The sequence below is a fragment of the Pteronotus mesoamericanus genome, unplaced genomic scaffold, assembly GCF_021234165.1.
Source record: "Pteronotus mesoamericanus isolate MK-2021 breed Mesoamerican mustached bat unplaced genomic scaffold, CSHL_Meso_final scaffold_507, whole genome shotgun sequence".
Taxonomy (NCBI): Eukaryota; Metazoa; Chordata; class Mammalia; order Chiroptera; family Mormoopidae; genus Pteronotus; species Pteronotus mesoamericanus.
Window position 1 is genome coordinate 8,348,262 of NW_026555319.1, and position 110,401 is coordinate 8,458,662.

Consider the following 110,401-nt stretch of genomic DNA (forward strand, 5'->3'; position numbering starts at 1 on the left):
AGAAGTTATATTTTATAAATAAGAATACAAGAAGTACATAGTATCCTCTCAAATCATGGAAGACAAGTTCTGGGAAATACTCTAAGAAAAAGAGTCCAGTGGTCAAATGAGTAAGAAATTTGGGGTTAAACAGAGCTAAAGAGGACCCTAAATGTGGAACATCTTAAAGTCTCTACAGGATAAAATACATGATCACTCTCAAAATACGGAAAGAACGTGTAGCACTCCTCAAACTCATTTGATGTTGGACCCCGGGGATCCCTTCCTTGAGGAGGATTTTGTAGTAAATACAGGTAAATGCGGGATCAGAAGACTTTCGCGTGGAGTAAGGATTCACCATGGCTGGGAGTGGAGGGAGATGGAGGCAGATGGAGGCAGACAGAGGCACGCAGAGTGAAAGAGTGCTCCTCCGTCCATTCATTCTTCCATTCCTTCACTTCTTAGCACACACTGTCACATGTGCACTGAGCGCTAGACTTGTGAAGACACTGGAGATACGGAGGTGGATGAGAGATGGACTGCAGTGCCCACCCTCACAGAGCCCAGGACAGTCCAAACACCGGGGCTCCCTGCTGCAAATGCCGGAACCCCACCAAACTGACTCAAGCCCAAAAGTGGAAGTTACGGGCTCCAATATTTGAAAAGTCCAGGGACCCAGATGGCCACTTAGGTAACAGACTGAAACGCTGCACGTTTCTCTCCTATGATAACCGGAATAATTCCAGCATAAGAGAGGAAGGAAATTGAACAAAACAAGAACAGGGGTGGGGTGGGAGAAGAAAGCTAAATAGCACAACAAATTATAAGATGCAGAGCAATTGCCAAGTCGTGCTGTGCCAGAAGGAAAGACCGGCACCCAAAGTCAGTGTGATCGCAGGCCTTTAGAACGACGAATGACTTCCACAGTGTGCTTTGGGGGCTGTGGTCCCTGAAATGGCCTCTGCCCCACTCCTGACCATGTCCCCTCTCCTCCAATTAAACAGCAGCCAACAATGATGTGAACCACATGTGCAAGTTGGAGGGAAATATACTTTCAGAGGAAAGACGTTGGAGTCAGGGGTGGAATTCGAGGCTGATGTTTTATTAGTTTCTTCCTGGTATTTGTGGGTCTTAAGGTGGCGAAATCAGACCACATGTTCCCTTTGAGCACTCAGGGCTGTGTGACTATTATTCGTATCCATGTGGGGGTTGGGGAGAGGAGGATGGCTAGAGTGTGTCCTTTCATTTGCAAGAATTTGGAGGCCCTGTGAAATGCAACCTGTCATTAGGACACCTTGCAAGGCAAAGCTGGGCCTGGCTGCTTAATACACACACAATATGAGAGGGTGAGAAGGGAGGAGGATGCAAGGGAGGTGGGAAAGGTGACCGCTGATTTGTCCAGAAAGAAAAAGAGGAAAAGAAACCATTTGGTTTGGGTTTAGGTTCCAAGAGACTCTCACACTGGGGAAACACCCAAAGATCCTGCACCAACCATGACTCCATTTCCCCCTCATGTGTCTGCAGGATGTCACCAGGTTCCTTGTCAGACACACTCATCTTCTTCAGACTCATGCATGACTCTGGCCTGAGGGACGGTGCTAATGGTTAAATGCATCCATGTTCTGACATGTGATTTGTGACTGCTTTACCAGAACCTGCTCCTCCCAACCCCGCTCAGCCTCCCCTGGGGAGCTCAGTTTTTACTCATTCCCATTTTACTGACAAGGAAGCTGAAGGTAGAGGGGAAATGTCTCTTGTCAGCCAGCTAACAGCTGACAATTCCGCAACCAAAGATTCCAACTTCACATTTCCCGAATCCCTTTAGGCCAAGGGTTGTCATACTGCAGCCTGCAGGCCAATCCAGGTCCCATGTCTACAACCTAAGAATGGTCTTTAGATATTTAAATGGCTCAAGTTAAAAAAAAAAAAAAAAAGCAAAAGAAGACAACTATTTCATGACACGTGAAAATGATCAATTAAAATTTCTGTCCATAAAGGATTTTTTTGGCCAACAGCCATGCCAACTCATTCCATAGTGCCTGTGGCTGCTTTCCTGACTCGGCGGTGGATTCAGTAGATGCAACAGAGACTGTATGGCCTGAAAAGCTGAAAATATTTACTGAGAAGGCCCTTTATAGAGAAGGCATTCCCCGCGACCTGCAGTGTTGACGGCTGGAGGTTGAGACCCTCCACAGGAGCTGCTCACAGTCACAGAGCTGCTCACTCAAGACTCTCTGCCCTCCCTGCAGCCGCCCTCATCTAAAGAGATGCAAAGGCCCAGCTCCCTGGCCTTCCTGCATGATGCTTCTGAAAGGCCATCCCAGCTCCAGGGAGGCCCTGCATCTGCTCGATCCTGTCCTCACTTCCTAATGGATGCTATTCCCAAGAATACACCTCATAAAGCTACACAACATCTCTGTCTCAGAATCTTTTTCCTGGGGACTTGGTCTAGGATGGGGGACATAATGAAGTTTAAGGGAAAATACTGTCTTTTCTGCTCCACTTAAACACAGATCAGCAGCCAAGTGTCAATTTCTTATTAATGTTAGTATCATTCGTGCCAGGTCAATTCCAGACTGGTTCTTCAGAATCTCTTTCTGATCAGCTTTCCCCATTCATACCTTCAGAAGTCATTCAATGCCCCTTTTTAAAACATTTCCCACTGCTCTGGGGGAAAGGTTACAATGATCTTCATAGCCCATATGGTCCTGCTTTCTCTCTAGCTTCACTTTATCCATGTGCCCCTTGTTCTCTGAACTACACCTCACTGACACTCTTTCCATGTTAGTTCCCTCCACCACAGGACCTTTGTATGTGCTACTCCCACTGCCTAGACCCCACCCTGGTTTAGTCTTCAGATCCCAACTCAGGTGTCTCTTTCAGGGGCTCTTTCCTCATTAGGGATAGTAAATACAGTGCCCAGGGCCCATGAGAAAATAAGTTTAATTTCTTTTAAAATCAGAAAAAGAACAAAAAGTCTACAGTAGCGATTATATATCATGGAGAATCCAACCTGGGCTTATACTAATGCAGCTGTAAATGTAATTTTTAAAATAAGAAGAGGGCCCAGTGAGTCATGAATAATGTGGCCCTAGCCTTTTCTGACCTTCCCACAGCCTCCCAGCACCACTGGGTCAGGTCTTCCCATTAAATGCTTTCATTGTGCCATGAACTCTTTCATCAGAGCACTTATCACAGTTGTCATTTTGCATTTGTCCCTTACACTACAAGCCCGGTAAGAGCGGGAACCACGTCAGACTTATTTTCCATATATCACCATGATTAACACAGGGTCTGGCTCATAGTACATGTTCAACAAATATTTGCTGCAGGTGTGACTAAGTGAAGGCAATCCACCTGCACAAGTTGTGATGCTTTTTAAGCATAAACACTCATACCAGCTACTTTTAACTGCCCAACTCGCCTGCAGGTCCAAGGGGAGGGGACAGGACGGAAACCAAGAGGAAAGACTCACAATGGACATGGGAGAATAGACGGTGCCAAACTTCTCCCCTTGGGGAGCTGGGGCGAGGGGCGCAGAGAGGGAGCATAAACAAACATTTCCTTGTCTGGTAGGTCATTTTGTAATTATGTGCAGGTCAAGTGCTTTAGACTCCCGGAAGTCAGACAATATCTGCTCCCAGAAGCCATTAATGCTCAAGAGCCCCCGGAGTGAAGAGGGACTTTCATTAGAAGGTCTTGTCCTATGCAGGCAGGAAGCACACTAAGGACAGTCCAGAGTGAGACAACGAAGCAAGCAAAAAGCAATAGGAAGGAGCGCTGACCTCAGTGTTCAGAGAAGAGGGGGAACAAAACAAATACATGAACCTGGGGACCTGGCCAAGTGCAGCTTGAAGCCCTGGACAATGTGCTCTGGGGGAAAGGGGCAAGAATGGCTTTGACTTTTATATCCTTGAAAGGAGCTGGCAAGAGGAGTGAGGGCTGGTGCTTTCACCACAGGACGTTCTGCGCGACCACTGGCACGCCAAGGACAGAAACAGTGTTGGGCCAGTTAGAGGACAACAGGAGACCATCAGGAGGAAGCAGATGAGGCTGCTGCCAGATGTGGAACTCGGTTTTTGCCACCTGGCTGCCCTCATGCATTCTCTCTCCGCGAAGATGGAGGGAACTGTTCAGTTGGTTCTCATCACTGGGGTTGCAGTGCTCTGGGAGGGATGGGGCTGAGGGCGACGAGGGTAAAGGGGAGGCCTGACTGATAGCCAAGAGGAAAACCTAACCACAAACACAAAACCCCCAACTGGTAGCAAACAGGATGGACAGGTGGCTGCGGGCCAAGATCCTTTGGGTTCACATTTGACTTCGGCTCAGTGGCGCGGCAGCCAGGGCTTCCCTTTGCCGGAACCAGGCAGATTATGGGAAGAAGCTCCAGCATTCTTACAATTCCCCTGTCCTCACAGACCTAAAATTAACACGGCTCTTTACAGAGCTGGATGTGGAGTTGGAATATCATACTAGTGAATAATGTAATAAAAATCCAGTGATCTAATATATGAATTGCAGTTAGTTTTGCCTATGGCTACCAATCACTAATGCATTTAATAGGTCATAATTATCAGTAATTATGTCACTGTCCTTTGTATTCAAGGATAAAGATGACTGATGTTGTCCCTGCATGTGGCAAAGATCAACAAAGAATGAACCATATAATCTTTTCCTTTAAATAGATTTTTGAGATATCATTCACACACCATACATACAATTCAATGGTTTTTGGTATATTTGCAGGGTTGTGCAACCCTCACCACAATCTAATTTTAGAATGTTTCTGTCTTCCCTGGGGGAAAAAAAAAACAACAACCCTATAACCCTGTACCAATAGCAGTTAGTCCCAAGTTCCCCTTCCCTTGCATCCCCTGGAAACCACTAACCTCCTTACTATCTCTACAGCTTTGCTTATTTTTCTATCTATTTCATATAAATAGAACAGTACAATGTGGTCTCTTGGGACTGGCTTCTTTCACTTAGCATGATGTCTTTTTTTTGTACATTTTATTGATTATGTTATTACAGTTGTCCCACTTTTTCCCCTTTTGCCCCCCTCCATCCAGTACTGCCCTTCCCTCAAGCAATCCTCCCCGTAGTTCACGTCCACAGCCATGCATCTAAGTTCTTTGGCTTCTCCATTTCCTATACTATTCTTAACATGCTCCTGTCTATTTTGTATCTATCATTATGCTTCTTAATTCCTGAACTTTTTCCACATTCTCCCCTTTCCCCCTACCTGCTGATAACCCCCCAAAATAACAAATTATCTCCATACCTATGATTCTGTTCCTGTTCTGGTTGTTTGCTTAGTTTGTTTTTATTTTCATTTTTTTAAAGACTCTGATGATGGCTGTGGGTTTGTTGCCTTTTTATTGTTCATAGTTTAGATCTTCTTTTCTTAAATAAGTCCCTTTAATTATTTCATGCAATAATGTCTTGGTGATGAACTTCTTTAGCTTTACCTTTCCTGGGAAGCACTTAATCTGTCCTTTCATTCTCAATGATAGCTTTGCTAGATAGAGTAATCTAGGTTGTAGGTCCTTGCTTTTCATCACTTTGAATACTTCTTGTCAGTCCCTTCTTGCCCCAAAAATTTCTTTTGAGAAATCAGCTGATAGCCTTATGGGTACTCCCCTGTAGGTGACTCTGCTTTTCTCTTGCTGCTTTTAAGATTCTCTCTTTATCTTTTACCTTTGGCATTTTAATTATGATGTGCCATCGTATAGCCCTCTTTGGGTCCAACTTGTTTGGGACTCTGTGCTTTCTGGACTTGTATGTCTAAGTCCTTCGTCAAATTAGGGAATTTTTGTTCTTTATTTTTTCAGATTAAGTTTTCAATGTCTTGCTCTTCTTCTCCTCCTTCTGGCATCCCAGTGATTCGGATGTTGGCACATTTGGAGATGTCCCAGAGTCTTCTTATACTATCTTCATTTTTTTTTTGAATTCTTGTTTCTTCTTTCTGTTCTGGTTGAATGCTAATTTCTTCCTTATGTTCCAAATCGTCGATCTGAATCCTGGCTTCCTTCCCTTTACTGTTGGTTCCCCGTAGATTTTTCTATATTTCACTTAGTGTAACCTTCATTTCTTTCATTATGTTGTTGTTGTACTCAGTGAGTTCTTTGAGCATCCTCATCACCAGTGTTTTAAACTCTACCTCTGATAGGTTGGCTATCTCCATTTCATTAGTTCTTTTTCATTAGGGGTTTTGCTTTATTCTTTCTTTTGGGCCATATTTCTTTGACTCCTCAATTTGGCAGCCTCCCTGTGTTTGTTTCTGTGTGTTAGGTAGAGCTGCTTTGACTCCCTATGTAAATTACGTGGAGTGGAGCCTTAGGTAATCGCCAGGGCAGGGCAACCTACTGCACTGCTTGGGGCTCTCTGTGGGGGGAGGGCTTGGAGAGGGGACTGTGCTGCTGCCTGACTTCTGGGGGTTTACCTGACATTTGCCCCATCTTGTCACTTCACCTATACCCTGTATGCAACTGGCGCCCCTCCAGCTGTTGTCTTGGTGTTGAAACCCAGAGTAGGTAGGTTTGCACATGTTTTAAGACCTGTGGCCCTTTACGCAAAGTTTTCTGAAAATCTGGCAGTTTTTCCAACCACCTCACCCCCATTGGTTTTTACAACCAAAAGTTTTGGGGATTTATCTTCCCGGTGCTGGAACCCTGGGCTGTGCAGTCTGGCCTGGGCCTGGGATCACTCGCTCCCAAGGTATCCCTCCCGATTTTTAGCCACCACACATGAATGTGAGACCTCCTGTGCCTGTTCCGCTGCCTCCTCTCTGCGCCACAAACAGTCTCCTCACCTCTCTGCTCCATCTCCACGTCTCTGCCCCTCCTATCTGGATGAAAGTGGCTTCTTAAAATCTTTGGTGTCGGACTTCGATACAGTTCAATTTTCTGTCCGTTCTGGGTGTTATTTGTTTTGGGAATTCATTGTAATTCCTTTTTGTGGTTGCACAAGCAGGCGAAGGGTGTCTACCTACGCCTCCAACTTGACCGAAAGCCCTAGCATACTGTTTTCAAGGTTCATCCATGTGGTAGCATCTATCAATGCCACACCACTCGTTCTCATTTCCAAATATTATTCCATTATATAGATATGCTACATTTTGTTTATCAGCTGATGGACATTTGGGTTGTTTCTACTTTTTGGCTATTATGAATAGTATTGCTGTGAACATTCATGTACACGTTTTTGTGTGGATATACATTATGATTTCTCTTGGGATACACCTCAGAGTAGAATTACTGGGTCATCTGGTAACTCCATGTAGACCTTTTTGAGGAGATGCCAGACTTTTCCAAAGCAGCTGCACCAGTTAACATTGCCACCAGCAATGCAAGAGTGTGCCCATTTCTCCATTACCTTACCAACACTTGTTACTGTCCACCTTCATTACTGTCACCCCAGGGGTATGTTGACATCGTGGATTTCATGTGCACATCCCTGAGGGTTAAGAATGTCGAACATCTTTTCATGTGTTTATTGGCCATTTGTGTATCTTTTTTGGAAAAATGGCTACTCAAATATTTGGCTAATTTTTCAATAGGGTTGCCTTTCAATTATAGAGTTGTAAACATTTTTTATGTATTCAAGATGCAAATCCCTTATCAAATATATGATGCACAAGTATTTTCTCCCATTCTATGAGTTGTCTTTCACTTTCTTGATGGTATCACATGCAACACAAAGCGTTTTTATTTTGGTGCAGTTCAATTTATTTTTTCTTTTGCCACTTGAGTTTTTGGTACATCTAAGCAACCACTGCCTAACTCAAAGTCACAAAGATTTATACCTATATTTTCTTATAAGTGTTTTCACAGCTTAGGTCTTCTTACATTTAGGTCTTTGATTCATTGTGAGTTAATTTTTATATATGGTGTGAGGTAGGAGTCCAAATTCAACCTTTTACATGTGACTAGTCAGTTGTCCCATCACTATTTGTTGAAAAACTATTTTCCCTGATTAAATTGTTTCAGCATCATTGTCAAAAATCAACTGACATAATATTAATGGTATATCTCTGGGCACTTCACTCTACTCCACTGATCTACATGTGTATCCTTATGCCAGTCCTACACTGTGTTAATTACTGTAGTTTTGTAGTAAGTTTTGAAATCAGAAGTCCTTCAATTTTGTTCTTTTTCAAGATCATTTTGGCTAGCTGGGTCCCCAGCATTTCCACGTACATTTTAGGGTCAGCCTGTCAATTTCTGCAAAAAAATTCTAGCTGGATTTGGATAGGGATTAGCTAAACCACTACATCACTCCTTACACCAAAATAAATTCCAAATGGACTAGAATTCAATTTAAAAGCCAGAACCATAAAAAGACTAAGGAGAAAACAAATTGGTCATTAAAATATATGTAATCATGGAGAGAAAAAAGGTAAACACAAAAGCCCTAAGGAAAGATAAATAAATCCAACTACATAAAAATTAAAATCTTCTATATGGTGAAAAAACTTATGAATGCAAACAAGAAACTGGAAAAATATTTGTAACACATTTCTTTAGTATTCAGAGAGCACTTACATATCTCTATGAAAAAGACAAAGCCAAAATACAAAATGTACAAAGGGCATGAAAAGCAGTTCATAAAAGAAAAACAAATGGCCAATAAATACATGAAAAAATGCACTCATAATGCAGGCGAATTAAAACGAGCCGATTTTTCAGCAGTTGGACTGGCAAAGATTAAACAGGTGGATCAGGCCCAGGGTGGGTGAGGATGTGAGATCAGCACTTCCATGCAGTCTTGGGGGAAGATAAATTTGGTGCAGCTGTTTGGAGTGCAATTTAATGATATCTACTAAATTTAAAGTATGCATACCCCGTGACTAGCATGCCTACTTCTAGGAATTTATTCTACAGATCCGTTTGCCTGGGCACTCCAAGACGTACACACATGGATGTTTCAACAGCATCACTATCTGTGTGAACATTAGACACAAACCAAATATCCATCAATAGGCAAATGATGAAGTAACTAAAGTTAAGTAGGCAGCCACATAAAAGAAATAAAAAATCTGCATGTGCTAATCTGGAAAACTCTCCAAGATACACTGATGTGAAAAGGGAAGGGGAAAAAAAAAAAAGGCCAGATCAGAACACCATCACTAGCTCTAACCAGCAGTGGGCCTCTCCTCTCCTGCCTGATTCCAGTTCCAGCCCAAGGTCATGGCTGACTTACTAACAGAATGGCCTTGCATCAGTCACTCAATCCCTCTGTGCCTCAGTTTCCTCCCTGGTGAATGGGGACTATACACAGTGCCCCCATCGAAAGATTAAATGGGTTAATGCATAGATAACATTTAGAAGAGTTGGGGGTACAACTCTTTAAAAAATTGTTATTATGAAACAAAGGAGCAAGCAGTATAACAGTGCAGATAATAGGCTACATAGCTTTGCATTTAAAAGAAGAGGAGGAAGAACACATGCAAATATAAGTCTGCATACACATAACTACCTTTGTATAAACACAAGCAAATGGTGACACTGGAGGAGAGCAGAGCAGCTGGGGACAGCAGTGGGAGAGAGATTTTTCACTGTAAAACCCTTCTGTATGTTGAACCATACACATCTATTAACTAGTCCAAAAATAGATAAAATTAATAAAGAAGGTTATACATACATGCTTCTATACAAGAAATTGTTAACAACGGTTACGTCTGGGGAGTGACATGAGTTGAAAGGAGACTTTTACTTTCATTTCTCTTTTCATGCCACTTAATTTTTTTTTTAACTTACATGCTTATATGAGCTTTATAGCAAAAAACAAAAAAGCATATCCAAGCCAAAAATAAACAAACGCTCCCTCTCCCCTTTACTCGAGAGGCTCGTCCTCCCTGAACAGCTGGCCCTACGGGGAGCGGGGCGGGAAGCACTCAGAGCGTGGTTCCGGGCTGCAGCCCGACACAGTATTTCTCCCATCCATCTCCCATCAGTAACAGAATCAATATCCACTTAAAAACCTCTGCTGGCTTCCCACTGCCTACAGGAAAAAGCCCAAACTCCGTAACAGAGTGGAAAGTCCTTTGTAATCTGTCCCCTGCACCTCTCCAGCTCCATCTTCTACGTTCCAGCCATACCAAGCAGTGCAACGCCGGGGGAGAGCAGGGGAGGGTGGGAGGAGCAGGCCCGGGAGGAATCTCCGCTTTCCACGCGCTAGCCTTGACCTTGGCCAAGCAATGCGGTCTCTCCCAGCATCTTCTAAAATACAGGGATAACATCCCCAACTTTTTGCAGGCCATTGGAGACTTCAAAGAGATGATGTACCTTAAAGCAGTTAGCAAACTGTTCGGTGTACAGGAGGGCGTGTTACAATCCAGTGGTGCCATTGGCTAGCTCTAGCCCGTTTATGACCTCTCCTGGTCTTTGCAGAAGCTCGTCCTCCTGCCCCCAGCCTTCCTCCTCTCTACTTGGCGAACTTCTCATGAAGCCGTTCCTGACTCCCCTTTGCATTCCCATACTGTTAAATTCACTTGCCCAGGGTGACACTCACCACTCTGTATTACAGTTACATGACGGGACATGGGCCGTGTTTTATTTATCACGTAGTACAGATGCGGCAGAGTAGGTGCTCAGTAAATGTTTTCTGATCAGCTACTACCCTCAGTGAACCTCTGGGCACCAACTTTATCACGCTCATCTCAAGAAGGGGATTAACTGAGAAAAAGAAAATACACTTCCACGTCAAGGAAGCAGAAAAGAGCTGCAGTCGACTCCCAGTGGCTGGTTTGTTGTCTAAGAGAAAGTCTCACAGCCCTTTGCCATCGGTTTCATAACACTTTGCCATTTCTCACTTATGAGACTTCCTTTAATGTGTACCTGTTTGCATACAGTGTAACCCCTGGGCACCATAAGGCTGCCTTCCCTTTCAAATGAAATGTTTATGACCACATGGAAAGGCAAGCGGGACCGTTCTGCTTTCCAATTACAGATGTGCGACGGCAGCAGCACTGGAGAAGTATCAACCCCGTTCTCTTCCTGTCTGCGATCCTGGCAAATGTCGGCACCGAGGTTTCTAAATTGTGTATAAAAATAAACAAACCAACAATAAAGGGCTCTCTGGCTGGCCCCTACACACCCAACAGCAGCCTGGAGGGCGATTACTGGCCGAAGAACCAACCCTGAAATTGAAATGAGAGGTCCATGTGGGAGCAGGGCTTCGTCACCGTGTCTGCAATAGCCTCCTGGGCGGGGAGAGAGGGCTCCGCGAGCCCCGGGCTCAGGGGCAGGCGCTCTCCCCAGCCTGCCTCTGAAAGAGGCAGGGATGGCAGGTGCGGGGCTTCTGCACGACTCTGGGATCTGGGGCCCTGCTGTCAAATCAAATACATTTTAGCATAGATTATAGGGCTGGCAAAAGGAATGAGCAAGGTTCTATACATGATCTTATTTCATCCAGTGTCCATTCTGTGAGATGGGTATTCCCACTTTGCAGATAAGGAAACTGAGTCCAGAGAGAGACACACAGAGACAAGCAGTCAGTAGCATAGTCAGAATTCTCCCCCATTTGGAAGGCCTCCAATCCCAGCCATTTTTATAGTGCCCCCCCCCACCCCCAGCAACAGTCAGGGTAGGACTCCACCCTCTCAAGGAGGAGGCACTCCCACTTTGGGTTTCAGCTCCAGTGTCAGGGAAGCCAGCTGCTCTGTCCCTTGCCCCTGCCCAGGCAGCCCCAGTCTTCCTTCAGGCAAGAGGCAATCAGTTCCTGGAGAAGCCTCATCCTAAGGCAGGGGAGGGGGCCGTACTGCCCCCTCATGTTGGATGAACCACACACACCTCCATCGCTCACCAGATCTGCACATGTGTTTCAGGAGGCCTGTGCTTTCTTATGACAGCTCTTTCCCTTTAAGGTTGCCTTAACATTTCCATATTAACCAGATTTCAACTTAATAATGGAGAAGCACTCTGTCATTCACCCTGTCGTTCATCCAAAATTCTAGAGGTGGCCCTGGCCCATCGGTCGTTATGCACAAACAAAAGAGGACATGTGTGGAAGGGCCCAGCAAAGTCCTTGCAAGCCATGGGCACTGGGAGTTACTGGAATTAGATTCCAAGGCAATCTTTCCTTTAAAAAGCATGTCCATCAACTTTACTATAGCAGAGGCTCTGATCCCAGGCACATCTGTGCTGAAACACAGCGCCCTGGGCAGGCAAGTGCTGCCCCCACCCCATCTTTAGAGACAGAATGACTCACCCACAGAGGGCAGGAACTCCGTCTCCACTTGGGGGGTGGGATGGGGCTACCTCTGGTGGGGAAAAACCAAAATTCATGTATAATTGATGCAAGATGTCATTTTTTTGGATCAGATAAAAGATTTTCTGGTCTTCATCCTACTAAAGAGATTTTCTGTAAGTTTCGTTTTACAATGTAAGTACTCAGTCATCAGGAAAGAATACAATTCCAGATAAATTCATGATTTTAAAACTGAACCTTGGGCCTCCCTCCCCAATTCCACCCCCCACCCCCAACAAGGGATGGATCCCAGTTTCAGAACACTTTTTGCAACTTTCTGGAAATTTCCCTGACCCTTGTTTGCCTCTGTTTCTTCTTTCTATAAAAGGGAACCATACTAGCTATGATTCATGACAAGATTCAAGGAAAATTAAGGCTCTTAAAGGAGCTCTCGAGTATCCTGGACCAGGAATCCTCATTGCGATGGCTTGTTTCACCTTCAAAGCGCTATAGTATTAACCAGATCTGCCTAATTATATTGCAGAGAAATGGTTTGCATTATTTCGCCTGAATATGACAGAAAAATTGGGGTGGTCATTTGTCAAAAATGTTCCTGTGCCCGAGACAGACACATAAACTCTCGATTTTATCTGATTATCTGTGAAGGTTTCTTTGTGTGTTTTCTTAAAGGTCTAAATACTGGGTGTAGGATAAAAGAACAGTTCCTTTTTGCAATATGCCAGCTGTCATGGGTTCCCAGACAAGATATTAGTTCTGATAAATAGATATGGACAATAGATAATGTCTATATTAATATCACTAAAACGTGGTCCTCTCCTGCAGCTCACCCGAGACGGGGATGGCAGTGTATAAAGAGGCAGATGCCAGACAAGAGACTTTCTTCTTGTGACAGTTTGAGCTCCCTGCTGCAATTAACTTTTTCTCCCCCTCCCTCTCCTCCTCCATCTCACGCAATGTGGTTCAGAAAAAGGGGGCCTGTATTTTCCTCCTGCTGATGGAAGTTGATTAGCAGTCAGGTGGAGTGATGCTCAGGGGACAACACAGCGGATTAATTAAATCACTTCTACTGGCTAAGTGGTGACACTTTGATTTATAGCAGAGCTCACTCAACCAGACAGCAGCTTTTCTTGCATGCCGAAGGAGAGGGGCCAAACTGGCCACCAGTTGGAGGCCAAAGGCTTCGCAAACTTTAAAGATGAGCATCCCGGTCATGAAAGCAGAGGCCCCCTCTGGGATCTTCTCTCGGGGTTAGGGGGACCTGCCGGCGCAGGAGAGGAACTAGAGAGAACGGGTGGTTGAGGCAGGCCAGCAGTCTAACGAGGAGCTGGTGGATCTGCTTCAGAACATGCAGAACTCTTACACCCCTGCAGAAAAAAGGAAAGCAGGCTTTAAACTGTTTAGTGCAGTTTTTACTTCAGGTCTGTTTCTACCCAATTGTGTGTTAACATGGCACCATGGCTTATCCTAAAGACAGAGCTGTATCTATGATGGTTCTAGCGTATTGACTTGGGGGCATTGCTGACTCTTTCCCATTAAAGCATGGGGTCTTCTCAATGAGAAGCCTTCAGACCAAAATGCGCACAATAGCTGTGCTGCTGGTGGTATGTTTTATGTTAGGAGGTGGATACATCTTATGGCTGATGCTGGTTCACTCTCTGCTTGGGCTGGTAAGAAGCTCAGTGGCGAATACGCACGCTCACCCAGAAAACTTCTGTGTATCTGATCTTAAAATGTGTTTTGGGAAGCTGCCTCCAGTTCCCTGAGGAACAAAGTCGAATAGAATAGGAGTCAAAACCCTTGACTTCACAACGTGCTGAGCAAGCTCTGGTTCCGATAACCTACATTGGAGTAGAGTACTTTTTAAGATATAAATTCTGGGCCCCACTCCAGGCCTTCTGAACCAGAATAGCTAAAGACAAGGCCCAGGAATTGTTATTAACAGATTCCCCTACACAATCTTGGCATCTGAGAACCCTAGTTATAGGGTCAGACAGCACTAAAATCAAATTTCAGTTCCATTAGTTAACAGCAGGTTACCTCAAGCAAGGCCCTCCATCTCTCCATGCTTCCTTCCCTCAACCATAGAAGGGCGCTGGGGAGAATTAAATCGGACATCTGTGTGTAGGTAGACACCCAACATGGCTGGCTGCAAACAGAAGCTTCAGTAAATGGGAGACAACCCAAATGTCCATCAACACATGAATGCATAAACAAATGTGCTAGATACATAAATAGAATATTACTCAGTGGTAAAAAGGAAGTTCTGACATGCTACAACATGCATGAGCTTGAGGACATTATGCTAAGTGAAAGAAATCAGACACTAAGAAGAGATACTATAAGATTCTACTTATATGAGATTCCCTAGGGTAATCAAATTCATAGAGACAGAAAGTAGAAGGCTAGTTACCAAGGGCTGAGGGGAAAGAAAATGGGGAGCTGGTGTTTAACGGGACAGAGTGTCAGCTCTGGGGAATGAAAGGGTTTTGGGGATGAATGGTGGTGACGGTTACACAACAATGGGAATGAACTTAATGCCACTGAACTGTACACCTAACGGTTAAAATGCTGAATTATATGCGTGGTATATTTTATTACACAATACAAAAATGAAATAAATGATATTATTATCACTACCACTAATAAACCAAATTGACTTTGGGCCCCTCATGACCCACTTTGCCCCTCAAATCCTCTACAATCAATTTAGCAAAAAAGCCTGTGGCTAGAGTACCGGAGGAACGGGGAAAGATGAGGAATGGTAAAGAAATGACAGCATCTAGCCCTCTTATTGTTCTTCCTTAACCCAGGAGCCCAAAAGTCCCCGAGAGGCCACAAAATGCTTATCCCAACTATGAAGGAAACTGACGCAACATCAAATATTAAAAAGGTGGAGGAACCAGCATAGTTTTCCATATAAATGAATCCACTAACATATATGAAGATTGCTTTTAAAATTCAAATATAATTATTTTTTAAAAGGCATCCTGTGAGCTCTGCCTCTCTCCCAACACTGACACTTCTGGGCCCTTGTCACGCTCCAGTGAGGTGCCTGTTGGCAGCCAGCCCAAAGCACTTTGTAACATGCCCTCCAGATCCTAAGTGAAAACTGATCAAAGAATTGGCACTGGCAAAGACAAGACTGAAATCAGCTCTCAAAGGGGTGGGGCTGGGCTATTGTCCCTCTTTGTGGGAACAGCTGCTTAACGGGGAATTGGAGCGGCATGATTATAATATGCATACGGACTGCTCTGTTAACGGAAGCCGGCTTCCAGTACTCCAGGGGCCTCCACCTTGTGTTCTGGCAAAGGGCTCAGCGAGGATGTTGTGTCAAACCTTTCTGAGAAGGTCTCCTTGTCACGGAGGGTGCAGAAGGGCGCCTGGGACTCTCAGTACAGCCCTCCGGCTCCCTGGTCCCGGCCACTGCCAGGTGGCAGCTGCGTGGGGGTCATCCTGTCCCCCGTGGTAATCAGGACACAGGAGCTGCAGGACTGTAGCTGGGTTACCTGAGTGGCCCTGGGAACCCTGCCCCGGAGTCACAAGGAGGAGGATCATCTGTCTGCGGGTGGGAAGCTGGCTGGTCGGCAGATTCCCTGGGGGCCAGTGCCGTGAGTTTCTCCCAAGTTCTTATAAATGATAATACACCAGTGAGCAATTAGTCTCCCCTGTGCTCCCGCAGGATGGCTCTTGAGGGGAAAAGGAAACCGGCCATCCCAACACAGGGGGTCTCAAGGAGCCCCGGGGACACACCCGACCTCCTGGGGCCGGGTAGGGAAGTGGACCATGCAGGCATTAGAGGCACGGGCACTGGACCATTCCACATTCACCTGCCATGCTAGTTAGCATCCCTCTCCACCAGAGGAAACTGCGCATCAAGGTTAAAGCAATCCACCAAGGTGTCCCTGTCGGAAAGGGGCAAGGCTGGGTGGGACACACCTCCGGGTCTATCTCACTTTAAGGCCTTTTGTTTCGTGGGTTGATTTGTTTATAATTACACCCGTCCAAAGGAAACAGATACGTTTCTTTTTCTGGGGGAAAACTTGGCTGCTCCCAAAGACCCTCCCTGCCCCAGTTCAGACCGATTTCACCGCCTCCTCCACCTGCTGGCAGCTAAAAGGCCCCCTGGCCTCCATCTCAGCAGTGACTGGGTAGATGGGAAGGGAGGAGGGGGGACGAGGAGGGACAGGGGGAGCAGTTTTCAAATGAATATATGCATGTGTCTCTCCTGCTAATCACTGGAATGCATTTTCAGGAGAGGTGAGCAGGGGGATTAGCTGCAGGACTCCCATTAATGTTAACTTTACTTCAGTAATGAGGTGCCAAGGCATAGAACAATCACGGTGGCTAATACGGTGTAATCACAGTGATGAGGTACGAATGCTGGGAAGGGAGGGGGCGTAGTCAGGAGGGGGAAACCACTCGCTGGGGGGGACAGATGACACAGAAGAGGCAGCAGGAGCAAAACTCTCCACGAAGAGAGGAGACAGGTGAACCTTGCCGCGGGCTGAGCGGGTTAAATGAGAGCCCCACTATGGAGGAAATAATAGCGACTCCTGTGTGAATACATATATTGGTTGTGCCTGGGGAAGAACACTGTTCATTTCATCTAATCCTTGTGACAAAACAGCTCGGTATTTGCCCATTGTATAGATCAGCAAACTGAGCTTTAGCAAGCAATTCACCCACAGTCACACAGCTGGTAGAAGAACCTCAGTTTGAAGTCAGGTTTCTCCTCATCACTACGCTGTACAGTACTCCACCTCAGCTAGAATAGAAGGTGGGGAAATAACGTGCAAACCCCAGAAACTCACACAGTAGGAGCAGCAAAGAGTGGGAACTGGCTCCGCACAGAGGCCCATGACACTGGTGGCCGGCTGCATTCGCCAGGCTCACCACACTACACCAGAGCAGTCCACTTGATGTCTCGGTGATGCTGGGAGGAATGGAGGGGGAAAATCACCCTCCTCAGCCAAATTCTGCAGGGACCACCTGCAGCCAGAGAGAAAATCCTCAATGCCCCCAAGAACACAGGTTAGAGTGCTCTCCAAATTCCCAGACCACCCAAGTCCTTCAGTTTGCAAAAGATTGCAGGCCAGGACAGTTAGTCTTAACAGAGCCAAGGCTCTCAAAGTGTTGCCTGCAGGCTCATCTAGTGTCCGAGAGAAAATGCAGCTTCCTGGGTGTTGCCCAGACCTCCCCAATATATACTTCTGGGGAGGGGCCCTGGGGCTGGCTCAGGTTTCCTAAAAGTTTCTCTGTCCTTTAAAGTACTCATAGGAGTCAAGACCTGGCATTTCAATTTGTCTAGAAGTGTAACGCACACACTGCAGGCCAGTCCTGCCCAAACTCCATGACCCCATTACCACACTGGTTGTTTAGAAGCATGAAGTTCGTAACATTCAATGCATTTACTGAACATCTACTATGCACCAAACTCCATTCTTTGCCCTGGAAATGCAGCAGAGACAAATCTAAGTCCCTGCTTTCATAAAACTTGTATCCCAGAAGACGACAAGCAAAGAGGTAGTTATAGGAGAACTCAAGAGTTAAACATGTTCAGCTTTAAGTTATAGTTAATAGGCTTAGTAATTAAGCTATTGTAGAAAGCTATTGTTCCAGGAGCTGGGGTGTATGACCAGACCTACCCAGGCTCCAGGAGGCCCACAAGCAATCTCGCCCTTGTGCTCCAGGAGGACTGTAAGTGCTCAAGAGCCACTTGAGCCACTGTGCTCTAGGTGTCAGGGCCACTGTGCTCTAGGGAGGGGGCGGGACGTCCAGCGACCAGTATGAAGATAAAGAATCACCAGTCAGCAGATGAAGGGATGCTGGGAAAACTGCACACTGCAGCTTTTATCTGATGAACCTTTTCCCTGAATTCCAAACCCTTTATCTACCCTCTTCCTCTCCTTATAAACAAGCTTGGCTGGAAATGTTAAGACCGTTTTTTAGGGTATGTAAACCCTCATCTTCTCAGATTGCCAACATCTGAGGAAAGCACCCATAAGATCCAACCCTTGCCTCTACTTATTGGTTCTGGTAGTGACAGGCAGCACGAACGCTGACTTTTTCGGTTTCAAAAGAACATCCATCCTATCCAAGTGCCATGAGGAAACTGTGGGTCTCAACCAGAGCAATGTTGCCCCCAAGGGGACATTTTCAGTTGTCACAATGGGTGGAAGGGAGCCACTGTCATCTAATGGGGAGGGTCAGGGATGCTGCCCAATATACAATGCACAGGACAGCCCCCACCACAAAGAATCATCTGACCCTAAATGTCACTAGTGCCGAGGCTGAGGACCCCTGGGCCAGAGAAGACAGAAGTGTGCTCTTCACTATCAGGAAAGGCCTCTGGAGAGGGACAGTGGAGCAGAGCTCCAAGGGGAATGGAGGACGTCTGGGGCAGAGGGCACAGGCACAGAGGTCGGGGAGGTGCACATGGGCCATACCACCTGGTAGAACCAGGGATTTCAGCCTAAGTGTGCAGAGCCTGGGGCTTCCCTGCAGGATGAGATGCTCCAGAGGACCTTCCAAAGGGTCCCTCTAGCTGCTGTGTGAACAGCCTGTGGGAAGCCAAGGAAATGGGGGGACCAGGTGGGAGGCTGCTGGCATCATCTAGACAGATGTGGGGCTCAAATGAGAGCAGGGGACGGGGGTTGGCAAGAAGTGGTCTAGTTCAGAATGTACCATCAAGAGCAAGCCTTTGGGATTTGCTAATGGATTAAATGGGGGTGTGGGACACAGAGAAAAATCAAGAATGAACTTGGTCCCTGCACCAAGTGCACCCCTAAAAAGTGTTGACTCCTAGCCCTACCCCTCCGTTAACCCAGTGGTTCTCAACTAGGGGTGACTGTCCCCCAAGGGACACTTGGCAATGTCAGGAGACATTTTTGTCACCAGGGGACACTGGTCATCTAGTAGGTAAAAGCCAGGGATGCTGCTCAACATCCTACTGTGCGTAGAACAGCCTCTCCTCCTTCCCGTGCCCCACACCGTTGCCACGAAGAATCATCTGGCCCCAATGTCAACAGCGCGAAGGCTGAGGAACTTTAGCCCACCCCTACTCCCTGCTGCCTCTTCTCGCCCAGGCCTGGCCCCCCAATTTAGCCAGGGCTTCATCAGAGCCTGGAGATTCCGAATCAATGCACGTCGGTGGCTAAGGTCCATATTAACTACATCTCACTTGCTTCTGCCGGTGACACAGATCAGATGCTGCTGCTGTCGCCACTGCCTCCACATGAAACAAGAATGTTGGAGAGCAAATTCATTATCCAGCTGTTAGGAGCGACAGAGCATGCACACCTCTCTCCCAGACTGGGGTACCTGAGAGCCAGCCCTGCTGGATGATTGAGTGGCTGCCAGCCTCCTTCTCTCTGTAACCTTGACACGCCAGGGCAGGGCCTCCAGTACAAAAGCTAAAAATCCAAAAGGCAACGTCGGCGGCAACAAATGGATGGGTTAATTTGTTTCATGCCCCGTTGCCACCAGGCTCTCGGAGAAAAAAAAAACAAAAAAACCCCTCCATTTGCAGGGTTTAATATCCCAGCTGCTAGGAATCAGATTAGACAGAAGGAAGAAAATGTGACGTCAATTGCAGAGATCCGTTTATATTCAGTTATGTTTGCTTAAAAACCGGTTTTTGATCTGCAGGTTATTCTTGCTGGCGTGGACCTCAAGCAACAAAATATCACACTTCCAGGTGGTATCTTTAAGGAAAGCTAATTAGGATTCTTGGCACTTGTAGCCTGAAACATTTTACAATTTTCTTCAAAGCAATTTGCCAACATTAGCTAATTAAAAACACCCAGCCTTCCGTTGAGGGACAATGGGAAGAGAGTAGAATCTTCATTTCTCAGCATCTGCTGTAGGATTAAAACTCCAGATTCCTGTTGCTTCCACTTGGTTGCGGTCTTTCTCTGAAGGTGGCCTTTGTTCTCTGCAACCTTCCCAGGAGCACCGGGGAAAAGATCCCAGTTTTGCTAGCACTTAAGTCTCTTTAAAAAGGGGGCCACACTGACAAAGGCGTCAGCAGTTGAGGCTGGTCCACTACACTGGGGGTCAGCAAACTATGGCCCACACCTGAATCTGGCTCTCAACCTGTCTGTGTAAATAAAGTTTTATTGTAATACAGCCATGCCCATTTGTGTACATATGTCTATGGCTGCCCTTGAGCTACAACAAGAGTGAAGCAATTGTAACTATTAATCTGCCTTCTGGACATTATATAAATGGAATTACATAGTATGGGCCTTTCTGTGTCTGGCTTCTTTCACGCAACATCATGTTTTCAGGGCCACCCATGCTGTACAATGTATAGTACTTCATGCCTTTTTATGGTCGAATTATGTCCCATTGTGTGGATGGGCCACGTGTTGTTTATCCGTTCATCTGTCGATGGGCACTCGGGTTGCTTTTGGCTGTCGTGGATAATGCTACTGTGAACATTCATGTACATGTTTTTCTGCGTGTTATTTTAAAATCTCCTTTTATTAAAGACTAAAGAGAAGTCACAAAGACATGTTCCCTCACTGCAACATGTTACAAAACTTCACCAAAACGACCGAGGCACTGAGGACAGGACAAACATCTGAGTGTGGGAAAGAAAAGTGGGCCAGGAATCACTTCTTGTCACTCATTCAGTAAATGCTTACTAAAACAGAGCATAAGACGTCACACTGGGTACTAATGGTGTCACACCCCGACTACTCTACCACTCATTACAAGCATATAAAGCTGTTGCCCGTGCTGTTCTAGAAAACACAGGTCAGCCACCTATCGTCCCAGAGCCACATTCTCCTCCTCACAATACGTCTCCCTGGGAGGGCGGGGAGAAGCAGGTATAATGACACACCTGAGAGAGATCCAGAGGGTCAGAGACCCAGCCATGATAATGTTACTGACATGATACAAGAAAAGACTTGTAGCATTTTCCTTTCCTCTCCTGAGGTGAAGTACCACTTCCCACTCCATGAGGAAATTTTTCACATATCAGGAGTTGCCCACGGAGCAAGAACCATACAAGTTTCCTTGCCTTGTAGAAAAGAGGTTCAATTTTAGTAAGTGTTTTAATATTTAAACACTGGCTCGATAAGGGTAAAAACCTTTCAAAGCAACAGGAGCGAGTCAGAAAGAACAGAATGAGCAGGTACTTGACCATCTGTGATGGATCAGTGAAAAAAGGAAAAGATTACTTACTTTCAGAATCAAGCTCCTGGCACTGCACTGTCCCATCATTGCCAGCAGATGGCGACGTGGTCCTGCAAGGTTGCGTTGGTGGCGACTGTTGCCAGGCCAGAGGGCACCTGGAGCCGTGGTGCTGGGGCACTGGCGCACCCTGTCAACTGTTCAGCAGAGTGTGAGCGCTGCTAAACACATCTGTGGGGGAGGAAAAGGCACCTACATGATGTGTTATAAGGCTAAAGGGGTCTGACGAAATGCACCATGGGCTGTGGTCTAATTGCAGGTGTCCTGAGAATAAAGGTGTCGGTGGTGGCGGGGAGGAAGATGCCAAAAGCATCAGAAACAAAGAGCTTTAAGCAAGTTACAATCAAATAATTATCCCCCTATTTTGTAGCCATTCCAAGGAATATTATCATTAAAAATCAGGTGGTATTAGATATGACACCAAAAGCAAAGCAACCAAAGGAAAATTAGATAAGCTGAACTTCATAAAAATAAAACTTCTATGATTCAAAGAACACTGCCAAGAAAGTGAAATGACAAACAGAACACAAGAAAACATGTGCATATCATACATCTAGTAAGGTGCTATAAACTCTTCAACAATTGAAAAAAGAAAAAAGACAACCCAGTTTAAAAATGGGCAAAGGCTTAGGATAGATATTTCTCCAAAGAAGATATACAAACATCCAATAAATACACGAATGCTCAACATCACTAGCCATTAGTGATATGCAAGTAAAAGTCACAATGAGATACCACTTTGCAAACACTAGGATGGCCATGATCAAAACGATGGACAAGTGCGGCTGAGGATGTGGAGACACTGGAATCTTCATGCATTGCTGGTGGGAATGCAAAGCAGTGCAGCCACTCAGTAGGCTCAATTTTAAGTCCCAGAGGCCATCTTTTAGTTCTTTACCTCCCCAGCACCCGGCACTCAGCGAGTTCTAAGTAAATACCTGCTTAATAAATGAGAGGCCAGCAATTCAGCGTCACCACTATTCAAGGAGCAGCCAAGCTTAACCCAGGGTTTCTCCACCTCAGCACTAGGGACATTTGGGGCCATGGTAATTCTTTGGGGAGGGGGTCCTGTGTACCACAGGATATTGAGCAGCATGTCTGGCCTCTACCCACTGGATGTCCACAGCACCTTCACCTACTCACGGGTGACAAGAATGTCTTCAGGGGTCAAATATATGGTGACAGAAGCTTTGACTTTAGGTGGTAAACACAGTGAAATATACAGATGATGTATCACAGAAATGTATACTTGAAGCCTATGTAATTTTATTAACCAATGTCACCCTAAACTTAATTTTTAAAAAAAATGTCTTCAGACATTGGCCAATGGTCTCTGGTTGCAGGGCAGGGGCAAATTCTCCCTCCAGTTAAACAGCACTAGTTTAAACCAACTCTTTCAAGGTTCTGGAAGCCACCAACTAGAATGCCAGAATGCCGGGGAAGGACCCTTATGCATGATCCTGCACCCAGTTTCCCAGGTGGGCACACAGGCCCGGGAGCAAGAGTCACTGGAGCCAGAAGGCACTCCAGCAGTGCAACTCAATGCCTCTCCCTGCCCTGTGCTGGCCTTTGATGGGCATATTGACTCAGCCTGTATTTCCTTCAAGTACTGTATCAGTCAGCTGGACCTGCGACAGACTGAGTGGCTTAAACAAGTTTATTTTCTCCCACTTCTGGAGGCCGGAGGTCCAAGGTCAAGGTATCAGTAGGTCTGGTTTCTCTTGAGGCCTTCCACCTCTGCTTGCGGCTCTGCTGTCTCTCCCTCCGCCCCGCCCCCATCTTCTCACAAGGAACCAATTCTATTGGATTAAAATCCACCCTAACAGCTTCATTCTGACTTAATCATTTCTTTGAAGGTCTTACCTCCATATGGCTACATTCAGGGGTATTGGGGCTTAGGACCTTCAGGATATGAATTTGGGGGCCCAGGGGGGACACAATTGAGCCCATTACAAGGACTCTGCTCAGTGGATATTAACACACGGGCCTCTCACCAGGGCTGCACTGAAAGCCAAGTTCCCCTTCCAATACATTGTTCAAAACGCCTTCCTGGTGAGACCAGCAGCTAGAAAGTGACATTCTGCTTAAATCCAGGATGATTCCCAACCCAAGGCCCAACAGCAAGCTGTGGAGAAACGCAAACCTTACCTCTCCGTAGCACTCAGGGCCCAGCGCAGCACAGGACCTCCTACATCGTAAGGCCTGAACGTCCAGGCTCAAGAGGAAGGACGATCTGGCTTCAGCCAACATCCTGGTTTAAACCACCAAGACAGTGTGTCCTTGCGCAAAGTACTTAATCTCCGAGTTTGTTTCCTTACAGTGAGGACAAAAAGGCCAAGCTACCTCCTAGGACTGCCTGTTAGGATTTAATAAGCCTCAAGGAAATGACTGGCAGACGGCCCCCGTTAGTGTGCCGAGGCGACGTGCTGCCCTCTGGGCCGCGTGTACCTTTAGGAGCTCGGGTGCTTGCATGCGGCTCCCCATCTCGCGGCACAACCTCGAGCAAAATTTAACCCGAGCAGCACAGCCTTCCTCTGTAAAGTGAACTTGCGGAAGAACACCAGCCTCAGCTGACAAGCGATGGTGCATACGCACCGTGGCAGTGTGAGCACGTCACAGAACCGGTGCCCTTCTTTTCACCCAGGTGAATGGGAGAGGTGGAAGGGGGGGTGGCGCACACCTGGTTAAGCCTCGGGTCTCCGACGGCACCAGCAGCTGACCAGAGGCTACTTTCCTCAGTCCCTGTGCACAGACTCGACGGAACCCAGGAGAGTGCCAGTTTGTCATCACGACCGGCCAGTTGCCCGCCTATAGAACGGCTTCCTTGTTTTAGGGAGAGGGAGTCCATGCAGGCAGGGGCCCCACAATCTCTTGACAAAGACTATGCTGAGGACAGAAAACCTATGGAATTGGTGCCACCAAGTGGCACAGAAAGCAATTGTTGGTGCCGGTGCCACCACACTTCATCCTCTCCATCTCTCTGTCCTCTTCGCCTTCTTCCCTTGAAACAGCGCCCACGAGCATCATTTAACCAGGCGGCTGGCTGTCCTTGCAGGTCTGAAAAGGCTGCAGTGAAAAGATGGGGCTTTAAAAGATCACATTTGACTCGACTCTAGTTCTTCCCTGAGCTAAATCAGGTCAATGAGCTTATTTGTGTCAAATAAATGAGCCCAGAGGACTGCTAAGCTGCTGCAAGACTATTATTTATCTCAGGCTTCCAAGTTGGCACTTGGCAGGCTGCAGGCGAAGCTCCGGAAGGGTACGGACGTCAGGGACGGAGCTCCCCCGAGCTGCTGCCTGAACGGAAGCCTCCAGGAGAAACTGAGTCCAGCCCATGATTGGGACTATAGGCCTCTGAGCCTCCGGAGAGAGAGCACAGCAGTTTCCAGAGGGCCCACCTGCGGGGCCCACAGAGCACTTAGGAGCACCGTTCAAAACCTCAAAAACTATCACGTAGACTTGACACTTGAGAGAAATCTTGGGGGAAACCTGGGCTGCTTGGAGCATCCTTTCCCCGCACAGCCGTCCAGCAAGATGGTCCATGTGTCCTTCCGAACCTTTTTATACATTTTTATATTTTAAAAAATGTCTGCATTTACTGGTTCAGTAATGTGAATGGCATGCTTATATTTGGAGCCGGGTTTCTCCATTCTCTCAGTTCCCTCAAAAAAGTGGAAGTCTGCTGTGTCCAGCTTAATTTATTCATGAAGAAAAAGCTTTCTTTCCCCGCTGGGTAAAAATCAGACAAGGAAAGAGATGCAGAAATGTGAAGCCAAGATTGTGAGCAACTATAAAAGGGCTTTCACCTCTAACTTGACTTAATTTAGAGGCCGGATGATACAAGTATGTGCACTTTCCTGCTTTGTCAACTGATTAGCTATAACTGGGTTAAATCACTTTAACAGGAACTGTTGATTTTAAAATACTATACATCAGGATTCTACCTTGATTTATGTACTAACACAAAATACACATTTATGTACAAAATACAAGCAAAACTTTACATCAAAACTTTAATTAGGGTTATCTGCAGGGGCTAGGAATCTAATTTGACACAACTTGATTTCTTTGTAATTTCATACATTTTAAAATGTAATTCCCTACATTTTAAGGTTTCTGTCTTATCACAAAAGGAAGACCTTTTACTGAGCAATGACTGCAGAAGCCCTTATTAGGAATTCCAAGATGCTCCAGGTATCTCAGGTTAAGCACACCTAAATAATTTAGCACTGGATGAAGGTACAGCTACCGAGCACAGTCCTGGGCTTCCCTGCCAAAAGGCAGCTGTTTCTATGATGGAAAACACAGCAGCTGTTTGCACAGGTGCAGAGCAGCAATACATGATAAGTTGGTCCCAGCAGAGAATATGGTGTCTATTTAAAATTTGAGGAGGAAAAGGCAGAAAATGGCTAGCCCCAGTTGTAATCTTCAAGAGAGGGGAAGCCCTGGTTTGAGGCAAATGGGCGCCAGATGGCTGGTCTCCACTCACCCTGTGAGAGTCAAAGCCAAGAACCAGCCGCTGGGAGACCCAGGCTCTGGTCTTGCTTTAACACAGGGTGGGATCTTTGGCTAGTCACAAAAATCAGAATTTTGGCTGTGCAAGACACCTTAGCAAGAGGAAACCAAAGCCAGACGAGGTTCATTTACTCAAGGTTGTTAATGCCTGTGGTCTTATCAATGAAATTAGAATGCTACTCACATAGTGCATATTGTCGTCACACACACACATGCTCCTTAGTAATAGTGACATGTGGCCAACAGCCTGAAATCTTGAATTTCCCTGGTAACGGTGATTTCTCATTTAGCCAATACCAATTTGATTCTGTGATAATCTGGATGCAAGCTGACCAGAGCTTGCCCACTCTACATTGCATAAAAATCTTATGAACTATGATGGTCCCAAGACCGCAAAAACTATTCACCCTACCCAAAAACTTTCCAAGTACCCAAGTATAAACAATGTGCTTCTAGCAGCGATACATTTTGGTCCCTCTGGGTCCACAGATCACGCGGTCCTGAGAAATAAAACTGGACTCCTGTCCAGATGTCTAGATTAACTGCTTCGCTCACTGGTTGTAACTGGCAAGTTTTTTTATTATACTTTTAATTTTATAGAAAGTACAACAGTCTGGTTTTAACATCAGACATCAATCAAGGTGTACACACACGTTCAGTGACTAGATTTCACTGGGACACGGCATTGCTGCACAGGTAGGACTCACGTTGCTCTCCCACTCATAGCAGACAGTGTCACCAGCTGTTCCTCTTCATGTGAAAGCAGACTGGACAAAGAATGTCACAGCCACGTGACCAAGCAAAAACAGGGATACCGGTACCCAAACTGTCCTCACACCACGAACAACATATGCAAGAAAAATCCACATGGAAAAGGGCGATGCACTGACATGCCAGAGAGTCAGAAAAAGTGATTGTGTAAAAGAACTCTCATAACCTCACAGGCTTAAAAAAAACTACTAGTTTGTACTTAAGTGGTATCTTTTTGTAGTAGAATGACTAGTTCTCCAAAGGGAACCTGTAGTGGCATTTCCCTTCCTCCCCCACAACCCCCAACCAAAGTCCCTCCATGTAGAGTCCCTGCTATAGAAGTGCTGGGAGGATGATTCTGTTGTACTGGGCGGAGGGCTGTTTATAAGCCTGCAGGGCATTCTGCGGACGCGAGGGTGTCTGCGCCTGGGTTATGTGAGTGCGAAGGACGCGATGGCAGACTAATAATGTCGTTCCTGGAGGCAGCACTGGGCTGCTAGACCTGCAAGGCAGCAGCAAGTCCCGTGGGATTTCAGGGTAATTTAATCAGCAGCACTCCAGCACCACACAAAGCAAGGGCAGGGGCGCAATAAAGTGAGCACGCAGCTCCTGCAGCTCTTCTGTTCAAGCTGCGGGGGAAGTGTGACACAAGGGTAGGGCGCCCCCCACCCCAGCAGGACCGACACTTGGAACCGGGCAGTTCTGCGTCACGGGAGCTGACCTGGGAACCGTGGAGTGTTTACCAGCGTCCCTGGCCTTGACCCACTAGATCCACCACATTCCCCAACTGTGATGAAATCGTCTCCAGGCAAAACTGCCCCCATTCGCTGCCTTACATCAACCTGGAAAGTTAGTTGACACATGAGCCACTTGCCTCTGTATACGCTGTAGGTAGGTGTGGCACAGAGCTGAGAAAGAAAAGGGGGTTAGGCTTTGTTCCTGTAAAAATGCTCTGCAAGGGTCACCAACAGGCACTTCACGGCTGAATGAGAAATGGCCAACCAAAACACAGATGTCCACCTCACTAGCAATTAAATAAATACAAATCAGAACATTGAGATCCATTAGCAAAAAGTTAAAAAATACTAACACAGGATTCTCAAGGGAATGGCAAGAGACACTCTCCTGCAGTGTAGGTGAGAGTAAAAAACTGGTGAAAAGTTATCAGATAAACAAACGTGTATGTAAACGCCTATCAATGCATTCCTTGTAGTAGCAAAAAATGGTAATAAGCTAATTGTGCTCAGCAGGGGATTAACATTATTGCATATCCCTTGAAACAGACACCATGTGGTCATTAAAAATTATATGAGCCCATATGTAAGGATGTCCAGTATAGGATTCATTTCTACGTAGGAAAATCTCACAAGAGAAAAAAAAAGCTACGCTTATCTCCAGGATGTGTGATTTTAGATTACTGCTTTCATCTTTACATATTTGTGGATTATCTGAATTTTTTAAAGGTTTTATTTATTTTTTAGAGAGATGGGAAGGGAGGGAGAAAGGAGGAGAGAAACATCGATGTGTAAGAGATACATCTACCGACCGACCTGGCCTGCAACCCATGCAGGGGCCTTGACTGGGAACTGAACAGGCTATCTGGTTGCTGCCCAGCGCTCAATCCACTGAACCACACCAGCCAGGGCTGAATTATCTGAAATGTTTATCTTTAGCACGAGTTCTCTAAAAAGTAGTAATAAAAACAATACTGAGAGCTCTGTTGTTACCACCCTTCCACCTGAAGGGCCAGCCTATCCCCACCATGCTATGACCTCACTCACCTGCTCGGTGCAGACAGACTTCCTGCCAAGCACTGGGCCTCGCCGACACCTCACAACCCTAGGAGAGGCGGATGTGACCCTATTTTACAGAGGAACAGCCTGAGTGCCCAAGGCCAAGCCATTAGTAAGGAGTAGTTAATGATAACGGGGCAAACTCTCCCCTGTCTGTGAGTATACCAAATAGGCAGCCTCTCCATACAGCTACACTTTACCTGTAAATCTCAATGATGGAAAAAGCAAATTATGTGATCCTTTCCCACAGTTCTTTGCAGCTACACCAACCGAAACACAACCCAAATGCCCTCTAAGTAACTTTTTGGGAGCGGCAGGTTGAAAACCATATTCACTGCTCTACACTCCTGCCCCCTGCTTTCCAACAGCCACTCGGCTCACCCTTCACTGCCAGCTCCAGGGCCTGCCAGAGTCTCTGGCCCAGTGCAGGCGAGTCACTCTCTCCTTTGTGCATGGCCATATCAGTGCCATTTTGTCCATTTTTTTCCCAGTTGACATATCTCATCTTTACTGCCTCAGCAAGGAGCACAGTAATTAAGATTCAGAAGTGGGGGAAGAGCTTTAAATTACCCAATAATCTTTAGCCCCATTCAATATTTAATAACTTTTTTCTAAACCAAAGGTGTTTTCGCCCCTTCTTTCATATTTGCCTAAAATTCCAATACGTATCATGCACTTTGCTAGGTGCTGAGCATAGAAAACCAAGAGATCTCTAATTCTAGAAGCCTTCAGTCAGGGGAACCAGAAACAAACCAGGGATTGGTGAGCAGGGAGGTGTCCTAGGCTGGAAGGCTGGGAACACCAGTCCAGGTCCTCGGATGACTTCATTATTGTCGTCTGCAGCATTGGGAGTTTCCAAAACAGTGAACACGCCCCTAATTGACTTCAGGACAAAAAACATATTCCAGGGCCAAATGAAAATGACCTTTGGAGTATCGACCCAATTTGGCTATTTATGCCACCTCTCCCCTCTTTTGGCCTGGACAACTGAAATCTATACCCTCTCACGGGGGATGCCTATAGATGAGTCAGCACTGGAGCTGGCCAGAGGGGGTGAGAAGGACAGCAGCCCTGGAGCCCCAGATGAAGTTGTTTTGGTCTGTCATTAATTCTCAGTGGGGACTCTGGGAAGTCACTTCACCTCTTACTATTGCCTCATCTAGGAGGTGGAAATACAAGCAAGCTTGTAATTTTATATCACGAGGGTGCAGATAATGTTTCTGAAAGCATTGAAAATGCAAAGCGTGCTTAGTCAATACTCAAGTACAAAGTAAACAGCCATGTGTTAACCTTTCATATAACTCTTTTCACATTAAATCTATGTTATGTTGTTCAAGAGTTCAAGTAAACTCAAAGGAGGGGCTGATACCAGTGACCACAGAAAACGAACTCGAGTCTCATACTGACATGCACATTTCTTTCACAAAGTTTGATTTAGCACCAATGAACACAGAGAACTTGAAAAGTCCATTGCAAACTGAATACATTTCTTGGGATCTGACATTTAAAAATAATTGCCACACACAGTTGATCCTCTAAGAAAACTTATCTATGGGGACAAACTACTTTGGGAAGATAAGTAAGAAGTACTGGAAGCTAAGGGAAATGACCACTACATACCGCAGAAATATACTGAAAGGCAGGCATGGCCCAAAGAAAAACCTCCATTGGAAAAAAATGTCGAGAACAGATTGTAAAACTAATGCTCTGCTCCACGGTCAACAACTTGAACAACCAAAAACATGAAAAAGATCTTGCCCAATTCCTCTGGGGTCAGCGAGGGACTCCAGGAAAGAGTTGTGCATTAATGGAACTCCTGAGAGCAGAGAGCAGCATGTCTTCATCTGAGGACCAATACTCTTGGGCGTGACCCAGAGAGGTTTACCGTTGTGCTAGAAACAGGCACACTCCTGGAGCACATGGACCAGCAACCTGCATGTCCAGCGTTCATTCACTCGTCCCACTGAGGGGAGAGGTTAAGTCTCTTACAGCTCCTTGCTAGAAATTAGGATTTTCTTCTTTTCTTCTCACATCATAGGGAAATCGAACATCTGTATCTGTTACAGCTCCTGAAGCTGAAAGCAATAAAGGATGGTCACTAATAACCAGTTGCTAGATGTTATCTCCACTGAGGAATCGCCTTCACACAGGGTTTCCATGACACGGGAGGAGAGAGGCTGCCGGCCATTTTCCTGAGGCTGCCACTGGACCAGGGCTTAACAGACCAGTTGCTTCATAGGAAACGAGAACAAAATTCTCCGGAACGGCAAGTCAGAATCTCTGATTAAAAGGATGCTTACACATAGGTATGTAAGTACCCCAAACACCCCTAGGAAAAAAATCTGAGAAGACTTAGATTTTGCCAGCTGCTAAAAACTGCTAGAAACTTGGCACCAGATTGGAATGGAGCGGTATCTTTGAGATTTTACACAATTTTTCAGATGTCAGCATGAAGTGTCCAGGGCCCACTCCTGAGGATGCTGTTAAAACAAAACCAAAACAACTACCTTGAGAGAACATGCACATTCTAAGAGGCCCAACATTTCATCTGGGTGCAGGGATGATTTAAAACTCATGAAACTCAAGAACACAAGAAAACAACAACAACAAAAACATCCTTGAATATATTCAACAATCAAGGCAAGGCATTTTCCCATATAAAACATTGTAATTTTCCCACTAATCCAAAGAAATCCAATAAATAACTTTACAGTGAAGGGCCCTGATGAGCACTGTGAGTGACCACAGGTCCCCGAGCAGCTGCAATGGTGGAGGCACCCAAAGCGCCAACCCCTCCACCACAAGGTCGCCTGCAGTTCTGTCTTCTTCAAATATGACCCGCTGGTGTTTCCAAGCTGCTTTACAGACCAATCCCATCTGGTAAAGCCCGGCGGGGAGTGAGCCAAAGAGTTCAACCCAAGAAGTGGTCAAAGCCAAGGTTTCCACACGACAACTCCCCCTTCTTCCAGGGGACTAGTGACCGCTGAGGCCTGGCTTCAGGCTGCAAGTGCTTCAGTCACGTGCGCTCGGCCGATCTTCTGCGCCCATCACGCCGGGAAGAGCTCGGGAGGGCTCTCTCCATAGCAATACTTTGCTATGGGATCCCTATAGGTGTTCTCATGCTGCACGCTCTGTTGGCAAAAGGGAAGATAAGAGCTCCATGAGAGAGCAGTCTCGCACGCCTCCCTTTCGGAGCTGCGAGAGTCAAAGCAGGACTGCTGTCAGACACTCCCTGCAGGAGCCTGGCCGAGTCAGTCTCCAAATGTCACTGAAAGGCTCCAAGGCACTTTCTGGAACAAAGGCGAATGTTCAATGCAGAATGCCAATGAAAAGCATGAATATGGACATAACATCACTGCAAGACTGTTTCTTTTTATGTATACTAGTGAGTTTTTAACGACCTCACTGTGACCTGGGCAACTCAAGACAGCTATTTTTTCCTCAAATTATTTTATATTAGATTAAGATCCAATTGGTGTTTTGCAACTGACCATGTGCTTCAGAAAAATTCAGTTGCTGGTACTGAACCCTGCAGAGATGGAGGAGATACACTTCAAATTGCTTTCATAAAGTTTTATGTACCTCTAGGTTTGGCATGCAAGCCAAATCCCACAATACCAGACAAGCCTCATTTGGCTAAGCAAATGGGAAGTGTGATTTAGAACAGACAATCATCCGGATGGCTAATTTTTCAGCAATTTGTTTTCATACAGGCGACTTGAGTTTTTGGCTAGTGTACAGTTCGTTAATTAGCCCAAGACCAATACTAAACATCTATGTTGTAAGTATTAATCCAATTTACCGACCTGTAGCCAAAAGCTTCTTTCTTGGGATACTGCTATCAAAACAATTGGCAACTGGGAAATCTTTCTTTACAATAAAAAGACTAAGTCAGAAAGTTTAGCATCGTCACTCACAAGTGAAAATAACTCCGGAGTTTTATCAGTTAAGGAAAGAAAATATTTCGCCTTTTCTGGCGTTCCTCAGAATGAGAGAGAATCTGAATCAAAATGAGTCATGTGTTCAGCCTTCCTCCACATTTCCTTTAAGGCCCATTCAAGTGGAAAGCTCTTCCAACAAAACAAGCCCATCAGGAATTTCTTCATGTTTTCAAATGCTCATTATAATCCCTGAAACATTTACCCAATGAGGCTGAATGCTCTAAGAGCAGACCAGAGACATGAAAAGCGGCGTAAAATCAAAAGGTGGACTACAGAAATCTGGCAAAGAGTACAGAGTTCCAGAAAATGACAAATGAGTCAGTTATCTCAGACGAAGCCAGTACAATCTTGGAGACACCATGAATAGAAGCCAGAAGAAGTGTGCTTGTATAACAAACACGGCTGGTGATTTTACAAAGACAGCCCCCACAATTGCCCAACCACAGAAGCTGAGAGCCGAGGACACCGTGATGGAAAGCAGACTTTCAGACGCTTTCAGCAGCAGGTGCAATGTTCAGTGCCCAAAGAGCAAAGCATTTAATGACAGCATGCTAATAAGTATTGAGAGCTCGACAACCTACACATTTACTCATGTATTTTTAAACACCACCTGCCCCATCCCCTTGAATTCTAAAATAAACCTCAACTCTGTCCCAGAACAAATTAATACTTACTGTCAATGAGTGGTTGCTGCTGGAAAGCCTTAGTCAAATTTCAGACAAAAACCAAAGAACTTCTCTCAGAAACTGGACATGTAGATTCCGCCCAGACATAAAAAGAATTTTAAGCTCCCACTTAAAGTGTAGATGTGTCAACCAGAGAGAGGAGATGCAAGTTGATTATATCTTGATTTAATAAAAGTATTTTACTTCTCTAACTTGTATAAATCTCATGTTGACATTCTAAACACTATCATTCTCCCAAAGCTTCATGTGAATCTCTTCTCCATTATCATCCATATCATATGTTCTATCATAATATCTTCATTATCATAATTTGTTTTATTCTAGCCCTTACTCCCACCACCCAGCCCCCAGCTACAAACATCAGATCTGCTGACCTGGGATGAGGTCCTGCATTTAGCCAAACACAATTCAAAGTGATCTTCGACTGCCATGAAGAGGTTCTGGAATGCCACAGCTGCCCGGTTGAGGAACCGCTCCAAGAGAAGTTGCTATGGAAACAAAAGTTAGTACCTGTAATAAATTCCAGACTCAGCAGCACAAGGTCATCTTGGCTATTTGTCCTAAACTAAGAGACTGCTGAAGCAGGGTAGAGGTGGAGGTAAGAGAAAGGGAGACAGCGAGTTCAAACGGGCAAGAGCACCAGTATCTTATTCATTAGCTATCTGATCAGCAACACAATGGCCCATTCTGCAAAAGATCCATTCAAGTAACTGGGAACCACCTTCTTTCTTGTAGACAAAGGCTACTTCTCAGCAGCAATTTCTGACACCTACAAAGTTCCCTTTTAGTTCTATTTTCCGAAGAACCCAATTACTCATCATAAAATGAAGGCGGAAAGACAAGAGCAGACTTAGAACGAGAAGCAGCTCTCCATACCTTGTTGGGCTGCAGGCAGCAGGAAACGCAGTGCTCGTAAGCGCTGCAGCAGCCGTTGGGCAAGCAGCCATCACAGCAGTACTGCTTGGTGCTCTGGACGTTGACATTACAGCAGCCATTCACCAACAAATCCTTCCTCTCACAAACGTATCCTGCAAGTCAGAGACTACCCTGAGCATAAAACCAGCAGGCCTCCCAACTCCCTACCAGGGGTGATGTGGATGCAGCAATGCAGGCACTACGTGCAAAGAACAGAGACAGAATCTGGAGACCAGAGCACCGAAAGCACCAGTGAGGTAGGGGTCAGACACTGTGTGGTGAGGACTCCCTTCACACATGCAGTCCTTTACAAAAAAAACCACGTAACTCGCTATTATAAGTAGGCTCTACAACCTCGTCTACCTAAAATAACCTGTTAGCCTGCTATTGTGTACTTGATTTAATCACCATATCAAGTCATGCCTGTGTTTACCTGTTCTAACCTAGGCAAGCCATTTTCTTCATCTATGCCTGAGAAAAATGCCATTTTTTTCAAACAAAAAAACCTGAAAATAGGAAAAATGAAGGCATTAATTCCAGAAAGTGAGATCCTTCTAGATTAAAACAAACACACACCACCACCTCCCTTTGCAACTATCTTTCAAAAGATTTCCATTTACTTAGTAGTTTGGAGAATTTTTAGATATAAAAGTAGTCACACCTCACCTTTATAAATTGATTTAGGCTGTTTTTAAGTATATATACCAAGTATTCAATTACCCCCTCAACATCAGGAAAAGAAAGTCCTCTACATCCTAATTCCCTTCATTCCTCATAAATTCCATCATCTATTTAAACACGCTTCCTTCAGCCAATCCATGCTCAACTCTAAGGAAAGAATTGCCCTGCAAAAGTTAATTTACTGTTCAGACCTGCTAAACAGACATTTCTCTACATCCTTGTGGGAGTGGGACAGAAAAATGTGAGAAGAAGTGCATAAGGGACACCACTTGGCCCTTGGGAAATTACCAGGTGCACACACGAGCTCACAGGTGCACGCCCAGGCCCACAGGTGCAGAGCAGCTGTTCCTAGATCATTCCATTCCAAATGCCCCAGCTTCTAAATCCTCAGAGAATGATACTTGGTGAAGTATAAGGTTGTTTTCAGAAACTACTCTGGAAAACAAAGTCTGTGCAAAAGTAGGAGGCAGTCAAACAATGAAAGAAACTAGAAGAGCCCTCACACTTGGAAAACTGAGGCTAACCAGAGAACTGGTGCTTTTTGTTACTTTATGCCATTCTGTGTTCTAAATTAACAGCATGATTCTAATGCCATCACAAATGTTTCTGAGGTCTTCTAATTATTCTTACCCATGTTCTTCATTGTGATTATTAAAAGAAAAAAAAATTCTATCTCTGGCTGGATTGGCTCATTTGGTTGGAGCATCGTGCCGTAAGCTGAAAAGCTACGGGTTCAATTTCCGGTCAGAGCACAGGCCTAAGTTGCAGATTTGTTCCCTGGTCAGGACGTGTACCAGAGGCAACCAATCGATGTTTCTCTCCCTCCCTTCCCCTCCCTCTAAAATTAATAAGCATGCCCTTAGGTGAGGACTTAAAAAAAATCCAAGTAAGCCAACATGTTTCTCGAAATTCTGCCACAAATGATAAATACACTGCAAACCTATCACTTCAGTGTCAGGAAGATGTAAAATATAATGTGACCTACGCCCCACCTCTTGCAGTTATCTTTCTGCCCTTTTCCCTTTTCCACATTCTAAGTGTCAGCATCTCAGGCCTTCCCTTTCTCCCCAGTGCTGCCTGCCGGCAGCCTTGAAACCACAGGTCTTTCTAATTTCTAGTGAAAGAAAGCTCATCAAGATTTCTCACCTTCTGCATCATAAATCTAATCATGCAAACATCTCTTCCAACAAGGAATCGTGTAGGATCTCAACGAAAGAATGTGTTGCTATTGACTGAAAAATTAACTTCTAACCTTTGAAAAGCCTGAAATTCTAATTGGTTGTCTTGTTTAATAACGTGTAACCCTAGCAATACTCATGGTGACATCTGATTCCTAAAAGGCATAAATTCCCGCAAGTTTTCTTTATTAAATTGCTTCTCTCTTCTCCCATATTCATTAAGGTAAAATATCATCTATGGCTCTTGAATTTTTAATTGATACTTGCAACTTTTTACTTAAGAAGTCTGAGAGTCTTTGTCTCACTCAGATTAATAAGAAAATTATTCTTCGGCTAAGCTACAAAATGACAAATCATTACTCATAGCCTAATATTAAATATTAAAGCCAAGGCATAGATTTCCTGTTTTCTCACTATGAATGTTATACAAACAAAACAGTCTATAAGAAAAAAAGCACTGAACTCCAAAGTCAGTCCTAATCCTAGTCTCGCGTCTGCATGCTGACTAGCTGTGTCATGTTATATAAGTAGTTTCCCTTTGGAAAACTTTACTCTGTTAAAAAAAAACAAAAAACAAAAAACACAACTTTGTTAAAAAAAAATGTTATTTACAATATTACTTGCTTTTTCCTTAAGTTTCTTAACCTCTTGGTGCCTGTGTCTTCACCTACAAAGTGACAGTACCTTTATAAGTACTACAGCAATACCTAGACCTCATAGGACTGCTGCAAAAATCCAATGAGATATTCAAGGAGCGCTTTAGCCCAGCGCCCAGCACACAGTGCAAGCTCAGTTGAGGCAGGCTGAGAGTTAATGGGAGTCTCTCTTTGGGAAGACCGAGCCAGTCTTAACGTGGTACGAACCTTAGCAGTTGTCTAATCCAACTACCTCACAGCACAGGAGTCACATTTCTTACTGACTACAAGGAAGTAAGAAAACTCTGGAAGAAAACACTAGTATTTTAACTGTAAGAGTAGCACATTTTTAATGTGTTCATAATTCACTTGAGATTATGCAGGCAGTCAGTCATCGACCAGTGCGTTCTCTAAGTGCCAATGCTATGTGAATATTATTCAGTCGCCAAGGAGGAAAACTGAGCTCCTATCCTATGCAGGTGACCAAGATGAGAAGACTGGGGAGCTGTAAAGAGATTAGCAGGAAGTAGCCTAGGGGCTGGTGCACGATAAAATGCTAAAACTCTAAGTTACAGGCACAAGGAGCTTCAGAGTTAGAATCATCAAACCAACCTTCTCTGATATTGAGGGGAACAATGAGTTAGGTATGAAAGACAAAGAAGATGTGAGGAATGTTGGACATGAGCAAGAAGGGGCAAGGCATTAAAATCCCTATTTTAAAACCCCGTGAATAGTCACACAGAGCACCTCACTAACTGCAGCAGGAGCAGGAAGCCAGCCCTACCCAGTTCGTCTGTGATGAGGTGCTTCCCTTGAATGGAGTTCCGGCACTGGTTGCTGGGCCGACTGCTATTGCCCAAGTTAAACTGCACTTTCCACAGAATGGGCTGATCATGGTCTTGAACCTGGAGAAGATTCCGATCTCTCACTGCCCTCTCCTCCTATAAAGAGACCATAAATGAGAAGGTTAAAGTATCATTTCTTGCATTTTCATCAGTTTTTTCAGAGAAACAACAACAGGACAATTTTAAGAAGCTTGCACAACAGGAACCTGCACTCCCTTGCTATGAGCAACATCTGAGCCAAAGTCAGGAGATCAAATGCAGAAAAATAGGAAGAAATAATAAATTAGGGCTGTCCTCCACAACTGGAGTACTTACATGAATGTCTCTGGATCACGTGCACATTATTAAAGTGTATAAAAGTGTCGATTTTGTAAAAAAATTTGGAGGAAAAAAGTTTTAACATTTTCTTTCTGATGGCAAATCACTTAAAATATATTTTCACATTAAAACAAACATATTGTGGAATAGAACATAAAACAGAAGAAACTTCAAAGAAATTTCACAACTATCCTTTCAAACAATACCCAGACACATCTAGAGCACAAGGTCACTTTCATTTGCAGTTATGAGTATTTCAGTGGTATATTTATGGGAATACTGAATTAGGAGGTTGATTAGGGGCAAGAAGCAGCATGTCAGTTTGTAAATTTCTTCTATGAAAAAATACTGAGTGTATTAATCCTTATGGCACACCTTTATTTACAAAAGACATCCTTGCCAGCCCGCCCTTTACCTAGACATACACAGTGAAGAGCTTCTCTAGAAACAAGAGTTCAAACCTTTTCCACTAGCCTTCAAGCTGTGGCTGAGCTTTCAAAATTGCCTTTCCTATAACACACCATTAAGAAAACTAAGAGGGAGGCACCGGAGTGCCAGAAACAAGCCAAGCACAAGACAGAGAGCCACCTTCTGGATTCTTACTATGATTCCCTCCTGAGGGCTTTTTTTGTACTTTAAACAGTCCACCATCTTAATAGAGTTCTGTGGCTTTTACCATTTAAGAATGTTACTAACCAATGTTACCTCAATTAATTTAATTTAAAAAATAATTAATTTAATCTGTCAAATGTCACTAAGCAAATGGAACTAACTTTGGAAAGGTGATAGCAAAGGTTATATACTTGAAAACAATGGAAAGGATCTTTATAGTTACCATGATTTCTTTAGGAAAGCAATCAAGGAAGAGTTATTAATATTTAAAATATGTCCACATATATTTTGGCCTAGCAAACACATTTTTGAGGCCTATCCTATGGAAAGTACCAATGTATAAAAATGCACCAGGATGTTCACTACAGTACTGCTTATATGGTAGAAAAAACCCCAGAAACCCAACAACAATGAGTGAATAAACACTGGTATAGCTCTGGCTGTTAAAAAACCTGCATATGACTGACATGTATTTATCCAGAGTAGTAATTCTTAAACCTGACTTTCACATTATGGAGGGATCTTAAAACAAATTCTGATTCCTGAGCCCAACTCCAGACTGAGTAAAAATCTCTGTGGATGGGACCTGGAAATCAGTATTTTTAAAAGCAGTGTGATGATATAATATAGAGACAGGGCTACAAACCACTGGAGGTGCACGGTATATTATAAAGTGAAAAAAGCAAGTTGCAAAATAATGTGCACATTATCACACATTATATTCTAATATACTCATACAGATTTGTTAGAGCTGAGATAAAGTTATGGAAAGGTATACTACAGACCATTAACATGAAAGGGACATAAGTGATTATTAACAGCTTTTATCATCTTTGGAATATTTTCATTTTTAATTTAAAAACATGGTTATTATTATCACATCTCAGCCTTTTGGCTAAGAAAGATCAAGTGTAAAAACATGGTTATCGCTAGCAATAGGAGACACTAAGTAAGGGATCTACAAAAACGCTGTACTATCCTTGAAACTTTTCTGTAAATCTGTAATTATTCCAAAATAAGAAGTTTATTTAAAAAAAAAAAACATAATTACCAACCTTACAGACAAAAATTGCCCACAATTTCATCACTTAAATAAAACTGTATCTATTTTTGCAAATTAGCTTCTAGGTTTTGACCCTGGCATTTATATTTAGGAATGAGAATGCTTTGAATTTAGCACTTCTCCACACTAATTAGATGGTAAACCATTCGAGTACCTGCATAATCTTGGGAATCACATTTTTAAGGCTATCTAATAATCCATCATGTTGATGTGTCATAATTTAGTAAACACATCCTCTACAGATCAACATTTAGATCAACATTCCAGACTTTTATCATAGATAGCACTGCAATAAAAATATAGTTTTTAGTTTCTTAAATAATTTGTAATAGTAATTATTATAAATAGTCAATGCCACACGGTGCCAAATACCTTCCCCAAAGTTATATATACCATTTGTAATAGTACCAGCATTTTCATAACAATATTTACAATTCTACCACCACGACCCCAAGACTGGATTTTGTTCTTTAATTTACTGTGTAAAACAATTCTCCAAGGTGGCTTTCGTTTCTGTGCTGCCCCTCCGTTTTGTTTCTTTTAGAGGAAAAAACTGGCATCAGCAGGAATAGGATGGGTTATACAAAAACAACATCTGTATTCCTCCACTGGTGCAAGCAGAGGAGCTAAGTGCAGAAGCCTTGGGAATAGGGGGCAAATCTCTTAGGTGCATACTGCTTAACTACCTGTAAATTCATACTCCTCTGCTCTACTGGGACCTATCAGTTAACTGCATAATCAAGCTATGTGCAAACTAAACTGAGCGTCAAATGCTACCCTAGATAAATTAACAGCCATAAAGACTGTTAAGAGGCTGGTCAAAGTACAGTAAACTGGATCTTACAAGGTTAAAAGTGCTCTTAACATTACTCTCAAACTATCCTGTTATTCTTCCCCGGGAAAAGAAAAAAACAAGAGTTCATGGACAAGTGCATCCCAGAAGGACCTCTTCCACATAACTACATTCCTGGTAAACAGGAAGGCAATTCACCCGGCACTTCAAACTGTTTTCAAACATGAATATTCAAGACCTTGCCAAAAGGATTGGCTAAGAGCTGTCCAATCAAAAAAGATTGTACAAGACACTGTGTAAGACGGCAAGTGTAATGAATGAGTACAAGTTCACTTATGTGAAAGTTCAGTCTTACAAAGGGAGTGGTGAAGGAGCACTGAGAGGTTCCTTTACAGGATGGATGGGTACCCGTAGTCTTAAACCCTTCCCAAACTGTTTCCTCCACCCTACTAGGCTGTCTCAATTTTAAGACCGCCCAGCTTCCCTCCTTCCTTCCTATCATCCATCTATCTATCTATTTTTTTTTTCATTCAAGACTCATTCAAAGGTGTCAAGACCTCACAACGCAGGAAGGAAATAGAGACGGGTGGCCAGGTTCTCTATTCTCAAAAAGCCTCCAGAGCAGTTTCTGATACCAAAAGAGGTATCAGAAATCAGTGCAATCAACCATGACAAATGTCCACAGAAGCTACAATGGGGCACAAAGAAAAATGCAGAAACAAAAAGGAACGCACACACGAGAACTTTCTTCATAAACTGTAAGGAGCTATAGAAATGTTTTTATTACTAACGTATGTTACTTGACCTCTGATTTTATAGGGGGCATATTAATTGTCTTGTCTATTTTTCAGGGGTTATCCTAAGGGTTAAATGAGATAAATGTCCCATGTAAGTACTAAAGTACTTAAACAGAAGGCATTGTCATTAAAGGATTTGCTTATGATTTGCAAAAGAAAAAAAAGAAGATAAAGGCCATGAGGCATCCCAAATGTCTAATGTCTAAGGAATGGCTAAATGTAACCAGATCATGGAAAATTTTAGTTATAAAAAAAACTGTACTAACAAAGCACTTTTAAAGATAATGCATGTATGTTAAATGAAGAAACAGTATGCCACAATTATATTTTAAAAATATGAAAAATGAAGGAAGGAAATATGCCCTAAGTCCATCATGAATCCCTCTAGTGGTAGGACTACAGGCAATTTCCCCCATGCCCAGGGCAGCACTACACAAACTTTCTGAAAAACACACGTACATGGGCGATCAGTGAAAAACAAAAAACAGGTTAGAAATTCTTATGATTTATTCCACTTTAGACAGTATCTAAATTAGCATCAACTTACATAGTTAATTACTTTAAAGCTGAAGACATGAATATATTTTTAAGGAGTTATGCAAACAGCCCTAGATGTTCAGGAACTGTACCACTTGAACAAGTATGAGACCACTTCCGTACATGAAAGGACCTCTAAGGGCCCTTCTAACTCCAAAGCTGACACTTCTGTAATCTCACCTCAGATGCCCACACAGGGCGGAGTCCACCTTGCCACTCTATCACAGTATCTTGTTTGTTTCCTTGTTTACATCACACATCAGTATCTGAAATAACTGCTTTTTTGCCATTTCTGACGTCCCTCCCCACACCCCGCAGAACAGAGGCTCCTGGAGAGGACTGCCCGTCACCGTATCTTCGTCATCCAGCAGACAGTGCCTCGCGCAGTTGGTGCTCACTGGACATTCGTTAAATAAATGCGCCCAAGTCAACTGGCACCACTCGCCATTCCCGATCCTCTCCCCCAATGGCATCCCCGCCATTATCACTAATTTCTCCTGCACTCCCATCTCTACAATTGATCCCCCAGAGCATTAATTAACATGAAAACAAAAAAAAAAGAGAGAGAAAAAGAGGAATTCAAAGCAGTTAATCAACTATTCTCTAGCAAAAAACACCACATCTGCTCCATGAGTTGCTGGTCTCGCTGAAGCAGAGCTCAAGATCAGAAGGAGCTCTGAAGTTTTTCACAGTCTCTTCTCAATTAATCCTACTCCCTCCCCCACCCTCCACCCCCATTCCCTGTCACCATCTACATTTTACAGATGAAGAGCCTGAGGCTGGGCAAAATGAAGCAAACCTGCCTCAGGTCACCTAGCTCAGGAGTTGTGCCACCAAATCCCAGCCGAGAGCAATGCAGGAGCAGCACACTTAAGTGTGTAGGGAAGAACGTCAGCCAAGTTTGGGTCCCCAGGATCCTTTTATACTCTTAAAAATTACTGAGGACCACTAATATGTGGGTTTATAAGGGCTATGGCTGTTGATATTTATTATATTGAAAATTAAATTCTTAAAATACGTGTTTTCAGCACATTATTCACTGAAGAATAACAATGAACCCATATACACGTCAACCATTGTTTTTGTGGGTGTGAAAAAAATATTTTTCAAAACTAAGAAAGAAATTGAGGAAAGAAAACACATTCACATTTCTACCAATTGTTTAAATATCTGGCTTAATGGAAGACAGCTGGATTCTCATCTCTCCCTCTGCATTCAATCTGCTGCAGTATGTTGTTCAGGTTGCAGCACATGAAGAAAATTTACCTTACACAGATGTGTAGTTGGACATGGGAGGAGCATTTTAATGGCTTTTCCAGATTATTAAGTAAACTCTTCTTCAATACTACATCAGAACCTGACAAGCATAGCTTCTTTAAAGTTCACTGCAAATGGTACAACCACTTTAGAGAACCATCTGGCAGTTCCTCAAAAAGTTAAACATAAAATCACCATACGACCTATCACTTCCACTCCTAGGACCAAATCCAAGAGAACTTAAAACCTATTTCCAAACAAAATCTTGTATACCAATGTACAGAGCACCATTATTCATAACAGCCAGAGTCCATCAACCCAAGTGTCCATCAACCAATGAACAGAAAAAATGTGGTAGAAGGTGCATGTGAGAGAACACTACCCGGACATAAAAGTGAAGCGGTAACGTATGCTATGACATGGATGAACTTGAAAACACGGGCTTCTAAGTGAAAGAAGCCAGATACAAGAGACCGTGCATTGTAAGATGTCATTTACAGCAAATGCCCAGGATGGGCAAACCCATAAAGACAGAAAGTTGACTAGTGGTTGTCAGGGGCTGACTGGCAAGGATAGAAAGTTACGGCTCAAGTGTTTCCTATTCTTATTATCTGTTAGGCTGTGGGGGAATCAGACCCAGAGAAATCTGCAAAACAAAAATTTTGCCAACAGTTTTAGGAAAATCACAATCATTGCCCCCCAGCCCAAGAAAAACCAATTATGGTCATAAATCAAAGGTTTTGGAAAAAACACCTTGTAAATTTTAAAAATAAACAAGGTGCACTAAAGTACATAAAGGGAGATTGCAGAGAAGATCACAGTGTAGACACCGTCTGCCTCAAGACATGAAAAACGAGCAGGAATGTGCCAGGCGAAGAAGAAAGGAAAAGCCATCCCAATTAAAAAGACTCACTTGTTTGTTCCAGTACCTGAGTGCCATGAGGTGCCTGGCAGAATTCTAAGGGCTGGGATTCTGTGAACAACACAAGTTTCTGTTCTCAAGAAAATTACACTGTGGAAAGGAGAGTGAGAGGAGACAGATAAACAAGTAAATGCACAGGAAACGTTCAGTGTCTACCCCAAAGAAAATAAAGCAGGTCCAAGGGCCAGGGAAGACATTTCCATGGAGTCGCGGCGCCTGGCCTGAGGCAGTAACAGGCAGCCTGAGCTGAGGGGACAGGGAAGAGTCACCGGGTACTGGGACAGAGTCAGGAGCACGTCTGCAGTCAGAACCCAAAGAATCACACACAGGGCAGGGTTGCCACTGACCGACTGTCACCCCCTGCTGGCAGAGACCCGACGGGGGACAAGAAGGGACCCAGAGACTGCAGGCGGCTGCGGCAGGGGTCCAGGCAGCAGGTGGAGGGAGCCTGACTTAAGGTGGCAGCAGTGACAATTAGGAGAAACGATCAGATTCAGGATTCAGACTCTGGAGGCCGAAGATAACAGAACCTGTGGCTCTCTGGACAGGACCCGGCTGGAGCTACGAACTGGGAGACCACGAGCATTCGGCTGGTGTTTGAACAACATGCGGGAGATCCCCCGCGTCAGGGGGCCAGGAAGGCAGAGTGTGGCACACTCACAGCACCCAGAGGTCCATCAGGCAGAGAAGGGACAGCACCGGACCATGACAAGTTGTCTGCGAGGTGGCAGGAAACACTGACGTTTACATAAATGGCACCCGCACATCTCAGCCAATAAAAGAGCCTTCCAACACCAAGCCTCTGTCTGCCTAAGGTGGGGGCTGGGATACAGTTCCCTCTCTCCCCTTTCCCCGGCTCCCCTGCCAACCCGCCGCAACTGGGGAGACCACAAAATTTACTTATTTTCCATTCACTGGTATATTTTATTTATGAACTTGACCCACGAGAGTGAAAGGCGGTTTTTGATCACTGCATCATCCTGGGGTATGTTCATCCTCTCCAAAAACCCTACCTTCTCAAGCTGGACTCCTAAACTTAACCACCGCTTTGGATAACATTTCCCACCAAAGTAGCCTGTCTTTTCTCCCACAAATTCTCCCATGGAACGAAATCTAGGGCGATGAGGAGGTGAAAAGAACACTCCACCCCAGTTGTGCACAGAAGGGCGCCCTGTGGGTCCTGTGGCGTCTCCCAGGTGGACCACCGAGCCCCCGAATTAAACGAAGGGCAGACACGCGGCTCTGCTATTTCCTGGCCCAGCCAACTCTGCCTCTCCAGTCTCGGCTTCCCGGCTGTCACACGGGGCCACCCCCCCCGCCCCAGGACCGCCGCGAAGATGCATGAGAAACGCACGCCGGCGCGGCAGGTAGAAAGCAGGTAGCGGCAATGAGGGTAATAACCACCAGCGGAAGGGCCCAGAGCCCCGGGTTCGAGTCCCAGCCGCTGGCCCAGCAGCGCCTTTCACCCAGGCACCCACGGAAAAGCAGGTCCCTCCGCCCGTCCTCAGTCCCGGGACACGAATGCCCACCTCCCCCCGAACACAGGGGCAGTGAGGCTGCAGGGGCGGCTCCCTCGCGCGGGGAGGAAGCCGGGCGGCCGGGAGAGCTGCCCGCGGCGCCCGGAGCAAACGCGGAGAGCGACCGGCCACTGACCTGCTTGAAGGTGCTGGTGAGGAAGTAGACGAGCGAGAGACCGAAGACTAGGGCGAGCACCCACCTCTTCCTCAGGAGCCGGCGCCACACCATAGCCGCGAGGTTCACCATGCCGGCGCGGCCGCAATGCGCGGCAGCCGGGGCGCGGAACCGGGGAAGCCCGGGGCCCGGGCGGCATGGCCCCTATACCGCCGGCAGCCCCATCCCTCACGCCGGAGGCCGGCCCCGCGGCCCTCAGCCCAGCCAGCTCTCGACCGCCAGCCTACGCCGCCCCATGTGACCACGCTCTAGGTCCCGCTTCCACCCCCCTTTGCGTCACCAACCGGCCTCACTCGGCCTCGTTGCCATTGGTCCCTGCAGAAAGGCGGCTTTCTATTGGCTGCATCCCGGGAAGGGGGCGGGCAATCATGTGCGTGAGGCCGGAGGAGCTGTGCCGGGATATTAGCGAGGCTCCAGTCAACCCCAGAAAGAATCCGAAGAGAGGCCGGAAGCACTCCAAAGTCACGTGCTCGCCGGGCTGCAAAAGTGATTGGCTTAGAAGGACGTGAATAATGCCGCCGTGATTGCTGAATTGTCTGGGCAGGTAAAAAGAGAACGCGGTTTTTTTCCTCCCGGGATGGTCCGAATAGTCCTCCAGCCCTTGTGTGGTGAACGTGGGCTGCAGGAATGAAAAATGCTCGCGGTATTGTACCCAACGTGCACCTGCCCTCTTCTGATGCAAGTAATGCAGGAACGCTCTCTTGCATGTATTTCGCTGCAGTCAGGTAACGGCCCGAGGACTCAACTTAAAGCACAGCACATATTGAAAAGTCTTGGTGTAATTCTTCATTGGGATATACTAGGATGCATGGAACAGAGCGTTAAACGGCATTTCATTGAGATGCATCCCACGTACAAAAATTTATTCCACAATTCAATATTGGAATACTAACTTACGGCCTGCTTCCAGCAGGTAATTTGGAGCTCCTTCGAAAGCAAACATCTGACAGTAGAATCTTGGGCATTGCATTTAGGAGGCTGGGTCAGCTCTATGGGTGGAAGCTTTGGGTTACTATGTTTTATTTTCTACAGGGGTCTGCAGGTGATGGGTTATCTGGGGAGGTGCGCATTAAGCTGACATTGCAATTTCTGAGCGTTAGGAAATATTTACATAATGAGCCCTCCTTCATATATGAAGATGGTGCTACTGACCCATTTCTAACCTGATTTTCCAAAAGAGAAACGAGGCTTACCTAGTGAGTTTTCTCTTTAATCAGTAGCCCCAGTAATATCAATGCTGACCCCTGAAAAAGACTGGTCAGGATTAGGAAGTCATTCATAACAGCCAGTTATGGTGCCCTGAACTAAAATAGTCAGATAGCATATTTGGTTATACAAAAAATGTTCAAGGAGTCTAAACCTATTCATGGGAAATCTACAACCTTTTTTTCTCCTCTTGGGTGAAAGGGCTGAGAGGGTGCAAGGGTTGTAGGAAAAGGTAATGGAGAGACCCACAGATGTTTTACTCATTGAATAAATACTTGTTGAGGGCTACTCTGTGCCAGGCAGTGTTCTAGATGGTGAGGTAGAGGGGCAAACCAGGCAGACGGGCTCCCTGCTTTTATGGCATTTACCTTCTCACGGGGGACCCATCAAATGTAAATAAGCAAATACCTAAATAAATAAGTGCTATAAAGAAGGTTAAACAGGGCAATGTTATGGTGGGTCAGGAGAGTGAGAAGAGAAGGCCTCTAGGAGGAGGTGACATTTGACCTGAAGGAACTAGCCACAAGCAAAAGCATCCCAGGGAGAAGGAACAGCAAGTTCCAAGGGCCTGAGGCAGGGACAGCTGGCATGTTTGAGGAACAGAAAGACAGCTGTGGCTGGAGGGGAGCAGTTAAAGGGAGTGTGGAGGGAAATGAGGTTGGAAACAGGCGAGGTACGTCAGATAGAACCTGCAGGCCATGAACTTTTTACTAATTGAGTAAATGAATGAAAAGGCCATGATATTGGACTTTATTCTGGTTACAATGGAAAGCCACTGGGGGCTCTAAAGCATAGTTTCTGTGTTCCCCAATAAGGACTCAGTTTGACAATAGGATAAAGTACACCGAGATCGTGATCATTGTCAGGAGTCCTTGGGAGGAATCAGTGAGAGGCTAACCAGAGCTTTGGAGGAGATGGAGCCCATGATGCCCCAAGACTTATTCTGAGGTTCCAGGTATCCATGGACTGTTCATGTGAGTGTTCTGTTCCATCCAGGATTTGGAGTCTGTCATAAGCTCTCCTGACCCATTCATCCATCTGGAGAGGAAGAGGAAGGGGAAGTCTGCTTTCTCTGGAATCCAGTGGTCACATCCCCATCAGAACCCCTGAATGGCCACCTCAGGTGTCGTCAGCATGGAGTTCTGAGGTCCATGTGGCTCCTCATAGTGAACAAGGTGGCGTGTCTCCATGAGAAGTCATATCTTCATCACCTCTGTATTCAATGTGAGCACGGGAAAGAAGCTTCAGGTTCAGCCCCTCCACCCCCTCCCATTTAACAGATGAGGAATCTGGGGCCACAGAGAGGGTGCTGATCTGCCCAAAGTCACACAGCAAGTTAGGGGCAGCATCAGTCCAGAACCCGTGTCTCCTGCTGCCAGTCCGCTGCTCACTTCACCTTATCCATCACCTCTTTGCTACACAGTTCGCTGCTTTCATCTCTCCTGTGAGGATTTCTTCCACGTCTGGGTCTCAACATCTTCATCTGTGAAATGGGATGATAACACGTTCCTCAATAGGATTGAATATTGAGTGGCATAGCAGGTAGAAACGAGGTTTGGAAAATGTCAGAGAGCTCTAGGGATATGAGATACAAGTAGCCCTTATTTACGGTTACCATGGCAATCTGAGAAGGCAGTGGGAATGTTGGGAGACTCTGGCTTATGCCATGTGTTGGCTTTCAGGTCTTAAGGAAAATGCAGAGACGCCACAGCAGTAACACGGATAACGTTCCACCTGAAAGGTAGGCACCTCTTTGTTTCCTTCCGTCGGGGGGCTCTGGGCTTCGAGTGTTCAGAGGAAGCCAAAAGCTGGATTGAATAATGCCTGCTTCTCAGCGTTATGTGTTCGAGGAGCAGAGGAGATCCGATTGGAAACTGCTTTGCACAGTAATGGCATATACTACTCAATACGTAACAGCTGGCTATTGCTCTTATGATAATTCTTAAAGTCTGTGTGAGAGGCGATGCACTTGACTTGTGTCAATGATTGTACCCCTGAGATTTTAATTTATGGAGGAGACTGAGCGACAACATGGAGAGGTGAATGCCATCGAAAGAACTTTATTACTTACATTTCCCCAGAGCAAGGGGCACTTCATACCATGGAGGGCCTCATGGGGAAGCACCAGGGTCAGTCAGGAGGTAGAAAGGAGCAAAGGGAAAGCATAGGCCACTGTTTTTATTGTGTTTTCTGCACAAATCAAGGCAGGGCAGGGGAAACAAAGTACATTGTCTATTTTGCGTAATGTCAGCAGGCGCTGGACTCTAAGGGTGTCTCTGGTTGTTTCCTGCCTGGTTCTGCGTGACTCAGGGCAGGAGAAATACTGGCTGGATGTGTGAGCATTAGATCAAGGAGGTGGCTGGGGATATGATGGGGCTCTGGATTGTAGGGAAGCCCTAAACAACTTTGGCTATTAGTTTGACCCTGTAATTAGTGTATGCCAAATAGACAAACACAGAATATAAGAAAACACAGTTAAAACATTCGTGAGCTAGAATTTCTCTAGTTAAGCCCAAGAGAGAACACACCGTGGGACCTGTTCTCAGGTTGTGACAGTCTCCCAGCCCCACACCTCCCACCGTGCTGACACATACATCCCAGGAGCAGGCAGCCAAGCTTTTCCTCCCTCATATCCCATCCCAGTCGCCTTATAACTCTGAGACTAGTTGCAAAATCAGAGTGCCCACCAGTTCCAGCACTGGGACTGAGTTTTGCATCAGGCCTGCCTATTCTGTGGGGAAGAGCTCTGGCCTTCAATCAGACGACCCTTGGCCAAATCCCAGCTCAGCCACGTCTCACCTATGATGCCTTTGAAAAGTGTTCACCCCTAGGGCTCCATGTCTCCACCCATAAATGGCCGATAATGAAACTCAGTTTGCTTAGGAAGGAGTGAATGAATATGAAAATGCACAAACACAGCATCCAAATAATAACCATGCCTATTGGAGCCTCTGAAGACAGAATGCTGCCTGCTCTCTAGTGAACCACGAGATCTTTGGGAGCAGAAAAAGAATGGCCACTGTACGTTGCATACTTCCGTGCCACTGATGGCGGGGGGCTATTTTCATCACCATTTTTACAGATGAGGAAACCGAGGTTCAGAGCGCGGAAGTAAATCACCTAAAATCACACAGCCAGGAAGTGGCAGGACTGAGATCTGGGCCCCCGTCCATTTGCCTCCCCTGCCGCCAGCACATTCTGCCCTCCTATCTGAGCAGATCCACTCCTCCCCCGGGCTGCCTCCCACTCTAGCCTTTAAGTGGTTAAGTTAGAAGCACAGCCTCTGCCTCCCCAAGGAATATTCTTTCCCATTTAGGCTGAAATCTCGGCTGGATGCTGGGGCCCAGGGAAGGGAGGCCAGCTATAAAAAGCCCCTTGGTGGGTTGAGCCTTCCCTGGCTGTACTGGAGGTCCCCCGAGCCCAGTGAGCTGAGAGTGCTGGCGAGCTTTCAGGCGGCCAGGAAAACTTTCCAGGTCCTTGAGGGGCGGTGGGGGAGAAACGGTAGCCCCCATGTGGGCCAACATGGGCACCTGCCAGGACTCCTACTTTCTGAGCTCAGCTTCTTGAAGTGCAGAAAAAGCTCACGGCCCCTTGAGGATCATAGCCATGGTGTCCGTTGTTGTTGTCACTGTTAAGATTGTCTTTATTATTATGCCAAACCCAAGGGAATAGGACCACACGTTTCCCGGGGCTTTGGAGGCGGCAGGGATGGGCCAGGTGGTAGAGGAATAGGTAGCCATCTTCAAGTTCCCTCCCTTGCAGCAGGTTTGCGGTCACATACCCCCAGGTCAAGTTTGTGAAGCCAGAGCAACTGACCCTGAGATTTCTCCAGACCCGCATTTCCCCTGCTGGGTTTCATGGGTGTTCTACAAGACATTAATAGGATTTCCACAGAAAAAAACTCCATGCTGAAATAAGTTTGGGGAATACTGGGTTTCAGCAAAATGGAATTTTTCAATTGCAGACCTTCTCCAAGCCTTTAGTATCCTCATTCATTCATTCTTTCAAACACTATTTCTTGAGCATGTTCTGTGTACATACCAGGTACGTTGTGCTGGGAAAGAAAGAGAGAAAATGGGGGCAAACAATCATGATCTTTGACTTCATGGCACAGGGCTCAGTTTAAAGTGTTATTCTCAGTACTTACTACCCATTAGAGTCACCAGGGGGCTCTGAAGACATAGAGATGCCAGGCCCCACCCCCAAAGACTTTGGTTCAATTGGTCAACACTGGGTCCCGGGCACCTGTGTTTTCCAGCAGCCCCTGAGTGATTATCACGTGCAGCTGGGGTTAAGAACCACAGGCGAGCAATAAATGGTGACTTGCGGTCAATCCCATGCAGCTGAGGTTAGGATGCAACGAGAACTAGGAGTCAGGAGGCTCTCGCTGTCGGCGGGGGGAGGGCAGGCTCCACCAAGGCACAGAGATTTCAGCCGAGATCTGATGGATGAGCCTAGGTACTGAGGTGGGACAGGGTGAGGGTGACATCCGGTGAAGGGGACCGCCTGCACAGAGGCCCTGCAGGAGGAAGCAGGGGTAGTGAGGGGGCACACAGTGAGACTGGAGTTTGGGGGTAGATAATCCAGGGCGTATGGCAAGTTTGTCGCTCTGAGCCGCAGTTTCTTCAGCTGTAAGATGGGGATGCTGTCACTCCCAACCTATAGGGTTTCTCTCAGACCTCGGGAGGGAGTTTACAATGGGATAGCAGCTGGGGGCCTTCAACAGCAGAAGTTTACTTTCTCACAGCCCTGGAGGCTGGAAGTCCGAGATCCAGGAGATCGTGGCAGCAGCAGGTTGGTTTCTTCTGAGGCCTGTCCCCTTGGCTTGTAGATGGCTGCCCCCCTCCCTGTGTCCTCACATCCTTTTCCCTCTGTGTGCCAGTTTCCGAATTGCCTCCTCTTAAAGGGACACCAGTCCGATTGGATTAGGGCCCGCCTTCGTGACCTCATTTTCACTTAGTCACCTCCGCAAAGACTGGGCCTCCAAGTCGGTCACACTCTGAGGTCCCGGGGGTTAGGGCTTCAACATGGGAGTTTGTGGGGAGACACGGTTCAGCTTACATAATGTTACTGATACTGTCATTTGTCCCCCAGTCTCCACTGGGTGACTGTCTTTCTATCTGCCTGACCTGGTGGGGCCTTCTCTTCCTTTCTGGCCCAGAAATCGCAGCCAAGCACTCAGCTCCGAGGCAAGCGTGGATGAAGGGGGCGTCTTTGAGAGTCTGAAGGCAGAAGCGGCCTCCCCACCAGCGCTGTTCTCTGGCCTCTCAGGCATCCCGACCGGCAGCCTCCCCGCCGCCCCATTCCCGTCCAGCCTGGTGCTGGGGGCCTCTGCCGGTGGAGGGGACGTGTTCATCCAGATGCCAGCGTCCAGGGAGGAAGGCGGAGGCCGGGGCGAGGGGGGCCCCTACCACCACCGCCAGCCCCACCACCACTTCCACCACGGCGGCCACCGTGGGAGCTCGCTGCTGCAGCACGTGGGTGGGGACCACCGGGCGCACTCGGATGAGGGGGGCGACGAGCAGCCGGGCACTCCCGCCCCCGCGCTGTCCGAGCTGAAGGCTGTGGTCTGCTGGCTCCAGAAAGGGCTGCCCTTCATCCTCATCCTCCTGGCCAAACTGTGCTTCCAGCACAAGCTCGGTGAGTCCCGGGGACGCGGGGACTTCAACTGCTGGATACGGGGCACTCCGTCCCAAATGCCAGGGAAAGGCAGCAGAGGCCCCCGCCATGCAGAGTGCTTACGAGTTTGGGGTTCTGGCCCTGGCCGGTGCGGTTCGGTTGGAGCATCGTCCATAAACCAAAGGGTCATGGGTTCAATTCCCAGTCAAAACACCTGCCTGGGTTGCAGGTTCAGTCCCCTTTTGGGAGTGTGGGGTGGTGGGATGGCTGATCAATGTTTCGTTCTCACATCAACATTTCAGCTCCCTCTAAAGTCAGCAAGGTGTCCTCAGGTGAGGATTTAAAAAAAAAAAAAGGGATTCTGAGTCAGACCTGGGTTCAAATCCCGACAGGTTAGCTATGTGACTTCAGGCAAGTCACTTACCTACTCTGAGCCTCAGTTTCCTTGTCTGTCCTGTGCAGGTTGTGATAGAAGCTTCCTCAGCTGGTTGGTTGGTGTGAAGGAGCAGAGTGTAGCACCTAAGAGTTCAGACTACTTGGGTCTGAACTCAGGCCCTGCCCTTTCCTAGCTGTGCGACGCTGGATAAGATATTTAACCTCTCCATACCTCATCCACAAAATGAGGATTATTGTAAGACATGCTTCATGAGATTGCAGTGAGGTGAAATGAGTTAATACGTGCAAAGCACTTAGGACAATGTTGTGCAACTATAGGTGATTATTTTCATTATATTCATTATTAATGTGCATAAAATACGTAGCATAGATCCTGGCACAGAGCAAGTGCTCCATAAATGCTGCGTATTGTTAGTATTATTAGGAAGCCAGATAATGATTCCTAAAGCGATTAGCCTAGAACCTGACACGCACTGAACATTCAGTGAGTGGTCTCTGGACCACTTCGTATTCTTGCTGTTAGCAGGTCGTGGTGTTGCCGCGCACTGGAGAGGTCGGGGCTGTTGTTTCAGGCCTTCAGGAGATGTGGTGGTACAAATGATTTCATGGCCTGCTACATCTCGCAGATAGTGTCTAGAGGAGGGCGGTCCATTCTTTGTGTCTTCCTTGCCCCTTTCTGGTGTGTTCTAGCAGATCACACCTCACCCTTGCCTTTGGGGTGTGACAGCAGCAGCCGCTCCCTTTCCAGTCCTAAAAATGGAAGTCTGTGTGTTCCCCTTTTTATATGGAATTCCAGCAAACTCACAACTTAAATTTTATCTGCAAGTATGGACATTTTTTTTTTCAGTTGGCAGGTTGGTGTATTTGTTTTGTAATCCAAGAGGAAGAAAGAAGAAAGAGTGGCAGGGTTACTAGTTTTTATTTTATATTCGCAATGAAAAATTTGTCTTTGACAAAGTAGATCCAGAAAAATACCTGGAGCGCATGTGCTATTAAAAAAGTAAACGCAAACTCCTAAGCAAGAGAAGCTGAGTGCATCCTGTGAAAGCAGAATTCTACAGGTTATGAAAAATAGGATTTGCAAATCCTTATTCAGGGAGAATCCCAAGGTTGTCGTGTGGCAAAGAGTGGCAACTGAAGGAATTGGAATAAAAGTCAGTTCTAGTCCCCCATCTGCCAGGTCATGTTTTTCTGTCAGCAGGAATTTTTTTCCCCTTTAACATCAAATCTTTACTCTTTATGGTGTCACGGCCTTTTTCTGTGTATGCTTTTATTACAAAGAGCGCACCTCAGATTCTTTCTGAAAGTAGAAATAGTAATAGGTACGATTTACTAGCTGCTAGAGATGGTGTTCTGTAAACATCCTCCAGGAGGGAAGAACTATTGTTATTCTGTCCAGTACTATAGTCAAGGAAAGTGGGGCTCAGAGAGGTGCAGTGGTTGGCCTAAGCTCACCCAGAGAGGAGGTGGCAGAGCCAGGATTTGAACCCAGGTCTTACTAGACTGCACAGCACAAGCTCCTAACCTGGTTCAATGCAACACTGTAGAGTGGCCTCAAACCCATCCCTACGTCAGGGGCCTATGCTCAGAGTGGCTCCGGGGTCCCAGTGATTTACAAGGCAGCCCACATCCCCCAGAAGTGAGATTTTTCTCTCCCGTCTGAGGTTAGTCTGTCAGCACCGAGAGGACCAGGGATGAGTCTGTTGAATGTGCTCACCGTCCCTAGTGAGTCTAAGTGGCCGTGTCGGGCCCTCCTCTGTCCCGCAGGCATTGCCGTGTGCATCGGGATGGCCACCACCTTCGCCTACGCCAACTCCGCACTCCGGGAACAGGTCTCTCTGAAGGTGAGTCACCTGGTACATTAGCTTCCTGTGGCGGCTGTCAACAAATGACCACAAACTGAGTGCCTTAAAACAACATCAGTGGATTATTTTACAGCTCTGTCAATCAGAAGTCTGAAGCAAGTTTCTCTCCACTAAGATCCAGGTGTCCACAGCCCTTGTGGTCCTATGGGAGGGTTTAGAGGAGAATCTGTTTCCTTGTCTTTCCCAGGTTCTGGAGGTCACCCGCATTCTCTGGCTCCTGGCACCTTCCTCCTCTTTCAGCCAGCACCCCTGCATCTCTGTGACCATCTTCCCGTCATCACCCCCCCACCCCCCGACTGTCCCCTTCTGTCTCCCTCTTCCACTTTTAGGGTCCCCTGTGATGACATTGGGTCCGCCTGAATAACCCAGGCTCTCCCCATCTCAAGATGAGCTGATTTGCAACCACAGTTCCACCTGCAGCCTTAATTCCCCTTTGCCACACGATCTAACATACTCACAGGTTGCAGGGATTGGGATGGGGACATCTTTGGGAGACCATTCTCCTGCTACCACCCTCAGGCAGATCCTTTGATGTGCCCTCCTTCTTCCAAGCCCTTCTTCCTGCAGGGTCCCCCCGGCCCAGTGCCTTTACCCTCCTGGTATCCAACCAGCTCGCTCACTTCCACCCATCCTCACGGTTAAAGCCATCCCACTGGCACTGCTGGGTGGCCGTACAGCTTCGCCACCTCCTGAATGCCCGGCACTCAGGAAGAACTCAGAGACATTAAATTCTTTGCCTGAGGTTACATAGCCAGTGCAAGTGGTGGCACCAAGATATGAACCCAGGCATTGACCCACGGGCTGTGCTCACCCCAGGTTTAATTTCCTGCTTCGCCTACCTACAAGCTCTTAGGTAACCTCAGCCTCAGTTGCCACCTCTGGAAAAGGAACTAGTCACACCAACTTCTTACACTGTTAGAGAGAATTAAATGAGATAGCGCAGAGAAGATGTTTAGCACAGTGCCTGGCATATAGGTAACATTTAAGTGAGCTATTTTTAACAAGCCTACACTTGTACTGTGCACGTGACACCATAACAGCCACCATCCTCTCTGATCCTTCTTTGGGGCCATCTGCTTTCTCAAAAGCACCTGGACCTCCATGAGGCATGGAGCGAGAGGTTTTTCTGGATCTTTAGTGTCATCTTCACGCAAACACTTTTCTGCTGCTTTTAGAACAGCAGGCTGATCGACACCATAATGGGAAGCTTTGGGAGCTGCCTGTCTCTCAACTACAGTAACATCCAAATGGTGCCTTGACTTGAACTTTAGGGTGTAAGAGGATACCTGTATCCGTGGACAGGCTTCTAGGGGTCCGTGAAACTTCGGAAGTAAAGACGCACGCGATGCTTTGCCTGTCTGCACGTATTTTCTGTAAAAGAGAGTCTCCATGATCTTTAGTAAGTTTAGGAATCTCAACTGACTACGAAAGAACTACTCCCTTTGTCCTTCAGAGTCTGGCTTCTTGGGGCAATGCTAATTCCCTTTTTCTCTTCCGCCTTTGGTTTGGATTTGCAGAGGACTCCACTGGAATCCATTATTTATTGGGTAAAAAGGGCTGCGAAGTGGATTAATCACATTGATAAGAGCAGTTGGTTGGTTGGAGGTGGTTTCTAGGGTCGTTAACCTTGACCGCTCTTGGAATAATGGGTGGATGGAGATGCATTTATTTTGTCTCCTCTGGAAATGTGCATCGTAAGGGTGCGTGGGGCGCTGAGCTGTGTCTGGAGACAGTGGAGCATTTACTGAAACCGCAGGGAAGGTTACACTGGGAAAGATATGACCTCATCCTATTCCAGCAAGGCAGCCGCCCTGGTCCAGGAAGAGACGGGCTTTTGAAAATCAGCAGGACGGGGGTCTACGTATGTCTCCCAGGGTACACGGCGGGGACACGCCAGCCCGGCGCCTCCTCCAGAAATTTCCTGGGATTGCTCTCAGGCTAAGAAGCTTATGGGAAGCAGCAAAGCGAAGCTTGTCTTCCTGGGGACTAAACAGAAACGAGGCTGGAGAAAGGGAAGTGGGGCCAGGGCTTTGATGGGCAAGTGAACGAGTTTGAATTTAATCCTTTAAATATAGTGGCCCCACATTGAACGGTGGGTCCGGGGCAGCAGCCCCAAGGCCCGTGCTAGCAGGAGTGGGAACAGGGATTTCCAGTTTGTAGTTGTGAATTGTCTACTGGGTGGTAAAGTCGGAATACTAGAGTAGGTCCAACCATTTAGCAAGCCTGAAATGTGAGCCCGTAGCAGACCGAATGTTGGCATTTATGAATTTTATTAAATTCTTAAGTGAAACCCCCACTTTAAATGAAGGCACTGAGGCTTTAAACATGCGCCTTTGGGCAAGAGTTATGAACCTCTCTGTGCCTCAGTTCCTAACAATAAACGTGAACTAACATTTCCTACATGTCAGGTACTGTTGTGTTTATGGACATTCATTCTCACAACTCTGTAAGAGAAATGCAATATAGACACAGTTTACCGGTGAGGAAAAGAAAATGAAAAGTTTAAGTAACTTGTCCAGGGTTGGATAGTCCCCAAGGTAGCAGACCAAGGATTTGAACTTGGGTTTCCAGCTCCAAAATCTGTGCTGCTAACCGCCTGGCTCTCCTACCTTTCCATGTAATTCTCCAAGGAGGTTCCCACTTTTCTGTCACCTTTTCTGTGTCCATCCCTTGAGCTCCAGAAGGAAGAACAAATGCCGGTGCCCTTCCTTTCACCATTAGCCCTGCTTCCTCCAAACCATGGAAAGAGGGAGACATTGTCACTTGTCAGAAAACATTCTAGAATGCTCTGCCATGTGCACCTGTGGCATGGCAACATCCCCACACATCTCTTGCTTTGTCTGCAGGAGAAGAGGTCGGTGCTGGTCATCTTGTGGATCTTGGCCTTTCTAGCGGGAAACACCCTATACGTGCTCTATACGTTCAATTCGCAGCAGCTATACAACAGGTGAGCAGGGGAGCCTGACCCCCAGTGGGAAAGTGGGGGGCTTAGAACACACAACCCTTCACTGGAGAGCGATGCACCAACTCTGTGTGATGTTGTAACCTTCAGATTCCACTCTTATGCCATAAACACTCATGCCTAGAGCAGAGCTCACTAGTAGAAACACACCAGCCCCCTGTGTGATTTTCTGGTGGCCACGTAATGGCTGGGAGCAAGGGCTGGCCAGAGAGGCCTCCGGGATGAGGCGGAAACTCGAGCCAAGCTTTCGGATTGTGTGCCTCTCTTCTGAAAATGGGCTGTGAGGAGTGAGCCATTGCACCACGTTCTGGGGCCGCCCCACACAGTTAGGGGAGTAAGCGCCAGGGCGCCAGCTCATGTCCCACACACGGGGTTCGTCATCTGGCCCGAAATTTCAAGATCCTGGCGGAGGCGCTCCAAGATAGTTTCCCGGAACCTCGGGTGAATTTCCAGCTTGTGTCATTCTGTGGGCATGGTCACAGGCACCGGCCCAGCCCGCGGAGCCCGCACAGAGCAGGGCTGAGTCAGACCTGCAGCACAGAAAGGGGGGGAGAGACACAGAAGGGCTGTGCAGAAGAGCAGCGGAGCTGAGTCCGCGTCCCCATGGATGTCGGTGGGCCACAGATACCAACAGCTGCTGTGTCGTCTTGTCCTCCGAGCCGTGTACTGCTGTCCCCATTTCACAGATGAGGAAGCTGAGGCTAACTTAGCGCCAGTAAGTAGCCCTTAACAGCGAGCTTGACTCTTCCCAGGATTTGGAGTCTGATGACCAACGTCAGAAAGTCTTACTCCCAACACTTCCCAGCTTTGTGCCTTGTGGCAAATAACGGAACCTCTCTGAGACGCCCTGAGTTTCCTCACTCGTGAAACAAGGACCCAGTTAACCCTTGCCTTACCCACCTGAACGGGCTAATTATTAGTGAGGCCAAATGTGATAATACGTGAAAAGTCCTGGGTGAGCCATGAAACGTTTGATAGAATCCTAGTCGTACCATAATTAATATTATTCTTTTATGATGAATTACTATACCTATGGGTGGTGGTGCCTATGAAGGAGCAAAACTGACAATAAAATAGATCATTTATTGAAGTTCACAGCGTATGTTATCAATAAATGGGCTTAGTGATTAACCTGTGGAAAAACACTTCCGTACCTCCTCCAAACACCAAAAGGGAAGAAACACTAACACCGTGCAAAACAGAAAAAATACCAACACGGTGAACCAAAACCCACATCAGCGAGTTTAACACCAACTAGTGTCTCTGAGATAAAATTGAAAGCGGAAGGCGCATCTTCCTTTTATTGTGGTCACAGAAGCATAAGGGCATGGAAGTCAACCAACCAACGAACCTGAGGTGTCCCCAACCAACCAGCCCGAGAGCAGAGAGCAGAGGCGGAGAAGGGAGCCGGGGGCTGCCAACCTCTTCTTGCATTAAAACATGAATGGCCACTCAAACTCGGATGTGAAGAATCCCACCAAGACCAGACTAGGGTGTGGGAAGACCCTGAAGGCATTGTGAGAGATTGCCCAAATAGAGTGTTTTCATTGATTTTGCCCTGTGCTAGCTCTTTAAAGGTTTTTATCTTAAGTAGAAATAGTTTTTTAAAAATAAAAGTGACAAAACAGACCAGTTCATTGCTAGAATACTATAATAAAGAGACCTCAGTTTTGCACCTCTTTCGACCAGCCCAGCAGAGTATAGCAGTCCCCTCTTATCTGGGGGCGGGGGCGGGGGGAATGTGTTCCAAGACCCCCCAGTAGATGCCTGAAACTCCAGGACCGCAGGATAGCACCAAATCTTATATACACTGTTTTCTCCACATGTACGTACCTGTGACTTAAGTTTACAGCTTCTCTTTGGCCTGTCTGAATTAGCAGCATCACTGTTCTGGCACTTTGGGACCATTATAAAGGAAAATGAGGGTTGCGTGAACTGCACTATCCCGACAATCGATCTTCTCACCAAGACATCTAAGTGACTGAGGACGGGCAGGTAGCATCTGCAGTGTGGAAATGCCGGACAAGGGGTGATTCACTTCCCAGGTGGGACAGAGAGGGGCGGCATAAGATTTCATCATGCTACTCACAGCGGAATGCAATTTAAAACTTATGAATTGTTTATTTCTGGAATTTTCCAGTGGTTAACCACTGATAACCAAAATGCAGAAAGCGAAATGGCAGATGGCGGGGACTGCTGTATGAAGCTTTGAGAAAGCATCCACCGTGGGCTGTGTGCGCTGCTCCCTGCTCTCGGGCGGTACAGCTCAGACTTGGTCTGCCCTTTGCTCGGAGCCCCTAATCTGGTGGGAAGCAAAGTGAGGGGTCCGGCACAGACTGGGCGCCGGTTCCAATCCTCGCTCCAAGTTCTACCAAAGATGCTTCGGTCAGGCAATGCCACTCTTAGCGGCCCAGTTTCCCCAGCACAGAATGGGGTTATCTTAGCACCTACTTCATAGAGCCTTTGGGAAAATGAAATGAGTTAAGACACGTCAGATGTGCAGTTTACGCATCCTCAGAGGTGGTGGAGGGCAGTGCCACTCAAAGTGTGGTCCGTGGGCAGGTGTCAGTTTGACAGTTTGTCATCTGCCTCCAATGGGGTAAGTACAGAATTTGAGCATGAAGTTAACTTACCTGCACACAGACGGGCAAGTTGGGTTTACACACTCCCGAGTAGCACTGCTATAGTAAGAACTGAGAGCATTAGCTGCCGCCAGGGTGCCTGGGTTTCAATCTGCCTCTATCCCTTCATAGTTGCGGGACCTTGTGCATATTACTTTATCTTCCTGTGCCTCAGTTTTCTCATCTGCAAAATGGAGGGGATCATAGTGCCTGCCTCATAGAGCTGCTGTTATTACCGTCATCACAGCCATGGGCAAGATCTGTGGTACATCCATTGTCTCATTGGATCCCCCCAGTGATACTATGAGCGAACGTCTGATTCCTATTTTATTGTTGAGAACGCTGAAGTTTGTGGAGATAACATTATTTGCCCAGGGTCCCATAGATGAAGAAGCCTGGATTCAAAATCAAGTCTGCCTGATACAAATGCCCATTAACATGTATTGTGGCCTTGGGCAGCTTGCTTCTCCCAGCTTCAGAGCCTTGTTTACAAGGTGGGGATGAGCAACTCTCACTGCGCAGGACAATGAGATACAGTGAGTGAAGAGCTTAGCATGGTCCCTGGCACATAGTTTTCCTCTTCCCTCCTTCTCTTCCTCCCACCTTCATAATGTTGACCTTCCTTCCTTTCTTCTGCCTCCTCTTATGAAGCCTATTATGGACCCATAAAACTGGAAGGGACCTTAACTGATAGTCCAGGCCAATCTCATCTTTTAACCCTCAAAGGAACTAAGGTTCAGAGAGGTTAGGATACCCCCCTGAGGCCACACAGCAAGTTATTAGCAGATTCAGGAACAGGACACAGAAGTGTGACTCCCCGTTCAGTGCTCTTTCTACAGGTCATACTGAAAAGGCTCCCAGAGTGAGTAGAAAGAGCTGCTGAGGGCCAGTGATCAAAAGTGAGAGTCCTGACTCAGAATCCCTCCCCACAGCCTGATATTTCTAAAGCCCAACCTGGAGACCCTGGACTTCTTTGACCTGCTGTGGATCGTGGGGATCGCAGACTTTGTACTGAAGTACATCACTATCGCCCTCAAGTGCCTCATCGTGGCCCTGCCCAAGATCATCCTGGCTGTCAAGTCCAAGGTAGGCACTGGCTGCAGCCACCAGCCAGCCCCAATCACACATACGGGGGATTCAGAGCACGTGCAGGAGGAGGACAGAAAGGGCGTGAGCAGAGCCGATGTGATCGTCTGGAATGAACAGAGCCTGAGCTAGTAGATCCTGTCACTCACTTCTTACAAGTCCCTGAAGCTGAGCATGGTTCTTTGCTGTCAGCACCTGCCTGTGACACCTCTACTCCAAGTGCATTTTGTCTAAGCTTTATTGTTCAGAGCTGCCTTGGATGCAATTTTCACCTGAATTTCACCTGAGAAATGGAAAAAGCCATGTCGACATGCCCTGGTTCTGTTTATCTCAGGGAAGGATGGCTCTTACAGGTTTTGATGTTTTGTGGCTTTGGGAGCATGTTTTGTAAAGAGAACCAAGGCTCAGAAGGAGAGAGCTCTGTGGTTGATTAGTGATGTCTGCTGTGGACATAGGATGGGAAGTGGTGGCGATGATATCTTGCAGCGTACTGTAGGGGAAGGCCTGTGGGCACGTGTCAGGTTGAAGGGGTCTTGTCCGGGGATAACCACTGTAGTTCAGAGGACCGACAGGGCTAGGACAAAACGTCCCCTTTAGGGTAATTCTTGCCAGGGCTTCTGCAGCAAGACCCAAAGCAGGGAGTCTGGGCAGAGGCAGGTGGACTAAACCTCTGAAGACTCCTGCTTTTCACACTGTGAAGACAGCCATCTTTTCAACTTCAGAAAGCTTAGAGTTTGGTTGGTGAAGAGCAGGTTTGGAATTGGCTGTCCATCCCATCGGCCAGGTGTGTAGGAAAACCCCCTCCTGTGTTTTTCTCCTTTATTCCCACTCAATGCTTCTGAGACCCAGCAATTCTGCAGCGCGGTGCTGACCCTGTCTATATGGAGCTGGCATTAAATCCCAGAAGCCAAGGGCTTGGTCCTGCAAGACTGCCCCTCCCCACTTCAGACACCAGTCACAAGTCCAGGTTCTCGCCTGTGCTTCTAACCTACCAGTTGTAATCAGGATTCCTGTGACTCCTTCTTTGGGTTCAGTCATTTGCTGGAACAGCTCACAGAACCCAGGGAAACATATTTATCAGTTTATTAATTATTATTTTATATTTATTAAACATATAATAGAAAATATTTTTATTTTGTATTCAATGTATTTTTATTATAGACTTCACATTATACCTATACTTAACATATATACTTCACATTAACGGCTTAAAGCGACATAAATTTGTTATCTTAAAGTTCTGGAGGTCAGAATTCCAAAATGAGTTTCATTAAGTTAAAGTCAAGATGGTGGCAGGGCTACATTCCCCTCTCCATCTCCGTATAACAATACCTCATATATTCTATTAGAGGTTTATTAAATGTGTGGTCATTATTATTAATAAAGGATATGATAAAGAACACAGACATAGCCAGATGAAGAGTTACAGAGGACGAGGTCTGGGAGCGTTCTGAGCACGGTGTCCCCACGGAGTTGGGGTGCACCCCCCCTCAGTATGTAGATATGTGTTCACCAGCCCAGAATCTCTAAACCCCATACTCTCGGTAATTTATGGGGGCTCCCTCGTAGGCATGATCGATTATTAACTCCATTTGCAGCCCTCCCCCCTCTCTGATGCAAGGGAGGCGTGGCTGAAAGTCCCAAGCTTCTGATTATGGCTTGGTCTTTCTGGTCACTAGCCCCACCCAGGAGTCTATTAAGAGTCACCTCATTAGAACAAGAGAGGTTCCAAGAAATTCCAAAGAATTTGGGAGTTCAGCCTGAGCTGCTCCCATCACACAGGTCTGAGGAGCTCCGTATCAGGAACTGGGATCAAAGACTAAATGGGAGAGCAAACGATTCTTATCAATACGATTCTTGTAAATATGGATGCCAACAGTGGAATTAGAGACCAACATGTCACACCTGGGTAATCTGAGTCCAGTTTTGTTCACCGCCCCCCCCCCCGCAACGCACATCACTTTCAACTCCCCTCCTCCACCTGTCCAAAATCCTGTGCTGTTGAAAGAGGGGAAACAATAGGTCTAAAGAAGTCCTGACATGCCTCGCACATGCCCCTCCCGAGATCATAGTAACCACATCATCTGGCCCTTGAGCTCATGCTGGTAGGCACTGGGGACTTGACATCAGGAAGCAGCATGGCCTAATGGTTACGCATGCGGACTTGAGCGCGGGACATGTCTGCATTCAGATCTCTGCTATACCCCTTCCTGGATGTGTGACTTTGTACAGATGACAAAACCTCTCTGAGTCTTAGTTTCCTCACCTCTCAACTGATGAGAATAATAGCACCTTCTTTTGAAGTATTAACCTCATAAGAACTATGAGAACATAAGAATCTAAGAACTATTGCTGGTGGGAAACAGTGCTTTGCCCAGTGCCCAGCACAGGGTAAATGCTCGTTAAATAATTCACAGTTCTTCTCAGTGTTGTTTATGACTGCTAGCTCTGTGTCAACAAGCTGTGTGCCCTTGGACAGGTTACTTAACCCCTCTGTGCCTCAGTTCCCTCATCTGTAAAATGGGGGTGATAGTTGTGTTGGATGCCTTCCTTCCGCCCCTCTAGCTACACGCTCCATCTTTCTCAACTTGCTCCCTGGCCAGGAAGCTGACCTGGGTGAACTGTATCAACAGCCTCCTCTGGCCCCTGGCACCCACTTAGGCTGAGCCAGTGGGAGGCCTGAGGGATGCTGAAAAGATAGGAATACTTAGCGTATGAGGATGAATCGAGGGGTGGGTGGGTCGCTGCCTGGAAGGGAGGCAGGTGAGGCTTCCCAGCTCGTCCTCACTGGTCGCACCACTGGCCTTTCTACTCATTCCACTCCTCCTCTCCCACCCGCCCCTTCGCCCTGTTCTTTGTGCTTCAGCCAGATGATACGTTTTCATTGCTTTGCATATATTAACAAATCTGACATGTGGTTGATGCTTTTCCTTATCCCGTTTTCCAGATGAGAAAACTGAGGCACTGGGACACTGAGTAATTCACCTGTGCAGCTTCCAGAGCGGGCGGCGTGCTGCCCTGCGTCCTAACCAATACACGTGTGATCCTCCTGCCTCACAGACCCTTTTCCTTACTCGTGTCTTGACTAATTCCTGTCCCTGCAGATCATAGCCTCTTAGAAATCTTCCCTGCAGGCTAGGGACAGTGCCCCTGCTGAGGACTCTCGCAGCCCCCTGTCCTCCCCTGTGCCGGCACTCACCACCCTGACTGTAATTGCTTGTTTAGTTGTCTGCCTTCTCTGCTCAGGGGTAACCTCTGTGACAGCAGGAAATGGATGCATCTAGCTTGTTTGTTGATGGATCACTAGTATCTGATATGTCCTCCAAAGTGTTCTTTGTGTGTATGTATTATAGTTGGGTGGATGGACAGGCAAGTGATTGGAAGGATGGATGGATGGATGGATGGATGGATGGATGGATGGATAGGTATATGGTTGGATGGATGCATTGAGTGGATGCGTCGTACAGTCTCATCAGCTGTACTAACTCTCACCACCTCCTCTGTAGGGGTTCTGTGAGAGCTTATTTTTTATTTCTCAGCTCAGCTCAGACCTCTTATATTTGGTAGATGTTCAAATGCATCTGTCACAAGGACACAGAAATCCACAAGGCAAAGTAATACTTACTTCCCTGTGCTAGAAAAGCCCAAAGAAACCTGGCAGCCCAACTAAAAATAATCAATATAGCTAAACACTGCTGAGCAATTACCAGGAGCCAGGCACAGTGTTAGGCAATGCCATTTGTTCATGGAATATTTGCTGAATGCCATCTATGTGCCAGGCACTGTTCTGGGCACTGGGGATACGTCAGTGAACCAAGTAGACAAAAACCCATCTAATGAAGACATTGTCTTGTTTAATCTTAACAATCCTGGGAGAGGGTAGATGCCGTTGATCTCTCTTTTCATAGAGCAGACACTGAGTTAAATAACTTGCCAGAGATTACAAACCTGGTAGTAACAGTACTGATGGCATTAGGAGCAGCTGAAATAGGGGATCAGCCCTTTGTTTGGGCCAGGATGGCTCGAAATCATTCCTCCTGACATCTGTTGTAGAAGGCAAGTGCTGCTGTCTTGCGGGTTTCTGTATTGAGGTTAAAACTCACATATTTACCAGTAATCATTTTAAAGTGTACAATTCAGTGGCATTCACTGCATTCACAGTGTCATGGAACCATCACCGCCGTCTCGTTCCAAGACCTTTTCATCACCCCAGAAGGAAACTTCGTACCCATTAGCTGTCACTCCCCCGCCCCTCAGCCCCTGGAGATCACTAAGCTGCTTTCTGCTTCTATGGATTTACCTGTTCTGGACATTTCACATAAATGGAACCTCATACGCTATGTGATCTTTTGTATCTGGCTTCCTCCCGTAGCATCATGTTCTCAAGGTTTGCCCATAATTGTAGCCCGTGTCATTGCTTTTTGTGGCTGAATAATATTCCATTATGTGGCCAGACCACCGTTTGTTCACTCATGTCTTGATCAACATTAGGATTGTTTCCACTTTTGAGCTATTGTGAGTAATGCTGCTGTGAACACTCATGGACAAGTATCTGTCTAAACAGTTTTTCCGGGTAACTACCTAAGAGTGGAAATGCTGCGTCGCTAGGTAACGGTTTGACTGTTTGAACAGCTACACAGCTTGGCCCTCCTGGCAAGTGCTGTTTTTATTCCCATTTTTCAGAGGAGAAAACACGCAGTGAAAGGTTAAGAAAGCAGCCCAAGGCCACACAGCTTGTAAGTGGATGAGTGAGGACTTGAACTCAGGCAGTCCAACTCCAGAACCCCAGCTCTGAGATACTAGACAATAACTCCCTCCCCTCTACATTTCCTGGACTCCTTTGGGCAGTTCTGCAGAGCTGACTGAGCAGTGGAATCTCCCTGTGCACCATCTATATGAAGTCTCCCCAAGTTCAAGCCGTGGCTACCTCACTTCCTTCTCCTTCAACTGGGCACTACTGGGGACAAGGGGTGGGATGGGACCCGGCACCTTGTCCCTGCACCACCGAGGTGTAGGCGACAGTTATTAATGTCCCCTTGGCAACTATCCAGCTCCCTTTTTCTGATTATTATTATTTTATTCGGCGAGATTAATGTGCCAGGTCAGAGCATAATCCAGCCTGTAAAAAGTGATGTGAATAGTCTTCTCAAGATAAATTGCAGGCTTGGAAAAGGTTCACAGCCTTTCCTTGCCTGTCTGAGTGCTCTCCCGAATCCTCATCAATCCTTGTCTGGGCAGAAGAAAAGGACGGGTCTTCATTTGCAGCTGGGGGGTGGGGGGAGAAGAACACATCTGTCAGGGACGCCTAATGGCTCACAGCACAGATGCTCTTCCCTGCGCCTCCACGCCATCCACTGAGAGGGTGGGTTGGTTTTTAATATTATAATCATTATACTGGAAGGGCTTCTGGTATTTGGGCTTGCTTGACGGCCCCACAGTCCCTGACGTGTGAGGCTGAGTGAGCCACCGATTCCCACGTGCTTTCTGACACCAAGGATCTGTTCTGAATCCTCTCCCACCTGCGCCTCCCCGAAGAGCCACGGCCATTGGCCGGCCAAAACGGGGGTGGGGTTAACAATGGTGACCACTGATCTCCAACCTGGGCGCCAAACCGTCATGGTGCCCGGGTATCTAGGGCAGCCACTTGTCATCATAAGTCCAGATAACTCATAGAACCCTTGGCCTGACTTAGCCGTTTCCTACTTCTCCGACCTCATCGCCCATGACTCTCCCTTGCCCACTCTGGACCAACCAATGGTGGCTTTGCGGTTCTCCCACCGCCTCCCCCCTTGCACCCAGCGCCTTCCTTCCCAGGCCCTTTGTATCGCTGTCCCCTCTGGGGATGTCTTCCCTGCACTTCCATGGCCGTCTCCGACCTATCAGTCAAGCCTTGTTCCAATGTCATTTCCTCTGGGATCCTGTCCCCTCCCTCAGTACCCTGTTGAAAAGCAGTCGTCACCAGCCTGCATTATCACGCCATTTTGTTTCCTCTCTAGTATGTGCCAGTATCTGGCATGATCAGATGTTTTGTGTTTATTTTCTGCCGCCCTCTGCTAGAGCGTGGACTCCCGAGGACAAGGACCATTAGGTCTGTCTTGACTCCCAGGAAAGACACAGTAGATTGAGGGGCCAAATGAGGAGCCTCGTGTTTCGCATCGATCAGGGGTTCAAACGAGCCTGCTGCTCCCCCACCACCCCGAGTCTCCTTGGCTTCCTTTCTCTCACCGTTGCCCCTGCGGGTACCGAGGCCTGTCGATCCTGGGCCCCGAGAATGTAACAATAAGAAGGTGCCACCTGACGTTCATTCTCTCACCTTCATCTCTGCCGATGAAACACGTTTTTATATTAACCTACCCCAAACCTAGTCAAGAAAGCCACCCTCCTGTCCCAGAATCATACACTCCAACTCCTACTATAAATGGTAGTAATAATTAAAAGTTTGACGTGTCCCCATTGCTCCTTCCTTTATTAAAATGAAATACTCTTGGGCCAGGGTTCCAGAGCTGCTCTGTTCAATATGACAGCCACATGCTACCGGTGGCTGTTTACGTTTAATTAAATTTAAATTTCAGTTCCTTGGTTATACCAGCCATGTGTCACATGCTCAATAGCCACATGTGGCTAGTGGCAGCTCAGACAGAGAACATTAACATCACCGTAGAACATTCCATTTGTCAGCACTGTTCTAGGACATTCTCAGGACAAGGTTGGTTCAACCTCCCAAGAGGAGGGGTAGCAAGCAGCTGTCATTCCCTGCATTTCTCAGATGGAGAAAAATAAAAGCAGGCATTTCTTTAAGAACTTTCTAGTGGGTTACTATTAAATGGAGACAGCACTGTGGAGGAGAAAGAACACCCGACTTAAGCCAGCAAAACTGGGTTCCAATCCTGGCTCCTGAACTTACTACCTGTGCGACCTTGGACAAGTGACCTCACTCTTTGGAGCCCCCTTCCTCATTGCTAAAATGGTTGTTTTTATCCTCCTCCTAAGGTTATCAGAAGGGAGAAGGCCAGATATCTAGTTGCTGGAGAGTTAGGAGGACTAGCAGTATCCAAAACAAGAAGGGGCTTAACTGAACTGTTTTCACCAATGAGCATTTGACCAACTTTCTGTCTTTTCCATTAAAATACAAAAAAGGGAGCCCTTCCCACCTCTGAAATCATAACGAGCTTCTAGTGGTCTCCCGTTGACTGCGCCTTCTTCCCTCCTGGAGTCAAGCATGTCTCTCTGGCCCCAGGCTCCTGAGCAGACGTCTGTCTACGCCAGGGCGGGCCTGGGTTCCCCGGGTCCTTGGCTCTGCAGCGCACCACTCTGTGCATACAGGCACAGAACTCCTCGAAGGGCCGGCTCCACTTGCACTAACTCCCCACACAGCGGGGCCGGGAGGGGCCAAAGCAGTGGTCCCAGCAGTAGAGGCATTTGGTAATTCTGGGGGATGCTTTTGGTTGTCAGAGCCAGGAGGGGTTGCTGTACTGGTGTTTAGCGGGTAAAGGCCGGGGATGCTGCTAAACATCCTACAACACACAAGACAGCCCATCACACACACAACCAAGAGTGATCCGGCCCCACATGTCAACAGCGCTGAGGATGAGAAACCCAAGTCCAGCGTTTGTGTGATGGCCCAAGTCGACTCCCCTACTGTGATGGGCTGACTTCTGCCAGGTCAGAACTCGTATGTTGAAGTCCTGCTACCTCTGTTACCTCACACTGTGTCTGTGTTTGGAGAAGGAGTCTATAAAGAGGTAGTTAAGTTAAAATGAAGTCATTAGAGTGGGTCCTAATCTAATGGCTGGCGTCCTTATAAGAAGAGGCAATTTGGACACACACACAGGGATGACCAGGTGGGGACCCAGGGAGAGGACGGCCGTCTAGGAGCCCAGGAGAGAGGCCTCAGAAGAAACCAACTCTGCTTTGACCTCAGACGTCCACCCTCCAGAACTGTGAGAAAATAAACTTCTGTCTAAGCCCCCCAGTCTGCAGTGCTCTGTCGCGGCAACTCACGAAAATGAATGTGCCTGTGGACCACTTTACCTCCGGTCTGGGCTCCTTTGAGAGTGATCTTACATCCATTCAGATGTCGCCTCACTCTTGACCGTTCCCCGCTTTGTTGAGGGTACTTTATTTTTTTCATTGGTTTTACAGTCCCAGGGTTCAGAAGTCAAAACTCCAGCGACAGTACATGGTGAACAACTCCTTCCCTCTCCTGCCGCCACACACCTACTCCCTCTCCTAGGAGGTAATGTCGTCCCTGAACCTTTTCATTGCTGTCGTGTGTGTATACAGTTGACTCTTGAACAACATGAGTTTGAACCTCATGGGTCCGCTTATACATGGTTTTTTTCCCCAATAAAGTACAGTAAAGATATTTTCTGTTCCTTCTGATTTTCTTAGTAACATTTTCTTCTCTCTAGTTTACTCTATTGTAATAATACCGTATATAATACATATAACATACAAAGTATGTGTTATTTAACTGTTTATGTTATCGGTAAGGTTTCTAGTCAACAGTAGGCTCTTAGCAATCATGTTTTCAGGGAGTCCAAAGTTAGGCATGGATTTTTGATGGTACCAGGGGGTCAGTGACCCAAACCCTCATTTTGTTCAAAGGTCAACTGCGCAGGCAAATGCATGTATATGTCCTTCCCCCCATCTTTACATATTCAAACAGCAATATTCTAATATGCATAAAATCTAATAAGTTTTACTTTATTTATGTTGAAGACTGTTGCAGGCAAATATGCATAGAAAGCAGTATAATGGTTAAAAACCAGAGGGACTGTGTTCAAATCCTCTTTGAGAAGCGCTCTGACATTTCTCAGCTATATGACCCTGCTAGTTATCCACTCTCTTTCGTTTCTTCATCTAGAAAGTGAGATAATAACTGTATTAGTTTTCAGTGGCTACTAACAAATTACTACCAACTTATCAGCTTAAAAAACATTAGTCACAGTTCTGTAGGTCAGAAGCTAGGCGGGCGTGACCGTGCCCTCCGTATAGGGCCTCACAAGGTCAAAGTGTCAGCCAGGCTGGACTCCTACCTGGAGGTTCTGGAGGACCGTCTATTTCCAGGCTCATTCAGGTTGTTGGAAGAACTCAGTTCTGTGCTTTTGTGGGAATCGAGGTCCCCACTTACTTGCTGGCTGTCACCAGGGGTCACTCCCAGCTCCCGGAGACCCTTTTGCGGTCATGTTGCGAGGTCTCTTCCATCTTCAAGCCGGAAACAGCAGGTGGAATCCCTCTCCGCTTCTTGTCTTTCTGACTCTCCCTTCTGCCTTTGATGGGCTCATGTGATTAGATTAGACACACCAGGGTAATCTCCCTTTTGATGAACTCAGGTCCACAGATTAGTCACCTTAATTATAGCTGCAGAATTCTCTTCATAATATAACATCATCCAGGTGAAATACCTCATCCTAGTCACCATCCTAGGGATTAAAGTGGGAAATTTGGGGGGATGTACGACACACCACTTCAAAGGGCGTTGTCAGGATTTGACTGTAGCTTTCATAATGTGCAGTATATAAAAGTTAGCTGGTCAACAGCTGCATTTTATATTGTGGAAACTCTTTAGGTTTATTATGGGGTGGTGGTGGGTTTTTTTTTAATCCTCACCGGAGGACATTTTTTCATTGCTCTAGAGAGAGAGGAAGGGAGAGAAACATCGATGCAAGAGAGAAACATCGATTGGTTGCCTCCTGTATGCACCTAGACCAGGGATCAAACCCGTTACCCAGGCCTGTGCCCTAACTGGGAATCAAACCACAACCCTTGGGTTCTGGGACGAAGCTCCAGCCCCCTCAGACACACCGGCCAGGGCTATTACAGACTTTTGTTAAGGGATCCTGTAAGAACACTTTGATAGCTGTGCATTGTTCAATCCCCATGGACCCATTGATTCTGTGGTTCCACTGGATTCGGCTTAGATGACAGCTCCCCCTGGATCCCTTAAGGCAACATCTTCAGCCTTCATTTCACGGCACACATAAGCTAATTACTAACATTCTTCCGCACTCCAAAACATACGTGGAATTTTTTTTTTTTTTTGCCAATCTGACCAAAAAAAAAAAAAGTAAAATTTTGATTCATTCACACCAGACGGCAGTTGTTGTGTTGACCGTTGTCATTTTTTTTATTTGACAATCTAAGGGAACATAGGTCAGTGGCCATGACCAAATAGGTATTGCATGTTCTAAAAATTCTTGTGATGCACCGGTTGAAAACCGCTTCCTTAAAGCAATGTTAGTCCCCTCATTTATTTTCCTATGGCCCTCGTTCCCCCAGCTCTTAACCACTTCGCTTTGTAATTATCTGGGTTATTATCTCTCCACTGGACCATAAATTTCAAGGGGCGGACACACGTCTGCTCATTCCCTGATACAGCCCAAATCTTCAAAAAAATCATCACAGTGACCCTGGGAGGGAGAAGGCCGTGCTTGCTTACACCTGCTTTACAGACAAAACTGAGGCTCAGCGAGGCCCAGCAGTCCGTCAAGGGCTTGGAGGTGGCAAAGCTAAGACCCAAGCCCATCTCTTTTGACTTACAACAGTAAGAACAACAGCTAATATGTCTCCTGTGTGTTCATGCGTCCACCGTGCAAAGTGCTTTATTGGCATCTTTGCATTTGCTCCTATCAACAATACTGTGAGTTAGGTACTGCGCTTCTTCCCACTTTACAGATAAGGAGACTAAGGGTCACCGTCACCCAGGAAAGACCCCCACTGGTGAGCAGCAAAGCCAGGCTGTCAGGCCGGCGGGTGCTCCGCCTGCAGCTGTTGCTGAAGTTGTTGGTCCTTTCTTCACTGTCAGGTTTCACCAGAACAGAAAAGAAAGGATGCAGCAAAGATACTAATCGTTAGCAATCCTCGTAGTACCTAATGTTTAGTGTGCTTTATGCTTTAAACACAACACCTCCTTCTCTGTCATTGCCAAGATGATTCTAGAGCATGTAAGTAGGGACAAGCAAGGCATTGTCTTTCTCTGGAAGCACTGTTGTGGGCTTGTGGAAAGAGCACAGACCCTGGAATTTAGCAGGTCCAAATTCCAGCCCTTCCACCTTCTGCCTCTGGGACCTTGATGAACCTCACTGAGCCTAAGTGTCCCCATCTTTAAAACAGGAGCATCAAGGCTTCGTAACCCTGTTAAAAATAACACAAGGGCCTGTTAGTTAATTATTATTCTAAAGAAGATAGGGGCATTAGCAGTTACCCACTTACAGTTTAAAACAAGCAGGAAAGTCAGAATCTAACCAAAATCAGATGGAACAAAATACCACTTACCAAACTTTGATTCTGGGGCCTTGGGAAGATGGTAACGGGCATTTTATTAAAAAGTGTTCTGTGGTCAGATACCTTTGGGGAATGCTGTGCACGTAGCCACCCCTTGCACATTGACTTAGTAAAGGCTCTGAGAAGTCCTACAGTCAGGAAACCCATTTCATTTTGTTTGACATTTCCCCAACTTACTAACTATGGGACCCTTTAACTGAGGAGTACAGTGTGCTGCAGAGTCACGTTCAGGGGTCGGCAGACTACAACCTGTGGACCCAGCACTTGTTTTGGTGGAACATGGCCGCACCCAGCACTTCCATATTGTCTGGGCTGCATTCAGGCTACAGTGGCAGAGTTGAGTAGTGGCGACGGAGTTTGTATGACCCACAAGGCCTAAAATATTTAGTGTCTGGCCCTTTAAGTTTTCTGACCCTGGTCTGGAATTTGCACTCCTAATTCCTCCCAGTTTGGCCTTTGCAGGAGAGCTGTGTCTAAGAGGGAAGTCAGTATTCAGCAGCAGGCAGACCTTTTGGGAACTAGAGGGCCCCAAGGGGCAAAATATGGCCAGGAGGCTGTGCTGGAAACCAACAGAAGGGAATTTGGCCAAATGTCAGCTTTAAGGACTCGACCATTTGAAATTGCCAGGCTGAATTTTAGTTTTACCCTAAGGCGACAGGCAAGCCTGCAAGGCTTCCTAGGATCACACTGATCCCTAGGATTTGTTCTTTCCTTGCTCTGCTTGAAGTTGGTAGCTAAGTGGTATGAACTAATCCCCAGAGAGTGCGAAGTCTGAAATGGCAGCCAGCCTGTGAGCCGCCATTCGCCAAGCTGCGCCTGTGCCAGGCATCGCGCATCTCTCACGGCCCTGCTTCGCCCAGGTTCATCCCTGTCAGTGCAGCGACCCAGACGGCCTCTGCCCATCCACGTCAGCGTGTAAGAGGGAGCCAAAGCCTTACCTTCGGCTCTTCCTTGTAAAGAAACTGGGCCATTCTGGCATCTGCAGAGCTCTGCGGCCTCCTGGGGAATTGGAGGAAGCCCACCCCGATTATCAAGGATACTCTCCTTTACTTAAAGTCAGTTGATTATAGATGTTAACCGTATTTACAAAATCAAAGCAACACCTAAACTGCAAAACTGGATACTGGAACCTAAATTGAAACATAAAAATGAACCACCACAGCCCCCCACCTTAAACAAGATGCTTGATCTGGGAGACCGAGGCCGAGGAAGTCTTCATGTAGTCCAACTTACGGAAATTTTTAAAAGAAAAAATGGCTGTTGAATTGGATCAAAAGTCATTTGATTTTTTTTCTCCTTAGAGCTGCTCATGTGAAGAACTACATTATTAGGTTTCCTATTAAGCCTTGTATTCTTGGAGCAAACCCCACTTGCTCATGATGCATTAGCCTTTTGATACGCTTCTGGAGTCTGCATGCCATGATTTTACTAAGGATTTTTGCATCAGCTGTCATAAGTGTCCCTCTCCCTTTGTAGGTGACTTTGTTCCCAGAAATTGTTCCCATCGCTTTCACTTACCTCTCGCTGCCCACCGCTTAGTCGCAGTGGCTGCATGGAGAGCCGGGGCGCAGCTTCTTATAGCTGGGCACCAGTGGACCTGAGCGACAATCAGGATTCTTCTTTAGGAGGAGGAGGGGGAAATGGACATTGGGAGGCGCCGGCAGACTGTCCCAGAGTGATTGTAAATCAGGGACTCGAGGCCCAGCAAGGTGTGTTCACTTTCTCAGGGTCACGCAGCAAGTCTGTGGCAGAGCCATGACTTAAGCTAGGTCCTCCAGATGCAGAGGGACCCATAATAAAAATATAAAAAATATTCTATGATAATAGAGTGATAACAAATAGCTAATATGCCTAGTGCTGTTCTCAGTGCTTCATAGATGTGAACTCATTTAATCTTCACAACAGCCCCACGAGGTAGATACTCTTGTCATCTCCAGTTTGCAGATGAGGAAACTGAGGCACAGAGAGGGTAAGTGATTCGCCCAGGGCACACAGCTGATAAGTGGCAGGGCTGGGATTTGAACTCTGGCAGTCTAATTCCAGAGCCCCCCCACTCTGGACTGCTCTGCAGACCTCTCTGCCCCTTTCCCCACCCCTGCCCTTCTGACGGGTTACCCCAACTCAGACAGCAGCTGCGACCCCTCTCTGTGTGGCTGGGGGACGGTCAGAGTCACGCCTCACCAGCCCAGGCCCTCTGCTCCAGAACCTCCACTACGCTGCCCCCCTCCGTCCTGGGGGCTGTGCATCATTTTTTGTTGTTGATCTTGTTTGTCTTTTTCCTTGACTCTGTTCCCTGGGAGACTCTCAAAGGCTACATTCTGCCACCAAGGGACACAGAAGGGACAGGGTCTGAGCAGGCACCTGGGATTTCCCAAACCCCAGCTTCCTCCTGGTTGGGGGTTGGGGGGGGGGGACTGTGCGTTATTTATTTATTTATTTATTTATCTAGTTCTGCTCAGTTCCACACCCCCCAAGCTGTTGCTCCCCACTGGGGAAGATGAAAAACGGCTTCAGACAATGGAAGACAAGGCTTGCCACATGGCCCCCTCGGTTTAATTTCCTTTAATTCATTTTATATTGAACCAAATGATACTGTTTGTTTTTAATGGCAAACACTCAGCACGGAGGAGGGGCGGCCAGGCCTCCTCCTGGGGAAATTAGGAACACAGCTGCTATTTAAACTCTCCTGCCACCCCCCTCTCCCCAGCACTGGGCCTTTGCAAATCACTCTCCAGGTTGAAAGATGATACCTTCCACGGACGGTCACAGCGGAGAGAGCTGGCCCCGGCTCCGTCCCAGCTGCAGTCAGCCCCTCGTAGGGTGGCCGCCCATCCCCAGGCCCGCCCTTCTCTGGAAAGAACTGGATTCACTGGACCAGTGGGACCAGGACCATGGCTGCTCTCAGTGTCCCCACTTCCCTGTCCATCACTGAAAATCCTGGGCAGGCACCTGGAGCCTCTCCCAGGAACCAGGGAACACGGAGGTTGGGCGCATCCACTCATACAGCACCAGGGAGCAGCATCGGGTCAGCCTGCCTTGTAACCGGATCCATGTGCAGTGTGGAAGCTGGGCAACTCCAGTCAAGAGGAGCGGTCCTTCCACCTAGGCTGTGAGGTGGCCTGGCCGTCCAGAGCTCCTCCGAAGTCTGAGATAAGCCAGCCTTCTGCCAAAGCCCCCTTTAGGCTTAGGGGAGCCAGAGTCAGTTTCAGATCCGTGCAGGTGGAAAGAACTTGAATATATATACCAGCCCCCTGGGCAGAGGCTGGAGGAATTCACAAGGCTTTGGCCTGGCTTTGACAAGGGCCAACCCACCATGATTAATCCAACTTCGAACATTCCAGAGACCTTTCCAATCCCTCAGAGGCTGGACCACACGCTTGCCCTCTTGTTCACCTGCCAGATGTTTTGAACTTCTCTAGCCCCAGCCCCAGAAGGACCTTCATAGTAGTCTACAGATGAAGAAACTAAGGCCACAGGGTTACTAGTTTCAGGTCACATGATTTAATCCAGTCATTTATTCATCCTACAAATATTTATTGGGGCAAGCATCCTACTAGGCATGGTGGCTACCCAGACCTAGGGCTCTCAAGATCAGAGCTCACAGTCCTATGGGGCTACAGGTAGGAAAGCAGTAACTCCAGGACCCCTTGGAAACAGAGGAGCACCTAACCCAGCCCCAAGTAAAGTCTCCCTAGAAAGGGTGACCATGGAACTGAGTTTTAAAGGGTGAGTGGTAGTTAGCCAGGCAAAACGAAGCCAAAAGGCGCACCAGGGAGAGGGGCAGCGGGAACCGGAGCACAGAAGTGGGAACAGTTTGGCAGGTGCCTTTTTCCAGGTAACTGTTGAACGTCTCCTCCAAGGGTGGCATCTGCCGTGCTCATGCTCGGGCCCAGCGACACCTGGTAGGTGTGTGGTGCCTCCCAAATGAACAGCTGATGCATGTAAATGGTTGGTGTGAATTCACATGTGGGGCAAGGCAGGGAGACCCCAGTCCCTGGCTCTCAGGCCCCGCCCCCCAGCCTGGCCCTTCCCAGCCACATCGTCGGGACTGCGGTGGCAACCCCTACCCTGGGCTGCTGCGGAGAGTAACTAGCCAGCTAAGTGGTAGTTACCTTGCGCTACTCCAGCTAAATGATTAGGGAGGCCGCTGGGCTCCCTGAGGTGGCCTGGGAGGCGTCCCCTTCACCCCCTCTCCCTGAGTGGCCTGGAGTTGTGCTGGGGCGGCCTCTCCGCAGGTTTTCTGTTGTTGGCATGCACCGCTGTTGGTGGGGCTGTCCCGTGTCATGTTTCCCCCAGATGTTCCTCTGCCCCTGGGGAGAGAAAGGGGCCTGGAGCTGGGGTTTGGCCCAGGGGAGCCCAGTGCTTGAGTTTCTCAACTTTGAGCTTGTCCAGAAAGGTTCCCGAGTTGATCAGAAAGAGCCGGGGCTCCGGAGGCAAGCAGATTCCCAGGTTGCACCCTCGTTCTGCTATTTCCATCTGGATCGCCTCTGGCCAGTCACCTCCCCGCTTTGTGCCTCAATTTCCTCGCCTGTAACAGAGGTACTGCTGTCTGCCTCTCAGGATTTTAGGGGAGATGTGAGGTGAGCTAAAAAATAAATTCAGATAATGCAGCCGGGGGCGCGTGCAGCGATTCCTGACACACCGTACAGGCTGCGTGCGCGCGCGCGTGCAGTGGGCTGCCCCATCCGTGGTTTCACTTTTCACCATTTCGGTTACCCGCAGTCAGCTGTGGTCCAAAAATATTAAATGGAAAATTCCAGAAATGAACGGTTCATAAGTTTTAAATTGCGCGCCGTTCTGAGTAGCACGATGGAATCTTGAGTTGCCCCGCGCCGCCCGGCCGGGCCGCGAGTCGTCCCTGGGTCCAGCGCAGGTCCATGTTGTGTGCTTGTGGGCTACTTGGCCGTTTGTCACTTGGTAGCCCGATGGGTTATCACAGAGACCACATTCATGTAACTTTATTACAGTGCATTGCTAGAACTTTTTTATTGCTGTTGTTTACCTCTTACTGTGCTTACTTACCTCTTACTGTGCTTACTTTGGAAATTAAACGATCATACGTATGTGTGTGTATAAGGGAAAAAATGGTACTTCAGGTTTGGTACTGTCCACTGTTTCAGCATCCACTGGGTGTCTGGGAACATATCCCCCGAGGGACCCTCACAGGTCAGGGCCCTTTTGGAGGCTGCGGGTTGGGGGTTGGAGGTAAAAACCAGGCCGTGTTGTTCAGCGGCTGAGAGCCCTCTAAGGCTTGGCAGACCTCTGGCTCTTCTTTTTTGGGCCCAGAAGTGCCAAGGTCAGACCTTGAAAGGGCCAAAGAAGGACAGAAATGTCACAGTTCCGAGTCCCCTACACGCGCCCAGCGCTGCACGGGGTCTCAAAGCATTCTGGGTTTGAATCTGACTGGCTGTGTCTCCTCAGGTAAGTGAGTTTACAGCTTCGAGCTTCCATTGCCACTTCTATGGATGGGTCTGATAGGTAATTTTACCGGCCTCAAGTGGGAGCCCAGTGAGGAGTGGATGAGGTCATGGATTTAGAAGTTTTTTAGCACAGGGTTCTCAGTGCCCGCTAAGTCTTTGTTGCAAGGATAAGACCTTTCCTGCCTTCAAGGGGCTGACGGGGGTCGGGGAGGGAGAGACACACAAAAGAACAGGGTTGGGACAGAGGGAGAGGCCCCCTGGACTCAGAGACTTAGTCCCCGCCGTGTCCTTATTCCTGGTGAGGGACGGCAGCAGCAATGCCAGGGGCACTAGAACGGAGAAGGGGAGGGGTGTGCTCTCTGTCCCCTCGTGGGCTTGACCAGTTGCTGCAGGCACCTGGGGCTTGGTGTTATGGGGAGAGACTTGTCCCCACACTAGGAGGCGGCCTGCGGCCAGGCTTCTGTGTTCAGGGCCGTTCCTAGTTTAGGAGTGGAAGCCATCGTCCCTCTGGGGTTTAGCGCATTGTTTCTCATCTTGAGGCTGCTCGGAGCCTTTGAACACCTGCCTGGGCCTCGCCTCTCTTTCCGGCCTGACGCCCTATCACCTGCCAGATGTTCTGAACTTCTCTAGGTCCCTCCTCTTCCCCCATCATGCTCTTTGTTCTGTCACCCCTGGTCTTAGCAGCAGTGGCTCTTCGCTCTGCTGGGAACCGGATCTTCCCGGCCCCCGGCCCAGTCTGGCTGACCCCTAATTGCCCTCAGGTCTCTGTTTATACCTCACTTCCCCACGGGAAGCCTGGACCGGACCCTGGTCCCAGGTGGGGTCGGACAACTCTCCTGTATGTTCCCATGGTCCCTGGGCCACTTCTGTTTTTAGTGCATCATGTGATGTTATGAGTGCTGGCTTGTGTCCCCCGCCCCCAGACTTTGTGCTTGGTAACAGAAGAAACCAGATCACTGATGTTTTATTTTATCTCTAGCACAGTGCTGTGCACATAGTAGGTACTCAGAACATATAGGTGAACGAAGTAATCAGTTGAGAGTTGCTCAGGCCCCTGTTCTCCGAAGCAGACCGTATGCAGTCAGTCCAAAGGGTCTTACTAGATTTGGAGACAAAGGAGCAGGTTCCACGTCAGCTGCTCCACTTAGTAGCCATGGGACCTTGGGCGAGTCAGTCGACTTCCGCAAGCCGCAGTTCCGTCATATGTAAAGTGGGGATAATAGTCACACTGGTGCAGAGATGAAACAAGATCACGCCTGTGAGTGAAACCGTCCAATCAGCACAGCTCAATCGGCGGTAGCCACGGTTTATTCTTTAGTGGGGAAGAAAGAAGTAAGCAGAGGAAAGCGGGGCCCTGAAAGGTAGGACAGCACCTGATAATATTGTCATTGCAACAGTGCAAAAGTCAATCACAGCACACATACTACATGCCAGCCGCTGTCCTAATCACTTAATATTCATCCATCCCTCCATTCATTCACTCAACCAGTTTTTTGGGGTTTTTTTTAACACCTACTCTGTGCCAAATACACAGCAGTAAGACACAGTATTCACTTTCAAGGGCCTTAATGTAAAGAAGATGCTGAAATAAATAGGCAACACGTCAGGTGGAGAAAAATAAAACAATGTCATGGTGGGGCTGCTCTTTTCAATACGGTGGTCAGAGAAGGCCTCACTAAGAAGGTGGCATATGCGCAAAGACTGGAAAACAACAAGGGAGTATACTTTGCAGATACTTGGGGAAGACTATTCCAGGCAAGCGGGAACAGCATGTGTGAAGGCCCTGGGATGGGAGCTTGGGGAGTTCAAGGAGCAGCAAGTCAGTGTGGCTGGCTCCGAGCAGGAAGCAGTGCCAACGTCATGGGTGTGCACTGTGCAGAAGGGCCTCACCCCTGGCTTAGTGCTCTGTTGCTGCTGTCTTGATATTCTTAGTAATTTTTTAACAAGAGGCCTCACATTTTCATTTTCCAGTGGGCACCACAAATGATGTAGCCAGTCCTGGTGGTCGGAGGGACATTGGGAGAGGTGGCAGCGGCCACTGTCCGCCCAGGCTTGCTTTCTGGCCTCTTCCCATCCTGCTGTAGAGCCAGCCCTTCAGGGAGCGGCCTCCCATGAAGATTCTCTGACCGTTGATGCGGACACTGTCCTCATGACAGTGGAAGCTATTTCCTCCCTGTGTCCGTTTCCTAGTCTTCCCTAATGGCACCACAAACTTAGTGCCTTCGAACAACAAATGCCTTACCTTACAGTCCTGGAGAAGTCCAAACTCAGCCTAGGGGGCTAATGCCCAAGTGTCAGCGGGACGGTTCCTTCTGGAAGCTCTAGGGGAGGACCTGTTGCCTTGCCTTTTCCAGCTTCTCGAGGCTGCTGGCGTGCCTTGGCTTGTGGCCCCTTCGTCCATTGTCAAAGCACATATTCCCATCCTCTGCTTCCTTCACTCGAACCCTCCTGCCTCCCTCTGACCAGGACACTTGTGACTACGTTGGTCCCACCCGCATAATCCAGGATAATCTCCCCATCTCAAAGTCCTTTCCTTTTCTTTTTTAACTGTTCAAATACATTTGTCTCCATTTTCCTGCCACCACTTTCCCCTGCCCCACCCACCCCCACCTCCCACCCTCAATCCTTCCCCACTTTAGCTTTATCCATGGGTCCATTACATATGTTCCTTGATTTGACCCTTGCCCTTCAAAGTCCTTTTCTTAATCCCACCTGCACGCATCCAATTCCATGTGCCATGTAATGTAAAGTATTCAGAGGTTCCAGGGATTAGGATGTAGATGTCTTTGGGAAGTTGTTATTCAGCCGGCCACGCTCCCCACTTTGCATATGAGGAAACGGAAGCCCAAATTGGTGAGTGACTTGGGCAAAGTCACCCTCCCAGGAAAAGGACAGACCTGCAATTGAGGGCCTGTCTAGTTTCAAGTCACAGGCTCTAGCCCACCAGGACAGCAGGGACCTTCTGCCTCTCTGCCCCCCTCTCCCCCTTGCACCTAAGCCCTAGTGCGTTAGGAGGCAGACAGGCTTGGAGAGCTGTGGTGCAGGGCGTCTGTGCCTAAGACTGTAGCTGACATGGAGACAGGTAAGCACATCCACTCACCTGGGACTGGGGCAGAGGGGGGAGGCCGCCTTTCTGCAGCTCACAGGGTCCCAGGCCACTTCAGGCTTAATCGTCAGGCTTATAATTAGGCCTCTCCTGGGTCCTGGAGAGCAGCGCCCTGTTTGTAAGGAAGCTCCTGAGGTGCATGTTGCTGTGATACGTGGCCTGGGCCCTTTTCTTCCATCAGGCCCAGGCTCTTAAATCAAGGGAGCCACAGCCAATGAAACTGGGAGCCAGACTGCGGCTGCTGAGGGGCAGATTTCTCCTTACAGCCTAGTGACTCCTGAGGGCCACAGCCGGGGCCCAGGTATTCTTTGTCAGCTGGGCCCTGGGACCACAGCACCAGAGGCCAGTCCCAGCCTCTGGCATTCTTTCTGGGCTCCTCCTCATCCAGGGCGTGGAAGCCAGACGAGCAGAGAGAGGCCCTCTCTAGGAAACTGGGGCTGGAAAGGAGAAGATGGCAGGTTCTTCACCAACTGTGGTCTTTAAAATTGAGAATCCAGTTACCAGGAGGCAGGATCGTCCCTGCTGACATCAGGCAGACCTGGCTCCCAGTCCCACCTCTGCCACCTAGTCACTCTGTGATCTTAGTTAAAACGATGAATGTCTCTGGAACTGAGCCTCATAGAAGAATTGGGGAATTGGGGGTACTAATTTGCCCTCTGCCTTGTGAGGTCAGTTCAAAACGTGGGCAAGCTAATGTTCAGCTTGTGGCCTTTTTTTTGAATAACACATGTAAGGTATCAAAAAATTATAACAAATACTCATACACCCAGCTTAAAAAGTAGAAAAATCAATCATGCCTTAGGAGTACTCTGTGTGCTTGCCTCCTGGGTTCCACCCATCTCCTCCCTCTCTTTGCCCGTAAGAAACCACGGAGTTTTTCTGCTTTCCAGTGCCTCATTTTCCTCGCGTCTGCTTTTTTGTAGTATTTTCATCTCCATCTTTGCCCAACTATTATTAAAGACCACAGCGGGAATGAGCACGGATAACCTCCCTTCCACACCTAATTTCCAAGTGACCTCGTGACCAAGGTCCTCCTCCTGCCCGCCCCTCTCCGTTCCCAAGCAAGAGCACTGCTGGTTGGGAAACCAGGACCTCGGGCCCGTCGGTACTGTAGTAAAGTAAAAATAGGCTCTGAGTGAGCACCAGAGGGATGTTACTGGAAGGTACCGATACCAAGAGGCTTAGACTTCCTAGAGAGTGTGGAGTAAGCCCAGGCTTTATGCTCCAACAAACCTGGGTTTGAATATCAGCACCACCCACCACCCTGAGCCACCAAGTCTTTGCATTCACTCCAAAAGTATTTCCGTGCCCACTGTATGTGACAGGCACAGCACAGGTGTGGGGCGGCAGTGGTGAGTGAGGCAGGCAGGGTCTCTGCTTTCCTGTCGCTGGGGAGATCACCAGTAAACAAACTGACATATGAACATAAAACTTCAACTTGTGATAAGCACTAAGCAGGGAGGTAAACAATTCATGGAGGACTTGTTTAGGGAAATGGGGAGGGCTTTTTCTGTGGCAATGATACCTGAGCTGACACTTGCACTTCCTTGCCACCGGACTGTGGTTAAAATATTTGAGGTTTCTCATCCGCAAAATGGAGCTGAGAATCACCCTTACACCTCTGCCCCTGGTAGTAGGCCCTGACTCAATGCCTGGCTCAGCACAGCCGCTCAGTGAATGTCCTCGCCCTTCCCCGTCGGCTCTGGCAGCGTGTCTTGCTGTAGATCTGAAGAGCTGTGTCAATGAGCAGTCAGTAAGTGATGGGGGACCCGCTGCTGGCTAGGGAGTTGTGAAGCCTCTAAGGGGCTCTCACTGGCCGCTCTCTGACGGCCTTTGATGGCTGACCCTAGCGGAAGGAGAGAGGAGACAGGGTTTCTTGTCGACTGTCAGCAGGGATCCTTCATCTTTTTCTGGAGAAAATGGTAGAGAGTAATAGAAAGGCTGTGCTGTACAGTCACATCCCAGCTCTGCAAGGCATTCCACCTCTCTAGGCCTCCTGTTCTCATCTGCAAACTAGTCCATATCATACGGTCTAACATTAGGGGCCCAGCACATCGCGCGCACCCAACAGGCATGGTCCACTCTCACTGTTCCCCTCAGAGCAAGGAGGGACTGGGAGAAAGGAGCAAAGGCATGGAGTATGGCTAAGGGGGACGAAGAGGAGAGTCAAAGGCCAGTTCACACTGGTTCAACTCCCTGCTCCACCCTGTCCCAGCTGGGTAACCGGGCAGGCGCCTTATCCCTCTGAGCCTCAGTTCCCCAGTCTGTAAGAAAGCTATGATAGAACTTCCTTCACCACGCCTCCGCGTGCCTGTGAAATCATGCAGGCAAGTCACCTCGCATGGCTCCTGACCGCAAGTCCAGGGAACTGTGCGGTCACTCCCTGCTGCACGCGTGGCCTTAGGGGATAAATGTCCAAATAAGGTGAATAGAGAGGGGCCGAAAGAGTGGAAAAGGCGGCTTTGTCTTTCACAGCCAGCGACCCCCTTTGTCCGCGGAAGCCGAAGGGCCACAGACTCTAGGCTTGGCACCGGCGCGGGGGTCTCCCGGTGGCCGCAGCCTGGAGCTGGCGGCACGCAGACCCGGGTGGCCGGGGGGCGCGGGGCTGTGACCTCATCGGCCGGCGCCGTCCCGCGGGGCCATGAGATCATGAGATGCCGGCGCTTGCCGAGGAGTCGATTTATTGGGAGCGCGGGGACAGCCGGCTGCCCGCCACGGTGATCTCATCCTGGCCCCGGGGAGGAGGAGGAAGGCAGCCCCGCCCGCTGGCGCCTCCCGGAGGGAGATTAATGGCCGCTGCCTGCCGGTGACGTCACCGGCAGCGCCTGTTGCCAGGTAACAAGCGACCGCCAGCCTCTGGCCCCGCCCCTCCAGCCCCGCCCCCCACCTGCCGCACTCTCAGCTTCTTACTGGTTTGCTCTTTCCCCTTCTTTAAAAAAAAAATTGAGGTATAAATTATATACTGTACAGTGCTCTAACTATAAATACACAAGATCGATGAATTTTTACATATGTATGTCCATATGTTTCGATAGGAAGGCTTTCCAGTAGAAATTTAATGCAAGCCACGTAGGCAATTTAAAATGTTCTAGTAGCCACATTAAACAAGTAAAAAGGAACAGGTGACATTGATTTAATAATATGTTTTACTTAGCCGAGTATGTCCAAAGTATCATCATTTAAACGTATAATCTAGCTCAAACATTTTAATGAGATATTTTACCTTTTTGTTATTGTTTTTCTAAGACTTTGAAATTCCCAGTGTATTTTATACTCTTAGTACATGTCAATTCGGATTCAGTCATATTTCAAGGGCTCAGTAGCCACGTGGCGAGTGACTAACGTATCGGGTTGGGCGGATGTATAGCATTTCTAGTAGAACCTGGAAGGTCAGTACCTTTCTGGCCAGTACCCCTGCCAAGGATGCCCATTCTTCTGAGTTTTCTCCTCTCTCCGCCAACACGGTCCTATATCTTTTCTTTCTCTTTCCCCGCATCTCACTTTCTCTCCAAGTCTCCCTCTCTGTGTTTATCATGGTGGCTCAAAGCACGAGACGGGAATTCAGACTGGACTTAAACCCTGGCGCTACCCCTGTCTAGCAATTCCGACCCCCTGCCTTGCCTCTGGGAGCCCCTTGTTCCCCGCCTGTGAACTGGAGCGCGTAGCGGTGCCCGTGTCCTCGGGTTGCCAGAGTTTGGGGGCAGCGTGCAGGTGTTCCACAGAAAACCTTCGTCACCAGACTGTGGGCCCACCCTCGTTCTCGCTCCCTGCATCTCCCACGCTCCATTCCCCCCTCCCATGCCGCCGTTGCGCTTTCTCATCTGAGACATGGGAACGACTGCAGCTTCTCCACCAGGGGAGCATTTGAAGTAAAATTCCTGGCCCTAGTGAGGTGACTTTTTCTCCTTTCCCCGCTTTCTTGTCCCCTTGTTTGCCTGGTTTCTCACTCCTCGGTGCCCTTTTTCTTCTTGCTTGTAACTCGGTCATTTCTCTCCTCTCTTCTGCCCACATTTCCCTTTTTCCTCTCCTGTGTCTATCTCTCTGGCTCCCTGCCTGCGTTCCTCTAGCCTGCCTTCCGTTCCAAGACCCCTTAGCACTTCTTCCTCCCACCACTTCTGGCCACGCAGCTCTGAAGTCGGTTATCAAGCTCTCCCCTCCCCCAGTCTTCCCCACGCGGGAGAGACGGAGATCTGCCCGCCCGCCCCTCCGCTGAAGGGCGCAGCACTTCTGAGGTCGCCGTTCCAGCTGTTTTGTTCCGAAGGGCTCTGTCAGCTGCGTCCCCAGCGTAGCCTACAATGATAACAGCCCCGCAGGCCACTTTCCCAGGAAAACAAGTCTTTGTTTCCAACCCTTGCTCCTGCCCAGCCCACCCATTCTGGAGCAGGAAGTGTGGCCCCGTCCCCCGTGGCGGTGGGAACTAACCAAGCAGTCCAGGGCCAGAAAAGCAAATGAGGGGAAACCGCCCGGCAGGCTGAACGCAGTTCCTGCGTATCCCACCTAGGGCTTTGCAATGACAACTCCCTTTGATTGTGTGCTTTGGTTCAAGGAAACTTTGGGGCTTCCTCTCGTTTCTGTGGGGGAACCACCTCTCCCTCCCCGGTGATTCTGATGAGGCCCCGCCCACCCGGTGGCCATGTGACCAGGCTGACCAGTGGTAGAACTCCCTGGCTACCTTTGGCCTCTGAATCTGGTTACAGCGGCCTCCAGTAGGGCCATCTGAATCTTGTCATTCACTCCGGTGAAAGGGCCCAAGGAGAATCGGTCTCGCATTGTTGGAGCTTAAGCCATAAGAGCGTTGGCCTGAGGCCTGCCAGTCGTCATCTTTCCTACCACAGATAGGTGGATCCAGCACTTTCTGGCCATGTCTCCTGAGGCAGGCTACCTGTCAGCTCTGTGCCTCAGTTTCCCCATCTGTAAAATGGGAGCATTAATAGCACCTACCTCCAAGTGCTGTGCCCAGAGTGGTGCCAAGCGCATAGCAAGAGCTAAGTAATCCTCATCGTTGTTTTCGTGACTGGGACCAGGGTTGGTTTTCATGGAGAGAGCTCGCCCCTGGCAGGAGAGAAGGAACCTTTGACAAGAAGAGGAGCAGAGAGAGAGCCTGAGCCAAGAGACGGGGGAAGGAGGAGCGACAGGAAGACACACCTATAGAAGTAGAGACAGGCCTTTGGCTGCACTGTTTGCATTCCTAGATCCAGTTGTACCTGAAGCCAGGGCCACCCCTGCCTTCCCAGTTTGATGACCCAGTACATCTCATTCTTTATGTAGCCTACCCCAAGTTAGCTTTCTGTCTCTTACAACTGAAAAAGGCATTGATACCGATTCTTACATCAACAGTTCTGGTAACAGTGCTTAGAGGCCCCCATCACCAGATTAATGCTCCCATCGCCAGAACAGAACACTGAGGCCCAGAGAGGGAGAGCAACTTGCCCACAGCCACACAGCTAGGAAGTATGCACACCTAGCTGTCTGATTTCAAACTCCACACTTTTAACACTGTTTCACACTACATATGGTTACATTTGTTGCAACATCACATGCCTTGTCGTCTTTCCACTGTATCCTTGTTAGTAGAAACAGCAAATAATGTCTTAGAATTATTATGGAAATAGCTTTCACAGACCCACGGAAAGGGGTTTGGCGCCCCGCCCACCCGAATGCCAGAGCCTGCTTTGAGGTGTGCTGATTTGGTCGGATGCTGCCAGTTTCCTCCACAGTGGGCACTTTCAAGGCCACAAATTCTTCTCCAAAAACAGAATAAAATTTTGAGAGGCAATTCATGGAAGCTCAGTGACAATGTCAAGGTGAGATCAGGAGAAAAAGGCCAGCGTGTGCCGAGGTGAGCAGGAGCGTGGCACACACAAGGAGATCTGCGGTGCCACAGGGCTTGGGCGTGAAACAGGCCAGGATGGATGGGCGCATAAGCCAGGGAGGGCAGCGGGGAGCCGTGGAGACTTAAAAGCAGGGGCCCACCGTCATCAGATTTACGTTCTCCAGAGAACATTCCGGGAGGAGGCACAGGTAACCCCTCGTGACCTTCTGGCTGGCTTTTGGCACAGGATCTAGAGGTGCGAACCTGCCGAGCGATCCTTGAGGAGCGCTGGCGAACTTCGCCAGCCATCCACACGTCAGAGCCACCCAGGACACTTGGCCTGTGGGTCTGTCAGCACCCGGGTGACTATGACTTACCTCTCTTTAACCTCTTACTCCAAAATGAGCCTCCTTCAACTGGCCACAAGTAGTAGTAATAACAATAATAGCCAGCGTGTAACATTGTGGTTTGTATGTCAAGCCTGTTTTAAGTTCTTTAACATGTGATAACTTATTTTTCTGACAAGAGGATTTAATAATATGGCCTCTGGGGCCAGCCCACCTGGGTTCAAAGTTTGTCTGCGCCACCTACAAACTGTGTGACCTTGAGCAAGTGACTTAACTTCTCTGTGTGTCGGTTTACTCTTCTGCAAAATGGGGGGAAGGATAGCTCCTATCTCATAGGTTTTTGTGAGGATTAAATGAAGTAAAACAAAGTGATTAGAACAGTGCCTAGCAAGTAATAAGCCCCCGAGGTATATAGTCGCTGTTATTAACATCACAGCCCTTTGAGGGGCACCTTATTATCTCCAGCTTATAGGTGAGGACAGGGGCCTGCTGATTCCCGCAGCAGGTGTGTCCTGAGCACCCAGTTTGGTGCCAAGCACTGTTGTAGGCTCTGTAGACAGAAACTGCCAGAAAAGGCACAGAATCCTGCATTTCGGGAGCTTATATTCCCGTAGAAAGAAATATGGACTACGTTAGGGGAGATTGCAGTGAAGCAAAGGAAAGCAGAATACGGGAGGCAGGAGAGCCAGGGGGCAGTGGCACGTCCCGGGGCACTATTTCATACACATTGTTCAGTGCCCCTTCCTGACAAGGTAACCTTTGTGCCAAGAGCCAAGGGAAGTGAGGGAGTCAGCTGGCAGGTAGCAGGAGGAAAACAAGTGCAAAGGCCCTGGGGTAGGACTCTGCTTGGCCCTTTTTTTTTTTTTTTTTTTTTTTTAAACAGGACCTACAGACATGTGGGCAGGGGGCGGGTCTGCAGAACCCGGAGGCCGTGGCAAGGGTTTTAGATTGCGTTCCTAGTGGGATAGAAGACATTGGCAGGTTCAAGCCAACCTGACAATGTGAGTGGCCCTGCATTTGAACATCTCATCTTGGGTGCCATGTGACAAATAAACCACAGGGGGACAAGGATGGAAGCAAGGGTCAGTTAAGGAGCTGTTTCCAGTGGGATTTGTAGACAGATCGGATGTTGGCTATGAGAGAAAGGCGAACCAAGGATGATCGCAGGCCTTTGGGCACAGAGAGAGGAAGTGCCCTGCCAAAGGTACACAGCTAGAAAGTGACAGAGCTGGGACTTGAACCCAGTCAAAAGATAAAAACAGACAACCTACATTCAAGCCACAGGTCAGGTATTTGCCAGTGTATTCATCTGCTCAGGCTGCTCCAACCAAATACCACAGGCTAGGTGGCTTGAACAACAGGCATTTGTTTCTCACAGTTCTAATCTCACACCTGGAGGGGCGCAGAAGGCCAAAATCAAGGTGTCAGCTTATTCAGGTCCTCGTGAGGACTCGCCTGGCTTGCAGATGGCTGTCTTCTTGCGGTGTCCTCTCATGGGTGGGGCGGGGAGTGTGAGATCGATCTTGTCTCTTCTTGTAAGGGCACTAATCCCATTCATGAGAACTCCACTCCCAAATCCTAATTTTCTCCCCCAAGGCCTCTTTGCCACACACCATCCCATGGAGCATTCGTACTTCAACATAGGAATTTTGTGAGGGCACAGTTCAATCCATAGCATTAGCTGAGTAGCCTTAGATGAGGCTTCCTTCCTCCCTCCATCCCTCCCTCCCTCCCTTCCTTCCTTCCTTCCTTCCGCCAAAACAACACCCATTTCATCACTCCCCACAAGTCCGTGGCTCCGGGGTTCTGTCAGGGCACACTGCGGACAGCTGGCCTCCACGGGATGCCTACCGAGGCTGCATCGTCTGGGGGCTTCTTCACTCCCAGGTCCAGTGCCTCAGCTGAAAGCGCTGGAACGACTTTCCCAGGACCCTGTCCCTGGGCCCCCGTTCTCACTGTTGGCTGCATTGCCTGCTTCTCCCTCATGTCCTCTCAGAGCTTCTCCCTGTCCACATGGTCTCTTCGCCTTGTCTCCTGGCTGCTGGGGCTTCTCACAACATGGTGACTGGAGGAGGCGGGGCAGGCGACAGGAAAGCCGTGAAAACTCCCAGGTCACGCGAGACCTGAGCTTGGAGGTCCTAGATGGCACTTCTGCCTCATGCTAGTGTTCCTTGGCTCTTTTGAACTTGAGGTTTCTCACCTCGAAGAGAAGATGACAGTAACAATGCCCACATTCCCTGATTCTCAGCAGGTTCATTCCTCGCTCTCATCACACACTGGACCCTTCCTGGGCACCGTATTTTGGTTCATTCACTCATTTAATCCTCACCATCACCTTGGTGTGTTGGAGCCAGGTTGCCTTGGCTTGTGAGAGCCAATGGTTAAATTTTCAGAGAATGTACAAGTAGTTATTAAGCCCTTGATACCTTGAAATAGGCCTTGGTGGGAGTATTTATACCACAGTAATTGGTGAACACACAAATCAGGGTTCTTTTTTATTGTTTTCCAGAGAGATGGTTTGCCAGCACGTGTGCGTGTGTGTGTGTGTGTACCCCATTTACAGATGAAGAAACTGAGGCTCAGGGCAGTTAAATTTTTGTCCAGAATCAACCAATTTAGTAGGTGCAGCCCCAAGTCCTGTGTCCTTAACCAGTGTGCTGTCTTGTAGATGAGAAAATGTCTTGTGCCTCTGTAGATGAGAAAATGTGTATGAAAGAGATTCATAAACAGCAAAACTATAGAAACATCCATTATTAATCTTGATGCAGAAAACAGATTTCATCCCTCTCTACCTGTTGTTTATCCATTCACGCTGCTACCACTGATCTGATTGTGTCCCTTCTCCCTTGCCCCTCACCCCATACTTCAAATCATCTTTCCCGTGTAGGTGCATCCTCAAAAATTCTCCTTCTCTGTTCAGTTTGCCTGATTCTCAGTGTCACACTCTCCTTCACTTACCACCCCCTTCCAGAGTCAGCCCTCTGTTATTTCCTTGTTTCCCGTTGCACTTTTTGTCCCACGCCCCGCTCCCAGCAGTAAGGGAGTCAGAATAGAGCCTGCCTTCCCGCCCTGACGGCTCCCGCCCCTGTATCAGAATCCCGGTGTAGAGAACCCTCCGTGTCCCCATCCCGTTCCCCCTTCGCAGACGACAGGGAGGCCAGACAGCTCCTAGTCTGATGGCTTTCCTTGTTCTCTGACACCCCAGAGAAACCACGCATTCCATTTGGTGGTCGTCAGAAATAACATGCTTAAGAAACCTGGAATTATAAAACTGCTTAATTAGAGAGAGATGGTTTCATTAGGATATGCCCAGTTTTCCCTGGTGGTTTTATCTCCTCCAAGTGGCCCGGCCCCCGGCAGCTAATTGCTACCCTTAGTATGATGCCACACAGGCAGTCCCTCTCTTTATTTTCTGTGACATTGGTGCTGGCTCAGAAAGAGACATTCTGTCTTTGATGTTCAAATGCTCCTTCTTCATCAGCAAACTCTAGGAAGTTGATGTGAATCCCGAGGGTAGGATCTTTAGCTTCAGAGGTCGCCATTTACTAAATGACCACCTACTATGTGCTAGGTGCTGGGATAGGACCAGGAGTCAGATTACATTTGCGCTTACGGAGCTCATGATCCTGTGAGACAGATATGAAAATAACTTTTCAAATATTGTGAGAAGTGCTCTAAGGGTGTGATTTAGAGAGAGTAACAGGAGCACCTAATTTAATGAAGGAGTTGGGGAAGGCTTCTCATAGGAGGTGACAGTTAGCTGAGACCCAAAAGAGGAACAGGTGTTAGCTCGGCAAAGAACAGGGGACCAGTATGCCATCTGCAGAGTAAGAGCTTGGTCTTTGTAGAGAAACAACTGAAAGAAGGGCCAGGAAGCTGGTACCTGAACCTGCTCTGAAGTGGCGTTAGAGTCCCCATCATCAGTAATGGAAGGAAAGGAGGGAGGAAGGAAAGAAAGGAAAGGTGGATGGATGAATGGACGGATAGATGCCCAATGGGTAGATGGGTGGATGGATGGATGCATGGATGGATGCCCAGTGGGTGGATGGGCGGATACATGGATGGATGCATGGCTGGATGCCTGATCGGTGGATGCATGGATACATGGATGGATGGGTGAATGGATGGATGCATGGATGAATGCATGGCTAGTTGCCTGATGGGTAGATGCGTGGATGCATGGATGGATGGGTGAATGGATGGATGCATGGATGGATGCATGGCTAGATGCCTGATGGGTGGATGCATGGATTCATGGATGGATGGGTGAATGGATGGATGCACGATGGGTGGATGATTGGATAGGTGGATAGATGGATGGATGCATGGGAGAGAAGTAGGAAGAAAGGAGAATTCTTTGGAGGTTCTGGGAATGACAAAAGCAAGTTATGGTTGGAAGCTGGGAGAGACTGGATTCCTGGTCCAGAATGAGATGGAACGTACAAGAGTGGAGAGCACTGAGGGAGGCATGGGGCAGCTGAGGCTGGTGGCTCAGGAAAGCAGCCCATAGCCTGGGTACCCTGCAGAGCCAGGAGCCTGCTGCCAGGGCGTGGACAGAGTTGGGCAGCCCTGGGCACCACTGAGCTGCTGCTCCATTGTCCCAACACCCAGCACACCTTTGGCATGTAAAACAAACATGATGGTCCTGCCCCACACCTCTGCTCCCCCGTCACCACTGCCTTCCCACAGGCTGCAGAGGGACATGAGCAGTTCCCCTCCAGGGGTAGTTCCGGGGGTCAGGGTCTGGTGCAAGTCCGGTGGCCGGGAGGCCCCATGGAAAACAACCTCACTGTGGGGGCGCAGCCAGACAGTCACAGGGGTCAGGCAGTAGGGAGAGTGGACGTCTGGAGGTCCTTCCTTGGTTCTTAGCAGAAGTGGGCACATCTGCTTCAAGGGGTCCCCTTCCAAGTGACCGGTGCCCAGCCCATCAAGACAGAATATAACAGGGGAGCTATGAAGTCTCTATTCACATCCTGCACACCATCCATTTGGTGGATGCACAACATGTTTTTATAACCTTTACTCTCTTCTCTCATGTAAACATATCATGTGCTCCTTATAAAAAAGATTTGGAAAAGACAGAAAAACACAGGAAAATGAGTGTTTCTACATGCTGTATTTTTTCCACTTGGAACTATAATATGAGCATTTTTCCGAGTCCATAGATAATTCACCACCAGTATGATTCCTTTTCTAACTTTTTATTTTGAAGTAACTTGGACTCAAAGAAAAGTTGCAAAAATGGTGGGGAGTTGCCATACCCTTCAGCCAGCTTCCCCTAATGCTAACATCTAATATAACCGTGTTACAGTGAGCAAAGCCAGGAAATGTACATGGATACCATTAACTATTCACTAAACTACAGACCTCACTCAGATTTTGCCAACGGTCTCACTCACGTCTTTTTCCTAGACTAGCGTCAAATCCAAGATTCCACGTTGCATTTATTTTGTCATGTCTCCTTAACCCTCTCCGACCTGCCAGTTCCGTGGTCTTTATCTTTTGTGACCTTGACACTTTTCAAGAGGCTGGACAGTTATTCCATAGACTGTCCCTCAGTTTGGATTTGTCTGTTTTCTCATGATTCTATTGCGGTTATGAGTTTTTGACCAGAAAACCACAGAAGTGATACTGTTTTTCCCAGTACATCCTATCAGGGGGTTCAGGTTGTGAATTTGATTTATTATTGAGGATGGTAACCTTTGGTGCACGGGGCGTGTGCTGGGCTTCTTCTCTGTGAAGTACCTATTTTTCGGGATATTTGGATGGCTGTTGGCTTTCTGTCACAGATCTCTGCTGTAATTAGACCCTCTTTTGGTACATTTAGATTGTAACTTGTTTTGTACTGCTGCATAGAATGCTACACCTACCCTTCCTTATTGGCATATCCTAGCACACATATCTGAATATTTTCTTAGAATAACTTCCCGGAAGTAGAATTGCTAGAGCAAAGTTTATGTACATTTTTAAGGCTATGCATGCCTGAGGCAGGGGTTTGTTTCCATGTTTTTTCATTTGTTTTCATCAGTTTTATTGAAGTGTAATTTAAATACAGTAACATGCACACGTTTGAAGCGTGTATTTCAACGGATTCTGGCAAATGTATATACCCGTGTGACCACCATCCCAACCCCAAGATAAAATATTTTTCTCACCGCCGCCCAAAGTTCCTCTTGCACCCTGCGGTCAGCCCTCGCACCCCTCAACCCCAGGCAGGCGCCAGTCTGATTTCTATTACTACTGGTTAGGGTTACCTATTCTAGGACTTCCTGGAATTATACCATATGTCCTCTTTTATAACTGTCTCCTTTGATTCAAATGAATGTCTGTGACATTCATCCATGTCGTTGTGAATACCAGCCATTTGTTCATTTTCATGGCTGAGTAGTGTCCTGTTGTAGAAATATGCCACAATTTGTTTATCTACTTCCCCATTGATGTGTGGGCTGCTTCCAGTCTAGGGATATTACAGATAAAGCTGCTGTGACCATTAGCATACAAGTGGACATGTTTTTCATTTCTGTCGGGTACATCCCAAGGAGTGGAATTTTAGGTCATAAGTACGTGTAAATATAACTTTAAGACTTGACGGGGTGGGGTTATTTTCAGGCCCATTTTATAGCACAGGCCACCGAAGGTTGGGGGCCTTGTCCAAGGGCAAGGGGAGGAAGGAAAGTAGGGTTAGTTAGTGCCGCTCCATGCCAGGCACAATGCTCGGCGCTTTCTGTGTTTATCTCCTTGGCGCCTCAGAGCCCAGAAGGTAGGAACCGTGACCCCCTTCTGTGGTCACGGAAACTGAGGCTCCGGAACACACAGCAAGATAAGATTCAAACGTGGCCCTGTCCGAGTCCCCAAGTCCATGTTCTTTCACCAGCTGCTGTCCTGCCTCCTTGGTGGCGGCAGGTGGTGGAGCTGGGAAGGAGAATGTGTGTCTGCCCCGTCCGCCTCTCAGCCTGCCCTTACCTGCACCCTGTGGTCCACCCCGCCCATGCGTCTGAGGGCGGTCCCGTGATGCCCTGGTCAGCCCTCAAGAGACGAAGGTGATCCGCATGCCGGGCGGGGACTGTGCCCCCACATGTCCTCAAAGCCACACAACAGGCACCAGGGAGTGACCCGCACTCCAGCTCTCTACCATAGGTGTCTGGTTTCTCCCTCCCTGAAACGTGATCCGTGGAGCTCTGGTCTTCGGGGCTGGTGGGCAGCGGGTGAGGGCAGCGGGCAGGGCCGCGTCTCCCCGGCCACATCTCAGGCCCATTAGGAGCGGGCCTGAGTGCTTTCCAGAGCTGATTAATGACCTGCCTGTGACCTGGAATGTCATTATTGCCCGGGCCGGGGACCCCCCGGCTGGGTCCTTTGGGTCTTTACTGCTAATAATAATTGATGCTTTCTGTGTGGTTGCAGGGAAAGTTCTATCTGGTCATTGAGGAGTTGAGCCAGCTGTTCCGATCGCTTGTCCCCATCCAGCTGTGGTATAAATACATCATGGGTGACGACTCCTCCAACAGCTACTTTCTGGGCGGGGTCCTGATGATCCTCTACAGCCTCTGCAAGGTGAGGGGGCGGGGCTGAAGGGCTGGCCCATGGAAGGCCCTGTTCACTACCTGAGCCTGGGGGGCGAGAGGGGAGCTTGGAGTGACTTCCTAATCTCTCTCTTTTAAATTGAGGTAAAATTCACACAACACAAAGTGCAGTGACATTTAGCCGATCTACAGTGTTGTGCAACCACCACCTCTGTCTAGTTCCAAGACATTTTCATCCCCCCCCCCAAAAAAAACCCTGTACACATAAAGCGGCCACTCCCCATTCCTCCGCCCTCCCCACGTCGAGCCCCTGGAAACCACTAGTCTTCTTTCTGCCTATATGGATGTGCCTACTCTGGACACTTCATATAAATGGAACCACACAATACGTGACCTTGTGTGTCTGGTTTCTTTCACTCTGCATTGTGTTTCCAAGGTTCCTCCACAGTGTTGCATGTATCAGGACTTCACTCTTTTCTGTGGCGAAATCCACCCTACTTTCTCGCCTGTAAAGCTCACCATATGCTCTCCTTTCACATAATCTTCTTCACAACAGCCCTGCAAGATACATACCATTACTATTCTCATTTTATGGGCGAGGAAACTGAGGCTCAGAGAGAAGTAACTTGCCAGAACCGCCCAGCTAGAGCTACTAGCACAAGCGTCATGCATACATAAGCATACATCAGCATACATCAGCATACATCAGCATACATCATCAAGCACAAGTATACATAAACCCCGGCTGCTCTGAACCCTCCGGCCACACTGGTTCTCTCCTCCTTCTAAATTGCACACCCTCACCTCTGCCAATCAGCATCCAGCGCTTCTCTTTTCATCATTAGTACCAGTCAGTTTTTCTCCCCCAGCAAGAGATACATCCTCCTCTTTTCTCTTTCCTTCTCTGTTCCTGGCCTTACAGAATCTAGGGGAGTGCTTGGGTTCTTCGCGGTTCTTCGCGGTCCTTCCTCCCAGCAGGCCTAGCCAGGAATCCATGCGGTGTCAGCCCTGCGGCGTGATCCTGCCCTACCAGAAGTGGCTGACTGGAGTGCTAGACGGAGAAGGATTTTCAGGCTCTGGCTGGGCTCAGAGGAAGAGTCCTGTGATCGATTAGCAATGTCTGCCCTGGGCTTGGGAAGGGGCAAGGCAGTATGCATGCCACGTATTTCCTATCCTGGCCCAGACTCAGGAGAGGCTGTTGATGTAAGGCAGGAAGACCTAAGTAAAACTGGTGGGAGGGAAGAGTTTCAAATGACGAGGAAAATGCTCAGGGGCAAAGATGAGGGGTTCAGGAGGGTGGCTCAGGAGTGGTGAGAGGGATCCTTGGGTGCTTTTCAACCATCACCCTGCTTTCCTTTCAGTCCTTTGACATCTGTGGCCGCGTGGGTGGAGTTAGGAAAGCCCTGAAACTTCTCTGCACCTCTCAGGTGAGTCGGCTTCATGTGGTCCTGGCCAAAGTCCTAGGAACCAGGAGCCAGGTGCCAGAAACAGGCCTCATCAGGCTTCTTGGGATGTGGCTCCCGCAGGGGTCCACAGCTGTGTTTGTCTCTCTCCCTCCCACAAACAGAACTACGGAGTCCGGGCCACTGGGCAGCAGTGCACAGAAGCTGGTGACATCTGTGCCATCTGCCAGGCCGAGTTCCGGGAGCCTGTGATCCTAATGTGCCAGGTGAGCAAAGCTGGGCAAGGGCATCAGAGACTGCAGCTGGGGGAGTCTCTGCAAAAGCCTCAAGTGCCTGTCCCGTGACCAAACCTTGGGGCTCTGGGATGGGTCTTTGAGAACAGTCTGGACCATACTGGAGTCGGTCAGATCTGGGTTCAAGTCTCTGCTCTGTCTCCCATTAGCTGGGTGGCCTTGGGCAGGTTCCTGTGCCTCCCTGAACCTCAGTTTCAGTGTCAGAAATGAAAGACTCAGTGTGGCGTAGTGTCACAATATCCCGATTGTGAAACACAGCAGCGCACTAGGCCCTGGCCGGGCGGGCCATCCATCTCCCTGAGCGCTGGTTTTTCTCATTTATAAATGAGTATCACAATAATACCTACTTCAGAGAGCTAGTATTATGATTAAATGAGATCATCTCTGGAAAGGGCTAAATTTGAATTATCTGGTCATAAAAGTTGTTCTTACATAATTATCATTATAATTATTGTTACCATTTGTTTTCATTATTATTAGTTGTGGGTCACCAACCCAGAGCAGTAAATACCAGTTAGTCCCTTTTAACTTCCTAATTGTATTCCTCCTCCTCCACCCCCCGCCTCCTCCTCTTTCTTCTCCTTCCTCCTCCTCCTGCTGACATCGGGGCTAAGATGTCAATTCAGCAAATGCATATGAGTCGAGCACCCTATCAGACACCAGGGAGGGGAGGCAGAGGGCACACAGACCCTGTCCCCTCCCCTGGAAGCTCACGTCTCCTTGGGGAGACAGGCACATACATAAATAACTATGAAACGCGGCAGGCGGTGATAAGTGCTGTGTAAGGGAGATTCATGCAGCGTCCCAGGGGACAGGGAAGGGCGGAGATGAGCCCCAGGTTGGGGAGGCGCTGGGGAGGCGGCCCAGCCCGCAGCCCAGGAGGGACCCAGAGCACATGGCTCTCCCACCAGCACCGCCTTCCAGGGGTGAGAAGACAGGAGGTGGGGTCCTTTCTTGGCAGCAGCCACATTTTTGTTGCTTTTGCTGTTTGGGGAGTAGAGCAGGTTGGTTTTTCATTTTTTATTTTATTTTCAAATTGAGAATATATTTGCATGATCCAACATTCCGACTGAGGAATTCACGAGAGAGGAGTCATGGCCACAGAATGCCAGGTGAGACCTGGGTTGGACCCTGGCACAGAGAAAGGGCCCGCGCAGGGAAGCCGGTCTGATGAAATCCTGATGGAGGCTGGAGCTCAGGCGCCGGTGAGGCATCACTGTGGGTTTCTTAGCTCTGACAAATGGATCGTGGGGTTGCAAGATAGCAACACAGAAACTAGGGACGTGAGGGGTATGGGAGGACTTTCTGTACTAATTGCAACTTTGCTGTTGGTCTGTCCCTAGCTCCCCAAGTCCCCTAAATACCCACACAGGCAATGACTGTTACCACTTTCCTCCGTATCTTTCCAGAGACACTTTATAAACATATATACACACATGCACGTGTCTTTTTCAAAAAGACAAGAGTTGTAGCATATTCTACCCAAGCACTATCCTGCACCTTCCCTTTTTGACTTAAAACTCTCCCTTAAGAAATTGCCACTTATTTGCTGACCATCAAATTTTTGGGATAGACCCCAGTCTATCTAACCATTCTCCTCTTGATGGGCATTGATCACCTTTTGTGGTTACAGATGTGGCTGCCATGAGAGTTCAGAAATGGGCAGATGTAGAGCACCTACCGGGGCCCATCATGTTGAATAAATAAGTGAATTCAAGTGAAACATTTAGAACCACGACTGCCACGTGCTCAGGGTTCAATAAATACTAGTTCTCCTTCCATATCATGCATGTGCGAGCTCTTGGTAGGATAAATTCCTGGCAGAAGTATCACTAGGTCAGAGGGTGTACAGTTTTGACAGATACAGCGGAATTGCCCTCCATAAAGAGCGTATCCGCTTGCACGCCCAGTGCCGAGTGCGACGGGACCTCTTGCTCCCCGCCCTCACTGACTCGCTGCATTATCAAGTCTTTTTTGAGCTTTGCCAACCTGACAGGTGACGAACGCTATCTCAGTGCAGTTTTAATTTGCGTTTCCCTAATTATGAGCATCTTTGCCTAGGCTTCTGAGCCATCTGTATTTCCTTCTCGGTAGCAGCGAGTCTTCAAACGTGGCGTCAAGGTGAAAGTCTTCCTTTCTGGCAGTCTCTCCAAGCCTTGGTCTGTTTGTCTTTCTCCCAACCTTCTCCTGGCACCGTGCCATCTCCCCGTAGCTGGGTTAGACTTCTTGGAAAGGGTTGGACAAGGCACCATTGTCGCAGGTCTAGGAGCAACAGCCACACCGGTGGTGGCAGAAGCCAGGTGGAGCACACATCTCCGTCTCACTTTGTGGCTGTGAGCCGGGCCAGGGATGGCAGAGATGACGTCCCAGGTGAAAGGGCCTTGTTAATCCCTAAATGCACTGAATGAATGAACAAATGAATGATGAGTCAAATGTTTCTTGATAAAGACTTCCTCGACTCTGCTTCCCCAGACCAGCTGGTGCTCCTGGCTCTATGGCCCCATAGATCCCGGTGGTTTTCCTTCCTGGCGCTTATCCCGGTTGTCAGCTACAGAGTTCATTAGGCTACTGGTTGCGTAAGGTGTGTCTCCTCTTTGCCAGACTATAAGCAACTTGCGAGTGGCAACCACGTCTATCTCGTGTAGCAGCGGAGTCCCAACACTGACTCAGTGAATGTTGGACGGATGGGTGGGTGGAAGGCAGGCGGGCAGGCAGGAGTGGTTGAAGGAATGAAATGGGACGGGTGGTTGGGATGGAGATGGGTGGGGGCCAGGTGGAGGGGTGGGTGGGTAAGTGCAAAGATGGGTGCATAGAGGTGTGAGTGTGTGGGTGGCAGGGTGGCCGAGGAAATGGATGGACAGATGGGTGGGTGAATAGGTGAGTTGATGGGTGATTGACAAAATGTGGAGATGGGGAATAGATGGGTGGCTGGATAGATAGTTGGGTAAGTGGATGGATGGATCAGTGGACATATGAACAGCAGGACAGGGTCTAGGGAGAGCTCACTGAAGGGACATCCTGTCTCTTCTTCAGAAGGTCATCAAGTCAACGTCAGTATGTTAGTCACACTCACCCACGCCTGCCCCACAGAGCCAGGGCCTGGGAAGCAGACTGTGCATTGGAACTAGTCAGGCAGACCCTGAGCATGCGTGGAGGTTCGACCTGTTGCTCAGACAGAACACGCTTGCCCAGTTAGTTCTTCCACAGTATTCATGGCGCGCCTCCTGCCAGCTCACAGAGGGTCAGGGGAAAGGCATTTCGAACACAAAGACAGAAACTTGGCTTATTGAAAGGACTCCCTGCCAAAGAGAAGAGTCAGAGTGTGAGTAGAAAACAAACTGCCCTCCAGTTCTTGGCCACTTTAGGTCTGTTTTTCGGAGTGTCGATGACATAAAGAAAAGAGGGCAAGAGGAGGGCATCTCCTGTTGATTTTGTGCTTCTTGGTGCCTGACGCTCTGTGATAGGCCTCACCTGTGTCCATCCTTACGGACACCTGGGTGGGGAGAGCGCCGCTCTCAGGGAACTCAGAAAGCCTGCTCTGAATCTCTCAGCAAAACCTGGGGAGTCCCGGCGGAATTTGGGGTGAGACTGTGTGGCTGGTCCCACCCCAGGGTGTCCCCACCCAACTCCATGCTCCAAGAGGCACAGCCAGGCAGCACCGCCTGCATCCCCCGCTGACCCTAACCCGCCCCACCCTACCCTTCCCAGTCCGGAGGGGCCTCCCCTCCCCCTCCCCTCCCCTCCCCTCCCCCTCCCCCTCCCCCTGCAGGAGCTCAACCCTTTCTCCAGTGGGTCCGGCTGGAGGCCGTGGATCATGAACTCCTCTGGGGCACATGTGCCTTACTTTGCCACCAGACTCTGTCCTGCCTAATTCTCTAAAGAGGAGGCGGTGAGCTCCTGGCAGTCAGGGACCAGGTCTCAGTCATCCCAGCATCTCCAGAATCTCCCGTCTGACGCGGCGCCACTGACGCGGCGGTGTAGCTGACTCACGTGTCAGCTACAGAGACGGAGGCTTGTTCTGTGCAGGCTCGGGGCTGGGCAGCGGGAACACGACAGCAACAGTCACGGCCCTTGGGGGCAGCTGGCCCTTGGGTCCTGCCCTTCAGACCACAGCAAGCATCCGGACATGGCCTTCTAGGCTCTACGTGGCCCGCTCACCTTGTCACCCCAAAGCCCTGTGCCCACCTCGCTATGGCCACAGTGGCCGTCCTTGAGCGCCTCAGCCACCGTCCAGCCTCAGGAGCTTTGCACAGCCTGCTGTGCTCTGTCCCCGCCCCCACCCCCAGTTAACACCTCGGGCCCCAGCACAGGTGTCCCTCCCTCCAGGAAGCCTTCCTTGAGCACCCCCCAGATCAGACTGGCCCCCCGTTATATCCCCCTATAATACTGCGGAGCTTCTTTAGAATACTCCATAATTAGGCACCTACTGCATACCGTGCTAGGAATGGGTTTACAAGAAGCTTCCACTCTGGCATAGAGAGACGAATAATAAACAATAGGCAGAACATAATCATATTACTGTATAATAACCAGCGCTTATAGAAACGCTTGCTATTGGTCAGGCAGAGTTCTAAGTGCCTTCTTTTTTATATTTGTTTATTTTTTTACTTTGTAAAGGACATTTTATATTATTATTTTCACCCAGCTTTTTATTTTGAGAAATTTTAAACCTACAGAAAGGTTGAAGGGTAGAAGAGTGAATGGTTTACTAACCATTAACATTTTACTGTGTTTACTTCTCTTACATAAATTTTCCCCCCAAACCCATTCAGAATAAGTTGCTGACATTTTGAGGCTTCAGCCCTAAATATTTCAGCATACACCTCCCAAGAAGAAGGACATTCTCTCCAATAACCACAATCCCACTAGCATACCCAGGAAACTTGAAATTGATATAAAATCCCAATATTCAAATTTCTCCAATTGTCTTCAAAATATCCTCCATAGCGAAGGTGTTTTCCCCCCATCCAAGATCCGATCAAGAATCATATACTGCATTTGATTGTCCTGTCTAAGTGCTTTTAATCTTCCTATGAAGGGAACACTATTATCTCCACTTTACAGATGAGGAAACTGAGGCTCAGGGAGGTTAAATCACTGGTCCAAGTTAAAGCCAGAAAGTGATGGAACTCGCTAATATTTCCAATCTCCCTTTGTCCCTCTTGACCTCTGTGGACTGTTCTCAACCCAGCTGCCAAAGGGATCTTTTCAAAATGCAAATCATATCCAGTCACTCCTCTGCTCAAAGCCCTGCTACGGTTCCCTACTTCTCTCAGAATAAAAGCCAGTGTCCTCACAATGGCTCACAAGGCCCTATATCATCTGCACCCTCCCCATCAACCCTCTGATCTCGCCCCCACCCCCGTGCCACCCACCGCACTCCAAGCCAGCCACACGCTCCTTGCCGTTCTCCAGCAGCACGCCGGGCACGCTGCCACCTCGGGGCCTTTGGACAAGCTGCTGCTTCTGCCTGGAGCACCCTTTCCCCAGCCATCACCAGGGCTAACTCCTCACCCTCCTGCAAGTTTGACCCAAACATCAGTATCTCCGCGAAGTCCTCCCAGGCCACCCCATTTAACATTGCAGCCCCACCCCACACACACACCCTCTCCCCACTTCCCTGCCTCTCCACTCAGCACTTACAACCTACATACTCTACATCTGAGGGATTCATTTGGCCGGTTGTCTCCCCAGCTAGAGCGCCAGCTCTGGGGAGGCAGGAGTTGTCTGTTTTGTTTGCTGCTGCGTGCCCGGCTCCTAGGACCGCGGCGGGAGGGTAGCGGGCGCCCCCGTAAAGCACCCTGATCGCACCGATTGCCGTCCCGCAGCACGTGTTCTGCGAGGAGTGCCTGTGCCTCTGGCTGGACCGCGAATGCACCTGCCCGCTCTGCCGCTCCCTCGCCGTGGACACCCTGCGCTGCTGGAAGGACGGGGCCACCTCGGCACACTTCCAGGTGTATTAGGGCTGAGGCCCCGGCACGCCCAGGGACATGACACAGGGTCAGTGCTGCTGGGTCCAGCTCTGAGGACTTCCCGGAAAACAGGTCGCAAGCACCTCCTGTCCTGCTTCCTGCCCGTGTCCACCTCTCCCCGCAAAGCCAGGCCCCTGTCCTCCCCACCCTCACCCTCACCCTCACCCTCACCCCCAACCTCACCCTCACCCTCGTCTCTTGTTCTGTGGCGTAGTGCGTGTGTCCTTCCCTGCAAATGGGGAAGCTGCCTAACCCAGACTTGGTCTCTGCCCAGGTAGGTCCCTGCCTTCCCCTGCTCCAAGGCAAGGAACCCGGAATAGACAAAGTCCCGCCTGTTGATTATTTTAGCTCAAGGTAACCGAATACCTGATGCTGCAAACTGGGGAGGGGCCTGCAGATCCCTGCCTCCCCCAGATGGACCTGGCCTACAGGCGAGGATCACTGTGAAGTCGTTTTTGGGCAGGGCACCAGGCGTCCTGCCCAGAGGACCTCCTGGGACCCTCGCAACAGTTCCGGGGTCGAGGGACTGTTGTTGCCTCCATTGCACAGCTAAGGAAACGGAGGCACAGAGCGCCACTGGTCACTCTGCCAGGGCCACCCAGCGCACCACGGTGGGCTGAGCTTCCCGCCCAGGCCCGGCTGGCTTCAGAGCCTGCGCTCGTAACCACCGTGCTGACCTGCTGCTCAGATGCTGCAGGCCTGGGGCCCGGCAGACGTGGATTTTTAAAAGCACGAGAGGTGACCCTGAGGCCCACAGGTGGCCCAGGTGCGTGGCATGTTTAATTCGGACTGTGTTGAGAGTGCTAATGGGGAATGCTACCACCGGAAGTCAAGCTGTGGCTGGGTCCGCGGAGAGGCTGGGTCCAGAAGTCGCTTTTTGCCTGAGCTCTGGGCCAGGTTGCTGAACCACGTGTGAGGACCAAGAAAGGCCAGCTTCAGCCCCAGTGCAGGTAGCGCTGGGTCTCCACACCCGTCCTCAAGACTTGTCAATGGCCCCCGCGGACATTACCTCTCTCCCAGTAGCCTTCAGAGCAAAAAGGACAATCCATGTCAGGGATTGGTCCCCAAGCCAGGGTGGTGGCAAAGAGCACAGTAGCAGTCAGTGTTCCTGTCATCTCTCCATCAGAGCTACTTATCTCTGTAGCAGACCCACCTCCCTCCCTGCTTTGAAGTCCGGGAGGAGAAGGCAACCTTGTTCCCGTAGAAGCCACTGGAATCTTGCCTGTCCTGCTGTCTGTGCCAGCCCTGTTCTCTCATTGACAGCTTCAGCACCATGGGCTGGCGCCCGGGTAGGCATTTCCGAGAAAGCACCCTGGGTGGCTGGTGGGCAGCTGAGCGAGAAAGCCTCAGGGCAAGCGGGCGGGACCCTGCTGCCCACTTGCTCTCAGCCAGTGTTAACGCCTGGCCCAGCCCCAGCGGAGTCAGGATATTCGCCCCCGTGTGCCATCAAGCCAGGACCTTTTCTTTTCCCTGACATCCTGGCTCATTCCTGGTACCCAGCAAGAAATCTCTTCCAGGGTTGCGTGGCATCTTTCAAGCTCTGTTACTATGGCAATGGCCGCGATGTTACAATCCCACTTGCCTGGATAATCAAGTCGGAAAGGGGAGTGGAGGGAAACAGAGCCCAGTGGACGCAGCTTCTCTGCTCCCACCGCCTTGAGGAAGAACCACAGGGAAGGAATACCAGCCTCTGCAACTGTTTTTTATCAGCTCTCCCTGCCTACAGATGCCGTCAAAGAGGCACGAGACATCAGAGCTGGAGGAGACTTATTAAAGTGGCCACGGGTGACTGGGCAGCTAGAGCCGTCTGCTGGGAGTCAGGCCTGGAGTTCCGATTCTTTGTATTTATGTAATTTATTGGGGGTGACGTCGGTCAATAAATTATATAGGTTTCAGGTGTACCCTTCTATAACCCATCATCTGTATATTGTGTGATCGCCACCCCAAGTCAAGTCTCCTTCGATCGCCGTTAATCCTTCTATAACCTCACCCCTCTTTCCCTCTGGCAATCACTATACTGTGGTCTGTGTCTATGAGTTGTTGTTTTTGTGTTTTTGTGTTTTGCTTTGTGTTGTTCTGCTTAACCCCTTCGCCTTTTGCACCCAGCTCCCCAGCCCTCCTCCCCTCTGACAACTGTCAGTCTGTTCTCTGAGTCTGTTTCTATTTTGTTTGTTAGTGTATTTTCTTAACTCTGCGCGGCTTTGAGAAATCACTTCACCTCCCTGTAGCCATCTCCATGGTGATGAAACCTAGTGTATTATTTACTGGAACCAGGAACACTCACAATGTGGATTACTGGTGAATACACCAATCGTTTAATCAGTTACATTCGAGCCCCCTCTCCCCCCGCCCTGCGCACACACACAATTCTCTGACGTTCTGCAAATAACAAGCCATGCCTCTTTCACTATAAAGAGTGTCACACGTAGGGGACACTCAGGAGGAGGTGGGATGACTCAGCATAGGGTTTTATTTATTCATCCCTTACCCTCCAGGGAAAGTCCTATCTAGAGACTTCCTTTTGGGTGGGAGGATTTAACCTCTGCTCTAGGCAGGAAGCGTGGCCAGTGCAGGGGTTTCCAAATGTCAGGCCAAATATGTTCCCCAACACAAGTGTAAAAGCCGCCACTAGCCACCGTTGGAGAAGAACAATGCCACTCTCCTTTACCCGTCTGGGCTCTGCAGCTCATTTGTGATAAGCAGGATTGATCGAGTATCAGATCAGAGAACCCTGCTCTTAATATTTTATGACTCAGTGACTCGAGTTCCACAAAGTCCTTGGAAATGGCCCTCTGAACGTAAAAGATCTTGAGTGTAATGAATGTTAGGGACTAAAACGGCAAGATTTGGGCCTGGATGCAGCAGACTCCTCACATTCCAAAGAGGAGAGTCCAAGAGGCATCGTGACGCCTCCGGGCTGCTAAGCCTCAGGCTGGGGAGAGGAAGTGGGAAGTGAGTCCTGCGATCTGTCAGCACTTCTGCGCTGGGCCAAACAGCTGCCTTTGCTGTTTTTAATGTCCCCCTCAGTTTCCTTCTGCCAATAAATATCACCTGTCAACAAAACCTCCGTTCATAGTCTTGCGTCTTCAGTTGCCTCTTGAAGCCAGGTGGAACCATTTGGGGAAAATGCAAGGAAGCACTTGGTGCAGTGGGTGGCCACCTAACATTGGACTTTCCCAGGGCGGTCCCACCAAGTGGCACGTGATGTCCTAAGGAAGTGGTTCTGGGAGAAACCAGTAAGGGGGTGCGTGAAACGGGAGGGGAGGAGGACAAGCGAGAGGCAGCCTTCCCGAGAACTTGCTGCTCAGCTGGGTCCCACGGTGGGTTCTGGAGTGTCAGTTGCATCTAGGAGTTTGTCCCACCCTGAAGTCTTTGCACTCCCATGCTCAGCCCTTGGCAATGGGTTGCTTGGGGTGGGGAGCGGGGGCGGGGGAACCCTCAGGCACTCCACTGAGGAGGCCTCAAGCCTCAGAAGACGCCAGGTGCCACAGAGCACACCGGGGTGCAGGGCGGAACGCAGAGCTGGTAGAAGAGAGGTGGCTGTGGCACCTGCAGTGCCCACTACAGGGGTTAACTAACTGTAGGCTGTAGAGACCTGGAAGGGACAGGCTGATGTAAGAAGGGCTTTCCAGGTGCCAGATTACGTTGGATATTTAAAATGTAAATTACAGCCCTGGCCGGTATGGCTCGGTTGGAACGTTGTACCATAGACCGAAAAGTCGCAGGTTTAATTCCCAGTCGAGGCCCGTACCCAGGGTGTGCGGTCTGTCCCTGGTCAGGGCGTGTATGAGAGGGCAACCAATTAGTGTTCCGCCCCCACCCCGCCCCAAAAGCAATGAAAAAAATGTCCTCTGGTGAGGATAAAAACAATTAAAATGTAAATTACAGTTGACCTTTGGACAACACAGGTGTTTGGGGTACCAACCCTCCCCCAATGCAGTTGAATATTTACATATAACTTTTGACTCCACCACAACTTAACTAATTGCCTACTATTGACCAGAATACTGATGGCATAAACATTGATTAACACATATTTTGCCTGTTACATGTATTATATACTGTATTCTTATAATAAAGGAAGCTAGAAAAAAAGAAAATGCTATTAAGAAAGTTGTAAGGAAAATACATCTACAGTATGGAAGAACATCCACGTAATAAGTAGACCCACTCAGTTCAAACCCGAGTTGTTCAAGAGTCGACTGTAATAGCGCTACGTAACAATTCAGGCCTCTCAAGGCAACATTATGAAGCCCCACAAAAACATCAGGCAGAGCTTTTAGGTTGCAGTCACTTGAAAACCAACTCAAATACGGCTTCAATAAAAGGCCTTGACTTGGGTCTTATGACAGCATGGGCCTCGGGTGCAGCTGGAGCCAGGGGCTCCAGAGGGAAGGTTGGGGTCCTGTCTGTCCGCCCTTGGTGCTGCTTCCGCCGAGGCGGTTTGATTTTCAGACCGTCAATCCTGTGTGGCAGTAAGGTGACTCAAGCAGCTTTGAGCTTAGGTTCCACCAGCTTCCCCAACCCAGCAGCAAACGTCTGCTTCCCCAAAGCTCCAGCAGGAGTCAGAGGTTGACTCCTTAGCTTGTCCCCTGGGTAAGGTATTGAGCCCAGGAGGTGGGGACAGAGGTGGGTGGGAGGATGGAGTCCATCACTCCTAGTCACGTGGACTGAGTGGGAGAGGGGTGAGTCTCTACAGAAAAAAAGAGGTCTGTTACCTAGAAAGACAAGTTGTCCTCAACCCGCCATTCCTGGGAAAAGACTAGAACTTGGTCCCTTGGTATCCCTCACTCAGACCAGGTCATTGCAGGTGAAAGTACCTCACCAGAGTGGCCCATCTGCCCACAATTGGAGATATCAATGTGCAGGCTCATTAGCTTGTCTACACGATGACATAAATAAGTGATGGTTTTGTGCATGACCTTGAACTTGAACTGTTGGGCAAGTTCCCCCAACCTGTTGCCAGTCCAAGGATCCTGTTTAGGCCAACCCTCCCCTTGGGGGCCTCTCAGGAATATGAGACAGAGACAGAGTGTGTGACTGATCCCGGGGAAGGATGGGGCGTGCAGCCAGATCCTCTCAGAGTCTTTGGGGACCAGCCATCCACAAGGAAATGAAAACGCAACAGCCTTTAGCTGGAAGTGCACAACCAGTTTTTTAATAAAGTTATTACAAATATGTACAAAGCGTCTCCAAGGTATGAAATTCCTCTTACAAAAGAACAAACGAACCAGCAAGGTCAGAACCCGGAACGGAATGTCCCCAAGCTTATTGCCCCTCCGGCTGAGCCAGAGGCCCCACCGAGGCTCCCGACACCCCGCAGCCGTCCCCACCATTACATGGGCTCCTGGGCGCTTACAGTGCAAAAGGCCATGGGAGGAACGTGGGGGTCACGTCGGGGAGGGGACAGGAAGGAGGTAAGACAAGCTTCCCATGTCCTAGGAAGTCAGTCAAACAGGCCCCGCTTACAAACTAGAAATTCCTTGCAGGGACCTTACAAAAACCAGGGACACAAAGGGCAGGGGACAAATACATAAAACCCCAACAAAACTATGCAGCCTGCCTTGCAGTGTCCCCAAATGCAACACTACCTACAGTGGGCCTAAGTCAGGCACCCCTGCTCCCTGCTGGGCCCCTGGCTTGGGCTTGCCCTTGAACTAGCAGTGCCTTGGGACGGGGCTCAGAAAGGAATCCAGCATTAACAGGGCAATCAGCTCTGAGCTTGGGGGAGGGGCGGGGGTCATGCAGACCTGAGCCCAAACCTTGGCTCAGCCACTTCGCTCTCTGAGCCTCAGGTTCCTAAACCATAATATGGGGGTGATAATAGCTCTGTCTTCCAGAGAGGGGCAAGGAATAACCGCGGGGGAACACGCGAAGCACTCCGCGCTCAGGAGCAGTCAGCTCTCCCTCAGCGGCGGTTCTCCTTTCATTACCATGCGAAGCAAGAACAATCCGCCCCTTCGTGCTGGGAGTTGAGATTGCAGGCTTTTTAATTGCCTTCCTGATAGTATGGCGCTCAGTAACTATGCATACTCTAGAACAATCTGCCAGCGAGGCTTGGGGTCCTAGCGATGACCTGACAAATCTGTTAAAAACTGGGAACCAGACTGGGAAGGGACATGTCGCATCATTTGTTCTAAGCAGGGCTGCCCCTCGGCGATGAACAAGTGAGTCTCTCCCCAGATGGAATTCTACAGCCTGGCACGTTGTAGGTACTTGATCAACAGGTGTTGAATGAACGAATTCAAATTTCAAAAAGAAACTTTCGGTTTAAGCTTTAAAAGGACACTTTGACATCAATTTCCTCTTTCTACCAGCTCTCATGGGACCAGGCCGGGGTATCTAGCCTGTCCCACCTTCAATTTCCGCAAAGCTTTGGACCCCCTGATTGGCCCAAGGGTACTTAAGAGACCATTCCAAAGAGGAGCTATCAACATAGAAGAACAAAACCTCTGTTCTGGTCACTGCAGCTTCTAATACCAGCTGGACACTCAGAAAGTCCACAATGGCAAACGAGTGTCCCCGAAAGATGCTTGTGTGGCATCATAGGAGGACTCCCCCCATTTCACAGCGAGGGGAAGTGATATTTTATCGCTGTCAGAAACATAATAAAATAGAGCTAGGAGTATATGAGATCAGATACATAAATTGTGAAATCACAGTCACAGTTCCATTGTTCTGTGGCAGCATTCTTTCAATCACCATTTGCCATCAAAGTAGAAAGGAATTTTAAAATAAGACCACTGGAAGAAGTGTAAAATAAGTCTCCAGGATCCCCAGGAAAGAGGAAAAAATAGGAATTGGGTTCTCCCAGACATTCACGGCCCAGGACCATGGACAGCAGCCAAAGAGGCACGTGGGCTCCCCCAAAGAAACCTGTTACCCAAGCAGCATCTGTGCCAAAAGGAATGTGAAATGGAACCCCAAATTTGTAAAGGGGAAAAGTGATCTTATGTTCTTGAGGAGGATGGGGTAGGGGAAAGAAGCTTCCAGAAGGCCATGGATCTGCTTTGGAACGTGGAAGTCCCAGGGGGCTCTGGTCCCCATGGCTCCAGGACCCCCGCCCTCTGAGAGCAACCAGCTCTCAGGAGGCGGCCCTTCCGTTTGCGCCTCACCTCATTATGCAGCGAGCTACCTAAACAATGATCTCACAGGCCTGGACACACACGCGCACATGCACACACTCTGCTGTCTGCTGAAACCCGATATGAGGTCTTTTTTAAAATTTATTTCAAAGCCTCCCTCCCTCCCTCTCTCTTCACAGACGCTCTGCAGTGAAACTAATCAAAATCAATGACTCCTTGGCAGCCGGAGAAAAGGGGGGGAGGGGGAAATAGTGCCAGCACTTTGCACGCTGTGGAAATATTTTTTTAAAAAAAGAAAAACACCGCCCCACTATCTCATGCAATCCAAGTAATGCAACAGGAGACGGTGGAGACAATATATACATATATCATGCTTCAATTTCCTAATACAAATGTCCATCAAGAAGTCAAATCTCATATAAAAACAAGCATTAAAAACAACCCCTTGTCAAAAATCGGGGTAGTTGAGAAGTGCACTCAAATTAATGATGTGCAAGAAAAAGCCAGGATTAGATAAATACATGGTTTCTAATAATACAAGAGAGTATGTACAAGGGACTTGGCTGCAAAGCTCCACCAGGTCATGGGTGCCCAGTTCTCTCAGCGATGTGGCTTCATTGAAATCAAAACTGCCCCAAAATGCCAGCCCCAGCCTTCGGAGTTTGGATCCTCCGAACTAGCAGACAAGCCGGGGTTGAAAAAGGGATCCTCTGACCTTTCCCCTTTCCCCTGTGTCTAGGTGGCCGGCATCGTCCCACGCCAGTGCAGCCTGTGATCACATACAAATATCATAATGAAAAACCTCTCCCCTCAAAAGGGGTGAACTGGACTCTGGTGTCTAAATAAAAGCAGAGGCTGTATTTCATATCATTCTAATTAATTTGCCGTCTCTAAGTCGGCGGCTTGGTAGGCAAGTCGCCTGCTGCTCTCTGCAGACCATGCCTACACCCCATCCCCTATAAGCCCAACTGTTGGGGGCGGGGGTGTGCACGCCAGCGATGAAAGGAAACAAGTCTAGGGGTCGGGCGGGGGGTAGGAGCTGCCCTCACCTTCAGCAATTTGTGTTGCATTTTTCTTTAAAG

The 110,401-nt window shown here is 48.2% G+C and overlaps 2 protein-coding genes across 5 annotated transcripts; one reads left to right on the forward strand and one right to left on the reverse strand.

Annotated features, from left to right (window-relative positions):
• Positions 1-31,491: 31,491 nt before the first annotated feature.
• SPRING1 (SREBF pathway regulator in golgi 1) lies at positions 31,492-45,564 on the reverse strand. 4 transcript variants are annotated; one of them, XM_054593910.1, is made up of 6 exons: positions 45,282-45,414; positions 43,620-43,718; positions 37,269-37,425; positions 33,952-34,103; positions 33,450-33,563; positions 31,492-31,579 (listed from the first exon to the last, which is right to left on the reverse strand). In XM_054593910.1, the coding sequence occupies exons 2-6, from the start codon at positions 43,644-43,646 to the stop codon at positions 31,496-31,498; spliced, it is 534 nt and encodes a 177-aa protein (XP_054449885.1). In that variant the 5' UTR covers positions 43,647-43,718; positions 45,282-45,414; the 3' UTR covers positions 31,492-31,495. The 4 variants fall into 4 exon arrangements, with proteins under 4 accessions (XP_054449885.1, XP_054449883.1, XP_054449884.1 ...); XM_054593908.1 differs by lacking the exon at positions 43,620-43,718 and having other exon boundaries at positions 45,346-45,564; XM_054593909.1 differs by lacking the exon at positions 43,620-43,718 and having other exon boundaries at positions 45,282-45,564.
• Positions 45,565-45,892: 328 nt separating this feature from the next.
• On the forward strand, positions 45,893-104,576 carry RNFT2 (ring finger protein, transmembrane 2). The gene is made up of 11 exons (XM_054594098.1): positions 45,893-46,045; positions 47,523-47,701; positions 48,209-48,267; positions 51,688-52,166; positions 54,309-54,385; positions 57,253-57,353; positions 60,922-61,075; positions 94,448-94,597; positions 95,928-95,993; positions 96,134-96,235; positions 102,091-104,576. Exons 2-11 carry the CDS (start codon positions 47,678-47,680, stop codon positions 102,223-102,225), a joined length of 1,347 nt encoding a protein of 448 aa, XP_054450073.1. The 5' UTR covers positions 45,893-46,045; positions 47,523-47,677; the 3' UTR covers positions 102,226-104,576.
• Positions 104,577-110,401: the final 5,825 nt, after the last annotated feature.

Bases quoted from the DNA above. Each gene is read 5' to 3' on its own strand.
- RNFT2 (XM_054594098.1), top strand. From the start codon at position 47,678: ATGTGGCTCCTCATAGTGAACAAG. The intron at 47,702-48,208 runs GTGGCGTGTCTC...GTTGGCTTTCAG, and splicing joins GGCTCCTCATAGTGAACAAG to GTCTTAAGGAAAATGCAGAG. The intron at 96,236-102,090 runs GTGAGCAAAGCT...GCCGTCCCGCAG, and splicing joins CTGTGATCCTAATGTGCCAG to CACGTGTTCTGCGAGGAGTG.
- SPRING1 (XM_054593908.1), bottom strand. From the start codon at position 45,459: ATGCCGCCCGGGCCCCGGGCTTCCCCGGTTCCGCGCCCCGGCTGCCGC. The intron at 37,426-45,345 runs GTGGGTGCTCGC...GTCTCTTTATAG, and splicing joins CGCCGGCTCCTGAGGAAGAG to GAGGAGAGGGCAGTGAGAGA. The intron at 34,104-37,268 runs GTAGGGCTGGCT...TCTGACTTGCAG, and splicing joins CCTCATCACAGACGAACTGG to GATACGTTTGTGAGAGGAAG.